The 144,179-nt window shown below is 37.0% G+C and overlaps 1 protein-coding gene across 1 annotated transcript; it reads left to right on the top strand.

The window, feature by feature from the left end:
* Positions 1-34,379: 34,379 nt before the first annotated feature.
* FGF10 (fibroblast growth factor 10) lies at positions 34,380-123,797 on the top strand. The gene is made up of 3 exons (XM_004737913.3): positions 34,380-35,428; positions 117,336-117,439; positions 120,864-123,797. The coding sequence occupies exons 1-3, from the start codon at positions 35,077-35,079 to the stop codon at positions 121,059-121,061; spliced, it is 654 nt and encodes a 217-aa protein (XP_004737970.1). The 5' UTR covers positions 34,380-35,076; the 3' UTR covers positions 121,062-123,797.
* Positions 123,798-144,179: the final 20,382 nt, after the last annotated feature.

Here is a 144,179-nt window from a genome sequence, read left to right as displayed (position 1 = left end):
TAACAATTATAAATATACCCCTATTGGGAGTCGCCAATTATATAAACCAATTAATAACAAAATTAAAGAAACACATTGATTGTAATACAATAATAGTAGGGGATTTTAACACCCCACTCACTGCAATGGACAGATCATCTACGCAGAAGATCAACAAAGAAATAAGGGCTTTGAATGACACACTCGACCAGATGAACTTCACAGATATAATCAGAGCATAACATCCTAAAACAATAGAATACACATTCTTCTTGAGTGCACATGAAACATTCTCTAGAATAGATCATATACTGGGTCACAAATCATGTCTCAACCAGTACCAAAAGATTGAGATCATTCCATGCATATTTTCAGAACATAATGCTTTGAAACTTGAACTCAACCACAAGAGAAAATTTGGAAAGAACTCAAATACATGGAGGCTAAAGAGCACCCTACTAAAGAATGAATGGGTCAACCAGGAAATTGAAGAAGAGTTAAAAAATTCATGGAAACAAATGAAAATGAAAACACAATTGTTCAAAACCTTTGGGATGCAGCAAAGGCAGTGTTAAAAGGGAGGTACATAGCAATACAAGCCTTTCTCAAGAAACAAGAAAGGTCTCAAATACACAGCCTAACCTTACACCTAAAAGAGCTGGAGAAAGAACAGCAAAAAAAGCTAAACCCAGTGGGAGAAGAGAAAGAATAAAGATCAGAGAAGAAGTCAATGAAATAGAAATGAAAAGAACAGTAGAACAGATCAATGAAAGCTGGTTCTTTGAAAGAATCAGTAAGATTGATAAATCCCTGGCCAGACTCATAGAAAAAAAAATGAGAAAGAGAGAGAGAGAAATTAATAAAATCATGAATGGAAGAGGAGCGATCACAACTGACACCAAAGAAATACAATTATAAGAACATATTATGAGCAACTGTATGTCAGCAAATTTGACAATCTGGAAGATAGGGATGTATTCCTAGAGATGTATAAACTACCAAAACTGAATCAGGAAGAAATAGAAAACTTGAACAGACCCATAACCAGTAAGGAGACTGAAGCGGTAATCAAAATTCTCCCAACAAACAAGAGCCCTAGGCCAGACAGCTTCCCAGGGGAATTCTACCAAACATTTAAAGAAGAATTAATACCTATTCTCCTGAAACTGTTCCAAAAAACAAAAATGGAAGGAAAACTTCCAAATTCATTTTATGAAGGCAGCATCACCTTGATCCCTAAATCAGACAAAGACCCCATCAAAAAGGAAGATTACACACCAATATCCCTGATGAACATGGATGCAAAAATTCTCACCAAAATACTAGTCAATAGGATCCAACAGTACATTAAAAGGATTTTCATCATGACCAAGTGAAATTTATTCCTGGGCTGCAAGGTTGGTTCAACATCTGCAAATCAATCAATGTGATACAATACATTAATACAAGAAAGAACAAGAACCGTATGATACTCTCAATAGATGCTGAAAAAGCATTTGACAAAGTACAGCATCCTTTCTTGTTCAAAACTCTTCACAGTGTAGGGATAGAGGGTACATACCTCCATATCATCAAAGCCATCTATGAAAAACCCACAGCAAATATCATTCTCAATTGGGAAAAACTGAGAACTTTTCCCCTTAGGTCAGGAGTATGGCAGGGATGTCCACTATCACCACTGCTATTCAACATAGTACTAGAAGTCCTAGCCTCAGCAATCAGACAACAAAAAGAAATAAAAGGTATCCAAATCGGCAAAGAAGAAGTCAAACTCTCACTCTTTGCAGAGGAAATGATACTCTATGTGGATATTAGAATCACTGCATGAGGGAAAACAAAACAAAACTATACATGTCCAGGTTCCTATTCCAGAATTTGGGTCAGTTGGTCTGGAGTGGGGCTCAGAATACAGTATCTTTTAATAAGTTCCCTAGGTGATACTAATGTCAACCAGAGTTGAGAACCTCAGATATAAATAACAGATTTTAGATATAATGTATTTTATTGTATTACATGAAAAAATTTGATTTTGCTGAGATGTTAATTTCTATAGCTCAGGAAGAGGCTGGTAGACACATTTACAATAAAGTCAATTCACTGTTTCTCAAGCGGTAGTGAAAGGATCCCCTACACCATCTTCTTTCATGTATTAATTGGTTAGACAACAGTCCCAGAACATAACTTTTGTAAGCTCTGTGTATTAGTCAAGGTTTTTCAGGGAAATAGAAATAAGATATATATGTGTATAAATTTGTATTTGTAAAATACATATATTCTACATAACATTTTTATATATTTTGGGGCTTTTTAAATTACTAACTACAGATTTAAAGCTCTGAAATGTGCATTTCTTGGCAAGTTACACAAGTGATTCTCTACTTATTCACATTTCCAATAAAAGCTTAAGGAGACAGACACAAATACAAAGGGCAAGAAAAATATGGCAACAGCCTCAAAACAAAAAGATTTAGTAACAGGAAAAAAGTCTTCACAGTCAGGGTCCATCAACATTTAAAATTATCCAAATAGTACAAATGCTCAATTCAAACTGATGTCATGCACTAAACTATTAAGGATTATCCCTTGAAGCTGAAAACTAGAAAAGTCACTGACATATGGAGAAGGAAGAGGGAGAAGGAAGAAGAGAGAGAGAGAAGAAAAGATTTTAAGGAATGGTTGATGCGATTGTAGAGATTGACAAGTCTAAAAATCTGCAAGGTAGACCAGCAGGCTGGAGACCCAGGGGAAAGTTGCCCCTCTAGTTTGCAGACAGATTGGAAATAGTTTCCTCTTCATCAGGAACCTCTGCCTCATTTGTTTTTAAGCCTTCAGCTGATTGGATGAAGCCTACCCACATTTTGGAGGGTGATCCGCTTTACTCAAAGTCTACTCATTTAAATGTTAATCTCATCTTAAAAAAAAAACCTTCACAGCAACATTTAGAAGAGTAGTTCACCTGGGTACTATGACTAGGTAGGTTGACATATAAAATTAATTGTTCTACTTTACTAACTACAACACAAAAGAAGGATGGAACAACTTGCTTTTTATAAAACAGAATTGCATTCTCCTACAAGTTCAGCTTCTTGGTTACCTATGTGTTCTAAGCAGCCAAAGTAAAGAACTGAAAAAAGAAACCATGGTTTCCTTTATTTCTAGACCTATGCTCCTTTCTTTATATTTTGCTTCCCTTAGGAGATGTCGTATTGAGAGAATCCTCTCAATCCAAGGTCTCTGGCATTAAAGAACTTATTTTTTTCCTTTTCCTCTTCATTTTTTCATTTACTGAATTAACATTCACCTGAAAATAATGGACTCACTTTTTTAAAGGCACTCAGAAGTTAAAAACAACTTAAAGAACTATGGAACTAGAAGGTGTAAGTCTCGGAAGTTTATTTATATTAATGTGGCAGTTTTCGAAAATGGTTAGTTTTTTGTTTTTTGGGTTTTTTTTTGTTTTTGTTTTTGTTTTGAAATTCCTCCTATCCAAAGGTATGTCCTCTTTCCTTAAATCTGGGAAGCCCTGTGTCTGCTTGAACAAATAGAATGACATTACATAACTTCAGGCAAGGTCATAAAAGGCCTTGCAACTTCTTTCAGGTTTTCTTGGGATGATCACTCTGGGAGAGGCCAGCTTTCATGTAAGAAATCTATTCTGCTTGTCTGAAATTGCCATGCTGGAGAGGCCACACAAAGGCATTAATGCAGACAGTCCCCACTGAAGCCAGCTGTCCTAGATATCACTACTGCAGTGTCAAACAAATGAATGAAGGCATCGTAGACTCTACAGACCAGCCTATTGACTGAACATCATTACATTACTTTATTTGATACCGTAAGGAGAAAAAGAACTGAGTTCTGCCTAAATTCCTCACTCACAGAACCCATGTGATATAATAAAACAGTGATTATTTTAAGCTTCTCATTTTTGTGATAGTTGATTACACAGAAATATACTGTTAACAACTAGTAATCAATATAAAGGACTATAATTAAGAGCTGAAACATTTATCTTTTATCTTGAGTCAAATGTAAGAGCCAACTTATACGGAGCTGTTTAATACAAACATTAGCTTTCCTAAAGCTGTATATTCTTTGGGTAAGCTAGCACAGGTGTGATGATAATGTCATTGTGTTCTGTGGTTACTTACATCTGCTTTATTAAAGATACTTCAGAGAATACATGTTAAGGCCATTTGATTTTCTGTCCTACACTTGACCCATCCCCAATCATTGCATATCCATCCAACTGCACAAGAAATTCAGAGTAACCCTAGACCGCCCCCCCTTCCCTTCTATCAGCATAGTAAAACCTGTTGTGTCCACCTCTAAAATATTCTTCTAACCTATTCTCTTTTCTGCATCTCTGCCATCGCCCCCCCAGGCCACCATCATTTTTTGTTTGGTTTATGGCTGTAGCCCCTTAACTTGTTACATCACTTCCTCTCAGTTCTTTTTCACTACCATACTTAAAATTCTCACTTTATTTTCATTATCTTTAGAATAAAACTCAATATCCTAAACTTACAATAAGTAAATAAGCCATAGATACTTAATGTACAGCATAATTAATATAGACAATATTATATTCATATAATCATCAAACTAGCTAAGAGACTAGAACTTAATTATTCCCTAAAACAAAAGGATAATTATGTAATATCATAGAGGCATTAATTATTACTTCAGTGGCAATCATTTTACAATATACAAATTTATCAATTTAAGATGTTGTATACCTTGAATTTACACAATGCTATATGTCAAATGTATTCAGTAACACACACACAACAAAAACAAAAAACTCAAAATCCTCACCATCACCCACAAGATGTTTGATCTGGCCCCTACCAAAACTGGCAGTCTTGTATCAAGCAACACCACTGTTTATACACCATGTTCTAACCACACCAGCTTTTTCTTTTTCTTTTTTTTTTTAAGATTTTATTTATTTATTTGACAGACAGAGATCACAAGTAGGCAGAGAAGCAGGCAGAGAGAGAGAGGAGGAAGCAGGCTCCCTGCTGAGCAGAGACCCCCCATGTGGGGCTCAATCCCAGGACCCTGGGATCATGACCTGAGCCGAAGGCAGAGGCTTTAACCCACTGAGCCACCCAGGCACCCCCCAGCTTTTTCTAAGCTCTCTGAACTTCCCAAGCTTTTTCTTGCCACAGAGTTTTTAGGCTTGTTCTTCCCTTTGACTACAATACTCTTCTCATGTTTGACATGCACATCCCCTGATCTTCTCTATTAAAAGGCCCTTTTTATTTTCCTCATAATACTAATTTCAACATTTATGATCTCACTTACTAATTTTTATGCTATTTTCCCTATTGGCAAATAAGCCCCAAGGTCTCATTTCTGTTATCATACGTATTATCACCCATGCCTAGCATTGTCCATAAGCAGAAGAAATGCTCAGTGAATGTTTCTGAATACCTAAGTGATTGAATGAGTACTTCGAGTACTTGACACTTTTACTCCACCTTTAAGTAATACAATAATCTGATTGCCTAGAATCACCTAGAGCATAGATTCTATTGCAGAGTACTGATCTACTTAACTAGAGCATTTTCAATAAACATTTTCAGTTATCAACACAGCTGTCATACATCTATTGAGTCACACATCTGTTGAATGTCTGCTTTGTGCCTGATTACAGGATAGCATAATACAATGCACATATGCCTCACCAACCTATGGAACATCTTAGATCACATTAATATTAGTACTCAAATATTGTTATTTCCAACTTCCCATCTGCTTATTCAGGAACTCAAATGCCTTGACCCTCTCCCCCATTTCAGCAGCAAGGGTCTTCTATGCACTCCAACATTAACTAAACCATAGCTCCCCTCCCTACTACTCCAAGCTCTGCCTTTAACACTCACCAATGCTCTGGTTATCTCATACAAGCTTCTGAACCCATTAAGGTGCCTATTCTTAGCTTTCATCTGCGACATTAACGCTTTCAGTCCTATCAGTACTGCAGTATGTTGGTAGCCTTTGCAGTGTTCCAGCTTACTATATTAGAAAAGGATAGGGTTCCATAGGTGGATGGGTTGGGCATCTGTACCAGAAAGGATAGACTTAACAATTACACCAAGTAGATTCAAAATTCTAAAAGGCTCAAAGCAATAAAAGTTCATTTCTTGATCATGTGATAGTACTAGGTAGGAGAACATGTTGGTGGGGCAGCCATCTCCCATATAGTCATTCAGGGACCTGGATGTATGAAGGTTCTGCCATCTTCTGCAAGTAGCTTCCAAAGTTCCCTGGGAGAGGTCTCCATTATAGGTATTAAAAACAAGAAAGGAGCACAGAGGAGCACCATGTGGGATTTTATAAGCCAGTCCAGGAAGTAGCACTATCACTTCACATCAGAATCCATGGGATAGAACTCAGTTCATGGTAATAACACATAATGACAAGAATAGTTTGGAAATGTGGTACCAAAACAGGAAATCACTTTCCAATAAAAATTCATAAACTTTTAAAGGACAATAGGCTAAGCCTGCTACAGCCTAGTGTTTCAGAATATAGCAGACAGCTTTTCAGTCCACACAAAGAGCACTTCATGTCCCTAGGATCTGCACATGCTTCTACAATAGATTGGATTCACTAGGATCTTTAGTCCATGTGGCTAAATGTAAGCACTTCTACAAAGGTTCAAGGTCCTCCTTGTACCTTGGCTTTTGGAGCTTTCTTATGAACCATAAATTATATCTGCAGGTTTAGTATTTAAGACAAAATGTAGTCTTCCACTTCCAAAAAACTCATCAACCCTCAAAAGAAAATCACTAGAAGCAAATATATGTTCTGACAGTCATGTTGTTTAAAATTACCCACCAGTCATATCTCATACCTCAAATCCAACCCTTCTGGGATCTTTGTTAGGAATTTGAGATGAGTCTAAACATTAGTATGAATTTATATTGGTAGGATTTGAGATGAGTATTTGAGATGAACCTAAGAATTTGAGATGAGCCTAAACATTGGTAGGAATATATATAGGAATAGGGACTAAAGAAAGAAATCTAGATGAGATGTAAAATTTGAGCAAAGACCAATGAGAATTTACTCATTCATTCACTCATTCATTCAGGGTCAAAGACACATGAAGAAGGTCCTGCCATCTTTCTCAAGTGGCTTCCAAAGTTCCAGTTTATAAAGCAGAAATAATATTCTTTACAGAAACTATAAACTACCTTATTATAGGTGCTATTTATTATTCTCTTGGTAATTTTCATAGAATTTACTATAAAACCTATTTCACTAAAAATTTACAAGTCTAGGGATTCCTGGGTGGCTCAGTCAGTTAAGTGTCTGCTTTTGCCTCAGGTCATGATCCCAGCATGGCTGGAACTGAGTCCTGCATCAGGCTCCTTGCTCAGTGGGGAGTCTGTTTCTCCCTCTGCCTGCCACTCCCCCTGCTTGTGCTCTCTGTCTCTGACAATTAAATAAAAATAAAATCTTCAAAAAAATTAAAAGTCTAGCTTAGAGTTCAGAAGTAATTCCTGGAAGCTTTACACTATGATTTCATTGATGATCTTCTCTTAAGATCAGAAAATTAGGACAAATTAAATAGATAATAGGCATTTTCAAGATAAATTTAGGAAATAACCAAAACTAAGGCTGAAAATAGGATAATATATTTTAGAACTGTAACCATAGGCAAGAATCCATGTTCATGAAACTCAGTCTTCAGAAAACTGGTTAAACAATGACATTTGGGAAAATCAGTAAGTGGCAACTCTCCAATCCCCCTCTCTGAAGGAAAGCCTGGACAGGCCTGGCCGAGCTGGCTGGAATTTGAGGGGCCTCCTCAGAAGGTAGCAAAGCTCTTGCCTACATTTGTGGTATAATGGCTCCAGAATCCAAATACCACTTGTGTTCCAAGAAGAGATGCCAAGGGTCAATTTGCAGAAATGTGTCCAAATGTGCTGTCAAACCAAAGAAGCCTTAGAGTCAAAGCCAAGAGAATCTAGGCAAGGCTACACTAAAAAACAATGGGTCAAAAATGGGAACTGGGAGGTAATGACCAGGATCTAATGATTTTGGCCATCCTTCTTTTAGGTGGTTTGTAAAGTAGAACACACCAGTATATTAAATAGGACAGAGCAGACAGTGAGCAAATTGGCTTTCAAACATTAGGATAAAAATTAATTCTACCGGAGAAGACTTCTAGGGATGTGAAATAAATCATAACAAATGTAACTTGATTTGAGAAAAGCCCATAGATCTTGGGTTTTCCTAAACATATTCATTATTGACTCAATTTTCAAAAAGACTTTTGAAATTTAACCACTAAAGTCATTGGTGGAAAATAATCAATTACTGAGAGTAGACTTACATAAAATCTGGGAACACCAGCAAAACACTAAGTCATGTATCCTCTTTTGAAACAGTTTAATTTGTTGTCACCTAACAAAGCAGAGGCCTAAAGAGTAAAGGTTTGATTATGACAGGGAGAGAATTTAATAGCAGTATTTTTTGAGTGTAACTTTCTTAGATTGGATTTCCCTGAAATAGACCCAGCTACAAGAATTCATGTGCAAGTGATTTATGAAGCAAGCGCTCCCAGGAAAAGTCAGTAAGGAGTGGGAGAAGAGGACCCAGGGAGGGGGGAAACCCAAACAAGAATGCAATTTCAGCAAAGCCCCCTGCCCCAGCAGCACAGTAGCAACCTGATTCCACCAGGGATCTCTGGAGTGTAGGCTGTACCTCAGAATTATCCTGTCCCAGAGAAGGAGTGCCTTTCACACCCCTGTGTTGTACCAGACAGCATTAGCTAGGAGTCACCCTGTGCAGACATCAACACCAGGTACTTCTAGCTCTCTTCACAGGCAAGCAAAAGTAGTTTTCTTTTGAACAGTCAAAGGTATAGGCTGCTGGAAGCCAAAGTGCAACACACCTAGGGTTGGTACTCCATGAAGGAATAAAAGACATTTGGCGGGGAGGGTAGGGTGTGGAATCTGGGCAGAAGACTGAAAATTGTGGTAGTGTCACAGATGATTTATTGATTAATTAGTTGATTTTTAAACACAGAGAGAGAGATCACAGGTCTGCAGAGAGGCAGGCAGAGAGAGGGGGGAAAGCATGTCACTGTAAATAATGCTAAACTAAAAACTTGTGTACCTATGTCCTTATATGCCAGTGTTTTATTACAATAGGGGAGATACTAAAAAGTGGAATATCTGGGTCAAAGAGTACGAAGGTTTCTAATTTTAAAAGGTCAAGAGAAATTCATTTGATGACCTTGTTTCCTCTATCCCTGAGAAAATAGAAGCAATCAGAGAAGAATTTTCACAAATTGCCTCAGATACATTTCCCACTGGCCAGGATCTGCATCATGTACCATGTATTTCCTCTGGTCACAAATGATCCATTCATTCTCCTCTCTAAATCCAATGTCTCTGTCCATATACTCTCTCATTCCCTCCTTTCCTGCCCAAGAACATTGTTACTCTAGCAATGCTCTGCACTTTCTCTCTCCCACACGAACTCAATTTTTCCATTTAGTTTTAATATATGTTAGAATATAACCACTTCTCACTATCTTTACTGTCATAACCTTTGGTCTAAGTTATCGTTCTTTCCTGGATCCTGGCCCAATCTGCTAAAATGATCTCTCTGTTTCTATCTGTGTTCCCTTATAATCTATTCTCAACACAGGGGTCAGAGTCATTCTTAAGATATATCAGGTCTCCAGAGTGAAGATTCTCTAACAATCCTGTTGGAATTTGTTAATCATCTCCAATGTCCCAGTCCCTATATGGCCCCTACTTTCTTTTGTAGTGTTTATCACATTTAAATAAAATCAATAATTTACATATCCTAGATTATGCTGGATACTTTATACTTTAATGCAAATCACATTCAGTTCTCATCATTGCATTTTTATCTTTATATTTTCCAAGATTATGAAAAATGTTTAAAAATTAGAAGGGATTCTTGCAACAGACATCTAATACGCATCACCTACATTGGACCAGTAACATTTTACTGTATTTGTGTTATCATGTTTCCTTCTCTATCCTCATTCCATACAGCCAACTTATTTTTTATGCACTTCACAGTAAATTGCAGAAATCAGGCTTAACTTTTATGTCACTGAGGCCTGATGATATTGGACATTTTTCATGTGATTATTGTCCTTTCATATATCTTATTTTATAAAATGTCTGTTCAAATATTTTCCCTACTTTTAATTAGGTTGTTATTTGTTCATCGAGTTACAGGGTTTCCTTCTATATCCTAGATACCACTTCTTTGTCAGATGTATGCTTTATGTGTATTTTCTTCCCATCTGTGGCTTGCGTATTCATTTTCTTAATTTTGTATTTTGACAAGCATAAGTTTTAACTTTTGATAAAGTATAATTTATCAATTTTAAAGTTGCTGCTTTCTGTAACCTTAGAAACTTTTGCTTATACACACAGGGAAAGAACATTTTCTGATGTTTTTCTTTTTTCCCCTGAAAGTTTGATGATTTAAGCTTTTGCATTTTAGTTAATAACTCATCTTGAATTAACTTTTGTGTATAGCAAAGTAGGAGTTAAGCTATTTATTTTTATTAATTAATATATTTTATTTTTAGAGCAATTTGAGGTTCATATCAAAACTGAGCAGAAAGCACAGAGAGCTCCTGTCAGTCAGGGTACTGTGCATTACCAGTTACCAGGCTCGGGGTGGAACTACAAATATTTCTGTCCACTGGATCTTAATAGGAAAACACAACACAGTCAAGCACTAGATGAACTAATACTTTGCTTACATAGAGAAAAGACAGCAAAATCAGCTTCCATATTGTGTGTGACACATGGCCAACAGGTCTCTCCCCACAGCCAATACAGGACAATTTGCTCACTTATATCCTTCTCTAGCCTTGGGACTCTCTTGGGGAGTCTGCAATACTTGAAGCTGGAGGAATGCCTGAGGGCCAATGACTTCCATGCCAAAGCAGAACAAAGGAACACTCATTGCTCCTGAAACAGGAAAAGATACTTGCAGACAAGGTGGTAAATCCCGCACAGGCTGTGAGGTTCTTCATCTGTTGGTGAGTTACTGTTGCAGACTCAAGGATCCTTGTTTTACAGCAGAGTGGGGATCGAAAGACTGAATGCATGAGACCGCATTCCTCAATAATTCCCACATACAGCCTGTCCCCACACACGCATAACCTACCCCCCACTATCAACATCCTGCACCAGAGTGGTATATTTGTTATAACTGACACATTGTTATCAGGCGGAGTTCATAGTTTATATTTGGATTTACGCTCAGTTTGACAAATGTATAATGACATGTTTCCACTATTTATAGTGCCGCATGGTAGTTTCGCTATCACAAAAAACCTCAGTGATCTGCCCATTCATTTCTTCCTCCCACTCAAGACTGGTGACCCCTAATTATTTTGAGTGTCTTCATAGTATTACCTTTTCTAGAATGTCATATAGTTGGAATCATATGGTACATATGAATCCATTTGGGATTGACTTCATTCTCTTAGTAATATGCATTTAAGTTTCCTCCATGTCTTTCGTGGCTTGATATAGCTCATTGCATTTTAGGGATGAGTAATATTCCATTTTTTGGATGTACTACAGTTTATTCACCCCTTACCAATGAGGTATGTCTTGATTGCTCCACAGTTTTGGCAGTTATGAATAAAGCTGCTATGAACATCTCTGTGTGGGTTTTTGTGTAAACGTAAGTTTTTAAATTCATTTGAGTAAATACCAAGAAATATGACTGCTGGATCACATGGTAAGCATAGGCTTAGTTTTTTAAGACACTGCATGTCTTCTAAAGTGGATATATCATTTTGCACTCCCATCAGCAATCAATCAGAATTCTCATTGTTCCACATTGTAGCCAGTATTTAGTGCTGTCAATATCCTCAATTTTGGCCATTCTAATAGGCATGTAGTAGTATTTTTGTTGTTGTTGTTTTAATTTGGAATTTTCTAGTAACATGATGTTGATCAACTTTTCATATACTTACTTGCCCTCTATATATCTTCTTCAGTGAGGTATCAAAGTCACTTGCCCATTTTTAAATTCAGTTGTTCATTTTCTTATTGTTGAGTTTTAAAAGTTTTTGTCTATTTGGATAATGGTTCTTAACCAGATGTGTCTTGAAAATATTCTTTCACAGTTTATACTTGTCTACTTTTTCTCTTGAGACGATCTTTTATAGAGCTTAAGTGTGTAATTTTCATGAAGCCCAGCTTATCAATTCTTCCTTTCCTGGATCATGCCCTTGGTGTTGTTTCTAAAAAGTCATTGGCATATCCAAGGTCATCTGAGTTTTCTCCAATGTTGTCTTCTAGGAGTTTTATAGTTTTGTGTTTTGCATTTAGGTCTATGATCCATTTTGAGTAAATTTTTGTGGAGGTGGAAAGTATATGTCTGGATTAATATTTTTGCATGTACAAGTCCAGTTTCTCTAGCGCCTTTTGTTGAAAAGACTATCGTTGCTCTATGTCTTGTCTTTGCTCCTTTGTCAAGGATCAGTTGACAGTATTTTTCTGGGTCTACCTTTGGGCTCTCTATTCTATTTCATTGATCTTTTTGTGTATCCTTTCACCAATACCAGACGGTCTTGATTACTGGTAAATTTAGTAGTCTTGAAGTCAGATAGTGTCAGTCCTCCAACTGTTCTTCTCTTTCATTATTGTGAACTACATGAACTTTAAAACCAGCTTATACAAAATAACTTGCTGAGATTTTAATTGGGATTGTATGGAGTCTACAGATCAGGTTGGAGAAAACTGACATCTTAACAATATTTAGCCTTGTTATCCATGAACATGGAATATTTCTCCATTTATTAAGTTATTGATTTCATTCATTGGAGTTTTGTAGATTTCCTCATATAGATCTTGTGCATATTTTATTAGTTTTATAGCTAAATATTTCATTTGGGGGATGTTAATGTAAAGGGTTTTGGGGTTTTTTTCTTAAGATTTTATTTATTTGAGCATGAGTGGGGGGCGGCAGGTAGAGGGAGAAGGAGAAGCAGACTCCCTGCTGAGCAGAGAGCCTGATACAGTCTGGATCCCAGGACCCTGAGATCATGATCTGAGACAAAGGTAGATGCTTAACCCACTGAGCTACCCAAGCACCCTGTAAATGTGTTTTTAATTTCAAATTCTACTTCTATATTACTGGTATACAGAAAAGTTATTGACTTTTGTATATTAATCTTATATCCTGCAATCTTACTGTAAATGCTTCAGCTCTGTGAGATGTTTGTTTGTTTGTTGTTGTTGTTTGTAAAGTTTTTCTACATAGGGGCACCTGGGTGGCTCAGTTGGTTAAGTGTCTGCCTTCAGTTCAGGTCATGATCCTAGGATCCTGGGATCCAGCTCTGTATTAGGCTCCCAGCTAAGCCAGGAGCCTGCTTCTCCCTCTCCCTCTGCCTCTCCACCCAATTTGTGCTTTTTCTTGCTATCTCTATCTCAAAAAAACACTAAAAAAAAAAAAAAATCTACATAGATAATTATGTCATCTGCTAAGGTTTGTTTCTTTCTTCCTATTCTGTATACATCTTATTTTCTTGGGTTATTTTGTTAGCTACATTGATTGTACAATGATGAAAAGCAGTAGGTAAAAGACATCTTTGCCTTATTCCTGGATCGAGTGGGAAAGCTTTGAGTTTCTCACCAATAAGTATGATGTTAACTGAAGGTGTTTTGTAGATGTCCTTTGTCAAGTTTTAAAAGTTTTCCCTTCTCTTCCTAGTTTGATGAGAGTTTATACCCCTAAATAGATGTTGGGTTCTGTCAAGTGCTTTTTCTGCATCTACTTATATGACCATATGATTTTTCTTTTATAGTCTGCTAATGTGATGGATTATATTAATTATTTTTGAATGTTCAACTAGTCTTGCACACTGGGGTAAATCTCACTTGCTCACAGTATATCATTATTTTTGTACATTTTTGGATTTGATTTGCTAATATTTTGTTAAATATATTTGAATGAACATTCATGGCAAATATTCTTTTCTTGTAATATCTTTGTCTTGTTTGGTATTAGGGTATGCTGGCCCCCTAAAATGAGTTAGAGAATATTCTCTTTGTTTCTAGCCTACGAAAGAGGTTGTAGAGAATATGTATAATTTATTGCTTTAATGTTTGATGGAATTCACCAGTGAATCCATCTGGACCTGCTGCTTTCCATTTTGGAAGGTTATTAATTATTGACTCAGCCAATTTAATAGATAAAGTCAAGTTTAGATTCTTTATTCTTCTGTGGGTTCTGGCAGATTATGTCTTTCAGGAAATTGATCCATTTCATCTAGGATACCAAATTTGGGGGCAGAGAGTTATTCATAATATTCCTTGATTATCTTTTTATTATCCATTAGATCTGTAGTGATGACTCCTATTTATGATATCAATAATTTGTGCTTGTTCTCATTTTTTAAATTAATGTGGCTAGAGGCATATCAATTTCATTGATCTTTTCAAAGAACTAGCTCTGGTTTTGCTCATTCTCAATTTCATTGCTTTTTGCAGCATATTTATTATTTTTCTTCTTTAATCTGCTCATTTTTTTAGTTTCCTAAAGTGGGAACTTAGATCTTAATTTTAGCTCTTTATTCTTTTCATTCTTCATTCTTTTATTCTTCATTCATGCTACAAATTTTCCCTTAAGCACTGCTTTTACTACATCCCCCAAATTTGGTAAGTTGTATTTTCAATTAATTCAAAATATTTTTAAATTTCTCTTAATATTTCTTTTTTGAACCATGTTTTATTTAGAAGTATGTGGTTTAATCTCCAAGTATTTAGGGATAATTTTTACAGTTATTTTAATTGTTACTGACTTCTAGTTTAATTTCATTTTAGCCTGAAAGCAAATGTTGCAGGATTTCTATTTTTAAATTTGTTGAGGTGTGTTTTATCACCCAGAATGTGACTTATTTTGGTTAATGTTCTATGTGAACTTGAGAGGAGTATTTAGTCTGCTGTTGTTGGATGAAGTAATCCATAAATATTAATTATATTTAGTTGAATGATGGTGCTGTTGAGATCAACTATGTCCTTAACTGCCATTTCTGATAGAATGTTTTTAAAATCTTCCAAATATGATAGTGAATCCATTTATTTCTCCTTGTAGTATGTCAGTTTTTGCCTCATGTAGTTTGATGTTCTATTGTTAGTGACACACACATTCAAAATTATTATAATTTCTTGGAGTACTGACCCTTCCATCATTATGAAATGTCCAACTTTATCCCTGATAACTTTCCTTGCTCTAAAGTCCAATATAGCTACTTCAGCTTTCTTTTGATTAGTGTTACCATGGTAGAACTTCCTCCATTAATTTACTTCTAATCTATGTGTATTTTAATATTTAAAGTGGGTGTCTTGTAGTTAACATATGGTTGGATATTGCTTTTTGATCCAATCTGACCATCTGTATTTTAGTTGGTACATTCAAACCATTGCCATGTAAGATCTTACTGATATTGCAGACTAATATGTATGATATTTATTATTGTTTTTATTTGTGGCTCTGTTCTTTGTTCCTATTTTTATCCTCCACATTTTTTCAGATATTTTATGGATTTGAGTATTTTATATTATTCCATTTTCTCTCATTAGCATATCAATCATATTTAGTATTGTCCTATAGTTCAAAATATACATTACCACTAATCTAAGTCCAATGTCAAATAACATATACCACTTCACAGGTAGTGCAAATATCTTCTAATAATAAAATATTCCTAATTCCTCCCTCCTATACTTTGTATCATTGTTATCTTTAATTTCTCCTATAAATAGTATATATTAGCATACATATAATCAAATACAGAGGGGCCATTATTTTGGACTGTTATTTGTTATATCAATTATGAATAATAAAAATAAAAAAATTACCTTTATTTATTCATTCTCTGATGTTCTTCCTTTTTTAAATGTAGATCAGAATTTTTTACCTACATCAGTTTCCTTTTCTCTGAAGAGTTTCTTTGAACATTTCTTATAAGGCAGATGTACTGACAAACAACTCAGTTTTCATTTGTGTGAAAAAGTCTCTTTCTTCTTCACTTTTGAATGGTAATTTTTCAAGGTATATAATTTTATGTTGGCAGGTTTTTTTCTCTCAACATTTTAAAATATTTCACTCTATTCTCTTCTTGCTTACATAGTTTCTGAGATGTCAGATGTAATTTTTATTTTTGTTCCTCTATAGGTATTTTTTCCTCTGGTTTCTTCCAAAATGAATGTTCTTAATCTTCGATTTTCTAAAGTTTAAATATAATATGCCTTAGTACACTTTGAGGCTCCTGAATCTGTGATTTGGCTTCTGACGTTATTTGGGGGGAATTAATTACTACTTCTGTTCCTTTCTCTCTTTTTTCCCTTCTGGTATTCCCTATGTGCATACATTATATCTTCTCCAGTTATCCCACTGTTTTTAGATATTCTTCTGTTTTTTCATTCTTTTTTTTTCTTTGCTTTTTAGTTTTAGAAGTTTCTATTGTCATGTCCTCGAGCTTAGTGATGCTTTTCTCACCCATGTCCAGTCTATTGATGAGTCCATCAAAGGTATCCTTCATTTTGATTACAGTTTTATTGTTGTTGTTCTCTAGCATTTTTTATTTTGTTAGAATTTCCATCTCTCTACTTACATTACCTGTCTGTTCTTGCATATAATCTATCATGTCATAAAATTTCTTAGCATATTAATAGTTTTTTAAAAATTCCATCTCTGATAAACACAACATTCTTTCCTTATCTGACTCTGGTTTTGATACTTGTTTAGTCTCCTCAAACAATGTTTTTTGCCTTTTAACATACCTGGCAATTTTGTGCTGAAAGGCAGACATGATGTACTTGTTAAAAGGGACTGTGGTAAATAGGCCTTTAATAATGCAATGGTAAGCTGTGGGGAAGAAAAGCTTTTTGTGGACCTATGATTATGTCTGCCTTTTGATGAATCTACACCCCTGGACTATGAACTTCACCATGACTTCTCAGTACACCTTCCTATCCTTAGATGGAACAGGATGGCTACATGGGGACTAGATTTGGTATTTCCCTTCTTCTGTATAGAAAGCTAGGGCCTGCCAAAGTTGGACATTTCCTTTCCAATAGTTAAATTAGGTTCTAATAAAACTCAGAAGGTTACACTCCTATAAAATAATTTTTCCTGAATAGAAACCTCATTAAGAAGAATGTAATGCTCTGGAATATTTAAACATGGTTTCTGTTTCTTCCCCTTGTGGAAGCTGGAGACGATTTTTCTCCAATATTCACTGTGAGGACCTGGTAGCGTTCCTGAAAGTAAGATCTCTGTGGAGAATTTTAAGTCTGGGTCCCCACGGTTTTTAACTCTCAGAGTTGTCCTCCAGCAATTTGTCAATAACAGTTCATATTTTCCTGCCCTGGTGCTGGTTCCTATGGAGAGATCTGCTCATGCATTTCTGCTTTAGCAAGTTCTGTTTCCTTGTATCTGCCTGTCTCTCCAATATTTGGGTCAGTGGTTTGATCTATGATCTCATTTCTCTAAAAAGATCTAAGAGGGGTGCCTGGGTAGCTCATTTGGTTAAGTGTCCAACCCTTAATTTCAACTCAGGTCATGATCTCAGAGACGTGAGGGGCTCCATATTCAGTGGAGAATCTGCTTCTCTCCCTTTTGCTCTGCCACTCCCCTCATTTGCACTCTCTCTAAAAATAAATAAATAAAACTTTAAAAAAAGATCTAAGAAGAGTTGCTGATTTTTCAGTTTTTCCAGTTTTTGTTGTTAGGACAGTTGTAAGCTGCTTACATGCTGGCCTGGAAATCCTCAATCTCAATTAAGTCTTTTTTTTTTTTTTTTAAATTTTTAATCTGGATACCCAGTTATTACAACATCATTTGTTGAAAATATTTTCCTTTACCACTGGATTGCTTAAGTAACTTTGGTGAAAATCAAATCACCATACAAGTATGGATCTGTTTCTCAAATTTCTCTTCTATTCCACTGTCACTTTTTTTTTTTTTTTTTGGCCTGTCCCATGCTGTCTTGATGATGCAGAATTACAGTAAGTCTTTAAATCTTCTATTCTTCTTGAAGAGTGCTTTAAATATTTTAGATTTTTAGATGGCTATTCACATTTCAGAATCATTTTAGATTTTTACAAATTAAATCTATTAAGACTATGATTAGGATTACATGGAATCTACAGATCAATTTTGAAACAATTAACATCTTAAAAATACTGAGTCTTTCAATTTATGAACAAGGTATATCGCTCCATTTATGTAGGTCTTTTTAATTCCTCTCAAGAATGTTTTGTTGTTTTTAGTGTCGCTATCTCGTATATCTACTGCTTAATTTACCCTTAAGTACTCTACATATTGTGACATGATTGCCAACAAAAATTTTTTATACTTTATTTTTCAATTTTTTACTGCTAGTTTGTAAAGGTACATAGGTTTTTTTCCATATTAACATAATATCCTATGTCATTGTCGAATTTAATTTCCAGTACTTTTTATAGATTCCTTAGGATTTTCTATATAAATAATCACATTACCTGTGAATTACAGACAATTTTCTTTCTTTCTGATCTTTATATCTTAAAATGATTATATCTTGTCTTATTCCAATGACTACCCAGGACTTCCAATCAATGTTAAATAAAAGTGGTGACAATAGGTATTTTTACCTTGTTTCCAATATCTAGGAAAAAATAATCATTATTCTATCAACCAGTATGATATTAGCTATCTATTTTTACATATGTCATTTAGCAGATTAAGGAAATCTCATTTTATTCTTTGCTGAGAATTTTTATCATAGATGGGTGAATTTTCTCAATTTTTTTCTCTGCATTTATTCAAATATTTTTCTTTGCTTTAATACAGTGATTTAATCATTATTTTAAATGTTAAAATAGGATATTTTAAAAGTAAACCCTGCCTAGTCAAGATTTAACATATTTTAGTTACATATTTATCTTATTAAGGGCACCTTGGCCCAGGTGGTTAAGCCTCTGCCTTCAGTTCAGGTCATGATCCGGAGACCCTGGGCTTGACTCCTGAGTCAGGATCCCTCTCCCAAGCCTCTTTGCTCACACTCTCTATCTCTAATAAATAAAATCTTTTTTTAAAAAGGCATTTAAAACACTGTGTAGTCAAGATTGAATGTTTTTTGTGCTACTATTTGTTATGCTAATATTTGGTAAGTTATTTGTCTATATTCCCAAGAAATATTGGTCTTTAGTTTGCTTTTTTTGCAATGTCTCAGACTATTAGTCTCATAAAATAATTTGGGAGCAATTTGTCCTCTTTTTCATGAAATGTTTAGTGTAACATTGGGATTATTTCTTCATTAGTGTTGCTTAAAATTCATTTGTGAAATCATCTGGGCCTGTAGTTTATTTTGTGGTAAAATTTTCTATAATAATTTGATTTACTTAAGAGATATACAGCTATTGCTCATGTGAGTTTGGGAGTCACTGAGCTTCTGTAAATCTATAAATCTATGTCTTTCAGAATTCTAGTCACTCTTTCTTCTCCTTTTCCCTTTCCTCCTTCTTTTTGCTATATTTTCTCTTTTCTCTCTTTTGGAGTACCAATTACATATATATTAGAACTTACAATATAATGCTATAAGTCCCAGAATCTCTTTTTTGTTTTTAAAATGTTTTTCTCGGGGTGCCTGGGTGGCTCAGTGGGTTAAGCCTCTGCCTTCGGCCTAGGTCATGATTTCAGGGTCTTGGATGGAGCCTCGGGCTCTCTGCTCAGCAGGGAGTCTGCTTCCGTCTCTCTCTCTCTGCCTGTTTCTCTGCCTACTGGTGATCTCTCTGTCAAATAAATAAATAAAATCTTTAAAAAAATAAAATAAAATGTTTTTCTCTATATACTTCAGATCATTACCATTGATCTAGTTCAGTTTCACTGATTCTTTCCTTTGGAATCTCCATTCTATTATGAAGTGACATTTTTAGTAAAGTTACGGTTTTCAGCTTCAGAATTTCTATTTGTTTCTTCTGTTGATTTTTTTTTTTTTAATCTCTACTTTGATTTCCCACCTTTTTCATCATTGTGAGTATATTTTCCTTTATCTCAGTTTACCTCATTGAATACAAACTCTTTAGAGTCTTCCTATGCTAATTTCAACATTTGGGTCTCCCTAGCATTGGTATCTGATTAATGTCTGTTTTCCTAAGAAAGGGTCACATTTTCCTGATTCTTCTGGGTAATAATGAAAGCAACCATCTCTGTTTAAAGAAGTCTTGTATAGGAGGCATGACCGAAATAGTTAGGGATGAAGTCTAGTTGGTTCAATAGTAAGACTGATATTAAAAATGAAGTCATCTTTCCACACAGATGAAAGGGAAGGACAAGGAGTATTTCCTTGGGATAAATTCCTAGAAATCACCTGCTGAGTTAATTTGGGTTATATACTAGATATTATGAATGATAGGCTGAGGATTCTATTATATTCCTGACTGATTACTTTAATTGGATTCAAGTTGGATGCAAATTCTTTAGTAGCTCAAATCCCAGCTCAGTTATTTTATTTTTAGCTAGGGTCTATTCTACATATGTGTATTATAGGGTTTAGCCAGATAATTATATCAAACTTACACAGAGAATCTGGGGTTCCCATTCTCTGGCCCTCCACCTTCCAGAATTGCCCTTTCACTTTACATTGGTCAAGGTCATTATCCTGTATTTTGGTGTTTCAGACCAAAATGTTTCTGGCTTTCCATCAGAGTTTCAGTCATCCACATGGTTCTCACTATTGTCTGCTTCTCCCTTCAAGATACAAACTCTGCTGCAGTTCTAGAGACTGCATCTACCTATGACAATGGCTGGCTGAAGAAAAGAGGGATCTCCTTATTTATCGGTAAGATTGCCAGAAGCCTTCCCTTATGCCAGAACTATGTCATATGCCTATCCTAAATCCAATTACCAACAAAGATAATGGTATATTATGTTTGATTCAATGAGTTCCATGGCCTTGAGGAGAAGGGTGGGTTCACCAAATAAATTAGACCTGGTCATAACGGGAAAAGCTGGTGATCGTTCCTGGATAGCAGCCAATAGCGTCTGCTACATAAACCTCTGCTTGCAAAATACCAAGAGATATTTTTCACATAGACTAACAGAGGAATGATAGGCTCCAGAATTGTGCAATGTGGTGCTGCTAAAATTAATGACGAAGTAATTTTATGAAAATAGTATTGGGAAATTTATAAAGTCAAAATTGATTCATTTTCATCTAACTGCATAGCCACTTAAATGACAGAGATTAGTGTTGGTTAAGAATTCAAGGTATGAAAAAAAAAGGAATTCAAGGTATGAATACTCTAAGCATGGATATACAAGAAAAAAGGAGAAAACTATAGTTAGGGAAGTATATGGAGTGATAAATAATCATATTGAGAAAAAATATGGATAAAAGGATATCATTAGACTAAGATTTTTTTTTAAGATTTTATTTATTTATTGACACAGAGAGAGACACAGTGAGAGAGAGAGCACAAGCAGATGAAGTGGGAGAGGGAGAAGCAGACTCTCCACTGAGCAGGAAGCCCAATGTGGAGCTTGATCCCAGGACCCTAGGATCATGACCTGAGCCGAAGGCAGACACCCCATGAATGAGCCACCCAGGTGCCCCTAGACTAAGATTTTCTTAAGAAGTCTATGGTAGGGGCACCTGGGTGGCTCAGTGGGTTGAAGCCTCTGCCTTTGGCTCAGGTCATGATCTCAGGTTCCTGGGATCGAGCTCCGCATTGAGCCCCGCATCAGGCTTTCTGCTCAACAGGGAGCCTGCCTCCCCACCCCTCCACCCCCGCCTGCCTCTCTGCCTACTTGTGATCTCTGTCAAATAAATAAATAAAATCTTTTTTTTTTTAAAGTCTATGGTAAGTTTTCTCAAAAAAAGAAAAAAAAGTAAATAAAGTATATTAAAACAAGAAATGTCTGGTAATAATGAAAGCAATCTTTTCTGTTTAAAGAAGTACCCTAGAGAAGACATGACCAAAATAGTTAGGGATGAAGTCTAGTTAGTTGAAGAGTAAGACTGATATTAAAAATTAAGTCACCTTTCTACACAGACGAAAGGGAAGGCCAAGAATTATTTCCTTGGGATAAATTCCTAAGAATCACCTGATGAAAGATTTTATCATTGTTCTGCTCATTCATGCAATTTTTTGACAATTTCTTTTCAAAATATCCTACTGACTCAGAACTTTCAACTGCTGATCATTCCAGTATCTTTGGGAACTACAAAATATTAAAAATATAAATAATCAAACACAGTGAGCTCATCAGGGATGCCTACAGTTACTCTTGATTTCTTACCTTGAATCAAATATCAGGGACTTGACCTCTAAGCCCTTCCCATCCTAAATAACCTAGATTTTTGCCAGTCTTTTTACAGTTAAGTTACATGAGATTTTTAAAAAGCTATTAAGTCAGAGTACCCCTTAATTCACATTTGCATTTACTCACTATATTTCTTACTCTATTACTATCTTTCTAAAATAAACAGACAAACTAACCTGTTTTACACTGTTTTTGCTGCCATAGATGGATATAATGAGAATAATGGGAAGTTGGGGTGCACACCTTCTAAAGGTTCTCTCACTAGTTTGGTGGATAATGTTGGGCAAGTAATTTTTCCTTCATGGACCACAGTTGCCTCATGTGCAACTATAGGAAAAAAATGAAGAGACCATTTGGTATTAGATGGGCATTTCTGTTCCATTATTCCATGATTCTAGAAAATAAGTTGAGTAACAAGATCCCACGTTCAGTGTTAAGTATCATCCATTTTTCTATTGCCATGGTGAAGTGCTGATAAAATACAACCTTCATTATTCTGGGTCTCATATTTTAGAGAATTTTTTAAAAAGATTTATTTATTTATTTGAGAGAGAGAGAGAGTACAGAGGGAGAGTGAGAGGGAGAAGCAGACACCCCGCTGATCGGAAAACCCAATGTGGGACTCGATCCTAGGACCCTGAGATCGTGACTTGGTCCCAAGGGAGACGCTTAACTGACTGAACCACCAGATGCCCTATGTTAGAGCATTTTAAAGCCAAAAGTTATTTATCCATTTTCCTAAATATTAGTCCTAGGCCTCACAACTGTTTGTGTCAGAATCAGAAATATAATCTAGATGTCCTAACTTCCAGGTCTCATATATTCCCTCTTTTTTCATCTGATTATGTAATAAATATGCACTGACAAATATTCTGAATTGTATTTCCTTCCCCATGTGAACACTGTAGTTGATACTATCAGTGGAGATAATTAAAATACAGGTTATCAAGCATTTGTCATTCCATATCTTATTTGTTTCTGGACGGACTCAGCATCCAACAGTATGAAAATCTTGAAAGTAAAGGCTGAAAAATTGTATATTTTCCTATAAGAAACAGCTCCAGGAAATTGTCAGAAAATAAACCCAGAATAACATTCAATAGCACACAGTATACACAGCTGCTAAGGCAAAAACTGATTTGAGTTTCAAAATATTGTTTGATTTAAAACACATTACCTTCCCTTTTTATAAATTCTAAGTCCTTTTGAAATGAAAAATCATTTAAAAATCTATTGGTTAAAGATTACCTCCCTCCCAAATAAAAACATGTTACTTTTTATTAGCTTTCAGTAGTGCTAAAAATAAAACATTATCAGGAAATAGGGATGATTTATCTAAAGGGTGTTAAGATGCTGTCTCTTTTGCAAACTGTGTATGCGGTGGGGGTGGGGGGGACAACTACTCCCCTCTGTCCCATTCCTGTCTAATCTTCCAGCCCCCTCCCCAGGAACCTCACACACTCTTAGACTTGAGCTTCACCCACTTCTTTCCACCAAAGAGGAAAGTTCCTGGACTCTGGCTCTCAGTCTTACACAGCTACTTTGGTGCAAGACAGGGTACTAGATGAAAGCCCCTCCATATTATGCCACGCTCCCTCCCTCCCTCCAGTGGGCGCCTGTAGGGAACAGCCTCTGTGATAAAATATCTCACCTTAACCTCCTCTTCTCAACTGTAATTTAATTCCAGCTCCTGCTCTTTCCTGGTGGGAAATGAGGGATACATAGCTTTCTCTTTATCCTCCACCAACATAAGGCCAACCACAAATTTCCAATTTTCCCTAATAGTCACTTAGTGGGGTGGATTTGAAAAATTCACTTGGTAGTAAAGACAAGTCAAATAGGAGGGGGGGGGGACAAAAAACACATTCCCTCCAAATGACAGAAACAAATTTTTTAAGACAAAAAAATTATGTAAATGAAACTGGCTCCCAAAACTCTACACAATTAATTTCTTCCTAAAACATTTGCGGGCTGTCATGTGGATATAGTCTTGTGTATTTTTCAGTAGGCCTAAAAGGGTAATGTTTATCAATAAAATGTTCCTAAGTACCAAAACTAATTATACTTTATATTGCTAAATCTGGAAGTTGCTTTATTTAAAAAAAAAAAAAATCTGAGGTTTCTATCTTTACCAAATATGTGGCTTCCTTGCTGTCTGTATTTCATTTCCCTTGCTTATTTACCAAAAGATAAACTAGTCACATTTTCCCCCTGGCTTTGCTTAGTTATAATTTTTTTAACCTCACAGACAATTTTATTTTGGACTTTGAGAATGGGTGATCCTCTCCTTAGGTTTACTGTGTTTGTTCCAATTTAAAATTTTATCCAATTTAAAAATGCATTAGCAGAAATTCAACTGACACATGCAAAACACAAAAACGGAGTTCAAAATGGCTGCAGAGTTTGTTCCCCATATTCTAACACTAAAGCAGTGAGTAAATAGGGATCTTTTTTTCTGTCAAAACCCCCTTTGTTCTCTAAAACTGACTTGGCATCATCCCCCAGGTCTTTAGTGCGCAGATTGGGATCTGGCGTTAAGAATCCTCACTGAAGGAGGCTCGGAATGCTCACTGGGAATATCCTCCAGTAGCTCAAAAAAGTTTTTTCTCCACCCGTTACGTTGAAACTATGTGCATCCATCCAGCCCTAGGTTTCTATGCTAAAAACCAAATCGCATTTTATCTTTGCACAAAGCTAGCTCAGGAGTCAGGGGAAGATTAACATGACACATAGAGCACAGCCTCCAAGTTAGGGAGAAAAGCTCTCTTTACTGGTACTGTGGTGGTACCAATAATCAAAGGAAAGAGGCTGTTGTGCAGAACAAGTGTCTGCATTTAGGAAGGGAATAAAGAAGCAGAGGGCATGCTTTTGACTATGTATTCAAAACCCAGAACTTTCTGGAGGAATAAAATCAGGCACCTGAAAGAGAAAGATACAAAAACATCAATGTAAAAAGGCCCACTGTCCTTACTCCTGAGATCCTTCCAATACAGAGAGCCCCAAATTTTGAAATCAACATTTCTGAAGTTCAAAGCACTCCATCTGGGTACCTACCCAGAACTTTTCTATTCACAGGATAGTGGCAGAAGATGAGTCCTAGCCCCCCAACTTGAGCAGGTTCTTGGACTTCAGCACCTATGTCTAAGGTCAGTACTCATCTCTGCTTCCCTCTCTTATTTGTCAATGACGAAGAACTCACATGTCTACTCTCTTAATACCGAAGTTTCTCTGATAAATCAAGAATTCAAATTTGCCTTCCAATTACAATGGACTACCTTCTCTGTTGTACTAAGTAATACTTTTACTGGTGTTATTTCTGTCAATCTAGAAGCTGGCCTCTAGCACAGAGAGAAACCAGCACTAATTGATATAAATAACACTCATCTGTTATAAGTAAATATCAAACAAGTGCACAAGCTGTTTATATATTTGGAGGAAGGTAGTCAAAAGGTACAAATTTCCTGTTATACGTAGTTACCAAGGATGTAATGAACAACATGATGACTACAGTTCACACTGAGATATGATAATATAAGAAAGCTGTTACGAGAACAGGAGTTCTCTCACAAGGAGAAATCTATTTTTTCTTTTCTTCTTTTTGTATCAATACGAGAGGATAGATGTTAACTAAACCTATTACGGAGAACATCCACCATATATGGAGATCAGACCATCATACTGCATACCTTAAACATATACAGTGATGCATGTTAATTATTTCTCAATAAAACTGGGGGGCGAGGAATGAAAATGGGTCATTTTAGCTCTTGGCCCATTTTCCTAATTGATGCTTTGGAGTTAAAAAAATTATTTTTTCAGTCAATTCCAGATAAACTGACAGGCTTTGACTTTCAAAATTCAAAAAAGACTACATGTCTAATAAGAGGTACTTGAAGGGGTGTGCGTGTGCGTGTGTGTGTGTGTGTGTGTGTAAGAAATGGGTTAAGTAACTTCTCACAGTTATGTTTCTAATTGCAGAAAATACAAGATTAAATCACTTCTTATATACACTTCCCTATTTTTAACCACAGCAAATATAGATAAAACAGTAAAAACAACACTGGCAAGATAAATAAGTCCAAAAAACATTGCTCTCTAGTGCTATAAAGTAGGAAGAATATATCCGAATCCATCCACAAATGAGCATGTCTTTGGTTTAAGGCAAAACAATATTTCTTTCTCACAAGTTAGCCAAAAAGTTTCTAAGCCCTTTCTCCCTCTGCCTATAAAATTTAAATATATCAAACCCGAATATCCAAACCTCACTGACAACTGAAACAAATGTGGAAGCCAGAACGGTAGGGACAAGGAGCAGCCTCTGTACATACCTGAGCAAAAAATTCATTTCAAAATGACATTTTTTAAAACTCTTATCCTGAGGGCAGGCTCTTTATCCCTTAGCTAGGATTCAAGCGAGTTATTGAGATGCTCTCCTAATTTAGGGATAGTCTAGTATCTTCTCAACCACGAGGACATGCTCTTCTAAAGGCACAAGCTGGAATAAACTCTGAGAATTTTCCAAACATGCTAAACACCTTGGAGATTATGAAATGTTCTCCCTCCCTGTCCTACAGCTTCAGCAGAGGCCACTGCTGTTCCTGCAAGTGTATTACATCTTCTAAGTATGTGAAGCCTTCCTGCATCCTGCTAGTTCAGTGCAGGCATGGTAGTTCAACATTCAGGCTGGGCAGCTGGCTCCACCTTCCCAGGCCACCGCCTCCTTCTCCTCCTGTCCACCGGCCTCACCCTACCCTCCCAGCCCCCCACCCCCCCACCCCCCCCACCCCGCTCCAGTTTATCCTGCGTCTGCTCCACCTCCTCCTCTTTCTCCCCCACCCCCAACCTGTGAAGTAAGGGCAGCAGGATTGGGAAGTTCAAGTCTTTTCTCCCTATAAAGGTTCACAGTTTTATCATCATTCAGGCTGATAAGGAGAGAGAATAAAAGACAAAGGCTTGATCCAAGCTCCGTAAATCCTGAGTTATATTCATTTCTGTAAGAAGTTATTTGTCTGTGAAATGTATGGAATTATCTGGACAGTGATCAGTCCACAAAATTATCTATATATATAGTTTATCTTGGGAGTTTTTGTACTGTACTCAGCTTTTACGCATAAGGTAGGCTGCATCTTCAGTTTTAAAGAATAGTCTTTGGAGGAAAACTAAGTAGGCTAGAAAATAATATTATTTATCTCCCTCCTTCCTTTCTAACTAAACTATAAGTAAAGTTCAATGTAACAAATTTGCTCACAAAAAATTAACTTTAAAGATTAGGAAACATTTATATTGTTCATAATAAATTGAAAAGAAGAAAGGTAATTTTTTAAAGGTAATTTTAATATGGAGACTTTACTATAGCTTTCCACAGATACATGTTATTTATGAACATAATTTCTACTTAACTGGATTAATTTTTGTAGTTATTTGTGTGAGAGTATTTTATTGAACATTTAGCAACCTTTGATTTTGATCTTCAAAGACATTCACTAAATTAAAAAAAAATCTCTGCAATAATTAATCATAACTCAATACTAAATTATATATTTCTTAAGGACAAATGCCATGTGTCATTATCTTTTGTGTAGTTCAAAGAATAGAGCATAGCAAGCAAGCACAAGATGTTACACAATGCCCTTCGTATTAAATTACACTCTTCTGTTACCTTGTACCTATACAAAATGGATTACCACACACTGGTCACTCACTGCAAAAGATGTACATTCTTGTCACTGTCCTGACTATGACACAGAATTCATCCCAATTGATTCAGATGAAAAGACTTGAACAAAGTTACCAGTTATAGAGGTACAGGTCAGTGAAATAGACAAGCAAGGAAAAATGATGGTAGACCAGCAACAGAAAGGAAATTTTACCACTCCTTAAACTTATAGGGCAAGGCGAGGAAATAATATTACAGGGACTCCATTCAAAGTTGGAACCCTGCAGGAGGGTCATCCAGTAGGAAATGTGGATCTGGAAGAATGTGGCCATGGCCAGAAAAGTTATGGTCAATTGAAAAGGAGGAGGAGGAGAAGAAATACCCAGAGTTCTCTCTCTCCTGGGCCCTGATCTTCTGACGATTTCTTTCTCTCACAACAAAACCAACAGCAAGTCTTTGTCCAAGGGACATTGGTGAGGCACAGGTGTCAGCCAAGAGCTGAGCAGAAGAGGGCTGGAAATGGATCTGGGGACAAATCCAAGAAAAATCCAGTGCCATGAATATCACATTCTCCCAACACAATAATATTTCTAATAGTAATTATTGGAGAATTAATCTTTGTTGAAGTCCATTTAACAGAGACAAAATTTGTCATGTAGGAAGAATGGGTTTCAGGTCAAATTATATTTGATAATACATAAGTTTTAATAGGAGGCACATAGAAGAGTATATAGGTAGGGGAACTCTTACTGGGAAGTAATTAAAATAAGCTGGAAAGCATAAAATAAGCATCCAAATGTCTGAGAGCAGAAGGTAAGGAGAGCAAGTTAGGTTGAGTTGGCAGAAAAGATGCAGCCCAAATGCCTAGTAGAAGAACCTGTAATATGTGAGGGATTATGTGAGGAACACATAGCAGGAAAAGATTGAGTCTTGATCCTGTGTGAAGCCAGAAAACAGCTCTTCTTATAGACAGTAGGACAACCAGAAAAAAATTTCAGAGGCTCTTTTTCCTCCTCTCAAATCTCTTCATTTGCTTTCTGAGTCCTAAAATAACTTTATTTTGTTCACCATTAATAATGAAGTACCTGAAGTCATTCTACTCATTCATTTAATCATTCATTCATTCATTCATTCATTCATGCTTTTTACAAGAAATGCTGCTCTGTCTTATTTATTTGTAAAATCCCGTACCATACACAATACCCAACTGGCACATAATAGGTTTCCATAAAACGTCAGTTAAATAAAAACCAGTTAATGAATGGATGAAGAAAGAAACTTACTACAAATGTTTGTTGTAAGGTACTGCAACTTTGAAGAAAACATGACGACCTGCCAATTGAATCATAAACATAAATGACTTATCAGAGGGTTTAAAATTCTGATCAAGGATACAGGACTAGGTAACCTAGAGGGCTTGAAGTGGAAGAAGGCACTGCTCTACAAAGGGACAGCTGGAAACACAGAAAACAAACAGAACGCTTCATACTTCACAGCTTTGTCAAGGGAAGGTTCTGTTTACCCTCAGCTGGGAGGAGACAAATAGCAGCTTTGTGGAATTATGTTTGGTGTGTGTGGTGCCAATAGGCAGAGTTGAGGTTCCAAGAATGTTGGTGATTTATTGGATAACTTAAACATTCTTACATAATTTTTTTTTTCCTTCAAAAAATCTTTGCCACTACCTTGGCCATTTTTCATTCTTAACAATAGATTGCTAAGCCTGTTTGAAAGCCTGGGAATACAAAATTTAATCTAGTGTCAAGCCCTGGGGGAAAAAAAATTATTTAAGCTAATACCTATGCTTTGAAACATCAAATTTTATGAAAATTTAATCCTGGAATAGAGAAAGCAGAATCAAATGATAAATCCACTTTTTTAGAAGATGCCATGAATTTCCTGGAGGAGCTCTTATAAATTCAGATTATATAGAAAAAAAATTCTTGATTATTCTGCAAGCATGTGGCATGCATTGCTTTCTAATTGTGTTCATTTTACAAGTTTTGATAACATAGCCCCCTTTGCCAAATATGTACATCAAAATTTATTCGGCTAGTCAACCGGTACCCGATTAATAATTCGACACCAACTTATTTTATTACTTTTCTCTGGCTAATCTATTACAGCAAAGATTTATTAGTTTTGCATAAGTAAAGCCTCCTAAGCCCTTATCATTTCCACCCTGGCAACTCAGACATTAGAGTGATGAGTGGTCAGTGATAAGAAGAAGAGAAGCCAAGAGGCAGGAAAGAGAAAACAGACTAGGCAGGTGTTACCAAAAAATTTAGGACAGTAGCCTATGGTTGTTAAAATTCGGACTCAGCATCTGAGTTCTAAACTCTGTTCTACCACTGAGTGACTTCGGCATCAGTTCCTTCAGCTATAAAGTAAATGAGCTTGGATTCAACTACTGCTAAGTTTTCCCCTGGCTATCAAGTTCTATACCACTCTCTTGTGTTTTAAGATCTCTCTTCCTTTCAGTTGAAACCTCCTCTTAAAAAAACAAGATATCACTATTTGCTTTGGCCCAAATATCACTGACCACAAGCATCATCTCTAGCTACATCCTGGAAAGACCAGAAGTTCCAACGATGCCTTAAAACTGGCATCTTCCTGGGCTTCCTGGGCTTAGTTGGTTAAGCATCTGCCTTCAGCTCAGGTCATGATCCCAGAATCCTGGGATCGAGTCCTGCATCGGGGTCCCTGCTCTGTGGAGAACCTGCTTCTCCATCTCCCTCTGCTCCTCCCCCTTCACTCGTGCGCACGTGTACACACACTCTCTCTCTCTCCACTGAATACATAAAGCATAAAACAAAACAAAACAAAACAAAAACAAAACCTTGGCATCTCTCCCACATCCAAAAGGGAACATGGGCTGGAACACACAGTCACAAGGACTACCCTTGCAGACTTCAAAAATGAGGCCTGCACATGTCTACTTTGTCGAACAGCCTGGCTGACTTTTGACCTGACTTCTTATTATTTGAAGCGGCTTACTGACACTGCCAATTACATCACACATAATCGAACACACATCTTGTCACCGAACCACAGATAGTGCCAAGCAACATAAAGGATCCAGGAAATACATACTTAAAGCGTAAACCGCTCACACAGAAGAGCTACCGAAGGATCTGGAAGTACATACGCAAACGGCTCCTCTGAGGTTAAATAGTCACAGCTTAGGATTCTTCAGTGGCTGCTGCCACGGACTTGCTTTTAAAAGCTTCAGTAGCTTCTTAAGACATCACATTAAACAAAAGGCCACATCTATTTCTTCCAATAAAGAGCTAGCCCAATATTACTGGGTATGTTTAGGACATAGAAATAAAGCATGCCTTCCAGAGGTTGGAAAAAAAGAAAAACAGCCTTTTAGAATTAGTTTAGGCACCACTCCAATCTGAACCTTGTACTGTCCTTTTCAATCGCTGCAGAGAAACAATTAATAAAGGAACCCATTAAGACGTGATTATTGCTGCTAAAAAAGGAAGGTAGAATTTCAGTCCTTTGAAGTAACTGAGAATGATTCAGGCCTCATTACAGAGATATAATCTACATTCATACATTTATGTTAGTGATTCAAATCTATTGGGAGAGATTGAATTCCGTTAAATAGTGCATCTTTCCTGTGGAACTTTTCTCAGGCTTTCTCGGGCTAACCTCAGAGGTGACCTAACAATGCAAAGCAGAGGAGTATTTAGGGATTCAACTGTGCTATAAAAGAAAGGCTGTACAGAAAAGAAAAAGAAGAATGAGATATAATCTAAAAAGCTATGTCAGCTTTTCCTTTGGGCTGTTTTGTGAATGCCCTTCCTGTCATCACGCTGTACAGAAGAACGGCGGAAGGACTCTAGAAGTTTTAAACACTGCACCTGCTGCAACTAGATTTTAATATGGAAGTCTGACGATGTGTTTTTTTTCCCATTTCAAACAGAATTAAAATATGAAACTTCTCACAAAGATCCCAACAGCTTTCTCTGCTGGAGCAGAAAGTCAGTAGATGTGGGGGTGAGGGGAATAGAGGGGGGAACTACCTTCAGGGTAGGAGGGGGTGTCTTTTGTGAGTCTTAAAAAAAAAAAATTGAGAGGATCTCAAGCTTGCATCAATCGTGTTGATGTCCAGTGTAGAGAAACCTCAAAATTACAACTTCCTTTATTTTATAACTTTTTACAGCAGAATCTTTACTGTATGGTTTCATCAAACATTAAAAAAAACAAACAAACATGCAGTTTTAATTAGTTTTGTCAGTTCAAACATTTGGATTCTACTGAACAGTTGGACTGAAACTCAAATCCCTTGGAAACACTACGCTTTCTCTCAAGCATTCGTTAGGTCAGGTATAAAACTGTGAACTAGAAAATTAAAATTAGCACAGTGATTTCATTTTTAAACATCCAAACTTTAATGAAAGAACAAAACTTCGAGCATACGAATGACGTATGTTCTTTATTTAAGTTTCCAATTAATGGCTACAAAAATCAAAACTAATTGTATTAAATTAAAATAAACCTACTGTGCTATTCACCACATTGTCAAAATCTTTTCAGTAAGCATTGCAATTGGTTATAAACAAATGCAATTAAAATCCTGATTCTAGCATTACATGGTTCTATTTCAAAGGCTCTGAATGCATAGGAAAATATAAGCAGATGCAAGTAGTCATTTTTTTCAGGTCACTAAACAACGTAATTGGGCAATCATTGCTAATGCCCATCGCTAAAGTTAGATTTTTTATTTCTCTGTATTTTCTCCTCTTCACAATGAAGACTAAGGTCAAATGCACATTGTAGGGATTCTGGCTTGTTGTACATACAGACCCCAGCCCCTCTGATTAGCTCCCTTCCAATTACAGTTACAGAGGTCAAACTCCCAAGTTCACCTTAAAGCGATTCTCCATCTTAGAACAGCACTCTAACTATTAAGTTGAAGCATATGAAATTGGCGCTTTGGAAGGTCAAAAAAATAGAAAATACAGCAATTTCATATGCTTCATCATAACACTAATGTTTAACTGCCTTACAGAACACAAATATTTGACGCCATGACATCTTCAGTTCCTCCTCCCAGTCAACCCTTCCCTACCCAGTACACAGCAATTCTTGTAGGGATCCTCTAGGAACTATCTCTGACTGGGATCAGAACCGATTATCACAGCTATCTGCGTCTCGTGCCTCTTCATTCTTGGCAAGGCTTCCTAGCCAGGGATTTGGTTCTATCTATACCTGGACTGTGAGCATTGCTAGCGACCCGGTGAGGGCGAGGAGGAGGGAGAACTGGTAGTGCAGCTCTATCGTAAAATAGAGCCCTCTTAACATTAAATGTAAGCATAGAAAAAAGAAGGACGCCCCTATTATGGCCAAGTGCAAAGGAAATCGCATGGAAAACAGCAGAACTTTCGGCCAAATCCTATGGGTAAATCTTCGCAATCTCAGTAAAGTGCGTTCGCTTTGAAGTGCACGCGTGATTCAGTAAAGGACTCATGCTAGCAATTAGAAACTGGTCCTTTCGGTCCCCTAGTTCATTTGCGCCAAGGGAGAGGCGACTTTTAAGGGTGACGATAAATCTCCCTCAGCTTAAAAGGCAGAGAGGGCCAAAGTGTGAACTTTTTACTTCAGCAACGGAAGCGAGAAATCAGTGATTCATTAAAGCGGAGACCTCCTTGGAAGCTGGCAGAAGAGGAGGAAAAGAAGCTAATTATGTCTCCCTTTTCTGTGCTCACTCCGACCAGTTTATAATCTGCCGCTTCAGAGGGTTTATCCACAGCATCCTCCGCTTTCTCCCCCAGCCCGCCCCTCCTTCTGGGAGCCGGGGAGGGGGGACAACAGTCGGCCAGGCGGCAAGCTCCAGGTGGCTCACAAGTGCTTCCCCGCCAGAGGAAGGGGGGAAAAGCTCCTACGCCGGAGAACAAGTGAGAAGGGGGCTCCCCAGAGGGGACCGGTTCAGGCTGGAGGACGGCAAACTTCGGAGAGCCCGAGGACGCAGCTCGCGCCGGTGGCCCCGCAGCCCGCACGCCGCCGCTCCCAGCAGCGCGCCGGAGCTGGAGGCGCGGGGCGGAGGCTGCGGCCGCGGGGCCACGGGGAAGGGACCCGGCAGCCCCCAGCTCCGCGGAGGCATCGGGCTCTCCCCTCCTTGCTCCCCTACTCTCCCCCCCCCACCCCGCCTCGGCCCCCTCCCCCTCCCTCTCCCTGGCGTTCCCAGCAGCCGAGGGTTTCAGATGTCCCACCGCCGTTTGACCCCCCTCCCCCCGCTTCTCCACCCCTGCAAATGAGGTTTGACCAGCAGAGGCAGAGCCCACCTCTGGCTTAGAATCACTGACATTTAGACTCCAGGCTTCAACCTGTTTACAAGCGGGCTTTCCAAAGGAAGGGGGTGGTGGGGTGGGGGGGAGGGAAACAGGGCCAAACAAAACACCAACCGCCATCTCCCCCAAACAAGAAGTGACTTTCTGGAGGCTTCAAGTCAACAGGCACCACCAAAAAGAGAAAGCAAGAGGGCGAAGCGAACAACGGCGACCGGCAGCTCGCTCGCCTCCAGTTCTGACAACTCCAAAGGGACGCGCTTTTAGAACAGGCTAGCAGGCGGGGGCTCTGCCGAGAGGGGCGAGAAGGTGCCAACCCCCGAGAGGCGCAGATCTCTCCCCCAGCCTCCCACCCCGACCTCTGTGGGTTTTGTTCACCGTACTGTCATCTGTTTTTTAGACCTTTTTTTTTTTTTTTTTTTTTTTTTTGCATCTACCATGGTGAAGAAAGGAGTGAAGAAGAGAACAAAGTAACTCCTAGGGGAGTGAAGATCGCTGGGGACCAACACTACCACCGCCACCACCAGCTCCTGCTACTGCGGCCACCCACGTCCACCATTCACCGGGAGACTCGAGAGACGCAAGGCAGCGGATCCGAGAAAGGAGCCAGGGGAGGCAGCCGGCCCTTCCGAGGAGTTATGGATGTTGGTGCATTCACTTCTGGCCAGATCCGCGCCCAGAGGGAGCTAAGCAGCGGCCGCCACCTCCAGCTGTCTCCCTGCCTCGCACCAGGTCTTACCCTTCCAGTATGTTCCTTCTGATGAGACAATTTCCAGTGCCGAGAGTTTCAGTACAATGTGGAAATGGATACTGACACATTGTGCCTCAGCCTTTCCCCACCTGCCTGGCTGCTGCTGCTGCTTCTTGTTGCTGTTCTTGGTGTCTTCCATCCCTGTCACCTGCCAAGCCCTTGGTCAGGACATGGTGTCACCAGAGGCCACCAACTCCTCTTCTTTTTCCTCTTCCTCCTCCTCCTCGTCCTCTTCCTCCTTCTCCTCCCCTGCCAGTGCGGGGAGGCATGTGCGGAGCTACAATCACCTCCAAGGAGACGTCCGCTGGAGAAAGCTATTCTCTTTTACCAAGTACTTTCTTAAGATTGAGAAGAACGGGAAGGTCAGCGGTACCAAGAAGGAGAACTGCCCGTACAGTAAGTAACAAACGCGCGCTCCCCTCCTTCCAATTATCCACCCCCCCACCCCACAAGGGGGGGAAAATCTGTTCCAGATGTGGCCAGCTAAATATTTACGTCCCCAACCCCTGTAAAATGATTAAGTGAAATACTTTCACACTAAATCACTCCCCCCCCATACATTGTGCTGCCGCACCCCCTCTCCTTGGCGCAGCTCCCTCCACACCCCCCGACTCTTTGCCACCCTCTCTGCCCCGTCTCTCCGGCTTGTCATTCCCAGGACCACGCAGGGCGCTGGAGAGTTGTTGCTGTGCCTAGATGCCCCCTTTCCGTCTCCATAGCCCTTCCGCACCCCATCTCAAGGTCCCCTCTCCCTCCCTTCTGGAAATGGCTCGAGTAAACACATTTGGTTTCTTTTCGCTGGCAATCTTATTAAGAGTTTTGGGACAGTTTCCTCAAGCTGAAAATAATTATCCGCTGTCAATTATAGGGGCTTTATGGGACCTTTATTTAAGAAAGAAAAGTCAATTCTGCTGGCTCCCCACCCCGATGTCTTTACCCCACTGCCTATCTAAACAGGAGTGCAAACATTTTTCTGGTTCTGATTTTTTTTCCCCCCTCATGTTGGTTTGAGTGATCGCAGTCCACGAAGTTAGCTTTTCAGGCACCACCGCTGCTATTTGTCTTCTGCCTGCCTTCTCTCTTGGTAACATGACGCTCACTCACGTCTGCATTGTCAATGGCATATGCGCTGCTTTGTGGTGTCCTGTTGTATTCCTTTCTTCTGAAACCTCTCATATTGCAGAGCCATACTACTACAGCTCTGTAAACATCTGGGACTGGATTCACACAGACCTCACACAAATTTCATTGTCATTCTTTTATTTTCAAAGTAAAAGTCATAAGTCTGTTTCCATGGCTATAGTTTGTCCCCTTGGATGAGGTTTTCTGCTCAGGACGAATTACGCCCTCCGCCTCATCCCTGGATTTCTTTCCATTTTCTTCTCTCTCTTTCCTTCTTTAGCTCTTTCACTTCTTTCTTGCAGGGCTGTGGGCTGGGTAGAGGGAGGGAGAACTAGAAGAGGAGGGGTAGATATTGTGTCTCTTCTTGAATCAGTCCTGCAAAGCCAGATTATTCCATTGGCTTCCTTTCCTAGTTACTTTCAAGTGGTGAGACTTATTCACTCTCTATTGATTGCTGTTTGAAAGGATCCTGAGGCTATGTAATGGCACACTGAGGACAGTAGACAATGACATTTAAACATCTTTAATGACCATTTAGCATTATCTCAATGGTCCTTCCAAATTACGCTTTCTGTGTCAGTTGTTTGGGAATTTCTTGGCAACTGACTTAAATACACCTTGGCCCAGAAAAGTATCTGGTACTAAGGAGAAAGACAGTTAATCAGAATTTAGCATTTTCTTTTTAAATAAAGATTTATAGGAATTAAGACTTAAGATTTCTTATTTGGGAATCTACATATATTCAGCATTAATTTCTGTTCCTCTTCAGCAGCTGTTTCCGTTTACTAAAATTAGCAGTATGTTTAGAAGTAATAAAAGTATTGTGAAAGTATTTTAAAGTATTCCATCTTGTGTTTAATATAGAGATTTTAAATAGTCCATTACCTATTTTTTTTTCCATTCTGATTCATAGAAAGGGGCTGAAATAATGTCATTTATGATTTTTTTGTTTGAAAGTCATTTGTTACCTGAATTCATTAGATACTGTGTTATAGTTATAGATGTTATAGTTGTTGATTAAAATTTAATACCTTTGTTCACTTCTAAAACAAAAGAGTTGTGTCATCCAGGTAGGATGATAGGGGAAGAAGTAAGCTAAACACTTGCTAAAGAGTGAGATGGGAGTTTAAAAAGAAAAAAAAAAAAAATCCCCATTGACTGAAACCTTTCTTTGTATTTTTAGTTCATGGAGATAAATATATTTTCAAAGTGTTAACCTTGAGCAAAATTCCATTTGTTATTTGTTTCTTCTGAACTAATTTGATTTTGCTATTGGTATATTTTAACTGTCTCTATAATGTGATACAAGGACCAATCTATACTAGGTTGTTTACACAACTGAAATTAATATTTTCCAAAATAATAATTGTGTGTGCTTATTTAATAAAATGATTGTCCGGATACACATAGAAATATATTTTTACAACAAGACTTATCTGTGAAGAGAAGAGTATATAATTTTTATTGCATAAAAACTAGTGTGGAGAATTTCCACTTTATCCAAAATATAATAATATCTCTTCCATATGATAAAGTGTAGCAACAGCCCTTGTTAAAATATCATATCTTATATAGTAATACAATGTTAATCAATGGTTGAAAATGAAAGGGGGTAGGGCTTACTGCTAAATAATGTCAAACCATAATAATTTAGGCTTTCCAAGAACATCTGTATCAAAACATAGCAAGTGAAAAGTAGAGGTTGAAAAAGTCTTAATTTCACATGTGGCTGGGTAATCAGAACACTGCTACAGTTTCCAGCTGGACTGATTCAGCTGAACTACATGGTATCATTAAGATATTGTCTAAATGTTGCATAATTACATGTGAACAAACTTTTGCCATGCCTACAGGGTAACCAGCCAGCCAGCCCACCAAATGGTAGCCTGCTAAATATTAGGGTTTCTGAAGAGTGTCAGTTCCTTGTCCAAAAACCACTTTTCAGTAACATTTTCCTAAACAAGTTATTAATTATTCTCAATATACAAAGCTGTTCTTTTGAGGTTTGCTTATTTGAAGCTTAATTTTCTTTGTTACTTTTGACCCTAGTATTATTGCTGCTAAAATACAATAACAGCTTATCTAAGAGGTTACATGTTTGGGATGTCCTGGGTAATTAAACAACTGCTTTACTGGCTTTTTGCCAGCAAAATACTAACAAAAGGGAAGTAAGGAAATCACCCATAAGCATTGCAAAATCGTTTTTAACTTCTCCCTCCAAAGCTGGTTCCCAGAAATTGGATGGTTCTAAAAATATTATATACCTAAAGAAACTCTTCGCAATTTAGGTGATTATAATTTTTTTTTTTTTTTTTTTTTTTTTTGGTGGAAGAAGGGTGGTTTTTGGTTTGATTCTATGCCATTATATGAAAATAGAATAAAGGGAGCAAAGATGAATTATGTTTTTTCAGCTAGAAGTCTAAGAAAGCTTGAATAATTTAGAATAGCTGTAGTGTATCTGTCACTAGGTTTGCTTAGGCTCATTTAAGTTTGTTTTATCATTCTTTACATCTAGCTCTTTGCCCTTGAAACATTACCACTCAGCTCCAGTTCTGGCCTCCTAGAAAGGCTGGATACAGCTGTTAGATACCCTTGCAACTGGGACTGGGTGGACTTACTTCTGGATGTGAGTGGACTGTGGGCTTCTCCCACGGTTGTCACTGGTAGAAAAGGGGAGTCTAGTGAAAAGAAAATGTATCCCTAAACTTGAGATTGCCAAGAATGGCTATTCTCAAAACAGAAAGCCACAGTGCTTGGGAGTCTTTGCAGAAAAGGAGTTCCGGAAACAACAGAGAAATCAGTGTAGCATGTGCCTATTTCTTCAAATATATAGATCATTTAACACATCATGGTCCTATAATTAAGGTATAACTATCCATATCTTTTCAAAGATGAAGCTGAAAAAAGGAAATTATCCAAGGTCATTCAATTGGAAACCAAATCTATTTGGTTATTTCTTTTACCTCCACCACTGGCAGCATTGATGCCAATAATATTCTAATTAGATGCCTCAGAACTCTAAACAACAAATTCTAAAATCGTAATCACTTCTTGCTATGAACACCGACAGTTCTTCAGGTTCAAACTGGAACAGTAGTAAATTGGGAGAGGAACAGAAATGAAACATGTTCAAGGTGTCCTCACTGCAGGTGGCTACACGGTATCAGACAAAGTTAGTGCATTCTCTAAGTGAAATATCTCTTTCCATATTTTGTTTGGGAATATATCTGCTTATGGAAATACAAAATACATGTACACAGATCTCATCTCTTGAAAAGGGCATTAGAAATACATGACCATTTAAGAAAAACCCATGAATGTCATTGTGTATAGTAATTGTTTACAGCTGAGGGCAAAATGTTTAATTGTTCCCACGTGTAATAAAGTAAGTTTTTTTTGTAAATACCAGTGTGAAATTGGGCTGTTGCAGAAACTTCTGATATACGACTCTAAAAAGGGCAAAATCGTAGAGACCTCAAGCTATATATATATATATAAAGAAGGCTTTAAAATGAGTCTACAAATCTAAAAGGTATTTTACCACATATAAATGACAAATTACTGTCTAGGATTAAAGGTCTGCCTTATTACTTCTAAATCAGGACTAAGACTTATTATAGGAAGTTAAGTAAGGGCGAGAAAGTAATAGGGATTTGAATATCATCTCCTAATAAATATACAATGGATTTTTGGAAAGAAAACCTATATACAACTGGTATCCTCTTTAAGTTGTGGTCATTTCTAGAGTTTGGTTGCATAATTTACAGCTGACAGCACTTAATCATGCGCACTGAGGATTTATGAAGGTGGAAGGCACTGTATTTAATGTTTACATGACACTGTCCCGTTGCCTTTACTGCATTCCTACCATATGGACCCTCCACTTTGATGGCTTTATCATAAATCCATTAAAAAATGCACAGTTACAGAGTTTCCTCTTCATAAACCTGATTTATAACCTACTAGAAGAAACCCAAGAAAAGAGTTGGCAGAAATCATATGCCAATATTAGAGTCTGAGAACTGAGAAATGCCAATTTCTAGGTAGGTCTTGGGTATTTTAGGATTCTATTAGGCAAAGGTATGGCCCATTCTTTAAGAACAGGTGTTTTCAAAATGATGATTAAGCACAGAATTTAAAAGAAAAATTGTGTCTCACAGAGCCAAGGAAACTCCATTGCATGCACATTTTCTTCTATACTTTTACTGTTTGGTTTAGAGCAAAAAGGCTTATCCCAGTTCATCTTTTTAGTGTTTAATGAACTTATAGTAGAATATGAATGAGCACTTTAAATTCCTGCAGAGTTACCTTCATGTGCAGAGGCAAACCCCATTTATTATCCAAATGTCTGACTTCCCACAAGCCAAAAATGCTGGAAAAAAAGTTGACAGCTCATTTGAAATGGAGCTAATGTTCCTCACATTTATGAGCTGCCTGTGAATATCTACATCTTTCCTAAGCTTTAAATGTCTGGACACTTATCCAAAATTGTAGTACAAATGATATTTCTTTACTATCCTTCAGAAAGAAGAGTAATACATGTGTATGAGTTCAAAGTGATTTTAATCTATCTTAACATTAATTCTGTGAACTCTGCAATGAAGAGTAATTCAGATGACATTTTTAGTATTACTGTTCCAACATTTGTTCGCATTAAGAGTTGATACTTGCTTAATATAAGTAAAACATTAGCATTTCCCTCCCAGAATTTAAGTTCTTTTTCAATTTTCCAGTATGATGAGACATAAGATTTATGTTTATGTAATTTTAATACAGCTTTATCACAATCTAGAAGATAATGAACCTCATTTTGTCTCAAGTCTTTTATGCAGAAATATCTTCATTTTTTATGGTGTATTGCAATGATTTTAGATTCATTTACATTTACCATGTGACCAGTGGTGTTGTTACTTGGTTTTGCCAATCAAAAATACTTAACTTTTCATCACTGGCCTTCTTCCCCTGCAACCCTCTCTCCCCCGCCCCAGCCCCCAGTGCCTGCTCCCTTTACCTGTGCCAGTTAGTCTGGATGTCAAGTGGCAGCCTAGAACTAGGCCTCTAAATTTAGTGAAAGAAAATGTACCTGCATCTTGGGAAGTCATCAGTGACACTCTGGCCAAGGATTAATGAATATAAAATGTCAATGTTTTATAGAATCAGTTTAAAACCAAACATATAATCAGTACAGAGTTGACACAAATAGAAAGTTTCAAGATACCTAAAAGGGAGTCAGGTCATCCACCAAATAATAGCCTGAAAGGCTCCCTGGCCTTAAAATCAGGTCAGTTGTGTTCTTTCTTTGAACACTGTGTTCTAATTGGAACAATAAATCAAAGAAGACACTCCGAGTAGATTCCCATGTAAGGTGGACAACTGGACAGTGACTTTTTACTGCTGCTAACACGTGCATCCAATTACCATCTGAAAGATTCATAGTGCTGGCAGTAAAGCATTGCCTCGTTTTATAGTTCACCTAATAATTCTTTAGCCTAAATCTGTCCACCTTTACCTATATCTAATCTGTCAGTATGTGTGTTATCATTAATGAGGAATTTTCAAATGTTTGGCATGTTTCCTACAGTGAAAGATGACATGGAACGATTAATGAACCATTTACTTAACCTTAATAGAAGAGGCAAAGTATTGATTAAGTCAATAGATCCCCAACTTCAGGTAACTGTCAACTAAATATAACCTAATAACTGCACCACAGCTATCACTTATTTATGAATAGTGTGGGTTAACTGCAACTTAATTCCAAATAGCAATGTTTAACTGCAAAGTTCAGAACTTTTTAAAAAGATCATTTTTCTATAATCATTATTTTCTTTCAAGCACCTGGTGTTAACATGCTTTACTGAAAAACGTATGTGTTGGTTTTCATCCTTAACCTTGTTTGATGCCTTTCCCCTGTTTGAGGATAACCCGACATATTCATAAAGTCTCTACAAGTCAAGGTTCATCAACCTCTAATAGTTCTCTCTCTCTCTTTTTTTTTTAAAGAATTTATTTATTTATTTGACAGAGAGAAAGAGTGAGAGAGGGAACACAAGTGGGGTTTGGGGGTGGGAGAGGGAGAAGCAGGTTCATTGCAGAGCAGGGAGCCCGATGTGGGGCTTGATCCCAGGACCCTGGGATCATGACCTGAGCTGAAGGCAGACGCTTAAAGACTGAGCCACCCAGGGGCTTCAATAGTTCTGTCTTGAGACATTTATACACCTGAAATATTAGCCACCTGTGGTAGCCCTGCCTCTGATACTTTTTCAGAAACCATGATGCCTTTTCAGTCCTTCATTATTTTCCTCCTCTTTTTCTTGTCCCCTCCTCCCACCCGACTTTTTCCTGGTTTCCAACCCCTTTCCATGCGTTGGTGGTACAGTGGTGAGCCTAGCTGCCTTCCAAACCCTTTCCATTCCACTTAGGCCAGGGAAAGTCATCCGTTATCATTGCTCAGCATGTCATATTTGGAGTCAGCAGCCTCAACCTCTTTGAATGTGCAACATCCAAGATAGATAGCTTATAGTCTATGCGATAAATTTCTTCAGCAATGTAGATTCCACGTACCCCATCAGGATTCTCTTCTCATGTTGAATCTCCAGTGAAGTCTTTCTTATCCCAGCACTCGGGTCAATTTCTTATAGCCTTGCCTTTAATGAAATAGGCAAACCACGGAAAAGTACCTTCTGTGAATGAATGCTGACTGGTTATTAAATCATCTTTCTGTAGTTTGCCCCAGATTAAGTATTCTGTTTCCAATTACTCTCTTTTTACAGGTTCCTTTTACCTTTCTTTTAACTTGTTTTAGTACATGTAACACTTACTAGCTACTTTGTCAATTTCCCTACCTTTCTGTCTTTGGACTCTTGTGAGAGAAAGTAAAGACGATTTAGAGAATCAAATAACTATTTTTCTTCTATTTTAGTCAACATTTATTTCAAAGAAGATGAATGCTAACCATAAAGGTTTTTATTATTTCCAACTTCGTGATTTCCCTTAAATTACAAAGCTTCTCTCTACATCCCTGCCAAATGTAGCTTTAAAAAATAAAACTCGTTTTCTTATTAATAATGATTGTCAAAAAATGTAAAATACATATGCATATATATACTCCGACCTGACCAAATATAGAAATGCATATATCTTTGTTGGAAAAATATTAAGACACTGACAGAAGTTAGAATTTGAGTTAATAGAAACAGGTGTGTTCGTATTTCTTTCAAGGAAGAGGCTTTTTGTACTGATGGCTGAATTAAATTTATTTTTATTATATACAGAATCTGACTATATATGTTAGATTGCTCTGTTACCATAGTAATTAAAAGTCAAGCTTCTTTTTCCAATTGACTTCAAATTAAAAAAACACAATTGGTTTCAAATTATATAAATATACAGATGTAGATATATTTCCAAAGCTTAAATTTATTTGATTTATTAATAGAATTATTAAAAGAAAAATTAATATTTTGTAACATGGGGAAAATGGTGACATATGATATTAATTTACAAACTATTTCTCATCTAAAGTGAGCTATATTTACAATGTTATTAATAACAGTAATTACCAATATAGTAAACCAGATTTTTAGGGCATTTTTTGGAACATTTCCATAGAGGGGTATGATTCTACAAATATGAAAAAAGAAGTGCTAAGCATGTTGATCGGATTATGGAATAAAAACTTAATAAACAAAACGACAGAAGTGCTTTAAAGCTGAAGCAAGAGAGACAGTAAAGGACATATAATTAGAATGTTCGAAGCCAGAGGAAAAGCAGAAGAAGCCAGAGAGCATTTAGACACAGACCGTGGAAGAAGGAGGACATGCTTTTTGTTAGAGTGATGGAGACAAGGGTTTTGAACTCCCAGGAAAGAGATCAAGCTAATGAGTAGCATTGCAAAAGGGCTGACATGACAAGAAAGGTGTGAAGGAAATATAACCCAAGCACAGGCATTTGATGGCATGCTAAATTAACTGAAATGAGAACCTGTGATCTAAAAAGAATCCTACAGAAGTAATCGTACCACGGTATCAAAGTCAGAAAGTCTAAGTCCAGAGTTCCTGCTAAAGAGGCAGTAGGAAAGAGGGACTGAAAGTGTGGGCTTTGATTAAAACTGATTACAAGTATGGTCCTGGATTGAAAATGCGCTTTGAAGACACAGAAGTGGGTGTAGTTAAGGTTTGGAACTGCCAGACAACAGTGTATGACTTGGGCAAGTTGTTATCAGTAAAACAATAACATTAACAATACCTTCCTCTTTCCTATATGGTCGCAATTAAGTGAGATTATTCATTCATTCAGCAGAAATTGGGTGCCTGCTTTGTGTCAGATACTGTGTGACACGTACATACAGAACTGCTCTCATAGTCTAAAGACATGACCGAAAGAAAGTAAGATCAAGTAAACAAAGATGTGATGAAAAATTGGGGTAAATGCTAGGAAGAAACAAGTAGTATACTCTAAAAGAAAACAACTGGGAGCTATTCTAAACCTCCTGGTTAAAAGACATCTGAAGGTTGGGGGTAGGAAGAGGATGGCGAGTGATGCCTCCTCCAAGAAGTACAGAATCAGTGCACTGAGCCTGGGGTGTGGTGAGAAGTTTGAAGTCAGACTTAATGAATGGACTAGATTAATGGTGCCTGGTGCCTAATAAGGCCTCATCAAATGGGTATTATATAAAGAAAATGCAAAGATGATGCTTCCCTTTGTTTTAAGGAAAAGGATCAGGAAAGCAACTAGCAGATTATTTGCTGAAGAAGGAAGTAAAAATACTGGAACTGAAGAAAGGCAGGAATGAGGAATACACCTAGCATTTTCTTTTTATTTTTTTTTAAAGATTTTATTTATTTATTTGACAAAGAGAGATCACGAGTAGGCAGAGAGGCAGGCAGAGAGAGAGAGAGAGAGGAGGAAGCAGGCTCCTGCTGAGCAGAGAGCCCAACGTGGGACTCGATCCCAGGACCCTGAGATCATGACCTGAGCCGAAGGCAGCGGCTTAACCCACTGAGCCACCTAGGCGCCCTACACCTAGCATTTTTATTAAAGGGAAATATTTGAACATCTGAAATTATTTAAGATTTGCAATTGTAGTATTTGTAATGCTCTACAGTTTGGGGGGAATGAGAAAAGATCTGGTTTATTAAGAAACTAGTAACAGATATTTGAAAATTGAAGATAATTTGAGGAGAGAGAGAAGAGTTGAAAATTAAGAAGATAACACATGAGTTCAAGGACATATTGTAAAAGAACAAAGGAAAACAAACAGGGACGAAATAGGTAACTATGGAGATTGGAGGAAAGGAGATTATTGCAGAAAAGGAAAAAAGAGAAAAGTGATTCTAGATGAGATATTTCAAGACAAATTATGCTCCAAGTTATGATATGATTTTGAGCCAGGATTATCAGAGAGGCTCAGCTCTCAGTAAATTCTGTAGAAGGTTCTTGATTCTCATCCCATGACTGTGGCCTTTTTGGTCCATAGCCTCAAAGGGTTTACAATCTAGACAGAGATCCTCACAAGGGGTTGGAAGATAATATAAGACATTTATACTAACCATCAAAGAAGCAGGGCAGAAATGAAATGGACAGCAACCCATGCAATGTATGAATGACAGGGGCAGTATCACACTGATGATAAGGACTCCAGCTAGACATCGACAGAAGGAGAGGAGCAAGAATGTCCTAAAAGAGAGCACAGAACCTTGTGTGAAGTTTCCAGCCAATAACAGGGAAGCAAAGGAGGTGGAGCAGAGTTTACAGGCTGGGGCTACCTTATGAGACACTAAGTAAAATACACTAGAAAGTGCTGTCCTGGGGGGCGGGGGCATGGTATATAAATACCCTTATATATGAGAACTTCAATTTTCTGCTAAAATGTTACATGAACATATTTTTCATTTAAAATTGACCTTTGTTATTTGTTTTACTTCTTGAAGTAAAGGAAGAACAAAGAGAAAGCAGAGCAATATTTTACAAGGCTGTATAAATTATAGTATAATAGACGTAACCTAAACATACTGAAATTCTAGCTTGATCAGCAAAACAAACCAAAACTCAAAACTGATTTTATATTAGGGACACAAAATAGTTCTTCTGATCCACCCCAAATGGCATTCATCGTTGCTTAAAAATTTAAAAATAGTCTCTACTGCAGAAGTTCTTAAAATATACATAGCGCTGGGAAGGGTTTTGTCATTTCTCAGCCGATTCCCAAAGGCTACTATTGAAGCCTCATCAGTATTTGTTCCCATTGTGTATTTCTTCTTGTTATTACTGTTCTAAATTAGCTCAGGCTTACCTGGTTTAGATGATTAGGAAAAGAAACAAAGTAGATACAGCTCCTTTTCTTGCAAAAGAATATACTTAAATTTTTTAAAACAAATGAGGCTTAAGACATGGACAGCAAGTATGAAACTTACACCCAAGATGAAGCCCATGAGCTCTGGAGACCAACTTCTTGATACAGAATCGGGGTTGTAAAGCTCGGCAGCTTTGTGGTCTTGGACAAATTACTACATCATGATCTTTGCAACAATTAAGTGAAGATAACATCACCTACCTCATCAGTGTTGGCAGGAGGAGTTTGTAAGCTTACAACTGAGACTATAAATGTGAAATTCTCAATACAGGGCTTGGCACACTTTAAGAGCTCAGTATGTTAGCTCTCATTACCATTTTATGCTAGGACTGCTGTGTTCTTTTAAAATTATCTCATTTTCTAAAATGATCCCTAAGTCATGGCCTAATATAAGATTAGACAGAAAGCTGATTATCATACTACTATACTTTATTTTATAGTTTATAAGGCATTTTTATGTGTTCATGAGTTGATTTGCAGGAAAATTCTATAAAATGAATAGTCATTGTTACTCCCATACTATATTTAGAGGAGAAAACCGAGTCTGAAAGTTATGATGCCAGGCTCAAGTGCGATAGTTAGCATAAGTGAGTCAGGATTCAAACCTAGTCCAGGATCAGCAAAGAGACCTTCTGCCTTGGTGCTGGGACAGTCTCACCATGTACCTCTTGCCCTGGCATATTTTTGGTAGCACCCTATTTACTCTTGAAGGCCAGTTTGTTCTGTGTAAGGCACAAACCTACACAAACTAGTTCCCTATTAAATACTTTAATTTCTTAAACACAATGTCCTTGAACAAGAACAAGTTCTACATTCCTTAACAGGTCCTGTGAGGCTCTCAGTATTTCTTCCCTACTGATTTCCCACCCCATTTCTTACTATACTCCCCATTATAGACATACTGAGTAGATGTTAGTTCCAGAACATTCCTTGTCCCCTCATGTCCAGACCTTGTATATACAACTGGGTCTAGCCGTAGTGACATTTCTTCCCTTGCCCCTAGCACTTCTTCCTTTCAAAATCCTCTTAGATGTCACCTCTAGGATACCTTCCTGAACACTCCCCAACCATTTGTCTCTAGTATTTTAACACACTTTCACATGTGATTAGATTACCCATCTAGTTTCCTGATCCACAGAAAACATGTTGAGGGTAAGGACTGTACATATTATACTCACCTTCACATGCAAGCCCTCAATACAGAGTCTGGCATATAATGGGTCCTTTCTATATATTTACTGGGTTAAAAATTGTTGTTTTTAACTGCTTATCCTCAGTACAAATCACTTAGACTCCTTGGTTCTGTCACTTTGTCTGGAAAGCATGATTAATATACCACTTACCCAAAAAAATGTGGTTTAAGTAAATTATCTTTTAAAATTACATTGGGTTCTAAGTTCTACAATTCTAAGAACTCAGAAAATGTTAGGGCCATCATTACTTAACTGAATGTCAAGTACTCAAATTCACACAAACTTCTGGATGGAAATATTATGTAATCCTTGAATTGGACCCATATTTCTCCAGTTTTTCTAAAGCTACTATTGACTACGGTCAGTGGACAGAAATGATGACTTTATTATCTTTTAAAAATTGATGTTGGCTGTGAGATACTTTTTGTTTCAGAGTTATAGTTGGATACTGGAATATTTGGTAACAATTAAGAAATGAGCAATTCTTGGTAATTCATTTAGAGAAGAAGAATGTACTGCAAAGAGTGGGAGTAAAAGTGTATGGTTCATAGTCTTAGTCGTGTCAAAAGTATGGTTCATAGTCTAAGTCGTGCAATCTTAGGCATGCCATTTACTTTAACCTGACCTCAGACACCTCATCTACAAAATTAGTGCAATGAACTAAATTATTATTAAAATATTTTTACTCGATACACTCATTGCCTAGATTCAGGACCAGATTCTGCAAGCATACCAATATTAGGATATAACAACTATGATATGCTGAATAATAGCCATCCAAAGATACGAAGTCCTAATCCCTGGAGCCTATGAATGCTACTTTTTATGATAAAATTTTTGCAGGTGTGATTGAGTTAAGGCTTTGTAGATGAAGAGATAATCCTACATTATCCAGATGGGCCTTACATGCTGTCACTTGTTCTTATTATAAAAGACAGACAAAGGGAGACAGATGCACACAGAAGGCAGTTCAGTGATGGAAACAGGGAAAAAGAGACTTAAAGATATGATGCTTTGGTTCTGAAGATGAATGAAGGAGATGTGAGCCAAGGAATGTTGCTGTAGAAGCTGGAAGAGGAAAGAGAGTCTCCCCCAGAGCCTATGGAAGGAGCGTGGCACTTTCATTTGAGCCCAGTCAACTGGATATTGGGATTTTGGCCTCCAGACTGTGAAAGAATCAATTACTATTGCCTTAAGACACCAACTTTGTTGCAATTTGTTACAGCAGCCAAAGGAAACTAATATAGATTTGATACCCCAGAGTGGGGTACTGCTATCACAAATACCTGAAAGTGTGGAAGTGAGTTCAGAATTAGATAATGGGAATAGGCAGGAAGAATTTTGAGACACATGATGGAAAAAGCCTTTTTTGTCTTAAACAGACTTCTGTAGAAATATAGGCATTTAAAAGCACTCTGGCAAGGGCTCAGAAGGATGTAAAGAGCAGAGTAGAGAAAGCCTATGTTATCTGAAAGAATACATATCTCTTCACAAATGGAATATTGGTAGAAATATGAATATTAAAAGTGATTCTGGGGGTGCCTGGGTGGCTCAGTGGGTTAAGCTGCTGCCTTCGGCTCAGGTCATGATCTCAGGGTCCTGGGAGTCCCGCATCGGGCTCTCTGCTCAGCAGGGAATCTGCTTCTCTCTCTCTCTCTCTCTCTTTCTCTCTGCCTGCCTCTCCGTCTACTTGTGATCTCTCTCTGTCAAATAAATAAATAAAATCTTTAAAAAAAAAAAGTGAGTCTGATGACAGCTAGAGGAAATAAGGATGTTACTGGAAATAAGGAAATAAGCATGTTACTGGAAACTGGAGGAAAGACAATCTTTGTCATATAGGGGCAGACACTTAGCTGAGCTGTGTATTACAGTCATGTGGGCAGTAGAATTTGCCTATGGTGAACTTGCAAATGTAACTGTGAGGAATTCCAAGAAAAGTGTTGAAGAAGCAGCCTGATTTCTTGTTGCTTTTAGTAAAATGTGAGAGAAAAGAGATAAAGTGAAGAAAGAACTATTGAGCAAAACAGAACCAGAACTTGGTGATTTGGGAAATCCTCAGCCTATCCAGTTAGGAGCTACACTGGTAAGGAAGTGTGCTCTACAGAAAAGGCCCGAGGTTGGGGGCAGGGCTGGCTGGAGAGCCTTTATCTAGTGCTGGAAAGATTAGCAACATGACTCATAGGCTCCCTCAGCCATTTCAACAGACGCTAGGAATAGAGATTATAAAAGGAGGATCTGAGGAAGACCCTCCGACTACCAACATGGATGCCTATGACATACATAGGAGACCCACAAGATAGTGAGAATGTTTTATCAGCAGAAACACTGCCAGCTTAAACTGAAAGAGACAGAGCTGTCAGATTCCCACAACTGTATAGGCAGGAAACAGACCAATAAAACTATTTGGCTACAAACACATGGTAGCTTTAAAAAAAAAAAAAAAAAAGGAAGGAAGGAAGGATCACCAGGATCACCACGAGGGCAGAGCCTTCGGCACAGAAGGTAGAACCACAGGTGTAGAGGCAGATACCCTAACCCTTGGCCCAGAGGTAAGACCCATAAGCTATGGATGACTATTCTAAGGCACTAAAATCTACAGGAATTTGCCCTACTAGATTTTGAAATTGGTTGGGACTGGTGACACTTTACTTCCTTCCACTTTCTTTTTTTTGTAATGGAAATGTCTGTAACTGCCATACTATGCCTGTCCCACCATTGTATTTTGGAAAGAGATACTTTTGTTTTCTGGTTTTACAGATTCAGAGATATAGAGGAATTTTGCCCCAGGATGGAGCAGTGTCTTTCCCACAACTGATTTAGATACTGTAGATGAGGAGACTTGGGATTTCTTAACTGATGATATTTAAATGAGATTTTGGAGTGGAGTTTATGTTGCGTATAAACTTTGAGGGATGTTGGGACAGGACGAATATAGTATACATGAGAGACGGATGTGAATTGTGTGGGTCCAGAAGGTGGTATAGTATGCTGAATAATGGTCATCAAAAGATATTGGGTCTTAACCCCTGGAACATCTGGACATTGTCACATATAGTGTTTTTGCAGCTGTGATTAAATCAATGATTTTGAGACGAGGACATTATCCTAGATTATCCAAGCAGGCCCTAAACACCATCACAAATGTCTTTACAAAATAGAAGCAGAGGGAGATTACATACACACACAGAGGGTAGAGGATGATTGATGATGGAAGCAGAGAGATTGAAGATGCTGTACTACTGGCTCTGAGGACAAAGGAAGGGCCATGAGCCAAGGAATATGGCTCAAGAACCTGGAAGAGACGATGTATGGTTTCTCCCTTAGAGAGCCCTCAGAAGGAATGTCACCCTGCCAACATTTTTATTTCAGCCCAGTAAAACTGATATTGGACTCCTGAAGTTCTGGTCCCCAGAACTGTCAGAAAATAAATTTCTGTTGTTTTAAGCCACCAACTTTGTGGTCATTTGTTATAGCAGCCCTAAGAAACTAATACAGTCACCTGTGACCATTTTATGTGGCCCAAATTAAGGATAATTTGACAAAAATAGTGTCTTATCATGGACAGTACCAAGCATGAATTCAGATGTCAGTGCGAACACTTTATCCACCTCTTAATTGTCTAAATGTCTAGATTCTTCATCTGATCAATTAAGAGTAAAATAATTTCTGTAAAAGTATCTAGCCAATTATCAAGCTTATAACAGAACCTCAAATTTTAGTTGAATCTAAATTGACAATGAGTTTAAATGACCATATATCTTAAAACATTGTTTAACAAATACAGTTTATCTGCACATAGTAGCTTGATTGCTGGTCACTACCAGGGCCAAAGAAGGGCTTTGATTGTTTGATGCAGAACTGTGGCCTGACTTTTCCACTGGGTTATAAATTCAGTGTGGATTAAAGAGTATCTGTTCTCTTCCTCCTCAGTGGTCTAAGAGCCACACTCCTGAACCACAGGCTAAGCCCATGGAAACCTTTCCAACTTAAAGATGCCCTTTTAGAGTTAAGGTGAGAGAAGATCTACTTAATAAATGGATAATATAGGGGCACCTGGGTGGCTTAGTGGGGTAAGCCTCTGCCTTCAGCTCAGGTCATGATCCTGGGGTCCTGGGATCAAGCCTCACATTGGGCTCTCTGCTCCGCGGGGAGCCTGCTTTCTCCTCTCTCTCTGCCTGCCTCTCTGCCTACTTGTGATCTCTGTCTGTCAAATAAATAAATAAAATCTTAGAAAAAAAATAAATGGATAATATAATTAAAAGGTAAACAAGTGGTACTTTCCAAAGTATTTCAATGTCTCTCAATATGTTGAAACCACATTTGTTCTCTTTGAAACTATACCCTGCATCCTCTATCCTCTGTCACTGTGGATAAAATTCAATAACATCCTAGTTTAAGCTTTTCACATCACAAAAACGTTTCCATAATGGTGCAACTCTCCTAAAATTTATTATCATGACTGTTTATATCACTTAAAATTTTAAAGCTGGAAAAAAGCATGGTTCTAAAACTGGCATTTCCTCTTACAGAAAATTAGTTCCTCTCACAGCAGTATGGGGCTATGAAGTTGCAGACAGCAGATATGTGTTTTGTCATCATGTCTTAGGGTAATGGGGCTTTTTTTCCACGCTTAGGCTGATGATGACACCTCCTAAGTTGGAGTTTGATGGCACTCACTCCTTTTTCTCCTTCACACTCAGAGTTAACAGAGTGTTGGGGACACAGCAATTTGAGAAGAGAGGGAATGGTGGTGATATTGGGAAAGGAGGGTGCAATTAGGAATAGGGCTGTCCTACAAGGGACCTGGGTAAAAGATCTGATCCACAGTTATCTTCAGCACAATGAGCATGCTGGGCAGGAGGATCAATCTTCCCATCCCTGGTGGCATTTGAAGATTTTTACTTCTAGTTTCTGGGACTGCGCAAATAGCATAGGTCCCTCCAAATCTACAGGAAGCTTCCAAAACATGCTTAGCAATACAATAGCAGTTGTCAGCTCTGACTTGAGAGGCAGTCCCTACCGATTTCTCGTAATAAAAATAAGATTCCTTCTAATAAGTACATAGAAAAGACATTTGGAACAAAAAGAGCAAGAGAGGCCAGATTTGAAATAGCTAGTATTTTTTTTTTTTTAAGCAACATTAAATATTCTCAGAGTTGGGCCTCTGGACCACATGATCAGAATGAACTAGGGTGTGTTGGCTCAAAATGCAAATGGGAGGGGTCCTCTTCTGCAAGGACCGCACAGGGGCAGGTGAAACTGGTAAGAGGTACACACCCAGGAATCTGAACTTTAATAAACACCTCAAGTGATTCTTTTCTTTTTTTTTTTCAAGTGATTCTTAATACCAACAAACCTCTAAGAAAAAGTCAAATTAAGGATGACACTAAGTTAGGTGTGGAGGTGAGGAGATAAAAGGCCAAAGGTGTTTCGAGCTGGAATAATCTAAAAAACTTGGCAGAATGAGTTTCGGACGCATACTGCATGTTTGCCTATTTTCCATTTTTGCATATATTCGGGGAATGGGGAAAGTGCCAGTCTATTTTGTAAAGAGAAAGTCGTTTTAAAAGTGAGGGCTTAAGTGGGTAGGAGAAGAATAAATGAAACAAGATGGGATTGGGAGGGAGACAAACCATAAGTGACTCTTAATCTTACAAAACAAACTGAGGGTTGCTGGGGGGAGGGGGTTTGGGAGAAGGGGGTGGGATTATGGACATTGGGGAGGGTATGTGCTTTGGTGAGTGCTGTGAAGTGTGTAAACCTGGTGATTCACAGACCTGTACCCCTGGGGATAAAAATATATGTTTATAAAAAATTAAAAATTAAAAAAAAAAAGTGAGTTAACACATATGCTGGAATGTAAACACTCTCTGGTTGAAGTTCCTGGTAAACCTGAGGTGAGGTCAGTTCTCAGCTCACTGTGTGAAGGTCCGAGGCACATAGGCCAAGTCTGGGGTGAGCAGAGAGATGATGTGACACCTGTGTGAAGCCGGCTGTCTTCTCCCCCTGTCGGGTGCCCTGCCACTGCTATTTATGAGCAAGAGCTGGGGATGCTACATCAAATGACAATGGTGTAAACAAACTTTCAGTGACTCAGGGCTCCTCCCCACTTGTTTTGTTATTATTATTATTTTGAAACCACAGGAATCTGTGTACAAGCACCCCTAATCTCAAGAGTGTTAGCTGGAATGGAAACCTCCAAGTAATCACTTGACTTTGCTGCACAGTTTCCAAAGCTAGAATCCTGAAGCTAGAATCCAGATGATAGTCTAGAGTTGCCCGAAAATGATCTTTCAAACCCCAGCAGCTCTTTAATGACTTAGGCATTATTGAGAGGAATTCCTCTCTGTGGTAAGGCTCTCTTTCCTTCAGTTGTGGAAATTACCTCAGCACCAGTTCGCATATATGACCCTTTTTTCAGGTGATTCCTACTGACAGGCACTACAGTGAAGGCTATGTGATATGCCCACCTTGGGGGTTCCATGAATATGCAAATTATGGCTTCCCTTCTGGTTCATGACATTTCTTTATTCCTACAAAAGACATCTTGGACCAGATTTACAGCTCAAATAACTTACAGAATGTCTCTTGCAAAGTCACATGGAATATGAATCTGGAAATATTAATTAAAAAATCAACAATTAGCACACCCTTTGATATATCTTTTTTCCCATGTTTATTTCTTTTTACATATTTTTTCTTTATACTGAAAGCTTCAAAGTCATTTAATAAGATGAGCCAGAATATGTCCATCTGAGTTGAGCTATATGTAATCATAATTTATTAATCTGAGATGGCTACTGTACTGACCAACCTCAAGTGGTGTGGTTGGGTTTTTCACAGTCTAAAAAGATTTCATGGGGTTTTAAATTATTTGTTATAGCCTGCTGTTCCCCCTGAGGTATCTGGCCAAAGATGTTTTTGCCCTAATGTCCTGTGTTCCAAAGAAGGCATCAAATTTTTTCAACTTTTAAAAAAAAAGCTCATATTGAACACTGCTGATTTTATTCACTAGAAATATGCCATACATAAACTGTTATATTATTTTCCTTTTTGATGACAAGGATTATAGAATAAAGCATCCTGTTCTGGGCCTTCCTACTACCCCATGGTCTTATTCAGTGACTGACACTTAAACTGAATTAAAGTTTTCAACTAGTAATAGTAACCCTTTGTCCTACAGTAAAACTAGAAAGAAACTAGAAAAAAAAAACTTAGAAAAAGTGTACTCTTAAATTCATTCTTATTTTACCTTAAACATAATAAACATTCAGTAATACTCTTACAATTTCTTAGATTAACTGCATGGAAAACCCTTGTTTTTCCATGTTGATCACTGAAAATGTTTGGAGGCAGTTCAGTATTAATCAACATATGGGTTCTTCATGTCCCACTGATTGTTTATCATTTTGGATATCAACAGAATCCACTGAAACACAGGTAAAGTTTTATTTAAAAAACAATATAACAGCGATTTTATTAGGCAACATTGAATGATTGGCGTAAAATGGGGGAACAGTCTTAACTACTGATACCTAGCTCCAGGGTTGTAGAGATTGTTTCAATTCTGTTTTTAGAGTGGGATAAAAGAGTAACAACTAGTGCCATTAGTTGTTTAGTTAGTCCTATCTTAGTTAGTCCTAAATACTTCACATGTGTACTCATTTAATTTTCGAACAATCCTATGTGTGGGTACCAGGAGTGTCACCCTAGCTTGCAGATGGGGAAATCTAAAGGTGCCAGGAGGCTGAGTAATTTCACTGCAGTCTTAACAGCTGATAAGAGGTAGAGCTGGGACTCGAACCCAGGTAGAGTGGCCCCAGGGAGCATGCGCTTAATCAGTATGCTACAGCACCCTTCCATAGGATACAACTTACAACCAGTCAGATTTGAAATCCTTTAGTCAAGCAGAGGCAAACTGTCAGTACGGGACATTAGGAAATTAAACCTGATAGCTGGAGTTTTATGCAGTGTTCTATGCTTTCTTGACCCAATTTTGCCTCTAAAGACCAAAGAAGATCTCTTCTTGCTATCTACCAATTTGTACCTGCAGCTTCAAAAGGCCAATAACGTCTGTCTTGATACTCACGATGACTAAAACAGAAACAGGGGGGGAAAATGTACTTTTCCAGCAATAAACTTTTTAAAGAATGATAAACTGGAAATGTTTTAAAAAACAAAGTTTTATAGTACAAAGTTATTTTTCTATCAGTTCTTTCAGCTCTTAATTCTTTATGTCATTTATGTACGATTAAAGATGATACTTTTGACCTAATCGCCTATGAGGAAAAAATACTGTGTTTTCAGGCAGCTTGGGAAGTACTTATCTTGAAGCCAAACTTCCCAAAGATATAGTCTTTCAGTAAGAGGGCATAATGTTAAGAGTTTACTTTTCCCTTTTTATTTAATGTCCCCATAGTTTCCAAGTTCAAGATTCGAAGTATTCTCTTTATTAAAGAAAGTCATTCAAATTAAACCCCTATACCTATATGTAGCCATTTTTAAATCCAAGGAGAACTTTAAAATGATCCAAATATTGAATCAAATAAAAGATTTACTCCCCTGTCTTAGCAAATGTCTTTCTTAATGAATTTCAACCAAACTTACCTAGACTCAGCTTTTGGCATACCTCATGCAAATGGTCGACGTGCTTTCTGCTTTTGAAGGCAAATTGATATTCACAAATCATATGTCACAAGCCACTAAAAGTGTCAGAACCCCACAGCAGGCCCTTGGTGGCTTGTTAATCTCCCCTGTTTAAAGGAAACAGACTAATTCACTTAAATCTAATGAAAGCCATGCCTGCTCTAGCCCCGTCCCTCAGAGTGTCAGCCCATGCAAGTCCTGCCTTCTTTCTTCACCTCCTTCTTTCCTGGCTCCAACAATTAAACATGAAACTAAGAAGCAATGATCTCCTTAAAGTTGCCATGTCTGAGTTACTTCAGATGTCACATATGTACAAAATATTGAATTTTTTTCTCATTGAAAGTACATACAAGAAAGTTCCCCCCCGCCCACCTTTCACCATTGTTCTCCACAAAGCTTAAAAGATAAACCAGGATGCTAAATGGAGGGTCCAGATGTATATATAACCTTTTGCCCTCATTATTCTAGTTGGCTTCCATTAGGAGAAGAAGGAAAAAATAAAATAATATGAAATAGGAAATAACTGATACAGAGTGGTGAGAATGAACTGTTATAGTGGATTGGCTAAAATCTGGAAATATGATCTGAATGATGGAAGAGTTGTTTACCAAAGTACCAAACCATAGGTGATTGGTATGTTGACAGAAGGGAAGGAAAGAATTTCTCTTAATTCTACGTACCCAGAAATTGTCCAACTGTGGTCAATCATGCCTAAGCTACATTATTTTTCAATATTTCCTTTTTATACATATTTTTTAATACTTTGTAAGAAGAGTCAAATATTCTCTGACTCTTTTTGCCCAAATCCACACAACCTTCATTCTTTTGACTAATAATTATGCCTGCTTTCCTCTTCCAATGTTGGGTATGTTTCTCTTTTAATAGCATTATCTATAGGTGGTTCTCCATGCTGAAACTAACTGAAACCCATGGTAAGGTGATATTTTTCTATTAAGTACCTTAGTGGCAAAGGAAGAGATCTGGGACAGGGATGAAAACAGATCTTTACTTTTAACATATGTCCTAATCAAGCTTAAAGTCATAAGAGTGAAAATCTGGAGTTAGGACATTTTAAAGGGAAAAACAATTTTCATTGCAAGCATACTGTACATGTTAGTCATGGCTCAGTGGAGTAGAAATTTTATGGAGCAAGAAGGGGGAGGTGCAAGAAGAAGGTTTTGAGTTTCCTTCCAAATGTATTTTTAAAAAAGCATTACAGAATCAGGATTTATTGGGGAAAAAAAAAAAAAAAGGAAGACAATAATGAAAAGGAAGCTTTTTCTTTGGCAAATTACCTGAGAACAGAATTGACCACCAGTAAAGGGGCATGAAGAGACCAAAAGAAGACAATTAACTGAAGGGCTCCCAATGTGGCAATGTCTGGAATCTCAAAAGACAACCTGCCAGAGACTGCTGACGCTAATCTTGGGGCATAAAGTCTGAGTGGAGACTGCAGGAAGGGAAGGAGCTTTCATAGGTCATTTAGGTCACCTCCCCCGTCTCTCCACAAACCACATTCTTTGTCATTTTAGATATCTTAAACCCACACTGATATTTAAACATCATCCTAATTGGAAAATCAGTAGTTCTCACTAATAACCAATTCTAGCTTTGAATATAATATCTGGAGAGAGAGAGATATATATATATATGTATACATATACACATATACATATGTATATACATATATACATATACATACACACATATACATATGTGTGTATGTATATATATGTGTGTATATATATGTATATATATGTGTATATATATACATATATATGTATATATACATATGATACATATATATGTATATACACACACCTCAGAGAATCAGAGGGTTAAGTTAAAATTTTTCATATATATATAAAAAATTATATATATACAAAAATTTATATATATACACACACACACACATATATGTAGGAAAAATTTTAACAACCCTCTGATTCTCTCATTTTAGTTCATTTTATCTTGGTTTCTCCTGAGAAGTAACTGAGTCTAAGTAAGCTAATTAAAATCCTTACATTTTCCATTTATTTCTGTCTCTTTCAATTCTTTTGTTAATGCCTTAGCAGTTTTCATTGTACAGGTCATTCATTTTCTTCATAAAATGTACTCCTAAGTATTTTATTTGTTTTGATCCTGTTATTAATGGGATTGTTCTCCTTATTTCTTTTTCAAATTACTGGCTGTTAGTGTGTAGAAACACAACTGATTATGTTGATTTTATATCCTGCAACTTTACTTTTTCCATATAAAAACCATCTATAGAAAACCATCCACAGAATATATAGTGTCATAATTCTACCTTGACTTCTTTAAATCAAAAGGATTGACATAATGGTTGAATTCATTTGGATACTTTGGCATAGAGGACACTTTCACATAGATGATCTTATTTGATTTTCACAACAGCTCGTTTAATCAGGCAGAGTAGGTATAATATCTTCATTATATGTATGAAAAAACTAATCACATTGCACTTAAATTAGAATTCTCTTCCCGATTTCTAATTAATAATCTTTCTGCTGTACTATTCTATTTCTCCTAGATCAGGCTTTCTTAGCCACAGCACTGTTGACATTTTGGGTCAGATAATGCTTTGTGGGAAGCTGTCCTGTGCCTTGTAGGATGGTTAGCAATGCCCATGGTCTCTCCTCACTGGATGCCAGCAATAGTCCTGTCCCAGTAGTAACAATGAAAAATTGTATTGTCACAGGCCATGGGCTGAGAGATTGACAACCAGATTGTATCTGAATAATAAGAGTATTCAATTCCTATAAGGTATCCTGAAATTTCCTAAATGTAAGATGTGTATTTTCCTGCTACTATACATGGGATTGCTGAGTTGTCACCTCTTTGATCACCGAGGTGTCTATTCACTCACAGAGGACAGAGTCTACCATCTTCCCTTTATCCTTCTAAGGCCTTTAGTTTCCCATCATAAGGTCATTTTCCATCTTTACTTTAGAAAGAATCACAGTAAGAAATGCTCTTTTTCTTTTTTCCTCTTAAAAGTTTAAATTCCAAAACAAGAAAACGTACCTTAGATAAATAATCTTAGAAATCTCTTAGCCATCTAATCCCTGGTCTATAGCCAAGATCTGAGCCTTGAAGTCTTCTCTATTATTTATCTATTTTGTCTCATTTTTGAATTCTTCTTTTTTTTTATAGTATTCTCTGAAGCCGAGAGCTTCTGAAATATATAGCGAATTTTACAATGAGATTCAAGAAATCGTGTTTATTACCAATCAAGTGTTTGCCTCACTACCATGTGATCCAGGGCTATCTTATCTGTGTAGTTGGGAGTACATGAAAGAGCTGGAGAGAAAAATTATGGAGGAGACATTTATCTGGGGAAACCAAGAAAATAACTGATGAGAACAAAAAGAATGACTAAGATTCCCCATAGACCGAAAGTGTATGCAAAATTATGAGTGATTACAAGTAGATTTGTAGACAGTGATATTCTATTTTCTAATTTAATAAATTTCTTAATGTCATAGAATATATACCAAGTGGCTAAATATTATTTTCTTCATGTGTTGAAGAGGCTTTCATTAATCAATGAAGAAAGATATTTTCAGTGACCTTACTGGAAAGTCACATTTAAAGTGGACAAATCCTTCACACTTCATTTTCACTTTTCAAAAAATATAACTTCTTTGGTGCTTCTTGGGTTTCTGAGATAATTTGTTTCAAACTTCATACTCTGAAAATTGCTTGGTTCAAATTCTTACGGAAAATTTATAGGAGTCAAGCTTTACTTGAAATGTCTTTAAACCTTACAGCCTATAGATTTTTTAATTGCTGTTGATTCCAAGAATACCTAATGGCTGAATCTCGCTGGTTCTCTCATAATTTTCTTTCCTTATGAAAGCTTAAATATTTAATTCATTACTGCTATTTAAGTTTCCTGGTAACATTCACAATTAGCTATTAAAAGAGAATTATGTTTAACTGAGATTCAATAGTTATTCCAATGCAAGTTTTTACTTAAAGAGCCATATTTTTTCTATTACAAGCTGAAGACTATAGTAAGAGTGAATTAAATGATGGGCATTTAGAGATTTGAAGCAAGTGAACAGATTTTTTAACTAACATGTCATTTTTAGGTAAATTATCTTTTTCTCTTGTTTCTCCTCCAGCTGAACTCCAGGAAAATTGATAGTTTTGTGGAATACTGGACAAGTTACAGAGCATACTTACTCAGGAGTATATTAATTAGTTAGCAATAATTAGTACTGAGTACCCACTACATTCTAGGCCCTGTGAAATATTTTGGGGACAACAAAATTAGTCATTGCGGTCTCCCAAATGGAGCTCACAGTCCAGAACCAGAGACAGACACAGACATAATTATACAGTACATTAAGAACAAAAGAACAGTGTAGTGAAGGCACAAATAGAAGAGTTAAGCCTGCGTTGGTCTGAATGTCTTGGGCAGGAACACTCAGAGATGCGTGATGGGAATTCGTGTTTCTCCGGGGAAGAATCTCTTCAGCAGAGAAGACAGGATATACAGAATATCTCCAAGAGGTTAGGGAAATTGTAAATAGAGGGAGAGTAGCATATACAAGGCAAAGAGGAGTATAATGCAGATTTGTTCTCTAGCATATAGCACATTTTTACTCTAGGATCTCTCTATATGGGAGAGAGATTATGACAAAATGGATATAGAAACAGCTGCTGTGAACGTTAATATTGTCAATATCAACTATTAATAGTTGCTATGCTATATGCTGGGTTATAGAAGCTTCAATTATGTGTTGGTTAACTCTATCAAAAATAGTATGGAACAGATTTTTTTTTTCATTTTTCATTTTTCAGAAGAATTAAAAGATAATTTATTGAAGTTGATAAGGACATGAATAGCAAAGCCCTGATGCCACATTAGTCTGCTGAGACCCACCCATTATGGAATCTGTCCCTTTGCTATGTGTGCTCTGTGGCTGAGTAAGATTTCTTAGAGAGTATAGTGTCCCCAGAAGACTTTCGGAAATGGCAGCAGAAAGTGTAAGAGCACAGAATTTGAACAAAATAAACACAGATCGCCTTGGGTAAAGGGAGCAACTGAGAGAGCAGTAGGAGGTAGTTTTGGGTGTATCTGAGAGGAAGACTTTTTGCAAATGCAGATATAAGTGAGTGAAAAATGACATCGAGGTGCTCGGGAGGTGGAAACTACAAAACTGCTGAGCAGACAGTCTGAAATCAGTGAGAATTCAAGTAAATTGAAGGAGAATATCAAATGCAGATTTATTAACTGCAACATAATAATGAGTTTGTAAGGCACAAAGAATCTGTAGAAGCCCAATATTTCTAAGTTTTGCCAGACTATGCAAGACAGACTTCTCTCTCTCCTCCCTGGCTCAGCTCCTAAACAGAGCTATTATCTGGAGAGATAATTCCAGATGCTCTGACCCCTTCCAAATTCTTATTTGATGATCAGTCATCTGGAGTGGAACTCTTACTCTCCAATGGGCTTTCCGAGTGATACACCAAGCTTTGCTCTCCTAATTAACACTATGGGTCATCTCCATGCACCCAGTAGTTCTTGGAGACTGTCAGAATTCTCAAATCTATGACACCGCCCCTGGGAAGGAGTGGATGGGTGGACCCCTTGAGTGGCCTTCAAATGCCTCGGCATTAAAATAGAAGTCTCTCATGAGTGTCTGAAAAGTCTCAGCTGTTATTCCTCCAACTTAAAAAATTTTTGAACTCAGAAGGCAATAAACTACAAACTAAGAAGGCCCAGAGAGCTTCTGTGGGACAGCAGAAGCTGTTTTTAGCTGAACTAGCAAACTCTGATTGTCATCATTCCAGTCAAGATTTCAACACTGAAGAATAATCTTGATACAGTTGCCTCTGCAAGGCGACTCTTTCCGTTTAAAACTTTGTATTATGTTTGTAAGTGCAATAACTTTTAGTATAGACATTTCAGGACACTTTGGTTTGTATTCTGTATTGGGTCAATGAGATAATGAGGAGGACATTTCATTCAGAAAAAGTGGCAGTGTGGAAAACTAGAAATTCACCCGTGTTTTCATCAGCATCCATCCTCCTTAGAAGACCCAAATCTTGAAATGTCATTAAGACAGAATGTTTTCTAGATAAGGTTATGCCCTTAATACTCTTTGACAGTCAGTCAACTGGGAGATAGAGTTGCTAGAGGTGTTTTGTTACTTTTAGTGGTAGTGACAATGATCGTCATCATGTGCTGAAAACATTAAGTAATTGCAGCAAAACACAAAGTGACACAAGAGTCCAGGCCCCAAGCTTAAGAGTCTTACAATCTAAAATAGGAGACAAGGTTGCTAGTATAGTTGTTAGAATGTATAAAATTTCCTACTTATAAATACAGATGGAATGGTATGTAAAGTCCATACAGAGGCAGGCATGAAGAAGCCACGGGGGCTTGAGAGATGCTCTTTAAAGGAAGAATGCAATCTAGAAAAGTGGCTGAGATGGCAAGGAATTCAAGATGGTGGCCATGGCTTAAAATAGATCTCTGACTAGTATACTGTGTTCAGATATCTAGGACCAGATGGATTCACAGAATGAATGGCTGCCCTAGGGAAAAGAATGTGAGATATTAGCAGGAAAAGCTATACTGATATATCAAAAGTCATCAGAATATTTTAAATGTCAGACCCAATAGGAAAGTCCAATTAATACATTAAATTTCTTACCCTACAAATCTGCTTCTCTTAATGAAGTATATTTTAAACAACAAAGTCTGTTTTAATTAAAGATGAGTCTTATGTGATTAAGATAATGTCATTTTATAGTGGAATAATGAATTGTAACACTTGGACTTCAAAATCCTCTGAACATGTCTTGGCAAATGTCATCCCATGAAATCATGATATGTCATTATGAGCCAAAGTGTTGAATGAACACTGGTCAACACAAAGCCTTTTTGTGGTTTCTAAGATTTGAGGATTTGGGATGATTTTAAGGCCAACTCTAAAGGTTCATAAAAGGATACAGATAATCCAAAAAGAAAATTTATTCCAGGGAAACAGTATTTTCTAAACAATCACAAGGCTAAATATAGATTTGGTATTTTTAAGCTGGAATGAGGTTTTCTAGTCCAGTCAGATTAGACCACAATTACCTAGCCAGCACAAACTACCTTAACTAAGGGACAAGGTAATCAACCATTAAAGAGTATCTGCCATATGCAAACAATTTACATGTGCTGCTGTATAGGTCCCTACTGAAATGTCCAATGAACAACACCCTCCCTCCGATGCAGTCTACACAATTGCCCCAAAGAAGGTACTTCCAACCTAGACTTCTCTTGCCAATAAAGTGGAAGGTTTTGTGAGTTCCCTGAAAAGCTGATTAATAGCAAATGCCAGATAGAATAATTAAGGATTACTTCCCCTAGGAGATCCAAAATGTCATGTCAGTGTCCGAATATGTATCTGATTTTTTTGCCATCCATCCATCCATCCATCCATCCAGTTAGTGTGTCAATATAATTTTTCTTTACAAAATCCATGATGTAAAAATGTGCCAGTTCCAAGCACACCTAATAGCAGGAAGAAAACCCTGAAGACTTTACTAGCACAAAACTAAGTCTAAGCACTCTGCAATGTACTCTGTACAGTTCAAAAGAAGGACAAGATGGTACTCCCACCTTTCCAAAACTTTGAATCCTGCTAGCGGGCTCTCATTAGGGTATAATGAGCAGCTGAAAGACTTGAGCCTTTGTGCATACTGAGGCTTGGAGGCTTGGGCCTGTGTATATTGCATCATACAGAAAGAAAAAAATGTACCACCATGTCTTACTTGGTGAATATCATTCTGAAATTTTCTATTTTGGGAAACGAGTCCTATTAATTATATAATATCCATTTTTTTCTTGGCTTTTAAAATAGATATGTCAATTTAAGGTACAATGTACTGGCGTTATAGCATTCTCATGGGTAGAGCATGTACCATTAAAACTGATGTGTGGAGATAATATGCACCACATGGTTTCTTACTGTCTATATGTCTGGCTTTAATCACAGATCTTCATGAAATGTTGCAATCCTGGAGTGAGCTAGCTGTGAGATTCTTCAGGGGTACAGGCTGAGCTGTGGATTATAGGTGAAACTGCATTATGAGGCTACTGAGGTTAATTATGTCTGAAAGTTTCCTGTACAATCCACGTCAGTTGACAGTCCGTGCATGCTACATAAACAATCTGGAGGGAGTCCTTTATTAGCAGAGTAAGAAAGCAGCTAGCTGTCTGTGTTCTATAAAGTCCTTTTGGTTTTTAGAGATTTTGACTCAAATGGCCCTCTGTTTGCTTAATGTATGTTTATTCAAATCTTTACTTATTAAGCCAAATAATGAAAGCCAAGAGGATCAAAATATTGAATCTACATTCTCAGTCTCAAAGAAGACTTCTTAATTTAAGATCATGTGCCCCAAGATAGCAGTCCGGTGCACCACACGGAAAGCATCCCAGTGTTGACCCAGAACTCCACAGTCTGTGCTGGAGTCCGGCTGGGAGCCTTCCTAACCTGCAGAACTTTTGTAAAGAAGTTAGCCAACAAGCACAGGTTAAATGTCTCCTCCCCTGGGTATGCTGTATCTTATTTATTGGAACTTCTACCATGTGGAAGTCTCCTAATTCTCAATTATCTTGACCTTCTTATCTGTGACACTCTTTCAGTGTCCAACAACAACAACAACAATAAAAAGGACAGAAAAACATGGGGGTTGGGGGGAGAGCACAAGAGTCTAGGCTGGCCTGGAAATGCTTTTGTCTTCCATCAAGTCTCCTGACTTTGCAGTCACTCAGCCTTTGGAATACATCAGGTCCATGTTTCCTCCAGCTCTGTTTCATCATCTTATCATCTGGTGGGTATGGCACATTCTGAAGGAAACAGAGGGAAATGTAGAATTCCTACAGGTCTTCTGAATGACCTCTGTAGGAGAAAAGGTCAGTAAGCTTGTGGGTCCTGAGGACCTTGAAAGTAAAAAGGTACTGGGCTCATAAAGAAAACCCTTTATTTACCAAAATGTGAAGAAAGGAGGAGAATTTTTCCCTCAATTGGCATCTTTTCATTACACTGCTTAAGCACCTTACAAAGAGAGGTCTAAGAGCACAATGCCTAAGATCAAGGATCCTGGATCCACTCTGAATCATGGCTTCACCACTTAGCATGTGACCTCAGACATGTTAACTAAACCTCAGGTGCTTCTTATCGCTCAAATAGGATACTAATAGAATCTCACTTATAGGATTATTCTGATGGTTAAATGACTTGATACGTTGTGTCCCTGGTAAGTGCTCAAATTTCAACTGGAAATGATCAATCCCATCCATGTCTCTGACATCAAGATCATTAGTATCCACTTGCATATACATTTTTAAATCTGGAAACTAATGGGAAAAGAAACACACATAGATTACAAGATATCTAATTTTGTATCCCAGTACTAGTGAACTGTGTGACTGTGCAATTGCTTTATCTTTTTGGATTCCAGTTTCCTCAGCTGTAACATGAGCAGGTTGAAGTAGATTACTTCCATGGCCCCTTTCAAGTCTAACATCTAATTATTCCAACCCTAGAGTTTTGTCGTTGCCAAGTCAAAATAACTCATCATGTTTCCAAATTGCTTTAGAGTGTTTGTTTTTCACCAAACCTTGGGAAATTACAGGTAGTGTTAGTGATCTAAATGGCTTCCCTCACCTACACATATACATATGTAGTTTTTCTTTGTAACGATCCTTCTAAAAGTTTTGGCAGTTGGAGCAGGAAGAAGTGAAACATTAGATTTTTGAAAGCAAAGTATATTGCAGGGAAAGGGTTATAAGGTCACCTGGTTAGTCTGAAGTGTGTAATTCTTTTCTCTCTCACCTCATTCTTGGTTCCTCAGAGTAGCAGTTGAGTAATATCGTATCAGTTTGATAAGGCTCCCTTGCCCTTCCTAACAACTAAAACCATCCTGGACACCTTTTCATGGACACTCCCTCCATTAAAGCATCAGAGAACTTTAGAGCTGCTTTTAAAAACAGCAGATAAATTAATGATTTTCTTGAGAAATATTCTTCATGAGAAGAGTCTGACTAAGAAAGAGTTGATAATGCTGTGTAAGATCCTTACACTGAGTAAAGACATGGGGCATTTTGGCCTCCAGAAACACATTTAGGAAATATCCCTAAGACGTTGATATTAGAAGAGGAACAGACGCAAACTCCACTACGTTTGGCTGCCAGTAAAGAGCTCGTTTTGTTTACATTATTACTCTCCAAAGAAGACAAGATGAGATTGTCATTATCCAAATGTTGTCCAGTGTTTTCCAACTCAGTTCCTGAGCTGAAGTAAAAGATTGCCAAAAATCATGTTTACAACATTGAATGCATTGTGTAATAAAGTGTTAGGTAGATCAGCTAATAAAATTAGTTATTTTAGACTTAAATCTAAGTTGAATTTGGGTCTAATTCTCTTCCCCAAAGGGAACAGAGAGAGTTGATTTTCTGATAAACTGAAACATATCCAACTTTTTGTTGATAATAAAGGGGTGAGATCCCTTATCTAGATATCGCCCATGGGAACCACTCTTTTTCAGTGGGAGAAGTTGGCCAATCTCAACTGAATTGCTAATGGTCATCTTTCTAATTGATTTTGATTCTCAAATTTGTTAAAATGAAGTTGGCAAAGAGCATTCTTTATTGTCCCTCTTGGCTGACCTATGGACTCTGAGCTGGAATGGAGTTGGTAAAAGTTTAGGAATGGAACTGAAATTACATCCTTAGATTCCCATCATTAATTCCTAGGGGAGACTGTAACAACTTCACCTCCCACCCCTTCCTGATGCTGAGAGTTGTATGATCAGCATTCCCTTATTAAGGCATTAGTGGATCAGGCCTCTTGGGGAAAGCACTGATGTGCTTTAAATATTTGACCCAAATTATCACTCAGGATAATTTATCTCAATTTATTCTACTTATAAAATGCAGATTAGGAAAACTGAATCATGATGCTTTAAAATAAATGCACCCTGTTCTTAAAATAGCCATGAGGAATCACACATAAGAAGTCTTCTACATTGTGCTGTACTTACTGTTACTTGAGTGTTGCTCAAGTATTCCAGAAAAACATGGGCCACTGGAATCTCCTTGTTTTTATGATAATTTTGTAAACTAACAATTAGTCATCCTTCACTTTGAATCTCAGAAACCTGAGGTGCTGATTCCTTCACTACTTTCTTAGTAAAGGATACCATTTTCATGTAGACTGTAAATACACAGCAGGATATGTTTACACTTTTGAGTCCTCAGCGAGCTTACCTCTGCTACTCAAGACTATTCATATCAGAGCCTTGTAAGCTGTTTTCTCTTTCTGTTCAGTGTTTTAACATGTCCACAACAAAGACATTATTCCATGTAGAAAGGGAATATACTTTGACTTTTCCATAAATACTCCATTTAGAAGATCATTTGTAATATTAGGTTGGGGCTGCATGCAGTAGAATGTTTTGGCAGATGCTGAAGAATCCAGAAGCCAAAGACTACACTTCCTAAACCAGTTGTCTTCTTCCCTACACCACTTTCCCCATGCTAAACACAAGTTCACTGAGTGTTCTTGTCAACCCTGTTTTCCTGTTCATGCTGCTTTGACCGTAGTTCTGCAGAGTATGGACGTATAGTTTAGAGACTGGGTAAGATGTAAAGAGAATAAAGTCACTGCCTTTTTAAGATCCAAGTTTACATCAACACTGCCTAGCTAGAGAGAAAGCCTAATGAAGAAAAAGGGAACTGGTATTACTATGTTAGTGAATCATAAAACCTAATAAAACCAAGATCCAACCAAAGCCGCCTCTGGGAGTGAGGTTTTAAGGAGCAGGCAGGAATGTGCACTAATTATCAGATTGTTAATATGTTACATGTGTTTGGAGAAGAGATAGTGTGACTCAGGGCAGGCAGTAGCCTACCCAGTAGCACTGGGTTTTAGCTATCACAGATTTAGTATTAAAACACCAGCTGCATGGAACAAATTCCCATATGTCCCCAGGTGCTACCACCAAACACCCTACCACTTTCAGAGATTTTAACACTTCTATGAGGACTAGGGACCATCTGGACACCTTCTCAACAGACTAGGAAGTTTAGATATGTATGTTAGATGATGTTTAAAAAGTTTTGCTATAACAATGAACAAAACTTTGATGGCTCTCAAGTTCTTCATGAGCAATTAGATGTAAGAGAAAAGTGGTTATTTGACTTAAAGCCAATGTAACTGCCCTTTAATATGAGGTGGCTGGAGAGTCAGGGAAGACATACTATTTTAAATACAATATAGTACATATTATATGTTTAATAAGCACTTCTAATTAAAAATGTACCTTCCTCTTAATATGAGAAATGTCACCAATTACAATTCTAAGGTAATATATATGCTAGACAAAAACATTTAGTAACAACCGAGAACATCAACATTGAACATGTCACCCACTCTCTAACTTCCATTTAAGAGTTTAACTTGAAGAGGAAATTTAAATGTCACAAGAGTGCAAATGAAGAAATGTATATATTCTTTGTTACACAGTATGTTTGTATTCTTCAAAAAAAAGGGGGGGGACTTTGTAACATTCAAAAGGTAAAGTAGATGCGAGTCAAGATGGCAGAGAAGTAGCAGGCTGAGACCACATCAGGTAGCAGGAGTTCAGCTTATCTAACCATTGCGAACACCTACAAATCCAACAGGAAATTGAAGAGAAGAAGAGAAACAATTCTAGAAACAGAAAATCGATCACTTTCTGAAAGGTAGGACCAGCGGAGAACTGAATCCAAAGTGACAGGAAGATAGACCGCAGGGGGAGGGGCCGGCTCCCGGCAAGCGGCAGAGCACCAGAACACAAAATCAGGACTCTTAAAAGTCTGCTTCACAGAGGGACATCGCTCCAGAGGCTAAACCGGGAGGAAGTCCACGCGGGGGCAGCGTAACCCCAGGTCCCGTGGGGTCACAGAGTGTCGCAGAGCTTGCAGGTATCAGAGTGGGGAAACTGACAACAGTGACAAAGTCGAGGAGTGAGCTCTCAGCTCGGGCTTACCTTGAACCAGTCGCAGGATGGGGGAGCTCAGAGCTTGGCCGGAGGCCATGGAGATGGAATAGACTGGGCGCTTTTCTCCACGTGCAAGCGATTGAGGGCTTTCCCCCAAGCGCAGCCAGAGGCCAGGCAGATGGTAAGAGTTGGGCGCTTTTCTCTGAGGGCGAACTGAGGAGCAGGACCCCAAGCTCTTGGCTCCTCCGGGCCGGAGACTGGAAGGCCACCACATTCATTCCTATCCTCTGGAGCTTTACGAAAAGCGCTCAGGGAACAAAAGCTCCAGAAAGCAAACCAGAGTAGATTACTTAGCCCAGACCCCGGTAAGGGCGGTACAATTCTGCCTGGGGCAAAGACACTTGAGAATCACTACAACAGGCCCCTCCCCCAGAAGATCAACAAAAACCCAGCCAAGACCAACTTCACTCACCAAGGAAAACAGCGGAATTCCAGAGGAGGAGAAAGCAAATCTTATCTGGACAAAATGACATGGTGGAAAAACTCACCACAAAAAAAAAAAAAAAGCAAGAGGCAGTACAGAAGGCTGGGGACCTAATCAATACAGACATTGGTAATATGTCAGATCTAGAGTTCAGAATGACGATTTTCAAGGTTTTAGCCGGGCTCGAAAAAGGCACAGAAGACATTAGAGAAATGCTCTCCAGAGAGATAAAAGCCCTTTCTGGAGAAATAAAAGAACTAAAATCCAACCAAGTTGAAATCAAAAAAGCTATTAATGAGGTGCAATAAAAAATGGAAGTGCTTACTGCTAGGATAAATGAGGCAGAAGAAAGAACTAGTGACATAGAAGACCAAATGACAGAGAATAAAGAAGCTGAGCAAAAGTGGGACAAACGGCTACTTGACCACGAGGGGAGAATTTGAGAGATAAGTGACACCATAAGACAAAACAACATTAGAATAATTGGGATTCCAGAAAAAGAAGAAAGAGAGAGGGGAGAAGAAGGTATATTGGAAAGAATTATTGGAGATAATTTCCATAATATGGCAAAGGGAACAAACATCAAAATCCAGGAGATGCTAAGAACACCCCTCAAAATCAATAAAAATAGGTCCACACACCTGATAGTAAAATTTACGAGTCTTAGCAACAAAGAGAATATCCTGAAAACAGCCCGGGAAAAGAAGTCTGTAACATACAAGGGTAAAAACATTAGTTTGGCAGCGGACCTAACCACAAAGACCTGGTGGGCCAGAAAGAACTGGCATGATATATTCAGAGCACTAAACAAGAAAAACATGCAGCCAAGAATACTATATCCAGCTAGGCTATCATTGAAAATAGGAGAGATTAAAAGTTTCCAGGACAAACAAAAACTGAAAGAATTTGCAAACACCAAACCAGCTCTACAGGAAATATTGAAAGGGGTCCTCTAAGCAAAGAGAGAGCCTACAAGTGGTAGATCAGAAAGGAACAGAGACAATATACAGTAACAGTCACCTTACAGGCAATATAATGGCACTAAATTCATTATCTCTCAATAGTTACCCTGAATGTTAATGGGCTAAATGCCCCAATCAAAAGACACAGGGTATCAGAATGGATAAAAAAAACAAAATCCATCTATATGTTGCCTACAAGAAACTCACTTTAAGGCCAAAGACACCTCCAGATTTAAAGTGAGGGGGTGGAAAAGAATTTACCATGCTAATGGACATCAGAAGAAAGCAGGAGTGGCTATCCTTATATCAGATCAATTAGATTTTAAGCCAAAGACTATAATAAGAGATGAGGAAGGACAGTATATCATACTCAAAGGGTCTGTCCAACAAGAAGATCTAACAATTTTAAATATCTATGCCCCCAATATGGGAGCAGCCAACTATATAAAGCAATTAATAACAAAATCAAAGAAACACATCAATAATAATACAATAATAGTAGGGGACTTTAACACTCCCCTCACTGAAATGGACAGATCATCCAAGCAAAAGATCAACAAGGAAATAAAGGCCTTAAATGACACACTGGACCAGATGGACATCACAGATATATTCAGAACATTCCATCCCAAAGCAACAGAATATACATTCTTCTCTAGTGCACATGGAACATTCTCCAGAATAGACCACATATTGGGTCATAAATCAGGTCTCAACTGGTATCAAAAGATTGGGATCATTCCCTGCATATTTTCAGACCACAGTGCTCTGAAGCTAGAACTCAATCACAAGAGGAAATTTGGAAAGAACCCAAACACATGGAGATTAAACAGCATCCTTCTAAAAAAAATGAATGGGTCAACCAGGAAATTAAGAATTGCAAAAATTCATGGAAACAAATGATAATGAAAACACAATGGTTCAAAATCTGTGGGACACAACAAAGGCCATCCGGAGAGGAAAATATATAGCGGTACAAGCCTTTTTCAAGAAACAAGAAAGATCTCAAATACAAAACCTAACCCTACACCTAAAGGAGCTGGAGAAAGAACAACAAAGAAAGCCTAAACCCAGCAGGAGAAGAGAAATCATAAAGATCAGAGCAGAAATCAATGAAATAGAAACCAATAAAACAATAGAACAAATCAACGAAACTAGGAGCTGGTTCTTTGAAACAATTAATAAGATTGATGAACCCCTGGCCAGGCTTATCAAAAAGAAAAGAGAAAGGACCCAAATAAATAAAATCGTGAATGTTAGGGGAGAGATCACAACCAACACCAAAGAAATACAAACTATTATAAGAACATAGTATAAGCAACTCTACGCCAACAAATTTGACAATCTGGAAGAAATGGATGCAATCCTAGAGACAAATAAACTACCACAACTGAACCAGGAAGAAATAGAAAGCCTGAACAGACCCATAACCAATAAGGAGATTGAAACAGTCATCAAAAATCTCCAAACAAACAAAAGTCCAGGGCCAGACGGCTTCCCAGGGGAATTCTACCAAACATTTAAAGAAGAATTAATTCCTATTCTCCTGAAACTGTTCCAAAAAATAGAAATGGGAGGAAAACTTCCAAACTCATTTTATGAGGCCAGCATCACCTTGGTCCCAAAACCAGACAAGGATCCTATCAAAAAAGAACTACAGACCATTATCCTTGATGAACACAGATGCGAAAATTCTCACCAAAATACGCCAATAGGATTCAACAGTACATTAAAAGGATTATTCACCACCAAGTGGGATTTATTCCAGGGCTGCAAGGTTGGTTCAACATCCGCAAATCAATCAATCAAATTAATCAGTACAATACATTAATAAAAGAAAGAACAAGAACCATATGATCCTCTCAATAGATGCTGAAAAAGCATTTGGCAAAGTGCAGCATCCCTTCCTGATTAAAACTCTTCAAAGTGCAGGGATAGAGGGCACATACCTCAATATTATCAAAGCCATCTATGAAAAACCCACCACAAATATCATTCTCAATGGAGAAAAACTGAAAGCTTTTTCGGTAAGGTCAGGAATACAGCAAGGATGTCCGTTATCACCACTGCTGTTCAACATAGTACTAGAAGTCCTAGCCTCAGCAATAAGACAGCAAAAGAGATTAAAGTCATCCAAATTGGCAAAGAAGAAGTCAAACTATCACTCTTTGCAGATGATATGATACTATATGTGGAAAACCCAAAAGACTCCACTCCAAAACTGCTAGAACTTGTACAGGGATTCAGTAAAGTGTCAGGATATAAAGTGAACGCACAGAAATCCATTGCATTTCTTTACACTAACAACAAGACAGAAGAAAGAGAGATTAAGGAGTCAGTCCCATTTACAACTGCACCCCAAACCATAAGATACCTAGGAATAAACCTAACCAAAGAGGCAAAGAATCTATACTCAGAAAACTATAAAGTACTCATGAAAGAAATTGAGGAAGACATGAAGAAATGGAAAAATGTTCCATGCTCATGGACTGGAAGAACAAATATTGTGAAAAGGTCTATGCTACCTAAAGAATCTACACATTTAATGCAATCACTATCAAAATCCCATCCATTTTTTTCAAAGAAATAGAACAAAGAATTCTAAAATTTATACGGAACCAGAAAAGACCTTGAATAGCCAAAGGAATATTGAAAAAGAAAGCCAAAGTTGGTGGCATCATAATTCCAGACTTCAAGCTCTATTACAAAGCTGTCATCATCAAGACAGTATGGTGCTGGCACAAAAACAGACACATAGATCAACGGAACAGAATAGAGAGCCCAGAAATAGACCCTCAACTCTATGGTCAACTAATCTTCGACAAAGCAGGAAGGAATGTCCTATCGAAAAAAGACAGCCTCTTCAACAAATGGTGTTGGGAAAATTGGACAGCCACATGCAGAAAAATGAAATTGGACTATTTCCTTATAGCACACACGAAAATAGACTCAAAATGGATGAAGGACCTCAATGTGCGAAAGGAATCCATCAAAATCCTTGAGGAGAACACAGGCAGCAACCTCTTTGACCTCAACCACAGCAACTTCTTCCTAGGAACATCACCAAAGACAACAGAAGCAAGGGCAAAAATGAACTACTGGGACTTCATCAAGATCAAAAGCTTTTGCACAGCAAAGGAAACAGTCAACAAAACCAAAAGACAACTGACAGAATGGGAGAAGGTACTTGCAAACGACTTATCAGATAAAGGGCAAGTATCCAAAATCTTTAAAGAGCTTAGCAAACTCAACACCCAAAGAACAACTAATCCAATCAAGAAGTGGGCAGAGGACATGAACAGACATTTCTGCAAAGAAAACATCCAGATGGCCAACAGACACATGAAAAAATGCATCTCATCACTTGGCATCAGAGAAATACAAATCAAAACCACAATGAGATATCACCTCACACCAGTCAGAATGGCTAAAATTAACAAGTCAGGAAATGACAGATGCTGGCGAGGATGCAGAGAGAGGGCAACCCTCCTATACTGTTGGTGGGAATGCAAGCTGGTGCAACTACTCTGGAAAACAGTGTGGAGGTTCCTCAAAAAACTGAAAATAGAGCTACCCTATGAGCCAGCGATTGCACTATTGGGTATATATCCTAAAGATACAAATGTGGTGCTCCAAAGGGGCACATGCACCCGAATGTTTATAGCAGCAATGTCCACAATAGCCAAACTATCAAAGAACCTAGATGTCCATCAGCAGATGAAAGGATCAAGAAGATGTGGTATATATACACAAAGGAATACTATGCAGCCATCAAAAGAAATGAAATCTTTCCATTTGCGATGACGTGGATGGAACTAGAGGGTATCATCATGCTTAGCGAAATAAGTCAATCGGAGAAAGACAACTATCATATGATCTCCCTGATATGAGGAAGTAGAGATGCAATGTTGGGGGGCTGGGGGGTAGGAAAAGCAAAAATGAAAGAAGATGGGATTAGGAGGGAGACAAACCATAAAAAACTCAATTTCAAAAAACAGATTGAGGGTTGCTGGGGGGAGGGAGGACGGGAGAGGGTGGTGGGGATATGGACATTGGGGAGGGTATGTGCTTTGGTGAGTGCTGTGAAATGTGTAAACCTGCCGATTCACAGACCTGTACCCCTGGGGATAAAAATATGTTCTATGTTTATTTAAAAAATAAATAAATAAAGTTTAAAAAAAGGTAAGGTAGATCTAACATACTCTAATTCACCTAAACTAAGAAGAATCCCCCTACAGCTTCTTATTCACTACATTACTGTGCTTTGCTTTATATTTAGTTGTGTTACTACCAGTGCAAGAGACAAAAATAAAGGGGAACATCTTCAAATTACTTATGAAATAGGTGCATTTGTTACAGATTCATTTCTGTTCAGACATGGAAATATATGAGCTAGCTGGGTAAACTAGAAATACTCTTTCAAACATAGCTGCTTTCTAGCAAGGAAAATAAGAGCTGTTTTTTATGATAAATAGCTCAGTTTTCTCTCCCTAATGATGACTTAGTAGACAGTTGGCTTAAAGACAGTTGAGACAGTTGGCTCTTAAAGCTAATAGGAAGAGACTGTAATGGCCCAACAAATTTCCTTACCTCCCAGCTTCTTTTGCTGAAGAACAATTTTCCAGATACATCCAATTTTACTAACAGAATCTTCTATTTAGACGGTATCTGAGAAGCTCTTGTGACATTTGCAAAGTACCCTCAGGATTTCTTTCCTTTATTATTTCTACCCAATTACCAAAGGATTTGAGGCAATTAAAAAAATACAAATGCAAACCACCACCACTAAAAAAGGAAATAAGAATAGGAATTACATAATAAGGGTTTTGTGGCAATAGTTTTATTAAAAGCTACGCTAGAGGTTGCTATTAAGCATAACATTTAGCTCTAAGCTTATTGAATGTAAAGAGAAAAATAGAACAATGAAATAGTTCTCAAGAACAACAAAAAAGTAAAACAAACAACAACAGTGAGACTGTCTGGACAGTCAAAAATATATCTTTGGCACTGGATTCTTTGGTGGATATAAAAGAGAGAATGACTTATAGAAATGGAAACCAAATAAATAAGAAGAGTGTATTGACCAGACATTGTTTTAGGTACCTACATGATTTAATTCATAAATATTACAAGATCCCTGTGAAATGAACAGTATTTAACTCTATAGGAAAGATGAGCACACTGAACCTATGTGATTTAATTCTACCTACACATGGTACTATGTCATATTAAAAGAACTTTTTTTAAAAATTCCAAAACATGTTTTCTAAGTATTGCATCCATTCTTGTTACATACCTAAGATATAATAATAAGAAGCCTTAAAGTTTATTTTTAATAGTAACAAAACAACTTCTGTTAGCATTTATTGACACACACTATACATCAACTCATTTAAATCTCAGAAAATCACTCGCTAGGTACCTTAATATCTGTATTTTACTGATGAAGAAAAAGAGCCATAGAGAGATCAACTTCCTCAGTCCCCATAATTACAGAACCTAGAATTTTCCCAGGGTAATATATAAATCATATACTCATGGTGATCTAAATTAATGCTGGTGTGCATCTTAGAACACTTTAATGTTCTTGGGCTTTCGACTGCCAGTCTCAGGAATCGGTTATCTCAAAGTTCGGACAGGAGTTGGGAAGGAGTCAGGCAAAGCTTCTTAAATGCACAGTTGAAATTCTGTTCCCAAAATGTAAGAGCCTGGCTTGCAACCTGGCCCAGAGAAGTGTCATGCTCTGACACTTCTGAGAAGCTCTGTTGCCTTTTGTGTGTTGTCTTTTGTAGAAATGGAAGGTCAGGTATGAGTTCCCTGTGGCAGCTTTTGTATTGTGTACAAACAGCTTTTTTGCTGAACCCTTGAGTTCTGACAATGGATTTCAATACACCCTGTATTTGTGCATCAGAAACTTCAGAAAACTCCCTAGAGTTTTATCAAAGCCTTTTATCAAAGCCTTCACCCCATTAACTAGGTCAGTGTTGTGGTGCTGTGTTTGTTCAATCAGCCCCAATGCTGTGACCAGTGCTGAACGACAGTCACCCACTCACCTGTCAGTGTATCTCCAAATGGGCTCCTCTTTCATGGAATATGATTCTGATTATTTTTGGCCCTTCTCAGCCTGAGATGGAATCACTAATAATAGAATGATTGATTGAGTCTACAAATATCCACTAGCTTCTAAGTTTTACCACTGAAGTCACAGTTCTCAGTTGTCAGAAAATTCACAACTTAGAGTTCAAAATAGTAAGTAAGGCATAAATCAATAAATATTTAACTCTAGATTGTGTATCTGTGTATGTGTGTGTGTATTTAATTTGATGAAAGGCACAAATTATTAGATTGAATCAAGTAACTATATTCCTCTAAATCCTATCTATAAAAATTGAAATTCATATTGTTCAGTCCAGTAGCTCCAAACAACAAACTATTAGTAATAGCAAAGTAGCACTGGAAATGTTAGCATAGAAATTAGTCAGTGGTGACCTGGATGTCTTCTTTCCTTAAGGAGGTGATTCCCGGAGCCCCTGGGTAGCACAGTGGGTTAAGAGACTGAGCCACACATCAGGCTCCATGCTCAGTGTGGAATCTGTTTGAGATTTTCTCTCCCTCACCCCCTCTCCCTCTGTCCCTCCGTCCCTCCAATTCACAGGTGTATGCACTCTGTCTCTCAAGGAAGGAAAGAAAGAAAGAAAGAGAGAGAGAGAGAGAGAGAGAAAGAAAGAGAGAGAAAGAAAGAAAGACCAACAATGAGCCCTGAAAAAAACACCTACTCATGGTTTTCAGAGGGAAAACACCCATTGTAGCATGTTTCTCTTTAATTAAGCAAACACAGCATTTATGATCATCTGACTCAAGTTTTACTTGTAATTCCCAAATCCTCAGAGACTTTTCTGTTGTTAAATATTTGGAAAACCACGTAACTTTAAAAACAAAGTAGATTATGTTAAATAAGATAAATCAGAGAACATGACCTGTCTTTTATCAAGCACAGCCTCAAAGCACAAATAGTACGAGAATGAATCACTGACTTATTTTATCTAGTATCTATCTGTTCACTTATCTATTGTTGAGTGATATAGCACTTTTTTATGTAAGAAAATTGGAAGACATGGTCATGTCTTACAGCATGCCTCATGCAGCTGATTAGTGTATTTTGAGAATGATAAATAAAAAACTCATATCATAGATTGTTATCTTCTCTCAAAAGAGAGAAAATAATATTTAAAATCCAAGAGAATTTAAATTTTAACATGGGCTAAACTGAATTAGCTTTTGTTTATCAGTTTAACAATGCCAGAGAAAGCAATCTGACCTGACCTGACATAACCAATGGATATTCGCCTATTTTAAGTGTTTTCTAAGTTCTTAGCTATAGGGTTACCTGGGTGGCTCAGTGGGTTAAGCCTCTGCCTTTGGCTCAGGTCATCATCTCAGGGTCCTGGGATCAAGCCCCACATCGGGTTCTCTGCTCAGCAGGGAGCCTGCTTCCCCCTCTCTCTGCCTGCCTCTCTGCAAATAAATAAATAAAATCTTTTAAAAAAATAAATAAATTCTTAGCTGCAATATAATACATATAAGTTTTCTTTGGGCATTACTTTCTAAGCTACCTAATGATGCAAATATACATAATTTTCTCAACATGGAAGTTACCAAAAATCAATATTCCTCTGAAAAAAATAACTGCACTGCCATCTAAAGCATGAATCAAAACCAAGAATGACCACAGTGGTTTTATAAGCTCTCTGCTAAAGCCAGATACTCATTTTTCCCTTATAATGCAACATGAATAAAAGTATTCTTCACTTAAAAACACTCTTACTGAAAATTTTAAACTGGATATATTTCTTGAATTATATGATATATAATTTAAGAGCATATATAACAAATACTTATTATGCATTTCATATGTGTATGTTTTTTTTTAAGATTTTATTTATTTATTTGACAGAGAGATACAGTACAAGCAAGCAGAGAAGCAGGCAGAGAGAGAGGAGGGGAAGCAGGCTCCCCGATGAGCAGAGAGCCCGATGCGGGGCTCCATCCCAGGATCCTGGGATCATGACCTGAGCCGAAGGCAGAGGCTTTAACCCACTGAGCCACCCAGGTGCCCCTTCATATGTGTATGTTATCCATATGTTTATGCAAACATAACTTTCTCATTGCTAATAGTATTACATATTTATTGTTAGAAATATGAAGATAATGAGGTAATAAAATAACAATTATTCAAAATTTCAGTACCTAGAGGTGACTGCTGTCCTATGGTCAATTTTCTTTTATTCTTTTCTCTGTATCTATGATATTCTGTATTATGTGGATATTCCTAGTGGATATCATGTTGGGCATAGTACATTTTATCTTGGTATAGCTTCATTTTTCCTCATAAACACTTTTTCATATTGCTAAATATAAATTTATATTTATAAATAGTAGCTTAAGACTCATGTAAGATTCTGACTTGTAGCTATATCATAATTTACTTAACCACTTACATCATATATTTGTTATACATAGTCAGGAAATACATATATATCATTACTTAAATACTCAAAATAATCCTACTATTTTAATATCCTACTAATTCTAATCTCTCAGATAAACAAATGAGAGTTAGTTTTCCACAGCTGACAGATGGCAAAACTAGGATTGCTTGTACAATTATAAATGCTGTGCTCTCAAGCAACTCAACTTCACCGTCTTCAAATGATCGTCTAGAAGTCCACCTTTGAGGTCAAAGAGTACTCAAATTTTTAAGGTTACTGACACATATTCCCAAAGAGCTTTCTAATGCTTTCAAAAGATATTTATCCAGAGCAAAATTAGAGTACCAAACTATTTTCAAAACAAAGTATGAGTCAAAATGATACGACATATCCACCTAGACAAAGTCTAACTTGACTCAAAAATAGGGGCTACATTCCAGCAAGGGAAATAACAGGATCTTACTAAAGGTGGTGGGATACAGATACATATGAGCACACATACACATACAGGTATTTTTTCTTAGGGAAGAATTGCCATTTTAAAAAATTAAGGCCTGTAAAACAATGTTAAAAAAGATGAGGTAGCTAAATGGCTTTGCATGTGAACTTAATAGAAATCTGGCTGCTGGGGTAAGTAGAAAGAGAAGTGAGAAGCTTGCAGAAATGAAGAGGAGGTGAAACAAAATACAAAGGAGGCAAAAGATTACTGAGATAAGTGGATAGTGAGAAATGTGCTCATAGTGGAAAGTAGGAGGAGGGCAGACTGGGATTGAAGTAGCCTGGAAAACAGGCACATCTTTTTTTAATCTTAAATTATTTACACTACTATGACCTGTATCCCCTCCCTAGTTGCAAACGTTAAAGGAAGCCCACTACATACACGATGACTTGCATGAGTTCACAGAAAAGGAACCCAGTTTCACAATGCAGTCAGTGTACGGCGTCCGGAAGAGAAGATCCATGGAAAGTGAGATTGAAATTGACAAATAAGATCGAGCGTTTAGTACAAGCAAGAATTTAGAGACAGAGGTGAGGAAGAGAAGCAAAACTCATCACTTCCCAGCATCTTCCCCAAGCAGGGTTGCCAGAAAAACTACAGGACTTCCAGTTAAACATGAATTTTCTTTATATCTCAGAAGACAGGGCAAACCCTAATATGCATAGTATCAGAAAGACTGTAAAATGCAAATCCCATGGCAAGTACCTGCTATGGTCTGAATGTGTCCTGTCAAGATTCGTCTGTTGAAATCTTAAATTCCAAAGTCGATGGTATTAGCAGGTGGGACCTTCGGGGAGGTGATTAGGTCATGAAGGTGGAGCCCTCAGGAATGGAAGTAGCGCTCTTGTAAAAGAGATTCACAGAGCTCCCTTCCACCCTGTGAAAACAACGGAAGTCTGTATCCCAGAAAAGGATCCTCACTCCCATTCCAGCACCCTAATCTCGGACTTCCAACCTCCAGATCCAAAAGCAACAAATTTCTGTTTATAAGCCACCTAGTCTGGTATTTGGTTACAGCAGCTGAGCAGGTCAAGACAGGACCCTGTTTCTGTCCCTAGTTCTGCTTCTATTAGGATAGGGACTATTTCACCAGCAAGTTTTATTAATATTAGCTTTAATATCTAGATTTCATCCTACTATTGGTTTCATAAAAGAAAATTACACTTTTAATAACTCACTGCTTGCCCACCTCTAAAGGCTCAACTCTTTAGCTAAGACATTTCCTTAAGGAAATTCTGCAAGCCTAGCAGTGCCTTGGTAACTATTTCACCTGTGGTTCAGCCAGAAGACAGGTAGAATCTTTGGGATCTATTAACTATCCTCATATTTGTGAAATATTTTCACTCAGATGGGTTCTATTTACATTTTACACCACATTATGACACCCCTAAGAAAAACGACACACTGCAGAATGGTTGTACAGAAGTCTCCCTGTATTTAACATTCTAAATTTAATAAAAACATGGTCCCAACAAAAATAAAATCATATTACCAGACACTAAAAGTAATTGTTCTATAGAAAAAAAAATGGAAAAAAGAAATTGTTCCTCCATAGGAACAATAAAAGTCTTGAACTAGAGACATTGGGTTCCATCCATCATTATAATGGAATCCTGCTCTAAAGGCATAAGTTTAATTAATAATTAATTAACAATTACTGGTGGAGCACTAACTATGTGCTACAGCTAGAACTTATGCTCTGTGTAAGGTTACAAAGTAAGTCACAGTCCCTGAAACCAAGAGCCATATACTCATATAGGAATCAAAGTACGGCTAAGCTATAAAAGGTATATCAAAAAAGGAGTGATTTTCAGCAAAAGAAGGAAGATTTGCCAAGGGTGAAGCACCATACAGAGCATACCTTCACGTTTTTGAAGGATACATTAAGGGTCTAACAAAGATGAAAGGGAAGTGTTTAAACTAGCCTGAGATATGTGAACACTCCAAGTACTTCAGTATTGCTCGAGGGTAAAACAGGAGGTAAGGAAGGCCAGCGAGGCAAAAGTCATGCTATCAGTAAGGGATTCTCATGCCATACACCAACATGTTTTAAGCAGTAGTGTGTAACTTACACGATCTCCTAGATGATGACATGAAGGAGAGATAGAAGTGAGGCAGACATAGTCCAAGGAGGATAAACCAGACATCCCATGACACAGGCCTGACTTCAGCAAGAAGCAGAGGGGATGGATTCATCCATTTATCCATTGTTTTCTTCAAACATTTATTGTACCTGGGTCTGACTCGACACAAAACCTCTTTATTGAGTAGATCAAAAGGAAAAATTACAAGAATGGCTGTCTTACAAAGAGTGCCCAAAAGAACAGGAGAAAAATCCAGAGAGTGTGATATCCCAGAAGATACAGGAGAAAACTGTTTACAAAACTATGGAAGAATAGCTAAGCTACTCCAAATGCCACTGACAAAAGACTTAGATGAGAAGAGACCATTGGAACTTGGCAACATGGAAATCGTTGGCACCTAATGCAAAGGTGCCAAGTGGAAGTCCAGTCCTGTTGATCTGAGGAAGAGAATAAAAAGTGGGACATATAGACAACTTATGTTCTGCTGAGACACGTAGGAAAAAAATGGAGAGAAACTTGGGAAAACCCCGAGGTCAAATGTAGGTTGTTTTTCTCACACCTCTCAGAATGACTAAAATAAAAAAGATAAGAAACAAAAAGTGTTGGCAAGGATGTGGAGAAAAAAGGAACCCTCATGCACTGTTGGTGGGAATGCAAACGGGTGCAGCCACTGTGGAAAACAGCATGGAGCTTCCTCAAAAAGTTAAAATAGAACTACCCTATGATCCAGGAATTGCACTTGTGGGTATTTACCCAAAGAATACAAAAATATTAATTTGAAATGATATATGCACCCTTACGTTTATTGCAGCATTATTTACAAAAGACAAATTATGCAAGTAGCCCAAGTGTCCATCGATAGAAGAATGGGTAAAGGAGTGGTATGTATATATACAATGGAATATTATTTAGCCACAAAAAAGAATGAAATCTTGCCATTTGCAACAATATAGAGTTAGACAGTATAATGCTAGGAGAAACAAGTCAGAGAAAGACAAATACCATATGATTTCATTCATATGTGGGATTTAAGAAACAAAACAAACAAACAAACGAAAACTCTCTTAACTACAGAGGGCAAACTGATGGTTACCAGAGGGGTGGTGGGTAGGGGAATGGGGTACAAAGAGGTGATGGGGATAAGAGAATACACTTATCATGAAGAGCACTGAGCAACCTATAGAACTGTTGAATCAGTATGTTGTACAGCTGAAACTAACATAAGATTGTATGCTAACTATACTGAAATTAAAATTAAAAACAATAAAATTTATAAAAATACTTGAAATCTAGGTGGAAAAAAGGTAGGTTTTTTTAAGATGAGAGATACCCAAACATATTACAGAGAATAATCCTGGGTTGAAATTGATGATGGTAATGCTCGAGCTAATATGAACAGAATTTCAATAATAATGGTAATTTTAATGTATTAATATTCTAACAAACAGAAGAATAAAAAATATGGTTGAAATTCTATATCTTGGGAAATACAATGTTGGTTCAGTTTTATTTTACTTGTTTTTCCCCAATGTATCTTCAAATTGAATCTTCTTGTTTCCTCATTCAATCATTAATTATTTTTTCAATAAAGCAAATAATATACTGTCAGTAATTCCCTATCCTTTGGCACTTGAAGACCACCATTTTAAAGGTCAAGATATTTTGCAGACTCCTACGTGGAATCACTATAATTACATTATAGTGATAAAAAGCCAGTATGAATGCTTTAAAATAAATTTTATCACTACAACATATTCACATGCTTGGGAAATGAGGCATATTTAGGTTATAGGCCGTGTGTAATGTGACCACTGATCACAATAACTGAAATCCCTAAGGTACCCATGGCCACAGATTGAAGGTGCCCATACAATATGAAAAGAAGAGAGCCAGCAAGTAACTGTAATTACTACTGTAGCCTGAATCAGGGAAGTTGCTAGGAGTTTACAAGTGCTTTTATCCAAATTCAAAAAAGTTATTTTTCAGATGAGATCCTTTCAAAGTCCGAACACTTCCTTCCCTTTACTGACCCCTAGAAACCACTGACCCTGTACATACCAAAATCAGAACAATGCTGAAACTGTTATTATTAGCAAATGTTTCACAGAATATCATCTTGAAGGAAAACTCAGATTCTCTAATACTAAGTTGTTGGAAATACAAAATATTTTTATTCCTGGAAGCAGAAGTGGGTCAGGGAGTTTAAAAAAAAAAGAAAGAAAGAAAACTCTATTTTGGTAAAACGAAAAATTATTGCCCAATTATAACTCCACTTTAATCTGGCATTTTTACTGTGTTTGATTTACATTTAGGGAGCAAAAACATTCATTGAACCTTTTTAAAAATTTCAAATGGTTTTGTAGCAACTTAATGAAAAGTACAATTGCTCCAAATGCTGTTTTGCTAACAAGTTTGTCTTGAATGGAGCATGGTACCTGAATGTATCCCATGCAGGGATACAGTTTCCGCAACTCCCTAAACTGGACTGTGAGGATGGACCACATTCAAGGACTTGGGCTGGGAAAGAAGCAGACACCTTCCTGTGTTGTCATGCACATGCCCTTCTCATTGTTCTCTACAGACATCCCTTTGTTCACTTGCTGCCCAGATTTCCAACGGAAATCCTGTTCTCTTGGCTTGTCCTCTTGGTCCCAATGTCTGGATTCACATCTGTCCAACTCTCCTGTTCCTTAATCTATAGCTTTCCCCTGAACTGTCTGCACACAAGATTTTTTACTCATCCAGAAGAAATAGTGACACCCTTAAGTTTGCAGACAATACTAAACTCTAAGGAGAAACACTCTTCAGCCTAAATTACTGAAATATCTGAAAGTGTGTTAACTGATTGTTTTAAAATGTAGACAAACTTTAATATGGGCAATGTTACATAGAATTTTTATTTCCTTTATTCTAAGGGTCCCTTAGCTCCCTCCTCCTACTTATGTTTTGCTAGACAGCTTGACCTAGAGTTGGCAGTCACTAAATATTTTGAATAATGGATTCTGCTTTCTCCATAAAATCTTTTGTTGCTTTCCAAATCCCAAATCCTCATTCCCTTGAACTTCTGTTGAAGTTATTGTTTGTACTATGACCTGTATACTTACAGATGTATTCGTGACCACTGTATTTGCCCCTTGACAGGATGTGCCCAATACAGTATTCAATGAATTTTCATGACTGAACTAAGAGCAAGGTCTAGATGCAAGAGTGTGACTGCTACTTCCTACAGTAAATGATATATGGTACTTGACAAGCAGTCATCGATTTGTCTGTGATGTTTATGAAATCAAATTTAAAACAAAAAAAATATAATTTTAGAGAGGAGACAACTAAGGAATAAATAGCAGTATGTGGTACAGACTGAAAATATGCATCTACCAGCTTCCAAATAGGATTAACTTCACACACATCAAAGGAACAATGGCGTTAAGGGATACATACCTAGTTCTTAAAGCTTATGTTAGAAAAGACAGGGCTGCTTTTCCAGCTCTGCCTCTATAGTCACCAAAGGGCATTTCTGCAAAGCCTACTGGACTAGAATATAGAAATAAAAATAGCCATTATTTGTTAAACAAATAATGTATTAAATAATTAAATATTTTATTTAATTATTAAATAATTTATTAAATAAATATATTAAATATTTTATTCCTTATATATATTAAATAATTTATTCCTTATATGAAACTTATGAAGTAGGGTTGTTTAGTATCACCTAAAATAATAAAAGGTAGAACTGGGTTCAGGTCTTTCTGATTTTAAATTCTATGGTCAATCCACTATCCTGTAACTTCTTCCCCATCACTTCTGATCAAAGGCAGTCATGTTTCTGTTCTTACAACTGGGTCCTACCATAGCAGTGCTCAGCTACAATGATAGTTCTCTGATTGATTAAGGTCTCCAAGTGACGGTGTGAAATATCTTCTAAGACAATCCCCTTATCATGGGGGTGTTCTGTAATGTGGACATTATAAAGCTTTTATTGTTTTGACCAACGTCCTGTCATTTTATGTCTTCCCCCCCTACCTTCCGTTTCTCTTTTTCTTACCCTCCTCTCCACCCCTGTCTCTTTCTGTATCATTGATCTACCTGAATATGTAAAATAGTGAACCATATTATGTTGGCCTTTCAATGGAATCAATAAATCAGATCCATGACCTAATAGGTAGAACTGAGTGATAGAGTTTTACTTTAAATTCCTGTTCCTAAGAATTCCTTAAAAGCTAAATCTAAGCAATTTTTATTTTGCCCAGTATTTATTATATACATCAAATTCCAAGAAAACATGTTCAATGATTCTGCATAATATAAAAAGGAAAGAAGCAAATTCCATTATAAAACCTGATACTATCGGGCACCTGGTTGGCTCAGTTGGTTAAGCGTCCGCCTTGGGCTCAGGTCATGCTCCCAAGACCCTGGGATCTGACGAGTTGGGGGTCCCTGCTCCTGCTCCATGGGAAGCCAGCTTCTCCCCTTCCCTCTCCTGCGGCTGCTCCCCCTGCTTGGGCTCTCTCACTCATCCTCTCCCTTACTCTCTCAATTAATAATTTTTTAAAATTAAAAAAAAAAACTTTACTCCATCATATTTATTAGATTAATACATATATTTATTGCCATTTATTTCACCAAAAATTCAAGTGCAAACTTTCACTCTGGAACCCAGACATCAGACAGACTCCAGAGATGGTAAAAAATAGAAACAAAGAATTGATTAGAGTAAAATTTTCCCTTATTAGATAGTGATATAAATCAGATCATCATATAAATCCATCCTAATTTAGAGAGCTTCTCATGTTAATCTAGGGTATTTATAGGGAAGTAGATTGTTTTTTTCCTGGGATGATTTTACTTTTGACTTCACCTTTTTCTTTTTCTTTTGAATAGAGGAAAATACATAAAATCCTAATTCTTTTTTATCCTTTTTTAAAAAATTTATCCAATGTGGTAGATTCTAGTTCTTAGAAAGAAGACTAACTATGTATCGAAAACAGCTATCCCATTGGAGCCTAAATTCTCAAAAGGCATTCTCTTTCAGAATTTAATGTTTGCTAACACTTTTCAGTCATAAAGTAAAAGAGATGGGCTAGCAATCATGTATGTTAATATACTTAGAATAATGAAGAGTAAAACTATCACACTGGCAAAAGATAACATCTAATGCCATCATTACACAGAAATAATTAACTGTGTCCTGGGATTAGCTGTGTCTTAAAGCCTGCATATGCCATGTTCTTTAACTTTCTAACTTTTATTATGTCTCATAATATTTTGTTATTAAGTCAGTGCTGGGTGTGTTTTTAAAGAATTAAAGGAAAGTATCGAGAAGTTGAAAAGAGAGGCACTTTATGAGTACAAGGGTAGATTTCAAAGGTTTATGACTCTCACTCAAGTTTATAGTTCTTAAGCAATCCTTGAAAGGACTGGGAAAGAGGCAAGCCCAAGGAATGATATTTCTGTTCTTTGGGCCACTCTCATGTCACCTTCCAAATTCTATGTTGATGCATACTCTTGCTTTTCCCCCCACACCCATTACTTCAGCTTCATCTGCTACTATTATTTTTTTTACATATTCCTCTTTTCTTTATTGCCACTCCTTAACTAGCTAAAGCAGTTAATGCATGTAAAGTGGAAAAGTTCATGGTCACTTCGGCAGTAGTGGCAATTTAAGTGGGAAAAGATCATGTCTATATTCTAAAATCCTTCCTTCTTAGTCTTCCATAAATTCTAATTTCTTACCATTTTATGTCCTATTAGCCTAATAGGGAAGAAAACAAATGTAAATTTAAGGGAAATGAACAAGGTTGCATTTACTTTAAAGAGGAATGTAAGAATGGAGACCTAAGCCTTTAGAAGCAAGAGCTGGGTGTTGATAGGAGCATTAAAAAAATGGGGGCAGATGGCCTGAACTGGCTGGTAGTCCTTTGTTCAAGATAATAAAAAGCCTGAAAAAGGGGGAGAATTCAGTCAAAAGTGAGAAGGTGAGAAGCTTAAGAGCAAAGGGCAGAAAGCAAGATGTTAAAGATAGGGGTCAAATGGCAAGAGGAAAACTTTAAGAGGACACCGTTCAAAGAATTTCAAAGTGGGAAAAGAATAAATAAGTGGAAATTTCTCAGCATGGGCCTAACAGGTCTCTGTTTCACATGTAGTGTATTGATAGGAGGTTATCACTGCCTTTCAGAGAATTAGCAAATAATACAACATGAAAAATTCTCTTGGTAGGACAGAACATAGCCCATTCATATAAAGAAGGATAATTTCTCTTACAAAGTGCTGTATACTAAAGTTTTATTTTTATTTTGTGTTTTTCCTATTTTCCTCAACCCCACATTTCTTTAATATATTGTAAGAACAGAAATGTCATTTCTACATTTAAAATTTAAACCCCAGTTACATTATAGTATGTGTAACATTTCTGCGGGCTGGGTTAATTTATACTTGCTATACTACCAAATTCTAAAATACAAATTCTAAAAACAAAATTTTTAAAAGTTCTTTGTGCTTGGATTTTAATCTCTGTTTTGAGACAGATTCAATATTTTAGAAGTTTTCAAAAAATACCTTCTTTAAACCATATTGTTTGCTTATGAAAGGAAAATGGTAAAAGGAAATGAAATTTTTAAAATTAAATATATTTTGTGTTAAATGAACAGAAAATTAGGTTCATTGATTTGGCTTTATGTGAACACTCTATCCACATATTAGTGATATGCCCTTTCAAGTCATTAGTAGGTAGCTAGTTAGATAATCTTAATCTAAATACAGTTTGCTATTCTAAATTAATTTTCTACCTTATAACATTCCTCATTGGAAATAACAATAAAATTTCTCTATTATTTGTCTTTGATACTTGAAATCACAAATAGCTAATGAAATAGAGAAACTCAGCTATTGGGGCATTTCTGATAAATAAAGTTACAGATAAACTTTACATTGTAATTCCAAGTGAAGGGAGGCTTTTGTTACACTTTAGCCTCTTCATAATAAACGTTTCTTTGAACTTGTGCTGCAATGAGAGAAGGCAAGGGGAAAGCTCAGCTGATCTTTTAAACACATCAAAGCTTGGGAAGCCAAACACGCTGGACAGGTGCTTTTGTCAATCTGAATGGTATCTGTCCCCCATCTTCCTATACAGATAGGGCATCTATCTCCTTTCAATGGCAAATAGGAGCTCCCATCACTTCAGGAACTCTAGGAGGTCTACGCAGAGCTTCATAATTTCTATGTCTTTTAGTATCTCTCCACTTCGATGATCAAGACATCTTTTCTGACTACATGGCACTCAAAAAAAAAAAAAAAAAAATACTGGCTGTGGAAAATTCAGATGATTGAAAAGGGAAAGGAAAATCGCCAATAAGGCTATCACTCAGAAATGATCAGTTATTTCAGATTATCTTCCTCCTTTCTGATAATTGTAAGTAATATATAAGATAGGTACCGAATAGTAGCTTTTAGAGAAATGCGATCATACAGTATCATACTTAGAGTTTACATTACCAGCAAATCCTATCACTAAATGATGCTATTTCTAACATTTTTCGAACATATTTTCTGATTGCCAGTGGAAATATAACAATAATGTCATACAATAATAGTTTAACACTTATGTTTAGTTGGGCATTTGGATTGTTTTCCATTGTATTACTACATATAATGATTTCAGTGTACTTTTTAATACACCAATCTGTTTTTGTCATTCCTAATTTTTTTGTACAGATTTCTAGAAGTGAAATTATTTGGTTAAAGGGTTTAACCGTTTTTTAAGGCTATTCCAGTAAATTGCTTAATTGCTTTAAAATGTTCCAATTTAGGGGCTCCTAGGTGGTTCAGTGGGTTGGGCCATGGTCTTTGGCTCAGGTGGTGGTCCCAGAGTCCTGGGGTTGAGTCCTGTATTGGACTTCTCCTGCTCTGCAAGGAACCTGCTTCTTCCTCTCCCTCTGCCTCTCCCCCTGCTTGGGCTCTCTCTCCCTTTCTGCCAAATAAATAAATAAAATCTTAAAAAAAAAAAAAAATAAAATAAAACAAAACAAAAAAGCCAAATAAAAAAATTCTTAAAAAATAAGAATGTTCCAATTTACACACCTATCACCAGTTTACCAAACCCATATCAACACTGGCTCTCATTGGTTCTTTTTATCTTAGCTAATGTGATAAGCAAAAATTTTCTTGTTTTAATTTGAATTTCTTTTATTAACTAAGAGAATTTTGTATGCCTAAAACCTGTATTTTTCTTTTGAGTTGAATTTTGATGTCATTTGCCTAATTTTCTGTTGAATTTTAGTCCTTTTTCATTGATTTATGTAACTCTTAGTCAACTGGGGTTAGTTTCCTTGTCAAATTTATAGTAGAAATGTTCTCTTTCTAAATCTCTTTGTTTATTATGCATAGAATAATTTATGGAATCATTATTTTTTTATATTCAAATCTTTCATTTTCAATTCGAGAGTATGTCCTTGTGTTTTATCTTTTCTCATGCCCCAGGACAGGTTATTTCCCTATATTTTTATATCTGATTACATGATAGTATTGTTCTTCAAAGTTAATGCTTTCACTAACTCAGGGTATAACATCAGTTTGAGGACAGGATTCAATCACTCCCCATTATGTAAATATTTAGGTAATTGCCCAGCATCCCATAATGAATCTTCTGTTTTTCTTGCTATCTGAATCATAAACTCTATTTGACACACTAATTATTTATTATTTTCTTACAATATGTTTATTTCCAATTGATTTTAAAAGCATGTAAAGATAAAGGATAAAATAAAGGTAAAATAAAGCAAAGAAAAAGTAACAGTTGAAATTATAGATGGAGTTAAGAATCAGTTAACATGAATTTTTTACCTTCAAACATAATTATACAAGGAATGGACGGTAAATAGTGTCCCTTGGGTTTTCAAGCAGCTAGTGAGAAGAGACAAGTTTAGTATGCTGTAGGACTGAGGACTCACAAGTATAAAAAAACTTAAAGCCCTTAAAAATTACAGATTATCTGCTTGATGAAACCATAAGGAAGGACACTGTTATATGGTAAAATGTATTCTTTACTATATTTTTGCAACAAATGGAGCAACACTAAAAAAGAAATCTATTTTACACTAACATACTATTTTCAAGCCCATAGTTTTAGCCTTCTGGTAAGTTTAAGTATAGTTTTAAAAATCATTCTTATAAGAATGAATCCTATATTCCTCAAAATTTTTGATACTGCTGTGATTTTTTAAAGATATTGGGTAGGCATAAATTTAAAAATATTTGACCTGAGACGTCCTCCCAATGCCTCTAATGTATGCAAACAGTTGAGGGCAGAACAAGGATTAACAACTTGAAGAGTCGGGATGGAAATGACATTTTCATGAGTAAACTGAGAAGTGATAAAAGGTCATGTCATATTTCCAAAAGAAGTCCACACTCCCTCTGCTTGATGGAAATGTTTATATGTAGGATAACTAAGGCCCCAGCTGTCATCCCATCCATTACCCTTTGTGCCACTGTCACATTGTTGAAGTCATTATATCTGTATGATGTATTTTACTACCTGATAGAAAATGTTTTCCTCAAAATTACATATTTTTAAGGTTAGATTTTTGTTATTCTTAACTATTTCTTCTAATGTGACATAAGACTGCTTTACTAAGTTAAAACATCAAAGTTGTATCAAGTACATAATAAATGAGAGAGTGAAATGTTTACAATATTCGTAACTCTTTATAGTCATCCTTTTGTATCTCTCAATATTTTATTTCTTCTTATAAAGTCCTGCATATTTTGCTCATGATTGCTTCTTATTTTTTTACTTCTTATGATTTATAAAGGGATTATTTTTTAATATTGGTAGTCATACAGAAAAATTATTAATTTTAAATATCTTGTATTGAACCAACTTAAAGAACCATTAAGATTATTTGGGTGTTGTAGTTAGGTAATCCTATAACCCAAAGGTAATGATAGTATGGCATCTTCTTTTCAATATTTATCCTTCTAATTTCTATTCAATTTTGTATTTCACCAACCTGAACTTCTTGGTTAATATTTTTTTTTAATTTTTATTTTTAAGTAATCTCCACACCCAACATGAGGCTTGAATCCACAACACTGAGTCCAAGAGTTTCATGATCCACTGACTGAGCCAGCCAAGCACACCCTTTGTTAATATTAAATACCAGTTGTATCAGAGGGTGTAGTTACCCAATATTAAACTATGTTTGAATTTCTGGATAAATCTAATTTAACCACAATGGCATCTTCTATAGTGTATTATTGAATCTGATTAATATTTAAGATAACACAAAGCTTTCTCTTTGTGTTATCTTCATCATATCTCAGGGTCAGTGGTATGCTTTTTCTTTTCCAAAATAAAATAGGATCATTAATAAAGCATGGGCTTATGTGGTTTAGAAAATTAAATAACATTCACAATTACAACCAGTAGATCCTAGATCCATTTTTAGCACTAGAGAAATTGCTGACAACTGCAGTGGTAGTAAAGGTAGTATTCTATCTTATCTAAAATCAATTCTTTTCTCACTTTGAGTCAGGTAATAAAGAACATAGGTTCTAAGGATATTTGAAGGTCACCTCTAGTATTGAGGTCATTATCATTATTAACATTCACTAATTATATTCCGATATTTTAATATTAAAGAATATAAATTATGAGTTATTAAAGTGGGTCTGCATATGTAATAAAGCATATTCTATACTGTGTTGACAGAATTATTTTTTTCCATTTTCACAACACGTATAGTCAACAGGGAGGAAAACAGTAAACTAAAGCTTGATATAGAGACAACATCTAAGCATATATCTTCACTACTATGTAAATTTTTTCAAGTATTTTTATTAACATATAATGTATTATTTGCCTCAGGGGTACAGGTCTATGAATCATCAGGCTTACACATTTCACAGCGCTCACCATAGCATATACCCTCCCCCATGTCCATAATCCAACTACCCTAGCCCTAGCCCCCCACCCCCAGCAACCCTCAGTTTGTTTTGTGAAATTGAGAGTCTCTTATGGCTTGTGTCCCTCCTGATCCCATCTTGTTTCATTTTTCCCTTCCATACCCTCCAACTCTCCCTCCCTGCCTCTCAAATTCCTCATATCATATGATAATTGTCTTTCTCTGATTGCCTTACTTCGGTCAGCATAATACCCTCTAGTTCCATCCACGTTGTTGCAAGAGGCAAGATTGCATCTTTTTGATGGCTGCATAGTAGTCCATTGTATACATATACCACATCTTCTCTATCCATTCATTTGTTGATGGACATCTAGGTTCTTTCCATAGTTTGACTATTGTGGACATTGCTGCTATAAACATTTGGGTGCACGTGCCCCTTTGGATCACTACATTTGTGTCTTCAGGGTAAATACCCACTACAATGTAAATTTGTAATGATTTGTTTTCCATGATCAGTTTCCATGTACTAAACAATAAATTAATACAAAACAAATAGAACTACACTGATTTCTATTAATGATGCTCAAGTTGTAAATCAACAAATAAATTTAGCATGTCAAAAGTTATATTTTGCATGTAGCCTTGGGATCGTAAAATCTGAATGTTTCGTCCCAGGAGAATTCCCAAGAAGGCTGTTTACATTTTCTTTTGATAAGGTATACTGAATATGAAAGACTTCTTTTATTATATACCAAAATATATACTAAGTAGGATACTAGCTGTGAACAGGACTAAGGATACAGTCAAAACTCAAGATTTTAAATGATCAAAATTATCAAAACTTCTTGATTAAAAAAAAAGAGATCTGGAGACCTTTCCAATCTAATAGTGCTTGCTTGAGGGAAAATGGAGTAGGTCATTTTTTTCTCATGAGGATGCACAAGAGTCTCTTGGCGAACGACTACTGATCATTGTTTTGTTGTGACTCACATATTCCCACCTGTATGCATCTGTCCTTATAACTTTGTGGTTAGAAAAAGACAAAGTATTCTGATCTTTATGATTTGCTTGCTGTTATTTACCCTTCCTTATGTTTAAGTTAAAATTCTGACTCTGGCACTAGTGAAAGAGAAAAGTTCTGTGCTATAGAGATTTTCTAACACTCAGTTATTTCCTCTCAGTGGTTATAATTATTTCCACTCAGCCCTTCTGAGGTTGGTTTATAACCAGAATATTTATTTGCAAGCTGATTAAACAATATGAGGCATCAGTTTTCTTGTTCTCCTCGCATTACCATCTTGGTAGAAGCTACTTTGCGTAGCATCGTTTTTCTAGAGCTAGTAGAAAAAACATTAGGCTAGGGTTAGAAACACCTGGCTAACCACTGCTGTATAAAGCAAGGTAATTCATTTAACTATTTTATACATCCAGTCTGTCCAATCCAAATTACTGACATTCTTCAATATAACCTCTAAAGACACTTCTGTTGATAAGTGTCTAAGGTATTTCTGAGTGTAGTTTTTGTGTGAAGTGATTATATTCCCCTTCATAGTTGGGATGATAATGCGGCAAGCATTTCTTTTCAGTGAATCAGGAGAAAACTTAGGTTGGTATTGGGTTTCAAGAAATCTTTGCAGATGATTCCTAAGAATATTCAAAACACCCTTGAGAAAAGGCTAGAAGCAGCAGCATTTTTCAGAGAAATTCTCATTCTAGACTACAGGGATAATACGGCAAAATGGGAGAAGATGGAGGCCCCAAAGTTACAGACAAAACAAGACAGCACTTGAATCCTCATTTAGAAACATGATCTGGGGCATCACAAAGTTTCAAGACAATGAGATTTACTGGAAGCAGAATGTGAGGAAGATAAATATGTAATAACAGCATTAATGTAAGGAAGTGGTGCCTTTCCTAACTGTAGGTGCCAAAGAAATGATAATCACCTTTTTGTACCTGTGACCATTTGCTTCTGAAAAGAAAGGGAGGCCCAGAAGAGTTGGAGAATGAAAGCTCAGATGGAGGAATAGGAAGTCAGACCTAAAAACAGATGAGAGGGTCAGGCTCTGCCTTCTCTCCTGCTGCCAGCTCCTCCCTCTTCCTACAGTCAACTCCCCACACATAAAATACAAACGTAGAGATAGTGGGATCCAGGCACACATCATTTATCATTCAAACTGGCAGTCTTAGCATCATCTCCTCCCAATGCACTAGAGAGGCAGCTGCTGAGGATACGGAAATCTAATCACAAAAAGGTAAGGACTCACTTCATCTGTTAGTCAACTGGAGTTAACATTTTGAAAACCAACGAAATGCAACATCATCTAGCAGTTAAGAGCCTACACATTTGATGCCTCTTTAGAGTTTGGACCTTGACTCTGATCTTTCTCAATTTCAGCTTATATATATATAAGCTAGGGCCATCAAGGTAAGGACCACAGTGTGCTTGGCACAGAGACAAGTACAAGTGCTTTGGACATAGATATAATTTTTTGCTGCTAAACTTAGATTATTCTTCTGTCTAGAAAGTAATCCCACTCTGCAAGAGCTCAGTGCATCTGGACACATGTACTCATTGTTCCATCAACTCAGCTTCCTTCTGCAATAAATTACACAAATATGGGGAATATTTTCTGTCTAGACTGATTCTAATGTGTTTTTACATAACTATAGAATTGTCTTCCAAATTCGGTTCAATTAGTCCTAAGTTTTTGTAGGCCTATCTTTTAATTAAAATATAATCAATTATTGGTGGTATCCTAAGTCCTAATATAATAGTCATAGTAAGCCTAGACTTAGAAACTTTCCCGAGATGGCTAGTGATCAAGAGCAATGTGGTTTTGCCAAATGAGCCCTTTCAATCCGGTGGTCTTGTTTTCCTCTCCTCCTCCTCCTTCTTACTCTCCAATCCTTCCCCCTCCCCCGTTCTTCTTCTTCCTTTTCATCTTCTACTAACTACAAACTTACTTCTCAGCTCACACCGAATGGGTTTCCTTCCTTCCTTGAACAAATTATGTGCCAAAGAACACTCATCATTTAAACTCTTCCCAGTCAAAGTGCGGTCCTCGGACCAGCAGCAATGAAATCACTCAGAAATTTGTAATGCAGACGCTGAGCACCCCTTCCCCCCACCTCATGTGATTAGTTTGAGATGCCTTCTCTTAACCTAGTCTGTGGGTGAGCTAGGGAAGATATGGTTTCACCCACTAGAGGGCAGTAGGGCATGTGCACCATTAGGCACTACATTTACTTCCCAAGTATGATGAAAAGTTCTTTTAAGAATCACCTGCAGTTGCCAAAGGGATAGTATACTTAGTTCCTTTAAAGGAAAAAACCACAAAGTCAAACCAGGTTACACAGAGAAATTCAACATGTGAGATTAATGAAAGAAGCTGTTCATGGTACCAGCGTAGTAGAAAATCAGGTGCCAAATCCTAAATTGTATTTTTGGCTTTTGTTCGTAGATCAGAGATTTCTAAAGTTGGAAAAGACTTTGATAATCACCTCTGGGGCAACCTCCTTATTTTCCAGACGAGGAAGGAGATTCTGAGGGGTTAGCCGGCTCTTCCAAATTTATTTAGCTCACGACGTGCCAAGCCAAAGCTGGAACTACTATCAACAGACTCCCTACCAAGAGTAAAACATTTTTAACAAAACACTAAGCATAACTCTGTAGTATTCAGTGGTAAAATGGAGTTATACTTGTGCTTTACACATATGTTGGATTTAACACTATTATCTCAAGAGGGAAGACAGAAAGGGAAGCATTTGTACTGTTTTTCCTTCAGTTATTTATATTCAACAGCACTACCATCAGAAACAAAACCTAGATGTCTCCAGCTCTAGCCCCAAGTGTCCACATGTAACTATCAACCAATCATTAAGTATTGAGTAATCGTAATAGTTATGGCACTGTTTCGCATTCCTTTTAGCATGATGTTAGCATGATTTCTGCTCTTGGTGGTCTTTGGTTATGTGTGTTATAATAGCTTGGCTGGTAACTGTTTTTAATTTTCAGTCCCATGTGGTTTTTTGCATGCAAAATGGGATCAACAACATTGTGTCAGACCCAGCGATACAGAAGGTGATGAAAACTGAGCTGGTAGATCCTCATTCATCTAAGACACTGGCAAGGCTTTACAGAGAAAGGAACCCTAATTGCACATACAACACCCTCAGTACAACTTGCTCACATGTCTTCAAAATGACCTTTTAAAGAATGTTTTAAATGTCAGCGCTTTTTTAGAAAACATTAAACCAAACATGGAAATTGTATGAGAACAATTTCTGAGTCTCTAATTAAAGGCACAAAGCTACATTTTCAATTTCCTCTTCCTTTTTCTCTTATCAATGCCATTATTTAATAAAAACTAAAATCACGTAAAGTTAGTAGACCTAAGCGTTGGGATGTGGATGGATATTTATGCAAGCAGTTCCTTAGAGTCTCAGTTACTGGGCAAAGCTCCAAGATTTAAAAAAAAAAAAAAAAAATGTAGTGAAACAAAGTCTTAGTGGGGAGACCCCAGAAAGAAAGAAGCTCTAAAATAAGTGCATACACTTTTAAGGAAATATCTAATCTTGCTTAATTTCTACATTGACCAAAAAAAAAAAAAAATGTAAATCTAGTTCCCAAATAAATTTTTCAGGGTCCCTTCCCATTCACCCATGTCTCTTTTGACCTTTAGCTATCCTGTATAAATGATGTCATAACCAACAGTAATCATTTTACCAGTCATAACTATTTAAAGTGTTACTCACAAGATTATTTTTAATGATCAGAATATGAATGCAAAATATAATTGCTAGGATCAAATCAGTTTGAATAAAAGATCCAAGTAGGATTTTTCCTATTTTAAACTAAACAGACTGTAATCTTGCAAAAAATAGCAATGTCTAATCAACTGAGCTAATAATCCCTACCCTCTAAGCAATTTAAATTGTTTTGTTATTTTCCTGAAAGATCAGGTTATATACTATTTCTATAGGGTCTGTGTTTTCCTACCATAACAACAGTATAATAACCATAAAGAAAAACAGTAGCATTTAATAAACTTTATTTTAGCATTCACATAAAAATGCATATGCAGTTATTTTAAAAGAATATTACCATTTGGACTTGTGCTATCTATTTCATCTGAGAATATTCTTCCCCCCCCGCCCATTATATAAAAGAACAGCTCTCAGTTATTGCTAGTAATAGTAGTGGCATACTCATGTTTATATCTCAAATATGTCTTTAATTTTCTGAAGCAGAGGCAAATTGCCGGTGATATCTTAACGTTTAGAGGTAGTTAATGCCAAAAGGCTTGGACCCGGTCTTAAACTGAATATTTCCCAGGTGTGTGGTATATTGAAAAGTGGAACAACTAACAAAAACCAACTTCCTATTCATGTTAGACCTACTTAGGAGAATTTTAAGTAAGGATTAATTAGACAATGAGACTTTATACATAGTCAACCTCACAGCTCCCAGAGATAAAAGCTAGGACCTGCTCAGTTGTAACATAAGCCATACGTTGAGAAAGAGAAGTATCAACTACCACTGTCTCCTTGCACCTTGTTGATAATGTCTTTTTAGTCAACTTTCTTTTGAAAATCCAATACTTTGGGAAATGCTGGAAAGCTATTGACTAAAGGATTAAAGAACCTGCCGTTTTTGAGTAAGTGTCAGCTATTGAAGTAGTAAAAATATATGCAAAACATTTAACTCCTGCGAATGAGCTCATAAATATAAAAGGACAGCTTAAGAATGACAAGAGGAAACTGCTATTAATGTGGCTTATCCGAAGCCAGCTTTGTACTAGCAGATACCCTGGGGATACTAAGGCTCTAAAAACTCTATGTCTCTGTGGGAAGCCAGGCTGACTATTGCAGGAGGAGGAATCTGGCACAAATTCACAATTGTTTGTCCAGATTCAGTAGAGACGAAAGATGAACTGGAACAAGACCTTGCCAGTTATCCATTTGGAAGGGCTGGGCTCTTTCGCTCGACAAGACTTTGCCACCTAAAACAGCTGTTTTGTGTTGTAGACTAGATGGTGATTTTGCCAGGACTGCTTAGAAGGCCTGAGCCATAGATGTCAAAACAAATGTTTCTGATATTGAATGTATGCTCATTCTGTGATATTTTTCACTTACCATGTGAATATGGCTGCTAGTTGAGGATGGAGATGTTGATGAAGAAGACAGTGATGTCTGGTTAAAAGCCCATCATCAAAATACACCAACCAAATAGGAAGACATCTGCTTCAAGAAACATAATAAAAACTAGACTTGGTGAAGTCAAAAGAATTCCATGACATATACTTATTTGCTAAAAGTAAGAGCAAAATCTTCATCTGTAATATCAATTCTTCACATATAGCAACAAATTATTCTGGATAGGAATCTAGTTGAAATAATTTTCCTTATATGGGTTTCTTCTCCTTAAACTTCTTTTCTTTTTAAAGATTTTATTTATTTATTTGACAGACAGAGATCACAAGTGGGCAGAGAGGCAGGCAGAGAGAGAGAGAAGGAAGCAGGCTCCTTGCTATACAGAGAGCCCAATGTAGGGCTCGATTCCAGGACCTGGAGACCATGATGTGAGCCAAAGGCAGAGGCTTTAACCCACTAAGCCACCCAGGCACCCTCTCCTTAAACTGCTTAAAAGTATTTATTAATGTAGGTGAGATTGTCAGTCTATGGTCAGAATTAGGGGGAAAGTACAGAATCTGTCTGAGAATATATCTTCCAAAGAAAGTTAACTACATATTTTTTCTGCTTCTAATAAATTTGTCAAAACATTTGTCTATTTGTCTAAAAAAAGACCTAGTGTGTCAATACTTCGCTTCAATTTAAAAGTCAAAAATACCTCTGACCTTCCAAGGTGATTACCGTTCAGCATAGCCAGTTAGCAAGGGCAATTGAAGAAAGGAAACTATCAGGTTCCAATAAGTCGTACACTCCTCACTCTACAAGGATGCCAGTATTTTTGGAAGAGTTGAATGAAGGTGAAAGAAGATAAAACATGAACACAATGGTGAGGCACAGGCGTTTACCAGGATCGTGTGTGCAGCCCTGGAAGCCTGGGAGTGGGAAGACAGCTAAGCAAATGTCTCTGAAGCGCTCTTTTCGGAAATCAAGTTTGTGTAACTGGACAAGACATGTGGCACAAGTCTGTGCAATTAGATCACAAGAGCCTCGTACCACAAACATAATTATTAGCAGCTGTTTTTGTTGAATGGCAGGTTAGAGACACAATAAAAAGAGGAGTTGATGATGATGAAAGAGGAAGGACGTGAAATGATGGGACTCTTCTAGGAGCTTTTAAGTCTCCACATAAAGAGAAGACTCTGTCATCCTCTCTGAACTTAAAGTGTTGACTAAGAAAGCAAAGAGAGATAAGAAGACTGTTTGTAGGCTAGAGGAATGAAGATAGGATCTCCCACCATGTCAGAAAGCTGTTAAGCACTCAAGGTGAAAACATCCCTCAGGGTTTTAGAGTCAACAAGGACCTGTTTATATTTGGACATTTGCAGCAGACTTCATTGCCTTAACATCCTTGACCACGTTTCTGAAGCAAAGTACATCCAGGGTGTGGACGGAGATACTAGGCTCTATGGTTAGGGGACTTTTTTTTTTTTTTTTAAAGCTTTTCAAACACACGTTCTTAGGACTGCACACTTATGTAAGGAGAGAGAATAAAGTGGCCCTTTTGTTGTGGTTGAAGCAAGCGGAAATTAGTAGGAAACGACTGGGCAGAATAATTCTGCACTCAGTTGCGATTTCATTTTTTTCTTTCTCTTCGGATACCACGCAAGTCACAGTGGCTCTTTTTATGCTTGGTAGGTGGTTTTATACAGTGAACATGACATTTTTTTTAAATTTTTATTTATTTATTTGACAAGGAGAGATGCAGAGAGAGAGGGAAGATAAGCAGGGGGAGTGGGAGAGGAAGAAGCAGGCTTCCAGCTGAGCAGGGAGCCCGATGCAGGGCTCCATCCCAGGACCCTGGGATCATGACTTGAGCCAAAAGAAGATGCTTAATGACTGAGCCACCCGGGCGCCCCAACATGTAATATTTTTAAAATATTTTCATAGGGTAATATTTGGTAATCAGTCTCTTGAGGTAACAACTCATCACTTTTGAGTTGAATATATATATATATATATACACACAATTAGAATGTGAGGGACCCGTCTCTGGGTGCACTGGAGACCGTGCTGAGAATGGGCAGACAAACTGGGGCGGTGAAGGGGGGACCCTCTGCATTCCTGTCTGCCCGGGAAGGTGAACATGAACTGGCTTTGGATTTTACCTGAGTACTCAGAGTTGCACTGGCACCCTCAAAATAAGAAGGAATCCCTGCCAATAGCTTTCCCTCCTTTCCTCTTTCCAGAGGAAAGTTAAGTTTGCCAAAGTTGCAACAGGTGCTTTGCACATGAATTTATGGAGATAAATAAACTAATTTGTTCCATGATTATCTACTGGGCATCTGCTGGGCAAGGTGCTGATAGTACAGATGTGGCCCACAGGGAGAAACAGAAGAGTCATGCTTTCAATAAATAAACTCAGGACAAATGGAGAATCTTCCTACCTCTGGCCAACTTCACTCTCCTCATTCTTCACCATAGTTCTCACTTCTGCCAAATGACCCCAGATCAGAGTTTTGAAAGAATCTGAAATCTGCATACTGAACATTTCTCCTTGATAAGAAAATTAGTCCAGTTCTTTTATCAATGCATCAAGAATTAAGTTCAGCGACAGAGTAGCGGTAACCTATCCATAAATAAAAACTGCTTAATAGAGTTCCATTCCTGAGCCCCATTTCCATGCTACCATAGTTTAGTCAAGCTTTGTGAGCTTTCATGTCTATTTTTATTTATTTGATTAATTTTCTTAGTTACAATTGTATTTAAACTGGTCTGTTTGTATAAGACAGATGTGCATATTTCTATTCATCTATCTATTTAATAACACGGACCAAGAAATGTATACTGTATTATGGGTTCTGAATTTCTGGGTCTGTTTTGGTAAAATGTGGAGATTTTAAATATATCTCCTTCTAAAATTAAATTATGACACTAGATTTGAAATCTCTTTGGACATCATTTGTAAAGCTTCTTATATGAAAACAAACAGAGTTTACTTTGAATCTTACCCAAGAATAATCTACACTGAAATATTTCAGTCTGTAGTAAATTAAATTATATTACAGTCAGAGTTTTCTTTTGGTCATCTAGAATTAGTAGGAGAGGTGGAAATATTTACACTAGGAATTGAATAGTGTGAAACTACTTAATGTTACTTTTTCTTCATAGATGTTTCAGTTAATTTACTAACCTCACTTGCTAAAAAGCCAACCGCTTTACCTAGAATTGTATTTTGCCATTTCCATGGCAATCTGACAAATTATTTTCAAATTTCTAGCTTCCATTTTTCCCTATACTGTATCTATGCACCAAAATTTTAATCACCATGAATTATTAAAAATTATCTTATTTCAGTTGAGTTTAATAATTATTTGACAATACTGTATAAACTAGTCTGAACTGAGCAAGTCAATTCAAATTCTTTCTTAACCGACTGAGCCACCCAGCCGCCCCTCAAATTCTTTCTTAAAATTGATTTTTTAATCGAATAATATTAATTGAGTCTTCTGGGGAAATGTTTTCAGATTTTGATAAATTAACATAAACAGAAACATTTCTTCAAAACATAATATTGTGGCATTTTTTCTGGCATAACTGAGGTATGCTACAAAGAAGTTTAAGATCACTTTTCTTTGAATACTATTTTCCCCCCAATTTTTAAAGGTTTTAACAATTACTTTACTTGAAAGAGCAAAGTAAAACATTTGCAGTTTGCATGGTTTGGATCAAGTCAGTTCAATCATTTTATTTCTCTCAGTGTTTCTCCTCTGTCAACTTTTAGGTTTTGGTTTTCTGTTTATTTCTTTCTATAATCTGGATCCTAGAAATAATATATATTTAAGAACTCAAGTAGATAGTAGTTGTAACCTATCTTCTAGTCTTAAATATTAAATTTTCAGCATGTTTTGATGAGAAAAGTTTACTAAGACTTACACAAAGAAGAGTATAAAATAACACCTGTCTAAAATATGCATATATGTTTCTCTACTTAGTTGCCTCTCAGCATTGTTTTTTAAGTTCTCCAAAGTGTTCCTTTTGATCATCTGGGACCACCACCTACATAGAATCTTCCTTTATAAACCATCAGTTTTTATTCTCAAACTTGGATCACATAGCTCATGTTTTCTCTTAAAAGATATTTGCACTTTCTCAAGAGCATACTATTTTATTTTTCTTAAAAGATTTATTTATTTATTTGAGAGAGAGGGAGAGAGAGAGCATGAGTGGGAGGGCATATGGAGAGGGAGAGAGAGTTCTAAGCAGACTCTTTGCTGACTGTGGAGCTCGATGCAGGACTCAGTCTCCTGACCCTGAGATCCCAACCCAGATGGAAACCAAGAGTTGGTTGCTCAACCCACTGCACCACCTAGATGCCCCAAGAGCATATTATTTTAAACCAAACTAAGCATTAGTTTTTAAATAAGATGTGCTATTGAGATAACTCTTGGTCATCATTCATCATGGGAAAAAAGATACAATGTGCCAAAAATAATTCTTCTTGTCTAATATTTTCTTTGTAGATAGCTATTAACTCAACATATAATGAAAACAACAAAAATATTCAGTAAGGGTTTAAAAATCATACATAGCATTCCATTTCTCATGTATAATGACAAAGAACAATAAAGGATATGCACTGGGTTCTAATATCAATCGTTAGTTGCATCTCACTAGAGAAGGAATAATATACCCCCCATCCTCTGCGACCCCACATGTAGCCAAGGTAACAGTATCTGTTCTTAGAACATCTCCTCTTCTCCCATGTTGCTTTTCTGATGTTGTCTATGCTAGAATGTCAGACTCTTAACATGGAGTTTTAATCTTTCTTTTTATGCTTTCTCCAAATACCAATTTCAAGTACCAAGAAAACACTTTACATTCATTTCTATGCAAGCATTCCTTCCAATATGCTCTGCAAAATACTGGCGATGTCCTTTTTTTTTTTTTTTTTTAAAGATTTTATTTATTTATTTGACAGAGAGAAATCACAAGTAGATGGAGAGGCAGGCAGAGAGAGAGAGAGGGAAGCAGGCTCCCCGCTGAACAGAGAGCCCGATGCGGGACTCGATCCCAGGACCCTGAGATCATGACCTGAGCCGAAGGCAGTGGCTTAACCCACTGAGCCACCCAGGTGCCCCTGGCGATGTCCTTTAATTCATGATCCGAAATGAATGTGTGATGCTGTCTTGTATTTCCAGCCTAAGAGACCTGTATTCTTTGCCAGCTGTGTGTTGTAGCAACGGCAGGGCAGGGCAGTTCTATGGACTCTGGGGATACAGAATCACTTTAACCTTGGTGTATGGCCATAAAGGGGAAATCTTCAGTCCAGAAGGCCATGAGCTTCCCATCTTGATTAAGCCCCCTTTTCAGCAGAAGCCAGAATTCCTCATCGCCAAAATCACAAGTCACAGAAATACATAATTTCATATATGGTAAATTTTTGGTTTGGGCAGTATATAAAAAGCAGGCAAACTGTCTTTCCACACAGTTAGATAAAAATATATATACTAGTAGTAGTATTTATATTTCTTAGCAATATAATTACCCACTATTTAAGTATCGATGGAAAAAATCTTTGAAAGAGTTAGATGATAATTATAAATTATTTCATGCCACATTGAAAGCTTAGAAAATTTACATGTGTTCAAAGTGAGCCTGAGTTTGAATCCTAAAACTTGTTGTACATTATTTTAAACTACTTAGGGGTGTTCGTGCTTAGCGAATTTGTGAACTCTTCAATGCATCAAGTAAGACTTTTTCTTGCCAGAAACCCAACACCAAGATGTGTTCTACTGAACCACTTTATTGTTTTCATTAAATTGAGGAGAAAAGATAGTCTATATTATATGTAATTATATTAAGGAAATTCATAAAAACTTTAGTAAATGTGGTAGACATTTTATAGGAATGTCTTTAGGCTAAGTATCTGTACTGATATGGTGCTCATTTGGTGAAATATGCCATGAAGTAATTTCTTCAACCCTTTCTGTTGGCTTTTAAGTTTTTCTTCCTTTATAAATAAAACACAGTGGTCAAGCCCAACTAGAATGAATTATTTCTGGGTGATGAACAAGATAAATTAGTCTATAAAACATTAAGTGGATATAAAATTTTTGCCTGGCTGCCAACAATTTGTAAATGTTTGTAGGAGCCTCATGGTGTAGTAGAAAGAACATGGACTATTTCAGTCCTAAGTAATCTTCTAGAGGTGCTTGGTAAGCTCCTCAATGGCCCTGGATCTCCTAGTATCATCTACTACAGAAGAGAACCAGAGATGAACCAGACAACTATTAGATTTTGCCAAGCTCTTCTCAGACTCTACAGTTTACTAAAACCTAAATTTTTCTTTTTCTCTCTCTTCTTTTTTAAGATTTTGTTTATTTATTTGACAGGCAGAGATCACAAGTAGGCAGAGAGGCAGGCAGAGAGATGGGAGAAGCAGGCTCCCCTCGGAGCAGAGAGCCTGATGTGGGGCTGGATCCCAGGACCCTGGATCATGACTTGAGTCGAAGGCAGAGGCTTTAACCCATTGAGCCACTGAGGTGCCCCCAAACCTAAATTTTTCTTAACCCTTATATGATCTAAACTTTTATCATTAAAAAAATGAGACCAGGTTTTCTTATTTAGTAATTTTAGTTGATTTTTGAGGCTTTAAAGTCTGTGCTTTAAATTAGACTGATCAGAAATTTAGATTGAATATAGAACACTTCTCAAAATAATCTATAATAACTTGAGGGATTTTTTGGGGGGGGTGGGAGGTGAGGAAGTATTACAGCTAACTTTCCTGCCCACACCTCCTTATCACGGTAGATCTAATTTAGAAACTCAGTGGACTTTTACTAGAGCTAATACATTTCCAGTGCTGTTTTGTATTCTCCATAGATTTTTTTCCAACAGCAAAAACATGGCAGTAACTGTCCCTTACTCTTGCACATTTAGTATTTAACGGCCTCCCTATACGTAATGGCAGACTTTCCTTCTCTCCATGGCTCAAGTGAAGAGACACATGACTCAAGGCCACATGAGGATTCCGTCAGGTTTGTTTCCCCAAATGTGAAAGGCAGGAGGCATAATGAGATAGGGCCAAAGTTGGGCGTGGCTAGGATGCCCTGGATAAGAAACGAGGATTTCTAATTCTCTAAAGGTAACCCTGAAGAACTGATTTTACTTAAAAAATGGGGGAAGGAGGGAAAGGCAAAACTCTAAATAGCTTTATGACTTTATATAGAATATATTTTCTGGTCCAGAAATAAGTTGACTTTTTGGGAAGAAATATTTTCAGTATCTACTCTCAGCCTTACCCACACCCTTCTTACCATTCAAATGAATTGTACTGGGCTTTTCTGACGTTATCTTCAGCCTCCTTTTCTAAACTCTTCTGTTTTATGCTATTTCCTACCATCTGTCCCCTTGTAAACTGGGATCCAAAGTCAGTTATCCTGGGTCGCAACAATTGACTCAAACAGGTAAGCATTTTGTTGTTGTAAGCAGCTTGTTTGTTTTCCAGTTGCTGGTGGTTGAGAATAACGGGTATGATTCCCATTTCTAGGGGCACACCAGCTTTTCTAAGTCTTTACTTCATGCAAAGTTAGCCATACAATCTTTTCTCACTTTACAAGTTAGTTAAATTTATATCAACACTTACTGTGGACAATTCTCAAAGATTCCAAATAAATTCTCATCCTTACAAACATTTAAACTATGTCTTGTCTTTGGGCATGCAACCCTGAACACACCCGATCTCATCTAATCTATGTCTCACTGTGAATATATCCTAAAAACACAGAAAGTAACGTTTGAAAACATGGCACTATGAAAATGTTGATAACTGGGGCGTCTGGGTGGCTTAGTGGGTTAAGCCTCTGCCTTCGGCTTAAGTCATGATCCCAGGGTCCAGGGATCGAGCCCCCACATCGGGCTCTCTGCTCTGCAGGGAACCTGCTTCCTCCTCTCTCTCTGCCTGCCTCTCTGCCTATTTGTGATCTCTCTCTGTCAAATAAATAAATAAAATATTTTTTTAAAGTTGATAACTAATTATTTCTTGAAATAATTCAATGAAGCAGACAAAAGACAATCTCTGGAGAGGGAAAAAAATAGAAATTGTCACATTTATGAAATCTATTTAGTAGAGAGACACATTAAATGACCATATGCAAACATTTGTTGATCAACATGGAAGACTCCAGGGCGCCTGGGTGGCTCAGTGGGTTAAGCCGCTGCCTTGGGCTCAGGTCAATATCTCAGGGTCCTGCAATCGAGTCCCGCATAGGGCTCTCTGCTCAGCAGGGAGCCTGCTTCTCTCTCTCTCTCTCTTTCTACCTGCCTCTCCATCTACTTGTGATCTCTCTCTGTCAAATAAATAAATAAAATCTTTAAAAAAAAACAAAAAAGGGGGTTTGGGAGAAGGGGGTGGGATTATGGACATTGGGGAGGGTATGTGCTTTGGTGAGTGCTGTGAAGTGTGTAAACCTGGTGATTCACAGACCTGTACCCCTGGGGATAAAAATATATGTTTATAAAAAATAAAAAATAAAAAAAAAATTAAAAAACAAAAAACAAAAAACAAACAAAAAAAAACATGGAAGACTCCAGCATCACATCTCATTTGCAATTAAAATGCAGTATGATATTAATCTTTAACACACTTTGACAATTAATTTACAACTGGGACTATTTACAACTGGGACTATCAGAAGTAGTTTCTGAGGGGCGCCTGGGTGGCTCAGTGGGTTAAGCCGCTGCCTTCGGCTCAGGTCATGATCTCAGGGTCCTGGGATCGAGTCCCGCATCGGGCTCTCTGCTCAGCAGGGAGACTGCTTCCTCCTCTCTCTCTCTGCCTGCCTCTCTGCCTACTTGTAACCTCTCTCTGCCAAATAAATAAATTAAAAAAAAAAAAAGAAGAAGTAGTTTCTGATACTTTTCATGGTATGTCACTGACAATGGTTAAATTACAATACTGGTCAATTAAATATAGTCTTAAATTGAGGAATGTTTTAGAATCTACCACTATATTCCTCAATAAGACCAAGCTAATGACTGCATTTATCTTTGAAGCACCAGTTGAAAATGTAAAAAAAAGGTCACTGATCTTTAGCAAACTGAGAAAAATGCCTATCTTCTTATTAAAGATGGTAAGAATTTTCTGCTAACATACGTCCTGTTTCTGTCTGCAATTCTAAATGAATGTCAAGGGTATCCGAAAGAATTATGGATGATGGAGAAACTAAATGTCTCTGTTGCATTATGCTGAAAGGGCATTTGAAATCTAAAATGGTGGGCCAAGATTAATGATTAGCCCACTGCGGTGTCCTCTTTTTAAAAGTGGTGAGATCATCCTAGAAGAAGTATATGCATTGAACTCTGGGTGGAAAATATGGGATCAAGTGAATCCCTACTGATTTGTAGCAATTTCATGGCCATCAGTGTGACTTCAAAGGGGCCACATGGTCCCTCAATTTTTTAGAGTTGTTGACACCATTAGCCCCCTGAAAAACGCATGTGAAATACTTAAGGGAGTGAATGAAGGCACTTAAGTTTCAACCAACATTTGCATAACCTTAGTGAGGAGAAGAAAGCAAAGATAATGGTAATCCTATTGCAAATCTTTAAAAAAAAAAAAAAGGTCTCTAGACAAAAATGAAGTGTATTTGTACACAAATTCCAAATCCACATAATTATAGTTAGGCAGATGCTGAGTCCCACACCTATCAAAAATACACAAAAGAAAAACCTAGCACTTCCTTTCCACGTTCTTTAAAATTTTTTCATTGATGTTAAGCTGCTGTCATTTTTTGTATCTATTCCTGTTTGTGGATCTGCTTCACTGCACATGTTTCTGTCAATGCTTTTTCATATCAAAGGCTTTCTCTGTCTCTGAATCATAGTGTATAGAACACTGTGTGGTCCTTGGACCAGCAGAATCAGCATTTCCTGGGAAATGGTAGAAATTCAAATTCTTTAGCCCCACCCCAGATCTACTAAATCAAAAATCTCAACAATCTGTATTTAAACAAACTTTCCAGATGATTGTAATGCAGGCTCAAGTTTGAGAACCACTGGTATGAAAAACTGGCTGACACCCCACCATCTCGATTCAGCAGACAGTAAATACCTATTGAATACCTACCCACTACTCCACTGTCACCTTTAGGGACACAGCCTAGTGCAGGTGGAAGACAAGCATAAGTTTGATCAAGACTTTTAGCATAGTATTCAGGAAGATCCTTTGTGATGTGTGCGAGTTCAGCAGTTCAGCAGTTCACATGCAATCCTGTGAGCTGTAGTCAATTAGCCCCAATTTGCAAATAAGGAAACCAAGATTCAGGAATTATAAATGACCTATTCAAGGTCATACAGTTGATTAAGTAACAAAGCTGACATGTTCAGCTAAGTTCTTTTGCTCTTTCAGAGATATTTCCTTCCTGTTTACACCTAAACCTTTCCATTAATTTTGTCACATAAAATATGACTTTGATGTTCTCTTTAAAAATTGGTGTGTGCATATGTGTCTGTGAAGTTATTAGCTACCCTGTGTGTGTTTGTGCACACGTGCATGCACAACTGTGAGTGAGAGACAGACAGTGGAGGGCAGTGTGGAGAAAAATGGGAAAATAAGTAGATAATACAAAAAATAAAACTAGTGTAACAAATGTTCCTGTCCAGTCACTCCCAATATAGAGCAATTAGATACATTTTGACATTCTTTCAAGACAGTTAACTTAGAATCTAGGTGCACTTTTTGAAATTGTTGAAAATCAAGCAAATACGTAATCCCGAACAGGTGTGCTTAAACTAAGAGATATTAACATATTTGTTACCCCTGAGCTATGTGCTCTTCTTTCCCAGTCAGTCTTCAAAAATCCATTCTCCTCTTCCGTTTTGCATTCACCACTCATGGACTATTTTGCTGGGCACATGCTAACTATCAATTTGGGGAGAGTTTTCTACTCCATAATCTCTGTGAAGTTATTTGAGCTCATGCAACTACCCAGCAAACGAATAGCACCAGATGTTGGTTAAAGGTGACAAGACAAACTACTGTAGGGAGGGAGAGAAACTATGATATTAATTGAAATCAACTCAAACTAAGACAAAGGTGATAGAGGTTTTTAAGGGAGAACAGAGAGGGATTACAGGAAAGTGGAGAAGGTGATTAAAAGAGAGAGAGAGAGATGAGAAACTTTGGAAGTGAAATTTACAGAAGGGAGTAGGTAGGGAATTATTGAAAATGGTTTGGGAAGGTGGGTTGGGACAATGTATGATTTGTAAATGGACAGCATTGCATTTTCTTAAGACTCAGCATGGGACCTGAGGTCACCTTTAGGGACACAGCCTAGTGCAGGTGGAAGACAAGCATAAGTTTGATCAAGACTTTTAGCATAGTATTCAGGAAGATCCTTTGTGATGTGTGCGAGTTCAGCAGTTCACATCATGTGTTGAGACCTTAATTTAACTGTTTCACATTAAAGAAAAATGAAAGCATTATTTGAAATATTCTTAATTATCATGATAAAAATTATTTAGAAAACTGCTATGTATTTTTTCTGAACGTGACCTTATAAACCTAGAATCTGTTGGACTTTCTAGATGTAAAGTAGCATTTCACTGTCAAAAATTATGAGTGGAATCAGGTTTTCAACCAATTCAAGGGTTATCAGTGAAGTACCAGCTGAAATAATAATTGCTGTGTAGTTTTTTCCACATCAGTATTTATGAAGCAAAAGTATACCCCATTAGATCATTTGCAAATTATCATAATTTTTACAACATAAGAAAATTATTACATGTTTTATCATAGATATGAAAGATAAAACTAATATAGCTTGTTCTAGACATAAACCTAAATATTTTTGTTTCCCCAGAATTCTGCACCATATTTGTGTAGAATGTCACTCTCTGGAATGTAATGGGAGAATCTCACAAAAAGAGATCCTAGGATTTCTACACAAAACCCCATATTCTGTACTCAGAAAAAAACACTGCCAAGTTTTGCCCATAATTTTGACTCAATTCTAACCAGATTTCATATTAAATCATCAGTTTATTTTAATGGAGGTGCTCAGAAGCTCTTTAGAGCATTCTCCTTTCATACCAGAGAAAGTCATTAGAGATAATCTTGAAGTCCATTAGTCATCAAGAAAAGCATTACATTATCAGTAATCTCTATAAATGGACAAAGAAGTGAATGAACTTGGAGATGAAGGTGTCAAATTATTATTTAAATAAATAATGTCTAAGGAGCTGTAAAATTTTAGCCACCTAGAAAATTAATCTATATGGAAATTAATCGCTTTGTGTTAACTATATCAGTATGCTTCTCTAAAATACTTTTGAAATCTACAAATCAAATGTTTGCTAAAATATGGAGAAGTATTCAAAATAGATAAAATGTTCCTTATCATTGCCTTTTTTATTTTGCCATCCTCAGCTTTATTCAGCAAAGCCTGATTTAGTGGAAAGAGAATGGGCCTAGATCCAAATACCAAATCTACCATACCCTAGGTGAATATATGTTCATCAATTTATTAATTTCTCCAAGGTCCAATTTCAATATGTGTAGAACATAATGCTTACCGGATATATTTTCTGAGACTCAGGTATGAATATTAAAGTATATGACACATGATAGTCACTCCCTTATCATCCTTGATTTTTGTGCTATTACTGTCTTTAAATTCAACTTACCCCAAATAGTGCTTTCCTTAACCAAGAATGTTGTCTTAAGACCTCACACTCTAGATAGCCTTTCAGATCCTGTTAGAGAACTCTTTCTCACAATTTTAATAATAGTTGAAGAGACATACATGTATTATTTAGAAAATTTAAAGTAGTTTCAGATTTGTAATAACTGCTTATAAACAACAAATATTTATTTTTTGTAATTCAATGACTTTTCCTTTAAAGTATGCTCATTTGGGCATTTCCTTTTACTTTTATTTTCATTTTATTTGGATGTAGACTTATTATCTCAAAGTTTTACAAATTTGACAACACTATCAAAAGAAAAAAAAACTCTGGAGGTGCTTGGTTGGCTCAGTTGGTTAAGCTTCTGCCTTCAGCTCAAGTTGTGATCCTGGCGTCCTAGCATCGAGCCCCACGTCAGGCTCCCTGCTCAGCTGGGAGTCTGCTTCTCCCTGTCCCTCTGCCCCTCTGCCTGATTGTGCTATCTCTGTCTTTCTCTCTCTCTCAGATAAATAAAATAAAAATCTTTAAAAAAAACTTTTTTTAAAGAAGAAAAATTCTGTATTTAATGAATACTGAATGTTTTTACTCAGCCAGTTGCTAGAATAATCACTCATTGATTCATTCAATAAAAATATATTGCACACATATTATGAACTATGTATATATACCCTGCTCTAATAAACAGAAGAAGATGACCACTGCAATTGCTATGGATCTTTGAGAGAGATACACACTTACAAAGGTATGATCTATGATGATTCTCAAGACCACACTCCAGAGTATGGATACAAAATCTCTGAGGTGTATAGCATAAATGTGATAACACCTCTGGGGAGTTCCATAGGCTTTTTTATATCAGGATATAATATAATCTATGTGGGACACTTGACAACAATTCATGAGAAAGAGATTTAGTTCGGTGAAGTTAGGATTTGTGTATTACATTATATTAATTATAATATATTTCATCACATTAACTAAAACTATCAAGCTACATAGGATTATAATTCTGAGTAAAATATTTAGAACAAAATAATAGGACTGATTCTGAATTCATGAGGCTCTGACATTTCTTGAGCTGCTTCAATGTTTCACAACAGGTTCTGAAAAGTACATTCCTCACCCAGGACAGCACTACCACTCCTCAATGAAGTAGAATCTACACTTTTACTGAGTGGTCCCCTTGAAGAACAATTGGTATGGAGAGCCAACCATAGCTCAAATAAACACTGAATTCTTTTCCCTCCCCCATACCTATCTTTCTTTACTCCTTCATTTTTCTTTGTATAGACTATTCCTCCCAACTTTTCAAATTCTCACCTACTAAAATCCTACCCCTGAAAGGTTCACCTCCAACATCAACCATCTTCTTCACGACAACAACTTTATTATTAAAAACCAAGACAATGTATTTTCCCTTTCATGTACCTCTCAGAATATTTTCTTTGTATTGTAATTACTTTAATTATACATGTCCTTATTCTACCCAGTTTTAAAACTTCTTGAAGGTAAGGACTGTGTCTTGTCTGTATCCTCCACAGTAAGAGTTAACACAAATCCTACATGTTGGTGCTTAATACATTATTTAACTTACTCGAAGAATCTTTTGGATTTCTTTAAATATTCATATTTTATTCATTTAGGAGAGAATGATGGGATTTTGCATTGTTTTTTACATCTAGCTTTCTCCTATCTATAACCATTTTATTAAAGTTTTCCTTGCCATTCACTTTCTCCATGAAAAAAATGTTTCAGGAGAAAGTTAACCACATTGGCCAATAATCTGTTTATTCTAATAGCCCAAAGAGAGAAGTAGTCTTGGATTGCCAGGAAGAAAATGGGTCAGATACTTCCCTTCTGGAGAATGACGAGAAGCATAAACTGGGAAAGAAACTTGTGAATGGCCCTCCTCAGATTAACTACTCAATGATTCATCAAAACATAACTCATGCTTTGGCAAGCTAAAAGAAAAAATGATTTATGTGAAAATTGTGACTTCTAGGTTATTTCCATTTGCATTTCATCAGTTTGCAAAATCCTCCCCATTACTATGGTGATGATGCATTCTTAACGTAGAATGTGCCATTAACAGGAGCTGATTTATGCCACATCACTTGTAATGTTGATAGTCAAACTTTGTTATTAAGGATTTCAAATATAATTGAAAATAAACTTTCTAGTTTGCTATTATTTACTTAAATAAATTTGCCAAATATTGGATCTTTCTAGTATGTTTTTTAAAGTTATATATTTTTAGATAAAATACTTCCTATATGCCAAAATTCTTAGCATCCGTACAAGATGGTTGCTACCTTGAGTCTTACGTAACTCCCTAACCTCACTTCTTGTGACTTCCTGCCTTTTTCCCTGTTCTCTAGTTGGTAAGTCAAACATGGTTTTTCTGAAAATACCGCACTGTTGCACCTTAATGTCCTCCCCTTAATGTGTTCCCACCTTTCTCACCTGGATGCTTCTTATTCAACCTTCAAAACCCAATTCAAGTCTCATCTCCACATAGTAAGTCTGCCTTGGATCCCCAGCCAATATGATGAACTACATTTATTTTTGCCCCTTATGTCTTCTATCTTAGCTCTTACTATCACTTAATATGTTCTATCATAATTCTCTACCTATTTGTCTTTTACTCCCAATACAGCATAGATTTTGCTCAAGGAAAGCCATAACTTGCTTGGCTTTATGTTCCCATTTCCTAAAAGAGTGCCATTCTTCACATAGGTCTTCCTATGTTTTTTAATTGTGCAAAGGCTCTCAAACAGATTTAGATTACCACCTGGTGTATTCATCTTTCAAGAGACATCAAAACTGATGTGGTTAAAACTTTAAGTAATAGAATTTCACTACAAGAATATGTCTTCAAATTTAGAAAATATCTGACTTATATGAATGAGAAATACAATTTTTGTTCCCTTCTATTAATAATATAATTTTCAGGTATAAGTTTCTTCAAGTAATAAAACAGTAATTTATAACTTTTAAGATAATTATAGATTCACAAAAATGGTAAGAAATACAAAGAAATCTGTGTTTCTTTCACTTATTTTCCCCTAGGAGGTCTTCCTTCAATTGGCATTTAATTTTGCATCAAAATATACAAATATAGAATGCTAAGTCATTAGCCCAAAAACCATCAAGTAAAATTCTGGTTCTCTTTTTCAAAAATACTTTCATAAGCAAACTTGATCCTCCTAACCAAAGAGCAGAGAACACTGGAGAGATTTTTTATTAAAAAAAAATTTGACAAGCCCTCTACCCTTGAGCCCCTCAGAAAGTTACTTTCACATTAACAGATGTTTATCATAGAGACAGTCCTTGTTCATCACCACAAAATTATCAGATTATACTTTACTGACATACCCAAAAAATTCTTTTCAGAATTTGAAAAAACCTTAAATCATTTAGGTCTTCCCACTTTCTATTTTGAAGCATAGTGAACTTTTTCACACTAGTCTTAAGTGGTTGCAGAATTGGTTAACTGATGGATGAATTCTTTGAATACTGAGTTCCCAATCTGTGCAAAGCAGAAAAACCCAGGGGTTTCCAAACTAAATATGATAAATCGTGTACGGTGCACTCTCAAAAATGATTGGTCAAGGACTGAGGAACATTTGTAACACATTCTTCCTTTTGTCACCTTCAAAAATCCTGCTTTAATCTTTGCTAAAACCATTCTTCAAACTTTTCATCCTAACAATTTTTGGTCACAAAAGCATACATAGGGAACAGCTAGCAATTTCCTGACAATGCTTTTTTCTTAGGCAAAATAAATACTGGCCTAAATATTTTGCCCAAGATTTCAACCTCTTGCCTTGCTCTGTGTCTTCTCTCTGTGACATAAAGTACATTAGATTCCCTTCCCTGATACTTAGACATTTTCCTCTGTGGCATGCCTATTAAAGACTGTTATCTCTATGCATCATTTTGTCAGATGGTTTTCCAACAGGATTCCCTTGGGAAAGTGGGAAGGAGTGGGGAGATGTGATAGAGAGGCAAACAGACATAGAGGGCAAAATAGTCTGAAAGCCAAAAGCTCAGGTGTTGAATCCATCATTATTGGCCTCTGTCACTTTATTTTTTATTTTTTAAAAGGATTTTATTTATTTATTTGACAAAGATCACAAGTAGGCAGAGAGAGTCGGGGGGTGGGGGAGCAGGCTCGTTGCTGAGCAGAGAGCCCAATATGGGGCTCAATCCCATGACCCTGGGATTATGACCTGAGCCAAAGGAAGATGCTTTAATCCACTGAGCCACCCAGGCACCCCTGGCCTCTGTCACTTTAACATCTTATGTGTGAATTAGACAATCTCATGTCTTGTTTTTCATCTGTAATTAAGAAGAGCAATGCCTTCTTAGAGGACTGTTGTGAAAATTAAATAGTTTATTTAATTTTATAATAGTTTATATAATATAATAGTTTATTTTCACAACAAGAAAGTTTTTTTTTTAATATTTTATTTATTTATTTGGCAGGCAGAGATCACAAGTAGGCAGAGGGCAGGCAGAGAGAGACAGGGTGGGCGGGGGGTGGGGGAAAGCAGGCTCCCTGCTGAGCAGAGAGCCCAATGTGGGGCTTGATCCCAGGACCCTGGGACCATGACCCGAGCTGAAGGCAGAGGCTTTAACCTGCTGAGCCACCCAGGCGGCCCCAAGAAAGTGTTTTTAAAAATACAAATAAACAGATGTATTTGTTTGTACCTTAAAGGTAAAATATCAAATCCTTTCCCTATAGTTACCTATAGACCTTTCAGAGAAAATTGCCTTTAGATGCACCAACCAAACATGTGTATTAGGGGAAAAGGTTCTCTTATCTATCAGTGACAAATTCCCTCAGTTTTCAATTCTTTCTAGGGGGGGAAAAAAAAAGCCTTTGTAAATGCTGATGGATACTGGATATTCTCCCAACCCAGAGTAATGATTTTGTTATTTTAAAGACAATGTGGATGTTGGGATTAGTCTTTCTGTATCACAGAATGTCAACACATTTTCCAAAACTGAATTTATCAGTTAAATGTAGCCAAGGGATTTAGTTTATCTAAGTGTCCTACAAAGCAGAAATAGTTTACCACTGTTTTTACAGATTGAGGCAAATCTGACATATTATTGACATATGCTATGGATTTAATTTAATACCATAGTACAGATGTGTGCTCTGATAAGTTTTTGTGAAATCTAGGCTAAGATAGAGTTGTTTCAATATTTATGGGGTTGAAAATGCAGAGTTAGCAAAGGAAGCATTTTAATTAAAACAATATTTTCCCTTATATGTTCAGAGTAAAATATAAGGGAATTCTTTTAAAGACTAATTACCTGTTTCAATATAGTTGTTATGTTTTCAGGCACACCAAAAGAGATTTGGATTTTTTCTAATTTTTAATTTTTAAAAATTTATTTAAAGATTAATTTATTTGAGAGAGAGAAAAAAATCGCATGGGGGGAGGAAAGCGGCAGAGGGAGAAGAGAAAGAGAATCTCAAGCAGACTCCCTACTGAGTACAGAGCCTGAAACAGGGCTCGATCTCACCATCCTGAGATTATGACCTGAGTGGAAATCAAGAACTGTTTGCTTAACCGACTGAGCCATCCAGGTGCCCCAGTTTTTTAAATCTACTAATTTTAAAACTATCATAAATTAAAACTCAATAGTTCTGATTTTTTCTTTCACCTAAATGTATGTGACCCCTTAAGTTTATCTTTTTTTTTTTTTAATCTTATGTTTTAGGTATCCTAGAGATAACGTCAGTGGAAATCGGAGTTGTTGCCGTCAAAGCCATTAACAGCAACTATTATTTAGCCATGAACAAGAAGGGGAAACTCTATGGCTCAGTAAGTATTCTGCCTTAGTTTTCCAAGTCCACTGCAGTAAATCATTACCACAGTTTTGGAATGTTTCCCTCAGACATTGAAGAGCTTTGTTATCATTCTATCGCTAGTGAATAGAGCCACGACAGGCTGGTCACCAGAGTTTCGAGGGCTGGCAAAGCAGCTCTTACAATTCTGTAATTTCCTCTGTTGTTCACCCATCAGCCTACCACACAGGCTGTTGCTGGCATTCGTCAGTCAATGCTCTGAACTATTAATGGGTCAGACTCTCACGGAAGCATCTGGTCAGATTGGCACGGGTGCTACAGACAACTTGGAGAAGAATCATTGAAAACAAAGATCTTAAGTTGAGTAGGAAACCATACACTGTGTGTGTTTTAAAGCTGAAGATAAAACAGGGGCTTGGTATTTTGTATTCTGCTAAAACATGAGATGGGGAGACAGATTAGGAAATTCACTATTTGCGTGCCTTCAATCAACTCCATAATTTTATTTACCTAGACAGTAGTCATTAATTCCCTGATGTAGCTGGTATCCAGCCCATGATTAGGGTACATACACCTCTGTGTTTCATAGCAAGTATTAAGGAATATCACTTCAAAATGTGTAAGTAACCTTATTTTGTTGATTAGCGTAAGAACAATTGCACTGCCTACCCGGAGCCAGTGGCTCCCAAACTAGATCACAATCATTGGGAAGATTAAAACACACTTCTAGATTTTTTGATATATTAAAGCTGTCCCAAGATCTATGAATTTGCATTTCTAACAAGGTTCCAGGTGTTCCCAATGCAACACTTTGATAACCCAACTTAAGGACCACTGGTCTGATTATAGATAGTCTTGTATTTCATTTGGTCCACTCATAACTGGGGAGTTAGGCACACACACTGTGGGCCAGTCCTTTTCTCTAGGGGAACTGCCTTTTGCATGGCAGGGCGAGAGAGGTGGTTAAAGGAATTTAAGATTTTTCCATTATGTGCAGTTCTACTCCTAAGCTTAGAAGAGTAGTGGGCCATTTTAAAAAGTGGTACCATTTAGGGGTTCATAGCATAATCACTTTTGAGGCATTTATTTTTATTTTCTTGAATGAACATGACTGAGTCCCTCCTTAATCTAACTATTATAGGAATCACTGGGGGAAGGACCAGGTTTATGCTCTTTGCAGAGATACTAAAACACTAAGTCAAAACTTAAGCTTTACAGTAAAGCCAGATCACATGAATTTAGATTGAGAGAAATAAAAGGTAAACAATTTTAACTGCGATAAAAGATTGAAATAACTTTCAGTTGATAAAGTATACCTCTTTAAAAAGGTAACATCAGAGAGAAATGGAACATTCTTAAATGAAAAGTGTCATAAAAATACTTAATAACCTTTTTCTTCTGTCCCAACACAATTCACATACTGTGCCTACGCTTCCTACTGAACTCTAAGATGTATGAATTGTTTCATCCCATTTCTGTATCTAAAGTAGAGACCCATTGCTTTCTATCATAGCACCCCCATGCAGTTATCTGCAATGGGATTTACAGAAATTCTCTCATGAATGTGCTTATTGTTGACAGTCTTCCCCCAATATATTGTTAACTTAAATTGGACAGGGGCTGCCTTGTCCCACACTATACCCTCAGCAGTCAGATCCATCCAGAGCAGACCCCCAAGACCTTTTCTTTTCTTTTGACTTTCATGCTGATGATTTGCCTACATGCTATAAACACGTAGATCCCTAGGTCCCTCCTCCAGAGATTCTGATAAATTTGAGCTAAGGTGTAAATATTTAAAAAACAACTGAGATTAGGAGTCTGCTAGAGGTGTATCTCACTTTGAGACATTGTTCTAGGGGCACCTGGGTGGTTCAGTCAACTGAGCAAATGACTTCTGGCTTCAAGTCAGGTCACAGTCTCAGGGTACTGAGTTCGAGCCTGGCATCAGGCTCCACACTCAGTGGGAATCTTTTTGAGTCTCCCGCACACACGCTCTTGCTTTCTCTTTCAAATAAACAAATCTTAATTGCTCTATAAATTTATTTGGGGGAGGGAAAAATAAGTACTGCTGCTTTTTTATACATAGCTCTGTTGCAAATATAAAATCATTTCAAATAACCCCAATTCTCCCAGTCTCTAAACTGCATCCCTTTTATTAGAATGAATGTAATTATTCACGTAAAAAATCATCTCTGTTTCGAAGCCATATAGTTTTAGACAAACTATGTTTGTGATGGTTCTGATAATGTTCAAAATGATGATCTAGTTCACAGAAACCCAGACACTTAAAAACACAGATATTTAGGAATTGAGAATTGAGTTAAAAAAACAAAATTAAATCCCAAGGTGAGAAAAACTATTTGAACTGCCCAGGAGAGGCCAACTTAAAGATCCCTACAATACCTTGGGTTTGGATTGGGAAACGTAGAACCAGAAGAGCAAAAGCCCCTATTCCTTAGCTTCTTATCTGCTTTAGTGTGGATCTAAGAGAAGAATGACATTTCTAAAGGCAGAGTTTTGAGATGAGTGGTTACTCTTCATCAGTAATTCAGAGTGAGATACTGGATTTATGGAATGAAGGAAACATGAATTCTTGTCCCAAGATCCCCTTAAAAACACATGGCCACTTGAAACAAAGCCAAAGGACTATGGCTATAGAGTGGAATTTCCCAGGATCAAAGTCTCAGGTTTATACAATGAAGGTAGTGATAGTCACCATGTTTGTAATTTCTTTGATATGGTAATTCACAAAGTGAGGAATTCCATGTCCTAGTTTTCAATTACTTCTAGACCTAAGAGTAAATCTATTAAAATTCCAAGTTATGGAAAATTATATATTACCTACAAAATAGAGAAATCTAGTATTTGTAAAATAGGAAGACATACCTCCACCCCTCCCTGGCCTCTTGGTTATCTCGAATGATTATGATTTTGCTATAAGGTCTGTTTTCTTGTCTATATGGGTGTATTTATTATGGATTTATAGGTAAAGTTTGCAAAGCTGATAAGCTCAAGTTTTTTCTTAAATTCTGTTTTTCCCACGAGACCCCTGGTCATTACTCAGGGAAAAAAAAACGGATTATAAGACTATTCTTTGTCGTTGACTCATCACAAATACTGTTAGAGAAACGTTTGCTTCTTAATAATCATTCTAGGCACTTAAGCCATGTCAGAGTCAAAACACATCAGCTTTTTAAAAGGGCCCTAACATGTGGTTATGATGATCAATTAAAATGAATCATGAGCCTTCAAACACGGATTCTGTTCTGTGGTTGTGAGCTTTACTCTTCTATTGTTGACACGGTGCATTAAATACATAACCAATGTACAAATGGCAACAGCAAACAAAACTCTCGAATTGGAGTTCTCTGGATGGTGTGTGTCAAATGGAAGTAAGTACCGTCATCAGAGAAATAAAAGATTTTATTTTTCTCTTGCAGAAAGAATTTAACAATGACTGTAAGCTCAAGGAGAGGATAGAGGAAAATGGATACAATACATATGCATCCTTTAACTGGCAGCACAATGGGAGGCAAATGTACGTGGCATTGAATGGAAAAGGAGCTCCTAGGAGAGGACAGAAAACGCGAAGGAAAAACACCTCAGCTCATTTTCTTCCAATGGTGGTACATTCATAGAGGAAGGCAATGTTTGTGGATGCAGCAGAACCAAAGGTTCTTTTGCCAGGACTAGTTGGTATTCTTCACGAAGACAGTAGCTCAAAAGGCAGAGACACATTGCAGATGTCTGCTCTCTTGAAAGAAAGGAAGTCTTTGAAGGTTTTGTACTCACTGCTGACATATGATGTTCTTTTAATTAGTTCTGTGTCATGCCTTATAACCGAGATAATAGGCAGATTAAATGGGATGGAAGCTACTCCTAAGCGAACAACATTGTATGTTGGCTGGGTTTTTGGTGAAGTTTTTGTTTCTGTTGTTGTTTTTTAACCTCTGAGATAGGACTGAAAGGACATGGAACAATCTGTTGAATGATCTTCGGGAAAGTTATTTATGGAATACGAACTCATATCAAAGACTTTCATTGCTCATGCAAGCCTAACGATTCAATGAGCAGTCAGACACGCAAGCATTTACTGGAAAGCACTTGGGTCACGTCATATGCACAACCAAAGGCGCTTTGGGCATGGCATCATGGAAGAGTTGGATAAAATTTTAAAAATGTAAACATGTTAGTGTAAAACTGTTCTAACAAAACAAATAGTATGGTATGCTTGTGCATTCTGCCTTCATCCCTTTCTATTTCGTTCTAAGTTATTTATTTAATAGGATGTTAAATATCTTTTGGGGTTTTAAAGAGTATCCTCAGCAGTTGCCCTCTGATTTACCTTTTCTTTTTCTTCAGCACACCACATGCATGTTCATGACAAAGTGTTTTTAAAACTTGGCAAACACTTCAAGAATAGGAGAGGAGATAGGAAAGCAGGGTGAGAGCCCCATGTGCTATGAGTTAACTTAATATCACTTCTGCAATAAGAACCATCAACAATAAATATGACAGTGTCATGGCACGGCTTGATGAGAGATATCTGCCATCGTTTAAAAACATCTATCACTCCTAAGGCTTCCTTTCATAAGAACTAGACCAGAAGGCCAAAGTCTTCTCTTTCAATACACCAATGGGGCTCCAAGAATATACTAAAAGAAGGAAAATTGTTATAAATAAATTTTATTGGCCCAGCCTCATTATTTCCCAACGATTTTTTGCCACGTGTCATGGTGGTTAGAGATGAAGAGGCTGTCTGCATATATAAGATCCCTTTATAAGTCCCACATAGTGCATCTCCCCCAAAGGAAATTATCAAGGAATTTGAAGTGTAACTCTCCCAGGGGCTTAAACTGAGCAACTATATCCTGGTATATGTGTAACCATATACTGAAGCCTGTTCGAGCTGTATGATCTGTTCGAGCTGTATGATCTAGTCTTTACAAAACCAAATAAAACTTACTTCTTGTCAATGTAAAGAGCTTTGGAAGACTCCATCATGTAATCATATCAAAATTCATTTTGTTAGAGCAGGTAGAGAAAACAATACATAGGAGTATACCAGTCATCATCACATTGTATTCCAGTAAATAAATACATAAGCCTTATTTGCAGTGTCTGTAGTGATTTTTTTAAAAAGTGTAGAAAAATACTATTTGTTTTAAATACTTTAAGTGATAACTATAAGATTATATTGATGCTGCAGTTTTATCTTCATATTTCTTGTTTTGAAAAGGTCTGTTTATTTTTATTGTTTGGACACAGTATTTTGGTACAAGGGAAAGACTCAGTGCATGTGTCTTTTTACTAAAGTTTAACCTCTAGAAAGGCTGGTGTTTTGTGATCCTCTCTTATAACTTAATTGCGTCAATGCTTAACCAGCACTTCCAGTTAATCTGTCATTTAAGAAATAGTTTTATTAAGAAACTTACCATAAAGTCATCCTGTAAAAGGTCTTATTTTTTTCATTCCTTAAAAAAGTCGGGATTTCAAAAGGTATGCATTTGAGGCAGAGAGTTTTGGGCTTATGGCTAAAGTTGCATTTCATAGCACTTGGCTTCCAACTTGCTTCTTAACAAATCAGATTCTAAAAATGTTTAATTTTTGTGGTTGGAATCTGTATGTGAAAACATAATTGGTAACTGAGTCTGAGACCTATAATGTAATGTATTGCTATCAGAACTAGATTATCTTTGCTCTTTTATTCTAAAATAATAATTGCACCTGACACATGAACACAGACCACCCAAAACCAAAATTAAACATTTGGTGAGATAAATACAGGAATAGATGACTGCACAAACAGCAAACAGGGAACAAACTGGATTCATATTTCACACAGTCACTTAGATTACCAAGGAGACTATGTGTAAACAGACATCATTATCGGACTCCAAACACTAAAACAGCTTCTAGCAAAATATATCAAAGCTTACAGAGGCCAAAAATAGAAAACATCTCCCTTACTCCAATACCCCCCCCCCACACACACGGACGAACAGTTTGGTAAGGAGAAAGGAGATTCTCCTGCATTTAAAAATGGCATCTTTGCTTGATATTGAGGTAGAATTCTGATCCCCTTTTGCAGCTGGTTTGTGCTAGTGAAGAAAAAGCACTTCCAGCCCTGAATATTGTATGTTTAAAAAAAAAAAAAATCATCATGATTTTGGGAGCTCAACCTCTGTGGGAATTGTGGTCCCTGGCCACGATGTCAAGGTGTCAGCCACCAATGTGTGCCCATGTGAGTGTTGGTTCTGAGGAGACGCCTCATAAAGATATAGAACCCCTCCCTCCTCCTACCTCCCAAAAGGCTGAACAGTGTATAGTATGTTACATTTAAATAAATCAATAAAAATGCTGAGAAAAGAAAATAAAAATATTGTCCTGGTTTGTTTTATTAGCCTATACTGAACTCTACCTGCTAACAAAAAGAGAAATTCAAGTGTTCTGTGCATGGCAGGATGTGGTGAAATGCCCCACAGTCCCAAACAACAACAAAAGAAAAAAAAAATAATTCAAACATTTGTGAGTTTTCTTTAATGTTTTACATGTGTGAGTCAGCTATCCTTACTCTAATAACAACCAAATGCTTTAGATTTTTCCTAAGTATTCAGGTCCACCTCGTTTACACAGTGGATGAAGAAGGATGAATTGAAAACAAGGATGGCTTGTGAAACAATGGAAGGCGTTTGGAGGAAAGCCAGGAGGCTGCAAACTCTGATTTCAAGGGGAGAGAGCAGGCCAATGAATTTGATTTAAAAAGTAGAAAGAAAAAACTATATAATTATGCATGCTGGGTCCAGAGCACAAGCAAGGTTATGGACACTATCTAAATTGATAAGCATTAATGCTGCACAATTCCAATAATTTGGATGTTGTTAATTCAGGATTTATGATTATTCAGCCAAAAAAAAATTACCTTATCCTTATCAGTGAAGGCTCTAGCTAGTCCAAACTTTGTTTAAATAAAAATATCTGTAGGAAACTATGAAATAACTTACAATACCTATTGCTTTAGAAGTAACCCATGTAATACAAACAAATACCGTGTTGATTAAGAATTCTTGTCTGTTTCACTTGACAGGACTTTTGCAACTTAAACAAAGCAGTAAAGAAAAAAAGAGGAGCATTTTGGAAGGATACTGGAAAGAAATGGGCAGGTCTGAGTTCCATCAGAACCAGGACATGAAGCAACTAAACTCTGCACTCATTTCCTCTTACCTCTGACTGGCTTTATTTGCTAGGCTACTGGTTGCCACTAATTTACATTTTTCCAACTCTTAAAACCCAAAACCTCTTTCTCTCAAGATCCCCAAATGGAAACATCTTAGGTATGACTATTATTGGCCAGGACTGGATAGCACCCCAACCTCCAGAGCAAATAGTCGGACAAGGCATAGGGACATTGGGATTGGCCAGGTTTGGATCACGTGATCAGAGCGCTGCAAGGTGCAGGTTTTGGCAGCCCACACAATTGGAAGAAATGAAGAACGGGTTACCAAGGGAAGGGCAGTGCTGGACAGAGGCAAAAACAAAAAAGGCTCTTAGTTACACCTGTTTAAATAAGACCAATGACACAAACATATACCATTTTCCAGAACATGTATCGTTTAATCTTATATTTTTCATGAATTCTAATTGGCCTTCATATAATTTGTTCAAATTGGAGACATTTCAAGATGTTCTTCTTTTATGTGTTTTTTTTTATGAGAGAAAGATTACATTTGTTTTGTTTTGTTTTCTTTTGTCTTGAAGCCAAGAGAAGGGCCCTGAATATAGTCAGAATCACTATAATTCTGCAAACTTTGAAGAATAATAATTGAGATGAATGCAATTTTTCACTAAATCAAAAGGTAATCCTACTATATATCAACCTCTACCATAATGACATCAAAAGTATTTACCTCAAAAGTATGTACCAGTATTTTCAAGTTAATCAACATGTAGGAAAAAATCTGCAACTCAAATGCCATTTTTTTAAATGTAGAATAAAAAAGAAAAGAGAAAAAAACCTGTTTTATGTCTTCTACTATGCCTTGTATGCATTCACTATGTGACAAAAGAAAGCTTCATAGCATGCATTTCTGTCTTTTGCTGATTAGAATAAAACACAAAATACTCCTGCAAGTGAATAACCTAGTGAAAACACCTTTACAAACACCACATCTTAGTTAAAGTGGAATAATCATGATCAAACTAATGAGATCAAAGGAATTGGTTTCATTCCTAAGTGGCTCATAATGAATATTTCCATGTGGCTGCTCCATGATATCAGCTAAGGGCAACAATTCTACACTCAAAGAGAAAAGCCATATGTCAACCATATATGCATGTGGCATGTATTATCTTACACATTTTTATTATCCTCTACAAAAGAGCCTATGTTCATTTTTTAATATAGGCAATTGCATCCTCTAGAGATGAGCACAGCAAATGAAGAATCAAAACATCCTATGTTCCTCATTACAACTGTAAATTGAACATATGCCTTCATACAACTTAGGCAGTGACCCCAGCTGTATAATAACCAACTACAGTGAGGTCTTAACCTCCTAAAGTTTGTTTTTAATTACCTTATACACATCGTAAATGACTAAATAATCTTATAATTTTCTAAATTAGTTATCATTTCTGTGCTCAATTTAAGCTGCTGACAATGCAAATATTCCCAGGTCTTTCAAGGAGCAGTAAATTAAAATCAGTGTTTCATAGGTATTATAAATCAAAAAAAACCTGCCTTTTATGGTTACGGGAGGCATTTGGGTTAGAGGTCTCTTATCAATTCAATTCAACAATAAAAATATTTTAACATCTGGTATTTAACTGCCAGAATTTTCCATACCCGTTGTTTTCAGTGATATGATGAATATTTTCAGACATTAACAATATTTAAGCCAATATCTGTGAAACTGATATAAGAAAAAAACCCGTTTTTTAGGGAGCTTTCCAACTAACAAAAGAAAAACACTGAAAAATGACATTGCAAATAAGTTACAAACAATATCTTATTTATTTCCCTGATAAATTGATAGTAAGTATAAAATGCATTTTATAATGCAAGCTCAACCTCATGCAGGAAACAGAGAAATTTAATAGGATTTTTAAAGTCAGACTGGAGAATTTTTCTCTTCATCCTACCCTAGGAGAAAGTTCTGCACTCCATTCTCTAAAATCTCCTGAGAAATAGTCAAATCACACATTATCAACCACGTTTTCTCTTTTTCCTCATTCTTAATTCTAGGTGATATTAAATAGCTATGTGAAATCTATTTCCTTATTAAACTCAGAAGAAGATAGATTTTATTTAGACCCATACCTGCCTTCAGTTGCTTCCAATGAGTAAAAGACTCCATAGTAATGTTAGTAGAGATTGTTGGAGGCATCTAATATTGAGTACCTCGAACTGTTATTTTCGCTTTTCTGATTTTATTTATTGTTTCATTTCTATTTCTCTCTATGGTTAGAAATATTCCCTAGTGATAAAATTTGTGCTTCCTAATCATGAAATCATTCACTCTCACTTTCGAGAAAAAAGAAAACCAAAACTGAAACATAGGACCTGTTAGGGGTTGTAGTCCAAAAGCCCCCACATCTTAGAATGTAGACTTATTAGGAAATAAGGCCTTGGGGTGTCTGGGTGGCTCAGTCGTTAAGCATCTACCTTCCATTCAGGTCATGATCTCAGGATCCTGGAATCAAGTCCTGGATCAGGCTCCCTGCTCAGCGGAAAGTCTGCTTCTCCTTCTGCCTTTCCCCACTGCTTATGTTCCCTCACTCACTGTGTCTCTGTCAAATAAATAAACAAAATCTTCTTTAAAAATTAAAAAAAAATTGTTTTTAAAAAGGAAATACAGCCTTTGCAGATGTAATTAGTTAAGATCCAGTTAAACCAGAATGGACCCCTAATCTAGCATGACTTGTGTCCTGATAAAAATAGGAAACTCGGACACAGACATGCACAAAGGGAGAATACCATATGAACACAAAGACCGAGACTGGGGTGAGGAATTTGCAAGCCAAGCAACAACAATGATCACCAGCAAACCACCAAAAGCTCTTCACTCACAGCCCTCAGAAGGAACCAACTCTGCTAATACCTTCATTTCAGACTTCTAGCCTTCTGTACAATGAGATCATGAAATTCTGTTGTTTAATGCAGCCAGTTTGTGGTACTTTGTTATGGGAGCCCTGGGAAACTAAGAGAGAGTCTGTAACATAAGACCCACAGAACTCCCAGGAGGATGTCTGACACACCTGGAATCATAATGCTTTCATTTGATACACAGAACTGTTTGGCACCAAGCATCATATCAAACCACCTTAACCAACTCCTAAGCCATGGCGGCACTGCAAAGTCTAATGTATGGTTTTGCTCAATAAATCTTTACTTAACCCATAGATGAAATATCCCCACAATGTCACACTTTTCCCCCAAATTTTGTAGTTTGCTCAATGCCCCAAATATGATAGATTCAAAAAACAACACTTGACCAAAGTCTCAAAATGCTAGTTAGATGAAACTGATGGAAGCCAGAAAACTTAGTGAGTTCACTCTCTAAGTAAACTTAGTGAGGAACAGACATACTTTCGGGAGTTCTGATATTTTTAAATCTTGACCTTCCTTGTTTACTAGAAGAACAACAAAATACCATCAATTTCGGACATACAAATATAAATCTACATATGGTAGCCCCCATTAATTCCTGAGGATTTATGACAATTTTAGGAATTAACATCTCATATGTGAAATATTTATAATTAGACTATAAAAAAGACAGGACTTAAAATAATGGAATTGGCTAATATATTGAAATTTATGCATCTAACGAATATTGCCCACTTCAGAGAACATTAGGAGACCATATTTATATTAATGATATTCTTCATCTTAAAATCAAATGTTCTCAATTCCTACCTCCTTTCAGGGGCATGAGCTGATGCAAGTGACTTTCTGTTCCGTCTCATCCACAGCGGTTTACACCAGAGATAGGTACCTGTGCTCACACTCATTTACAATCCTAGCTTCCATCTTTGTAGATCTAATTTTCCCAGTAGAATTACACAATTAGCTTTTGACTCCAAATATATTACTGAATCAGTTCCTATGATCCCACAGTAGTTCAACCACCCCCCTTCTCCAAAAACCTTAGTAAATCCATCCGGAACCAACAATGTATAAACAAGGAAATGTTTGTGTTAAGTACCCAAAACTACAAGGATCTTTTGTAAATATAGTCGCATTTGCCAAACCGTTTCTCCTAATTTGTTTATTCCTCTTCCTTTGATCATTTACCATCTGAACTTCCATCTTCTTATGTACAACTAGTAATCAAATAAGCAAGAAGTCAGCATCAAAATAGACATCTGCTATGGAAACAAAATGACTCCCAGATAACCCAGTGCTGTCAGTGCTTCATACAACCACAGGAGCATTCAATGTTCAAAGTATCACAGTTTGGTTCCAGGATACAATGTAGCCCCATCACAGGAAAACTTGTTCAAAATCTGTCTCCTCTATCAAATGCAGTAAATCAGCTGACAGGTTGAGCTATCTCATTCTGCTTTTATGCCCTTATTTTAGAAATGACAAGACCGAGGTTCAGTTTCTTTACTAGAGCTCAGTGCGAGGTAACGAATACAGGTCTCCTAACTCCAAAATCACTGTTCCCTCCATTACATGGACACTTGGCCAAGAAAGAAAGAAAGAAATGAAGACCACACCATTTATAGCCCAAAGTTTATATTTTTGTTTCAGTGTACTTCTAAGGATAATGAAGGTGTTTCCTTTACTGACGCATCTCTCTTAATGGAAGTTGTTTGAGAGGAATAGCATACACTTTTGAATCAGAGAGAGATCATTTTTAATTCTAGCTCTTCCACTCTCTGGCAGTGTAAACTTACAAAAGTTATCCCATTTAAGATATAAATGAGTGAAAAAATGTGAATAATAATTCCTAATATTTGGGACAGTGGTAAAGATTGAATATTTGTATCTGCTAACTGTTTTCTGCAACGACTGGCAAGCAATAAGTGCTCAATACAAGTTGACTTTCTGCCCTCTCATTGGTCAATTGTTAATATTTATAGAACTTTTCCTAATGTGCTAAAATAATGACTGGGTCACTTTCAAAATCTCCACATTTCTCAAGAAGATTACTTCGTTACACAGATTTCAGGTTTAATTCATGTATTATTTCTTTCTTCTCCAGAAAACCTTTTTCTGACCACTGACTAGATCATCAATGTATATTAAAATCATGCTTCTCTCGGCACTGTTGATTACTGGGCTGTGGGCCAGCTCATGAGGAGGAACTTTGGTTCTAAAGTATAATTTTCTCCCCTGGGAGCGGGGGGAAATGGGCTTTCTGAGGCATCAGAATGAAGGAGGCACAGAAAATGTAAAAAGAACATATGCATGGACATAGCTTCCTTACTTCAGATATGGCGATGCATCGTCTATGGAAAGCCTGGTTTGATAACGAAGAGGGATTGATGTTCACTTGGAAGAATAAATACCTTGAGCACAAGGGTTTCTAGTCAAATTCTAGATGCTTTAGTATTGCAATGTTTTAGCAGCTTTTCAGCTTTTTGTCGACAGAAAGAAAGCCTCACTTTCCTAGAAAGTAAAAGTGATAACTATCCAACCCACAGTGAATAGTGAGTACAAACAACCCCCCCCACACACACAAAAATTTTTTTCATATCTCCACTGTGTAGCCACCTGCTTTCTGTTATATGTTTCATCCTTTTGCAAGTAAATTGGGAAAAGAGGGAAACTATGCCTATCTATCCTCTGTTTCCAAGCAAACTGGTTAGCTTTTAGAATCCTGCATACTTAATGGGTGGTACACTGCCCAGGTCCCCTTTTCAGGACCTAGGCACTCATTCTCTAGATGCCAAAGGCAAGTTGCATGCTTCCCCTGGTCCCTGCTGTGGCAGCCACATCCAAAGACCACTCAGCGTTAAGTATAAAAGCCTTGGCCCCTTGCTCAGTTGGGAATAAGGGTCATGCCTTATTTGATGGGTCATCCCTGTGGGATCAGCTGAGACATCTGTTGTGATTTCATCTCAGATCAACATTTTCCCCCTCTGCCTAGAGCTATTTACTTCACCTCTCACAGGTGTTCATTCTGAGAGCACACCCCCATAAACTTCCTACATGCAAATCTCCCATCACAGAGTCTATTTCCCTTGGAACTAGTTCTAAGACTTCCTGTTAAGCATAGTTTGTTTTTAAGGTAGGGACTATTTGATAAAACTGTAGCAAAACAACTAGCCCTTCTTCTGAATAATGGTTGTCTCTGTTTTTAACTCAAATAACAAATAAATAGTAAGTCCACTGGAGAAACCTAAGGATACACACAGAATACTTCCTAGGAACAAACTGATGAGGAAAGCAGACATTTTTAGGACTTGCTTGGACAGAGTTAACAGCATAAGTGATTAAGAATGGGTTTGCAGATCTAGTTCCAGGATATGAACTACAGGTCCATGGGCACTACGCTAAGTGCCAACATCATGCAGAGGCAAAATGGCAGTTGTCTAAATATCCTTCCTTTTTTATTTTATGAAAGAACCAGCTGAGAGAACCTATGATAGATGCAGTTCTGCTGTGGACAACCTAAAGGTTAGAAAAGTATACTCAGACATTTTTAAAGGCATATTCCTAAATGTTTCCTTACGGGAACGGGGTGGGGGGGAGAGGATTCAGTATAAAATGAGAGATGTGTAAGTAGATGAATTTTACAGTAAGAGAGTTCATTTCAATTTACCATGAGTCCAGAAAGCAAAGAATACTAGTTTCAAAACTAAGAAGAGTTCCAGAGCAGCCCCTCCAAAAACAGTTTCTAAGTATTTGTATTTTTGTGAAGAAAATCACTGATAACAATTCACTATTATTTTTCCCCCATGTGCTATGTTGAAATTCCATTACGGAGAGCCTCAAACATCATTATCCAGGACAATTCCCTATTATTATGTTGGAAATGGAACTTAATTTTAGGTTTTCAATTCCAAGTCCTAAGTGGGAACTAAATGTCACAGAACAAAATGTCACGCAATGAGATCGGATACTCAAATATGTGACAGTAACCAGATGTTTCCTTAACAATTACCACATAGCAAAACCAGTCAAAGAAATGAGGTACAGTGCTTCTCACAAGTCAGAGGGCTTCCACATTGTTTTGCAGCATGCTGGTATTTGCCAGTTTATATTCTGATGAGCCCACCCTGGATTGCCTCTGAAGAAATACAGAATATAAAATATGGTTATTTATGTGAAAGACTTTTTTAAAGAAATTTTTCAAAGAAGTCTCAAACAGGGCAACCCATAGTATTGACAACAAAATCCAGGTTCTCATTAAAAAAGGAAGTAGACAGAAATAGGTTAATAATCATTCAACTAAAATCCTTATCACCATCATCCCTGCCCTAACACGCTCCCATTAACTGCTTTGCCATTTGTAAGGCATGAAAAGAGGCTAAAAGAAACGGGATTTAGGAGACAGATGTTCAGCTCAAGGATGAAGAAGCACAACTAGAGCAGACCAAAGAACGTGCTGCCCTCCACTCTGGATACTAGTTACGTCCTGATCCCAAGTCTCAGTCCTTGGACTGGCCTCAACATTAACATGAAATTGCAAGTTTCAGGGAGTGAGTGATTGGTTTTAGGACAGATAGCCCTTTAGCCTCTTGATATACAGTTTTAACACTGTGGGAAAGTAGTGGCCAGTAGTGAAAATAAAGATGAAACGCGGAAACATTCTTCAAGCCCAATGGAGATAGATACCTAAATGTCCATGAGACAACAGTAAATATTAGTTTACTGGATTTATTAGTTTAATCGATTTGAGAAAATATTTTAATAACCCAAGTCAGAAATTGGGTAGAGAGAATACACAGCCTTTTTTTTTTATTGATCTTATTTATTTATTTGACAGAGATCACAAGCAGGCAGAGAGAAACAGGCAGAGAGAGAGAGAGAGAGAGAGAGAGAGAGGAGGAAGCAGGCTCCCCGCTGAGCAGAGAGCCCGATGTGGGGCTCGATCCCAGGACCCTGAGATCATGACCTGAGCCAAAGGCAGCGGCTTAACCCACTGAGCCACCCAGGCGCCCCAATACACAGCCTTTTGATGTAAAAACAAACTTAGATTAAAATAAATCTTAGAGATAGTCATATTGTATAACAATTTTAACCCAAGAAAACATAAAAGCCATTTAATTCACCTTATATATGCAATGTTTCTTTTCTGGAGGCTGTCAAGGATTACATAAACTAGTATATTTGTATTAATATGTATCAGTTCAACACAGGACAAGATGACAGTTTTGGAAGTATTTAAGTTCTAAAACATATCCTTAAACAACTTTTTCAAAAATCTCACTCTTCATTATATCTAAGATATCCCTGGGCAGCTAAAACACAATATAGTATATGTTGGGTGTTGTTTCTGTTTACTTTTTTATTCTGATCCTGTTAGTAAATCTTAAAATATTAAAGAATACAGTGTCCCTCATTGTCTACTTCCACAAAAATAATCTTTGATGAAATTTGCATTTGTCTTCAGCAGCCTTGCTATGCAAAATGCAAGAAGCAGGTGACTCCATCAATTTGGAAAGAAAAAGGCCAAGATCTTTCCATGATTTCTTGGAAATTTTAACACGGTACACTTGTTTTAACTGCTGAATGGCATTCCATTTTATGAAAATAGCATTATTTATTTATTCGTCTATCCTCAAACTGATGCACATATAAGGTTGTTTCTAAATTTTTATAACCACTGATACAGTGAAACATCTCATCCAAGTCCCTTGGTGTCCAAGGTCAAAAGGCCTTTTCAGTGTGTAATTAGAGATGGACTCTAGGGTTTTATCACCTTTGAACTTTCCCACATATTGTCCAGTTGCTCTCCAAAAAAAAAAAAACTTTTCATTTTAACATGGTTTATGTTTTCATGTCATTTTTAAAGAGATTCTTCCTCCAACTTAATGTTATAAAGCTTTTCTTACAATTTTTCTAAAAGTTTTGAAGATTTTGCTCATATTTAGATTTTCAATTCATGTGAAATTTGTTTTTTTTTTTTTTACAGTGTAGGATACAGATAAAATTTTATATGGACAGTAATTGGTATCCCTATTTGTTTTTAGGTCCATCCTTGTCATATATATATATATATATATATATATATATATATATGGTGACCATATACATTTTTTCATCCAAACCAAAAAGTTCTCAAAATTAAAGGGGGAATTGTTACTAATAATGCTTAGTCAAGCATAAGAAAAACTGTCCAGGCAAGCTGGGACATAAAATCATTCGACTCATAATCCAAATTCAAATGTGTGTGTGGGTCCATTTTTTGACTACGTGGTTTCTCTGCTAAAGTTTATCTATTATTACAGCTGCAACCCACAATTTTAGTGATGATCTTATAATGCCAGATAGTTTCAGGCCAGTTTTAACAAAATGTTAACACATGTCTTACAGTATAAAACAGTACAAAATTCAGATTGAGTGGTGAGCACCCCAGTGGCTCAGTTAGTTAACCATCTGTCTTCAGCTCAGGTCATGATCCCGGGGTCCTGGGATTGAGCCCCACACTGGGCTCCCTGATCAGCGGGGAGTCTGCTTCTCCCTCTCTGCCACTCTGCCCTGCTTATGTGCGCGCTCTCTCTCTCTTGCTCTATCTCAAATAAATAAATAAAATCTTAAAAAAAAAAAAAGTTCAGATTGGGAACAGTTATTTTCAGCACATAACACTGAGAAAGATTAATATGCAGAATGTATCAAGAACTCCTATAAATTTCTGTGAAAATAAAGAAACGACTTCACATCCATCAAATTAGGAAAAATTGAAAATTCTGGTAACACTAAGTGTTGGAGAAGATTTGGTGAAATGGATAATCTTAGGTACTGCTAGTGTCTTGTCAAACAAAGAGGAAAAAAGGGAGAACAATTTATTTACCTTCTTCACCAGAAATGTCCCCAAATGTTTCATACCCCTTTTTAGTTTACAGGAGTTTTCAAATCAACTCATCTTTTTCCTCTAAAAACTGGTTTCATCTGAGTTAGTTTTTCTGCTCTCAACTGTTTGCTTGCAGAGGAGAGTATCAGTGAATTTAAAGATTGACAGTGTTGTTTTAAGAAATAAATGTGCTTTACTACACCAAGGGATACAAATGGGTAGAATATATGGTACTATGACAGCCATGGTGGAAAACATGCGTGGGGAACATGCGTGAATGACGGAGTTCAGATGCCTCGAACTGTCCTCTGGGATCACAGTGATCATTATTTTTTAAGCTCTTACAACTTATATTTTGTGATACTTACAGATTTCACAGGCAGTTGTAAAAAACAACAGAGCAAAAGCCTGTGAATCCTTGGGCTAATCTTGCAAAACTGTAATAGATTATCACAACCAAGATACTGGGAAGAAGAGAGTCAACACATAGGACGTTCTCATGACCACAAGCATCCTTTATATTGCTGTTTATAGCCACACCCATTTCCTTCTCACCCCCTGCCCTTAACATCTGGCAACCATTAATCTGTTTTCTATTTCTATGGTTTTGTCATTTTAAGAATGTGATATAATGAAATCATATAGCATGTAGCCTTTTGGAAGCAAGGAAAAGCAAGAGAGAGGGTAGGGGAGGAGAAGAGAAATAGGAAGCATCATTTTGGGATTTTGACTGAACTATTAAAAATGTATAGCCTATTTGGGGCAATTTGTTTTTTCTCCAGTCATCTCCTTCTCTTGTTTCAAACAGTTTCTACTTCTTCTCAAGCTTTTAGGTTTCCCCCTTTGTAAGTGCATCCCTGCCAGCTGTTCTGATAAATTTGGTGAAAGGAATAGTCTGATATTCTAAACTCATGTAGCAGAGTCCTTCCAGGTATACTCCTAAATCATGGTGGACTGGCCAATATTTCAGTGAATGTGGTGGTTACTATTTCTTTCACTCACCAGCTTATAATCTAGACTCCAACTGAGAACTTCTTTCTTGCTAAAACTCTGAACATGACTTTTACTGTTTCTTCCACGCTCATTCATCTCCACCGTATTGTTCTCACTGCTTCTCAAATACACAGGCATAAGGGCACCTCAGGACCTTTGTGCTTGCTGTCTCCTTTGTGGGACTCCTTCCCCAGGGCACCTATATGGCTAATTCGCTCATTTCAATCAGGTCTCTGCTTAAAGGTCACTTTTCAGAAAGGCCATTCCTAACCATTCTCTATAAAATATTTTTGTATATGAATTCATTTTTATGCCTGACCGTTTATATAATTTAACATATTGAGTATTTGTGTGTTTATTCTCCACTGGCATTTAAGGTCCATAAGAACAGATTCCTTCTGTTCACAGTTATATCCCAAAACTTAGACTACCTCCTGGCACATATGTGGCAAGCAAACATTTGTTGGGGCAAATGAACAAATAAATGATAAAAGGAATTTCCACCCCTTCAAATGCTTGTCTATCCCTAGTGATGTGACACAGGGAGATCTTAATGCTGCTCATTTTAAAGGCAGGAATTCAAATAAAAAGTATGGGGGGGAAAATCACAGAAATAATAGCAAAACAAAGAAGGGAACACAATCTTTTCAGGATCCAAAGCTTAAACCCAAGCTCTCCCATGAATTCTGACCATTCTCTACTTTAACATTATTATCTAAATGTTATTATCTGAAATTCTTGCCTCTGTTCAGCCCACTAGAAATTTCATAGACAGAACTTTTTTTTAAACATAAAATTTATAGCAGGGGTTGGTTTCCTCAAATCACGTCTTAATTACCCCAAGAACAAGCCTTTCCCCATAGTATTTTGGCATTTCCCCTCCTGGCTCCAGTCAGATCCCAGAAGCCAAAAGGTGTTCCAAAGTGAAAAGCAACAGGAAGGAAAAATTAACCAAACTCTTGAAGCTCCAAAACTATTGGTTTCAAATTGCATTTGCATTTTCGTATGGATCAATCACGAGAGGTGAAGGGGAAGGGTTATTATTCAGCCTGAGCATTCATGTTTGAGATAATTTCTTTTGTTAAGTTTTACTTGGAATTTCTTTGTTTAAATCTCCCCTGTTTCTTGCTGACAATTCATTTTTAACAAGGTTCTCCTTCATGTATATTTAGGTAATTTTCTTAACGGGAGCCAGAACACATTTAACATAATCAGGATGGACCTAATTAAATAGAGGACAGATGTCGATCTTTCCATAATACATAGAAAAGTTGTAAGATTTCTTTTTAATTGAGCATGAAATTTGCACCAGATTTGTTGCCCTGTATGTAGAGTTACAGATTCAGTAAGTGCATGTGATAGTGTCTACATACATATACAACAGTTTTCAAAGATACGAGAAAATAAAAAATAACCATTTGTAGAAAATATTTTACATGTAGTTATGCAGGTCAGGCTAAAACCAAAGTTAGGAAGTTTGAGAAAGAAGTACCTTTCATTCTTTCCAGTGGTATAAAAGTACATTCACTGTCCAGTGATGAAAATCATTATCATTTCTTGTCTCTTCCCATTCCTGACCCCCTCCATGCCCAAGGTAAAGTAACAACACACTTTCTCATACACTATTTAACTGGTTTACTAAAGAACAGGCCTGAAAAATCAGTGTAGTCGAGATAATATGGGTACTGGCGTCTGACATATCTGTATTCAAATTTTGGCTTAGTCATTTAGCTGACTTTAAAGGAAGTTTGCTTATGGTAAAATAGGGATTATAATTCTCTCCTCGAAGGTTATTATAAAGATCTGGAACAATGCATAAAAAGCTCCTAGCACAGCTTCTGGTTTACAGAAAATGCTCAATAAATGCAAAACCAACTGAATTCTTAAAGGTCCTTACTGATACTTGTTTCAAATAAAAAACTGACTTGACCCCTAAATTTTTCTTTTTTTTTTTTTAAAGATTTTATTTATTTATTTGACAGATAGAGATCACAAGTAGGCAGAGAGGCAGAAAGAGAGAGAGGAAAGGGGAAGCAGGCTCCCTGCCGAGCAGAGAGCCCGATGCAGGGCTCAATCCCAGAACCCTGAGATCATGACCTGAGCCGAAGGCAGAGGCTTTAACCCACTGAGCCACTCAGGCGCCCCTGACCCTTAAATTTTCCAAGCTTGGCTTCAGAGTAATGACAAAAATTCATGTAAAAAATAAAATTCACAATTCCATGACTGATCACTTTCATTTTTCTGAGGTTTTTCCTCTCACCTCTTTTCATATGGATATTTCTTAGAAGTCCTGTGTTGGAATTACAACTTAAATGTAATTTTATAGTTTTTTTTTTTTTTAAAGCCCAAGATTTAAGAAGTAGGAGAAGAAGAAATGAAGAAACCCAGGAAAAGAGTATTCCTTTTGGGGAATTACTATTGTTTGAGGGTCTCAAAGTCTGGTTGGCCAAGTATCTTCACATTTATATTCACACTCGATTGGAATTTTCTTTTTTTTTTCCTAAGTAAATGACTCCTGTAATCGTAAAACCATGGTCTTCAACCCAAGATAGTAGAGAGGAAAATCGTATGTGTGCATTGACTGTGAAAAAGTTTCTTTATGAATTCTTCATCTCCTCATCATACTGCCTTATCAATCAGTAGATTAATTTATAGGATCTCAAAAGTGGAACGTAAAAATTATCTGTGTGATGCATGAAAAACTGTTAGATATTTAAAATGAAAAAGTAAACAGAAGCTAAACATTCATAAAATCCAACAAACGTTCGGACACTGTAGACCTCTGTAGCCCTTTTGTCTGATGGCCATACTCACTCAAGGTGAGATGCCTTAAGGAAGGATCAAGGCAGTGAGACCCTCAAGACTTATTTGTTTTCAGCATGTTAGCATATAGTGGACTTTACATGTGGCCAGCTAAGCGGATTTAATAGGTTATATTAGCCAGCTGTAATTCAACTAGCCCTAATAAGATGAAATAAACAAAAGACCATAAAAGCTTTCCATAAACATGCAGAAAAAAGATAACCTTCCTGATAGACGCACAAGCAAACAATAATAGAAAGATTTCTATTCCAAGACCAAGCTTTAACTTCATCACAAGTTTCAAACAGTAACTATGCAACCCAATCTGACATGGAAAGATGGCACAGTTGTTGAAAATATGAACAGTCCATTTCTCCAAAGTAAAATTTTATCAGTAAACTTCAAAATAAGGCTTTGTTAAAAAGTACACTCCTTGGGTGGTGAGGGTACTTTGGAAACAGAGGCTTGGAAATGTTTCTACTGTTACATGATTTTATATTGAAATTTGATATATTTATTACTTTTAAAAACTCAAGTATCTGTGCCTGTGCATAGACATGAGCACACACGCAAACACACACACGGTGAATCTTTTCTCCTAATTCCATTTTCATAGCTTTGCCACTAAAACAATCCTCCTCTTTATATCTTGTTTAAAATTTGAAAATGCAGAGCAAAGTGTTCTCCCCTCTTACAACCTCATTATAAGGCTTTTATGGGTTTTATAATAAAGTGAATTTTGGTCTAAATATACAATTCCATAAAAAAGTACATTTGTACATATTCTAGGTGCTTTACTAAAGGCTGTGAGGTTGTAAACAATTAAGGACGTATAATCTCTGAGATGGTAGCAATCTAAAAGGAATCCTGGACAAGTAGATAATCTTTCACAAAATATAATGTGATAATATAGTAACATATTACACAAAAGACTGTGTAAATTCTGGATTATGGAGAAAATGTATCAAATTTGGCTTTTCAAAACAGGGTAAGGTTTAAGCAGGTGATCTTAGGTAAAGAGAAAGAGGAGAAGCAGAAAGCCAAATAAATCCTACCATCAAAGGGAGAAAAAGGATACTAAGGGAAGAGGGTGCTGAGATAACCAATGCCTGGTTCTTCATTAATAGTTTTATCACATATGGATGTACTCCTAAGCAACTTACTGTTTAGTTTAACTTACTTATGAACCTCATATGAAAAAACCAAACTATGTATTTTGTAAATTTTTCCCAAATGTGGGTTTGAGACTCATCCATGTTGAAAAATTGGCTGCAGTTAATTCATATTTATGTTTGCAGTTCTATAAAGATATCAGTAATTAATTGTTCTAGTATTAAAGAATCTAGCTTTTGTTTGCTTATTTTGTTTCGTAGTTTTGCTGGTACAACACATCATCTAGTACATGCACGCACAGGAGTAAAATTGATGGTATGTGTGCATTTATTACCTTACCAGGTATTATGAAATCGTTTTTCACAGTAACGGTAATCATTACAGTTGCACAATGTTCCCATTCCAATACATTCTCACCAACATGGTGTATTTTTAAAACTTTAAAAAAATATTTTAGTGACCTGGTGGTGTGAAATGGTAACTCACTATTACCATTAATACTCTTGAAAGTAAAAGTTAGTTAACAAAGATGAGTGTTTCATAGGTTTGTAGGTCATTCCTAGCATTAGATATGTCCTAGGCAGGGCACCTGGGTGGCTCAGTGGACTAAGCCACTGCCTTCGGCTCAGGTTGTGGTCTCAGGATCCTGGGATGGAGCCCCACATCTGCCTCAGCATCCCTGCTGAGCGGAGAGCCTGCTTCCCCCTCTCTCTCTGCCTAACTCTCTGCCTACTTGTGATTTCTCTCTCTCTGTCAAATAAATAAATAAAATGTTAAAAAAATAAAAAAAGATATGTCCTAGGTAACTGTTTCTTAAATTAATGAATAAAGAAAAATCAAACAGCATTATGTGAATTCTATCAAAATCATGAATAGTATTACAGCAAGACCCAATTGTTTTTCTGAGGGAACCAAGAATTTTGAAAACCAAACCCATGTTATTTGGCAAGTGTTGCTATATATCTTTGAGGGTTATAGCTGATTCCGTACAAACAAAGTAGAATGGTATGTTTCTTATTTAACTCCAATTTTTCTTATCATTTGAGCTGGATCTATAAGACTATTTGCTTCTAATTAGAGTAATGCTCCCAAAACATTAGCTTGCCCTTAAATTTCTCAAATTGTTTGACAGGCAATTTAAAATTAGACTTGCTAATCATTATTTAACAGATCTGTAGTTACAGATCACAGGAATATTTAAAAATCATGACCACAGATCAGTTGTAATTGCCTGCTCTACATCCACTCTAGAAGCACCCTTAATGCTCTTAAACATAGGGTCCAGCCATGATGACCTTATTTCAGGTTTCTGAATGTGCTATGACCTTTGTGCCTCCAGGTCTTTAAATATGCAGTTCTGTTATTAATTCCTCCACCAGTTTCTGGGCCCATGATTTCTTGGACTCTGCATATCAAAAAATCACCTTTTTTAATATTGACATTAACCCACTGTGGCAGATGGCTCACAATCATTTCCTCCTTCCCCTTTGCACACAATCATATTCTACTTATCATTCTTCCTCATTGTTCTTTGAACAGGTAAAAATCATGTAGAAAGCTATTATTTAAAAATAATATTTTTCAGATAATCTGTACATGTTTTAACAATATGCACAGAGTCCAAGAAGCCAATGGGTATTTTTCTTATTAAAGACATATGTTAAAATAAAATTAATGGTGCAGCCATCAGAATCTTTTGTTTGTTCTTTACACCTTTAACATTTGTGAACAGTTACATCTTTGCCAGTATAAATTTTATGTATCTATGACTATTTTCATAAATATATAGTAACTATTTGAGATAATCCCATTTGGGTTTTTCCACTTAATAAAATAGTTTAAATAAAGAAGAAAATGTTTAATTCACCATTCTTATAAGGGTAGTAAAAACTAAATAATTTCCAGAAAAGAAGTAAAAGAATCAAGTCAATAGAATCAAGCAGACAACGAAAATGGTTTTTTTTCTACTTATCCAAGTATGATGATATCATTCTATATAAGAAAATGAAGTTTCTTTCCTGAAGCCAAAACAACTTTCTTGGTGAGCCCTTTCCTTTCCCTTCCATAAAATGCAGAGTGTGAGATTATTTCTTAGAACTTCCCATTTTGTTTTGGTTTTCTATTTGCTTCCCCTTGAAAGAGTATGCCATTTTCCCAGGTTTCAGACATTCCTATGTTTGTAGTGTTTAATATTAGAAACATGATATTTTGGAAGGGTATGTATATAATATTTTCAACTTTATGCTCCAAACATTTTTCTTTTTTTTTCTTTTTAAGATTTTATTTATTTATTTATTTGACAGAGGGAGATCACAAGTGGGCAGAGAGGCAGGCAGAGAGAGAGAGAGGAGGAAGCAGGCTCCCTGCTGAGCAGAGAGCCTGATGCTGGACTCAATCCCAGGACTCTGGGATCATGACCTGAGCTGAAGGCAGGGGCTTAACCCACTGAGCCACCCAGGCGCCCTCTAAACTTTTTTCTAGACATAAAAGATCAGTTCTGCACACAAGAGTCAGAAATGTTTCAAATTCAATCCTCCTACTCCCAACATTCAAATTCTTCCCCTACACTGTAAGGAAGGATGGAAAACCTCTGGGTACTTCACCACCACCTGCCTCCTTTTGCAAGGAAAGTTTCCCATGACGTTGAGGAATTATTGGGGTTGCCTTCTCTGAGATACTGTCATTCTATACAAGGAGTTGAACAAGCATTTCAATTCTGTTCCAAGAATGTCAAGCTCTTCCCTCACCCTCTAGTGTTCCTTCCGTGATGAATAACTTAGGTATTTCAAAAACACAGTATGTTTCCCATGAGTAAAGGGATATTATAAAGACACAGAGACAAGGAGTCTAGCTTTCTTTCCTGGAGTACATAATGTGATGTGCTGAGTGCTGCACAGAAGGCTCTTCAGATTGGCCATCCCTATATCCTCCTCTCAAAACACTAACCCATTTGATATCTTCCTTACATTTAATTTAGTGAAACAATCTCTTTAAGTCTGATTCTCATCATTTTTCTCAGATGTTTGAATGTTTTGTATTTCATTCAGTATTACTGAAAACTACCAATTAGAGCTTGATTTAGAATTAGTTTTTATTTAACATTTGATAATATGAGTATAGATACTAAAGAAACAATATTCTTTGTACTCTCTTATATTAGGTCAGTACACCTTGTTAAAGAGATTGTTTTGTCACTCCACCCTGAATCTTCCTTTGTGTGTCAATTAAAGCAATTTACACACCCACACTTGCATAAGGAAGCAAATCCTATGAATTGGATGAAATCTAATCTTTTGCATGTTCTATAATAATTCCCACTGAATGAACTGAATTAATTTTAAATATTTCTTGGATTTTCTAAGATTTTATTTTACAATGCGGGTGTTTTGCAAATTCTGTAAGTAATTTTATTAATTTTATTACTTCAAGTTATCAAATAACTTTGGTGGTTAGCATATAACTTTGTGTTTTTGTGTCTGTACTGGAAAACACTCCTATGGATGAGTAGCCTATAAAATGAATGCAAAAGTCTAGCTATAAGCCATTCCAGCATAACTTGGGCCTGTGAATCCTAGGGGAAAACATAATTCAGCTTCGTCTCAATAGCTTGTAGAATAATTAGGACCCTTAGGTTTGGAATTACACCTAATCAATTCCATTCACTACTCAGAATTCAAAAATGTTATTTTTCTTGTAACTTCTCTCACACTGTGATATGAGGTGAATACAATACAGTCCATCTTTGACCAAAATTAAGACAACCCACTATTGTGGGGCAAATATCCCTTGAGTGCCTACTGTGGATCTGACAGTAAGTATTTTTGTCTGATGATCAACCATTTCTCTTTTAAGAGGTTCTCCAATCATTTCTATTTAGGAATATGCCTAAATAACTCACTTCCATTTCCCAAAATTGATCTAAGGGGCATTAAGAATGTTAGGACTGAGAGCAGCAAATTGAAAACCTGTGGTCTCATCCCAGCCACTAGTTTTTGTTTGGTTTTGATTTTTCAACATTTATTCCTAGCAAGGATAATACTATGAAGGAAGTATATAACAATTTTCTATTTTAATGGAACTAGTGGTCTTCTTGGGAATAAAAGAATTGGAGACAAAATCTAGAGCTGTGAAACAGAAATTTAAAAGTGAATCAGGTCTCAGCCCAGTGTTGGTACCCCTACTAGAATACACATGGCACGCCAACAGGGGCCTTGGCTATCTTACCCCACTCTATCCTCAGGGCCTGAAACGGTACCTGGTACACAGTAACAACCAACTCTGCGGTCTGGACTGTCACTGATTATCACCTCGACTGTGAATGTGGCAGCATGTGAAAAAAAAAAAAAGAAGAGAAAAGGAGAGTTCATTTGACCTGGAATGCTTGGAAAGCCTCCTTGGAACAAGCAGGATCTAAACAATCAAGTGCATCTTTGATACTTACAGAGCCATTAACTCAGAACTAATGAACATTTGTAGCGACCAATAAAGAATACTTCTCAACCATACTCCACTGACATCCGAATCCTATACCACAGTTCAAAACCATTTCTTCTTCTACCAGCACTACTACTACTATACTGCTACCAGTGATATTTAGGTAACTTTTAACATGCTTATTTTTGAAATACTTCCCCTTTGTGGGCTTCCTGTGCACAAAAATTCCATTATTTCCATTTAATATTTTTGCACTCCATCATCACTAAGTGTGATAAAGTGCTGAGAGTATAAAATGAATGAGACATGGCTCATTGCTCAAGGACCTCAAAATCCAGGATGGTTAAAATGTAACTCCCATACTGAGTAATAAATGCTATAGTGGGAAGCAGAAAAGCCAGATATTATTGGGAACCAACTGTGTTCCAAACTTAGGATCAAGCA

Source organism: Mustela putorius, unplaced genomic scaffold (assembly GCF_011764305.1).
Source record: "Mustela putorius furo isolate JIRA1106 unplaced genomic scaffold, ASM1176430v1.1 tig00000407_pilon_pilon_pilon, whole genome shotgun sequence".
In the NCBI taxonomy this organism is placed as follows: domain Eukaryota; kingdom Metazoa; phylum Chordata; class Mammalia; order Carnivora; family Mustelidae; genus Mustela; species Mustela putorius.
Note: the sequence above shows the minus strand (reverse complement) of the source record. Positions and strands in the feature narration are given on the sequence as shown.

Excerpts from the sequence above, each read along its gene's own strand:
- FGF10 (XM_004737913.3), top strand. The coding sequence starts at position 35,077 with ATGTGGAAATGGATACTGACACATTGTGCCTCAGCCTTTCCCCACCTG. Across the intron at positions 35,429-117,335 it reads GAAGGAGAACTGCCCGTACA|GTATCCTAGAGATAACGTCA; the intron begins GTAAGTAACAAA and ends CTTATGTTTTAG. Across the intron at positions 117,440-120,863 it reads AGGGGAAACTCTATGGCTCA|AAAGAATTTAACAATGACTG; the intron begins GTAAGTATTCTG and ends TTTCTCTTGCAG.